Source organism: Podarcis liolepis, assembly GCF_965112155.1.
Source record: "Podarcis liolepis genome assembly, chromosome: 2".
NCBI classification, from domain to species: Eukaryota; Metazoa; Chordata; class Lepidosauria; order Squamata; family Lacertidae; genus Podarcis; species Podarcis liolepis.
Window position 1 is genome coordinate 25,361,780 of NC_139555.1, and position 144,179 is coordinate 25,505,958.

At 43.1% G+C, this 144,179-nt stretch overlaps 2 protein-coding genes across 4 annotated transcripts; both read left to right on the plus strand.

Moving 5' to 3' along the window:
* The first annotated feature begins 7,397 nt into the window (after positions 1-7,397).
* On the plus strand, positions 7,398-58,730 carry KCNJ16 (potassium inwardly rectifying channel subfamily J member 16). Of its 3 annotated transcripts, none has more exons than XM_083490302.1 (2): positions 7,398-7,478; positions 56,891-58,730. In XM_083490302.1, the coding sequence occupies exon 2, from the start codon at positions 56,985-56,987 to the stop codon at positions 58,278-58,280; it is 1,296 nt and encodes a 431-aa protein (XP_083346428.1). In that variant the 5' UTR covers positions 7,398-7,478; positions 56,891-56,984; the 3' UTR covers positions 58,281-58,730. The 3 variants fall into 3 exon arrangements, with proteins under 3 accessions (XP_083346428.1, XP_083346429.1, XP_083346427.1); XM_083490303.1 differs by lacking the exon at positions 7,398-7,478 and adding an exon at positions 29,952-30,018; XM_083490301.1 differs by lacking the exon at positions 7,398-7,478 and adding an exon at positions 42,374-42,536.
* A 27,443-nt stretch (positions 58,731-86,173) lies between these two features.
* KCNJ2 (potassium inwardly rectifying channel subfamily J member 2) lies at positions 86,174-98,321 on the plus strand. The gene is made up of 2 exons (XM_083490307.1): positions 86,174-86,534; positions 92,705-98,321. Exon 2 carries the CDS (start codon positions 92,920-92,922, stop codon positions 94,195-94,197), a length of 1,278 nt encoding a protein of 425 aa, XP_083346433.1. The 5' UTR covers positions 86,174-86,534; positions 92,705-92,919; the 3' UTR covers positions 94,198-98,321.
* The last annotated feature ends 45,858 nt before the right edge of the window (positions 98,322-144,179 follow it).

Here is a 144,179-nt window from a genome sequence, read left to right on the forward strand (position 1 = left end):
GAGGAAAACAAGGAAAAAAAATATTCTGAATCTCAGAAGCCAGAACAGCAAGAGGGATCGCTGCGCAGTGAAAGCAGCAATCCCTCTTGCTGTTCTGGCTTCTGGGATAGCTGCGCAGCCTGCATTCGCTACATAAGACGCACACACATTTCCCCTTACTTTTTAGAAGGGAAAAAGTGAGTCTTATAGAGCAAAAAATAGGTACTCCTTGCTAATTCAAGCCTACTTTTATTCCCACAGGCATGTGACCCGTCAATAACTTTCAATGTATTCTAATTATTATAAATGCAAGTTCTTTATTAAAGAGTGCCTAGAGTATATTCAGATAAATGGACTCCATCGCATCTTCAGAATGTTACTTATACAGCAGATCCTGGACTTCTGCCATCTATTTCATGAGCCAGAGCTGTGCAGTCTTTACAACATCAACATAAGACTTTTATTGGAGCGTGAAAAGGTTGTTGTCTACAGCCTGATGATGTGCTATAATTCTTTATACAGTTAATTCCTTTCCAAAACACAGCTTATTGAAGTGATTCTGGAGCAGGTACCAATTGGGTATGTTAAATGCACTTGGTAATGGTGTAAGCAAAATGAATTAGGAACTATTAGGACTCCCAACTTGGCACAGGACACCTGGCCCTCAATGTCTTTCCCTCTATATTCAGAAAAAGTCAGATAAAGATGTATCCTCATCTATGGTTTCCCTGTGATAAGCCATGGGTGTGTGTGGTCTACCAGAAGAATGATGCTTGGGCCTGGCAGTGGCTGAACATATCCACTCCCACTACTATGTGGAGATATTGGTTCATATGACCAGCATGTTCACAGATAGAGGGCTTGTGACCCAGCTGGGACCATTAGTCCAATGAACTCAAGGTGGTACATATGGTGGCCCCCATCCCCATTTTATCCCCACAAGAACCTTGTGAGGTAGGGTAGGCTGAGAGATAGTGACTGGCCAAAGCTCATCCATTGAGCTTCATGATAGGAATCTGATCTCCCACATGATAGTTCAACACTAGGACCACTGTGCCACACTGGCGGTCATGTGTGTCCCTGTGTGTAATCTTGTGAGGTCCAATGAATAACTGGACAGGGCCAGCATAATAAATGGGCCCTCTGCGAAGCTGACCAAGTGGTGATGTTCTGCGTAGATTAAAGGTAAAGGGACCCCTGACCATAAGGTCCAGTCGTGGCTGACTCTGGGGTTGCGGTGCTCATCTCGCTTTACTGGCTGAGGGAGCTGGCATACAGCTTCTGGGTCATGTGGCCAGCATCACTAAGCCGCTTCTGGCGAACCAGAGCAGTGCACGGAAATGCCATTTACCTTCCCACCGAAGCGGTACCTATTTATCTACTTGCAGTTTGATATGCTTTTGAACTGCTAGGTGGGCAGGAGCAGGGATCGAGCAACGGGAGCTCACCCTGTTGCGGGGATTCGAACTGCTGACCTTCTGATCAGCAAGTCCTAGGCTCTGTGGTTTAACCCACAGTGCCACCCACATCCCTTGCTCTGTGTAGATTGGCCAGGGGTTAATTATGGAGGAATCCAGCAATGAAGCCACCTCAGAAGTTGCTTTTCTTAACCTGGCTCAAAGGACAGATGGAAGGAAGGAAGTTATGACTAAGACGCAAGTGGAGGCTGGTGCCCATTGGTACAGAAAGCAGGAAGGCCAAGAATAGGTGGAGCTGAAGCCAGTGAGAGATGGAGGAAACTAATTCTAGTTATGTCCCCGTTCCCCTCCCTTTTGAGTTCTACAAGGGCGATGCTGAGATTAAAGAGGAGGAAGCTTGCATGTAACGCAACCAGCACCCACGGACTGGTTGGAAGATAGAAGGTAGGCAGGTGGGGGCTGGTTGAGGGCAGATTGTGGTTGGTGGGGCAGTGCCCCTTTCTCCCTATGGGATGTGACTGTGCTGGACATGAGGAAGAAACAAGTGAGGAATCACTCTTTCCTTACCATCGTTAGGCATTTTGTTGTTGTTCCCTGTCTTGTTCTCAACTGTCCTTCAACTCAAAGCTCAACCCCAAGTTATGAGGCTACTATAAAGCTTCAGAAAATGGACTATATGGTGGTGCAGTAAATGAGGATTGTCGTGTGAGCTGGGTTCATGATGAGGCCATCGTACAACTCCTGCCAGTGGCAAAGTCTACTTGCTGCCACACAAGCCTCATCCCCTCTCCAATTCAGTGGATTATATGACCTAGTTCTGCCTCACAAATGGAGATGATCAAAACACATTCTCTACTACACTACTCTACTTCAGAAGCAGCCCATTTGTGGTAGCCCTGCTCTCAAACAACTGATCTCTTGACTAGCTTCTCTTTGGTTATGTTTCATCTGTGATTACGTGGTATGGTTAAACAACGTCATGCCACTCAATCTGCCTGCTCTTCTGTTGTTCCGATGCCCGCTTGGTTTTCTTGGAAGAGAAAAAATCATTTTTTTCTTTAAACATGTAGGAAGAACTTTCCTAATGGTGCTGCTGAGCACAGCTAACCAACGCCAGCTAGGCACTCTTAGGTATTAATTAAGATGTTGTGTGGGTTCATTAGATGGAACATCGAGAGCTAAATCCATTTCTGAGGACAGTGAAATCAATGGTGGCCTCGAAGCTACGTCAGAGTGTGGGGCCTGGGGCTATGGAACATTCCAAGGGTCAAGAAAAGCTCTTTGCATTTCCACTTTCTCTTCTAGTTGCCTTCGTTGAATAATTATTTTCCCCTCTTCAAGGACGTTAATTCTGAAGTAGGGATGAAGAGTTCACTCCATTTAAAGGTTTTCATGCGTCTTTTCATAAGTCTGTTCCATCCTGCTTCCACATTGAAAAATGTTGTTTAAATCTGAATTGAATATAAGTTGGACTAGATGTTCTAAGTGACCTCTCAACTCTGCGGCTACACAACCCCAAGCAATTTATCTTGGGAAAGGGGCATATGACGAATGGAATAACCATTATGTGCCTGGATGGCTCAGTTGGTTAGTGCGTTGTGCTGATAATGCCAAGGTTGCAGGTTCGATGCCTGTATCGGACAGCTGCATATTCCTGCATTGCAGAGTGTTGAGACTAGATCAGTGGTTCCCAACCCTTTTTTGGCCATGCCCCACCTAAGCATCTCTAAAATCCTAATACCCCCGACTTATAATTCTTATTATTCAAAAAGCAAACTCCCATTCACGTGGAGGAAGCCTAAAAGGCCATGAACTGTTAATAACTCATTCTCGAATTGCTCCCCTTAAAAATCAAATTGCCCCCCCCCCTGTGGGGCATATGCCCCAAGCTGGGAACCATGGGACTAGATGTTCCTCAGAAACCCTTCCAACTCTACAGTTCTATGATTTGTAAAGCAGACCCATGATGCTGCTAATTAGTGAAACTGATACTTCATGAGCACCTAATTGTGAGTCATAGAATCATAGAATCATAGAGCTGGAAGAGACCACAAGGGCCATCGAGTCCAACCCCCTGCCAAGCAGGAAACACCATCAGAGCACTCCTGACATATGGTTGTCAAGCCTCTGCTCCTCCATCTTGACTGGTTAGGTGGCTCTCTGTATGAGGCAGATATTCCCATATGCTCCATGAGGGGAATGGAAACTAGGTGTAAAGACCTGGAAAGGGGTTGGTTCAGATCCATAATGAGAAAGATAGAGTAGGGAGGGGAGAGAAATGAGACAGATAGCCAATAGCGCAAGTAGCTGTTTTAATTTCCAGTCAGTGTGTTATGCACATGCTGTGTAACTCCAGCTTAAAAAATGAGAATGCTCATCTGTAATATCCCCCCCCCAATTTCCCCTTTTCCAATACGATTTTCTTTTCTTTTTATATCTTGCGTGCGTCGTCGTTAGCGCTGCCTTTGTAGTGGTACGGGCTCGTCTTTCCTACAGGCGCGACGTTGCCAGGGAGAGGCACCCGGCACTGCGTGGTAATTAAAGCCTTTGTAGATCATGCATATTTTAATTATGACTTGTTTTAATGTTGAAAGTATTGACTCAAGCTGCCCACATGAGACACAGCCACACATTCCATGAGGGCCGGCAGTGACGGCCAACACATTCCTCAAGATCCCCAAATATTAAACAGACATTCGCTCGTTTTTGAGCCTTGTCTGTTTCTAAGCATCTATAAATCAAGCTGTGTAATGGGTGTGCGGAGAGAATAGCCTCCCATATGTTGGAAAGCTGAACCAAAGCACTAAGAGTGGCAAAAAGCGGTGGCGACACTAGAAGAGGGGGAGAAAACCCACAGGCTGTTTTGTACAGAATATGAGCACACCTTGTCTTTATTAAGGGACAAGCAGAGGCTGGCTTTCCACTAACATAGCCTCCAACTTCCAGCCCGATTCCCCACAGGGATCCAAAAAGTTCTCGAGTTTCGACCTGCACAATGGCAATGTTCTAAGCTCTGTTGAGGTTGGGGAAGGTTTGGTGCTTTTTAGGTCAGTGAAAGGGGTGTCAAATAACACAGAAGTGCCCTAGACAAAACAAGATGTGTAGACAGGATGGAAACATCTCAGTCTGACAATTACCTGATAGAGAAGGAATATGTGTCTACTTAATAATAATAATAATAATAATACAAAAGTTCCAGGAATGGAAAATTCCCTGCCTATGCTTCCTGCTCTTTTTTTGTTATGCTGACCAAGCTAGGAAGGATTAGATTTCAGCTGCCAAAAGACATATCGTCTGTATGCTTTTCATTCTCGAGAAGGAGAACGCAGACACACAGACCTTTTCCAGTTCCCGTCTTTTGTATTTTTCTCTCATGTAATGCCAGTCAGCCAATGGTGGGCACCACAAACCGGGGCTGCCAACTGAATGAAATATTGCGGGGGCCCAGGTAATCAATCGCATGACATGGTGCATGCACAACATTTGAGTGGCATCAACTTTGAGGGGTCCTGGCCCCCTCAAATATTTTATCATTCATCATTAATCAACAGAAAGTGAAAGGTGTGATAGGCCTTACATCTTTGTAATGTCTAGTAGCAAATAAATCACTGATCAACAGAAAGTGGAAGCAAATAAGGGGCCTTGCATAATGGCTTTGGCAAAGCCAGCTACTTTTTTCAAACTCTGAGTAAGAATTATTCTTTACATATTTTAGGGAGAATTCAACATATTTTATTAGAAATTGCAAAAGAAAATTCTGAGAAAGCCTAAATCCCCCATAGAAAAATCTAGCTTTTTTAAAGAAATAAACTAATAAACCCTGAGCCTGGCTTTGGCTGGGGAGGGCGGGATATAAATAAAATTTATTATTATTATTAAAATGTGAAGTAGTTTTAGTAACTTCTCTTTGTACAACCAGAAGAGATATGGGCTTAGGGTACACTTGGCAAATAGGTTACCAAACTATGCTTCAGCACACAAATCAATTATTTTGCAATTCTTTTTTTTAAAAAAATTATTTAATCATTTTTTTGATACAAGCAACAACTGCAAAAGACACTACAAAAAACCATAATAACAATAACACAATTTGACAATTCAGATTTAAATACACTGATATACCTATGACTGCACCCTTTTAACAATATTTTCCCACCTCTCTCTCCTCCCACCACTATCCGAGGTACCACTGTATCTCCCTCAAACAATTCCAGGTGAGTGGCCTGTCAGTTGAATCTTAACTTCAACACTAGTGATATCAAAGCATTCTCCATTGCACCTGAGTGGAGCTTAGAGGATCCCACAAGCTCAGGGGGTGCATGAAAGGCTGTGTGGCACACAGTGCTCTCAAACCCAACAAAGTTGAAATGACAGGAGGCTCAGAGACTGCAATTTCATCATCATCAATTTATTTGTATGCCGCCTTTCCATAGTTGAAACTGTGCTCAAGGTGGCTTACAGCATGACAAGATTTACATAATTACAAACATAACAGCAGTCATAAACAATAAATAAAACACATAAAAATGCAACAGCATGTTCAACAGCCTCAGTTTTTGTAGCTGGAGTCAGTCAGCACTCCACTCTCCCAGGCCAGATGGGAAAGGGCCAGTAAGGCAGGGTGCAGGTCTTCCAGGGCTCACAGCCAAGATGGTCTCATTTAAAACCAGACAGATAAAAATTAAAAACAATTTAAAAGCAGCAGCCACAGTTCTTGTGAAGCCTCCCAAGCCCCGCCCCAAGCCAGGTGGAAAGAGGCAAGGGCGGGGTCCTTTCATGGTGTGTTGAAGTAAACGAAGCTGAACAGAACCATTTGTTTGTTTGATTATTATCATAACGTTTTAAAGTCATCACAAAATTACCAGTCATTAAAACAGATCAGCTAATGACAAATATAATACACATTCTAATAGGGCTATCACAGGCATAATCATAGGCATTTTTTATAATTTATGTTTTGGATTTTGGTGGGAGGGCAGTGCCTTGAAGCTACGCTGATTTGTCAGCTCTTTACTTTAATCAACCAATGATGAAATCCATTCCACCACCATCCTTCCCTTCACTGTAAGGTCCCAGGGCAGACATGAGAAAGAGCATGAATGGGGGGTTGTGTGTTATGTGCAATTTGGAGCAAAGAAGTAACTAGGAGGTCAAGAGAGGGTTGGGGGAAATGTGATGCACACCAAAAGTTTTGCCATGTCAGGAAACATATACAGTAATAACAAGAACCTACAAAAGCAATGGGGATGCAGGTGGTGCTGTGGTCTAAACCACTGAGCCTAGGGCTTGCCGATCAGAAGGTCAGCGGTTCGAATCCCCGTGACTGGGTGATTAGGGGTACTCTCATTTTGACTCAAGGAAATCACCATTTTATAGTTCAAATCGGGGGAAATAAATACAATTAATGGACAAAAGTACAAAGGTTCACAAAATGTTTAGCGGTATGCATACCCCTGCGTACCCCCCAGAAAAAAGCACTGGAGGTATGTATGGAGTGTCTGAAGGTTATTGTGTTCCCCCTTCTGGAGCCGCCCTGGCACTGATTAACTGTTCCATTTAATGCATCACCCACCTCCTTAATAGGAGCTTAACCCCTTCCTTTTGCCTGCTCTGGAAATTTCCACTCCAACTTAGGGCAAACAGAGGAAAGAAAGAGGATCAAAAAGAGAGCTCTTTTGCGATGACTATTCCCTTTAGTAACTTTTCAATAGGTAACACCAAACCAGGTATTTGTATTATGAATGGTGGTTGGATTTTTGTTTTTCTTGACCCAGGAAATCTTTCTCTTTTTCACGGTTGTTGAAATCCTAGCTTGAATGTGTGCCAGTGAATATTTCAGCACACTTTTTTTTAATGGGGTGGGCATGGCGGCAAGCAAACGGGCTGCCTGTCACCTGATTCTCAAGATGCCAGGAGCGACCTAAGCAGATTCCTGGAGCTAGATTACAGCTGCAAATTGGGGTAAATGTTTAACTGGGGACTTTGGAGGCTGTGGCTTTGGAGATGTCTGATCCTTAACGCAACCCTTGTTTTCTTTTACAGTTTCGTGATTGCAGGCGTGGAGGTAGCAAAGGGACAATGGTAAGTGGCTTCATATTTGATATCGCGGTTCCTGTTACATCTATAAATTTGACGCCGATACCAGTGTTTTCCTGAGTGGCATTCTCTACAAAGAAACAGCAGAACATCAAAACTGTGCCAATATTCTCCCAGGGAAAAGAAGGCAATGTTTTAGAGCAGAGAAAAGGGCAAGCACCTTGACTGACATGAAAAGGTTTTGGAGGGTGTTGTTGATTTGATTTACTTGGCATCTGTGGTGATTTGTCTCTTGGACCAAGTTGGTTGAAAGCTCTGAAGTTGAGCTCTTGCCATTAGGAGGATCTCTCTCACCTGCAAATCGACTTTGCTCTCACAAGGAAGTTGTTGTAATCGTGGACATTTTATGGTGGGAACGCATACTGAGGAAACATGCCTCTTAAATACGTAGGATTGATTCTGAAGGAATGTGTTTCCTCTATGCACAGATACTCTTGGAGTAAATCAGTTGAGAACTGCTTGAATATGAAATCCACATGGGTTTTTGAAAGGTTCATAATCAGGAACAAGCAGGAAATCTAATCTAATGCAATGAAAGCAATCATAGAGAATGTGATGTGATGTTAAAACAAGGGCTTCATGTGAGTGAGATCCTAATGGCAATGATAACATTTTCCATATGTGTTCCTCTGTAGGTATTTTTCCATGGGGAAAAATGTTCCATTGCAATGGGCGCCTAATGTTTTCTTTCTTTCTTTCTTTCTTTCTTTCTTTCTTTCTTTCTTTCTTTCTTTCTGAGGGGTGGACAGGACAGTTAACAAACTCACACAGGCAAGCCTCAGAGCAGAAACTCTCCTCGAGAAATATTTGTGGAGAGTTAGTGGAGACCCCTATTCCTCAGAGTTACAATTCTTATTTCTCCATTCCTCTTCCCAGAGAAGTCTGAGAACTGTAACTCTGTGAGAGGAATAAGGGCCTCCTCATGACATTTAGCACCATTAACAAGCTATAGTTCCAGGGATACTTGACAGGGAGGAGCAATGACTCTTTAAAGTGGCATGATACTACTTTAAATCTATAGTGCAGATGAGGCCTAATTCTAGTTTTGCCTGCCTTCTCCTGCCTTCTATGAATGGCTGGCCAGAGATCTTTTGTCACCTGAGCAAGGCCAGTCCTACCATGAGGCAAAGTGATGCAGCTTCCTCAGGCGGCAAATTCTGAGGCATGGACAATGACTAGAAAGGTGTGTCATGTGGCCTGCCCTGCAGCCCCTAGGCTAGATTGCTGCCATAGCATTGCTGGTGTACCAGTGAAGTGACCTGAGGTGACCCATCTTGGGTGGCCACAGGGAGCAGGAGATCACAATCTGGCTTCAGCGTCGGTGGCTTCCAACTTGGCTTTGGGTCAGCCAAAACCAGCCAAAACCACAGCCAAAACCAAAGCTAGGGAGAGCAGTAACAGTGCCTCCTGGAATGTCCAATTTTCACATATGCTCTCAGTGAAAAGGGGGAGTTCCTACAAAGGAGATGCATTGCTACTGGTCTCGTTCCAACCTGGATCTGTGTTGGGAGCCATTAGTGGGACATCTTGCCTCAGGCACAGGGCCAGCTCAATATATTTTGGCACCTGACGCACCCACAAAATGGCATCCTCTCTCCACCAGAGAAGAAGGGGTGAGTGAAGATCTACCTCAGGAACAAGGGGGTGGGCAGTAAAGCTCTACACTGGAATCTGATGCCTCTGTGGATCGTGCTGCCTGAGGTGGTCTCCTCACCTTTCCTCATGGGTGGACCATCCCTGCTGGTGGTGGTGTGGTGGTTGGGGCTTCTGGGTGACAGAGGAAAGGGTTTTTGGACAGGTCTGAGCCTCAGCACCTCTCTTCTTAAACATGCATTTCAAACTTGAATTGCTCTGTAGGTCAGAAGGGGGGGGGGAATGAACAAAAAGCTATCTGCCCATTTAAAGCAATGTCTTCAACAGTTGTTGTTAAGTTTGAAAAGCCCATTAGGTTTCAGGATCTTCACTCCCATTTGTTCCCTCCTGGGTAATTACTGTTGGCATGGGAAAATAAGAAAAGTTCTTTGTAGGTCATCACTTGGCAGCTAAGGAGGTCAAGCACAACTCCAAGCTAACATGGTAATCAGCATGATTTTGGGCAAAGTGGGGCAAAAACGCCTTTCTCCTCATGCATTCTTTCTGTTGTGAGCGTGAGCAACACAGAAGATGAGTTCTACTGATAAGAACTTGCCTGCTGTGACAATGACGGCTGAAGCTTTATGCCAAGGATGGATTTGGATAAATCTGCTATGAATTCACAAATAAAACCCACAGGGGTAATTTTGAAAGTAATTTTTCCTTCAAAATTAAAGTAACTGTTAACAGCGAGCTTTTCTCCAGCTCTTTAGAACTCTTAAAAGTCAATTAATATAGCTCAACCATCAATCTGTATTCTAGGTGAGTTGTTGGATAAATTATATGTGACTTAAGTTAAAGATGGTATCATACTCCTATCATTCATTAGTGCCTTAGATGGGTTCCTATTCTACTCTTTTATGACTGTTAGCACTCCACTTTCTATGAAAAGATACAGGGCAGCAGTGAAAATCATTTCTCTTCTACCTACTTTTCTGAAAGAAAATATTCCTTTAAAGCCAATTCTGTGCATGCTTAGAGCTACTATACAGTGTAACTCTGTCCTGGGTGTGGGGAGGACACCATTCTCTGCAGTGCTTCAGGCTGCAAAATGTCTTAGAGCAGCCCTGTTTTGAAGCTAGAGACTTTTAGGTAGGCTTGACCTTCTAAGTCCTTTTTGTTTCTTCAAGGGCAATCTCTTTCCTGGGCCACCACAGTCTCACTTCATTCACATTTTCCACTGCAGACAGGGCAAGCTTTTAGAAATCTCTTCAGAAGCAGATTGCACTGGTTTCAGTGGTGCTTACTTCCAGAAAATGGCTTAAGGTTTTCTGCTGTTGACCTTTCCTCTTTTCCCTATCCGTGATCTGGGATTCACATTCGGCAGAATGAGGTGCTAATTGAGTGGCGAAATAAGAGTGCTGAGGTGATAAAATTGACTGGATCAGTTCAGGTAGTGGTGGTGGTGGGTGGAATCACATTTTAACATTCTTCTTTTTTTTTAAAGGGGAAAAAAATAAGAAACTAGTGCAGCAAAAGAACAAACTGGGATAGGACATTTCTCCCTGATTGGTTGGCCTCTTCCTCTCCCATCTTGTAGCAAGCCTAATAGTGGGAAAGCAATAAAAACAACTTTCTCCATCTGTACTCCAGTCCACTCTATCATCTCAGGAGTCTGCATAGACTAGACTGGTTTCACCTCCCAAGTGATCTGAGCAGAGATTGTGTCACATTTGTGATCTCCTCTGGGTTAAAGTTCACACTTTGGATGCGAACAGAAATGTTTAAATCCTTTTCATCAACATGCACCATAGACCACATTTCTGAACCCAGTTAGGTGGAACCCATTGAATTCAGTGGGTCTTACTTTTGAGGATGTGTCTCTAGGGCTGTTGAGATCCATAGCAACGTCACTTCCAAGAGGCATCTAGGCGAAAGTGCTTTGACCAGCTGTTAACCCAAAGTCTATAAAAACCAGTGATTGTCAATAAAAAGTAGCCTCTGGAGCACTTCTTAATAGATGAGCCGTAGGCGGAACGGTCCATGCCAAAAGAGTGGGATTTCACACTTGCTTGTCTGCCTGGGGGTATATTTAGCAATTTGAATGCTCGTGATTTGATGAACAGTTGCTGCCTCATGAAACAGATGGCTTGCGAAATGATCTCTAGGAAGGCTATATAAGGTCAAACACCAAACGTCCTTTCTCACATTTAATAGCACCGACATGAATGCTGAGTTTGGAAAATGGTGCTTGTAAGGCTGAGGTGCCAAAACTTTCTCAGCTTTGGAAACAACGCAGTCCCGCTCTGGCATTTTATTTTCAATAGCTTGTTGCCATGTTTTTATCACGCTGTGGTAAGTAGGCTGGATCTGGCATGTGGGTAAGAGATTACCAGTTGACCAGACTTGATCTGGGATGCCATTTGTATATAGAAGCCTCTTTTAGGGGGTGAATTCTCTTCTCTGGGCTTGGATGTGGGAGTCTGCCACATGTCTTCATTCTCTGGTGAAGAACAATTCCCCACCATGTGTTCTGGTGAACAAGAGAAAACGAAACCATCTTGATATTATTTTTCAAGTTTTAAACTCTTTCTTGCCCTCTTCAAATGAAGCTTTCCTGACAAGATGCTCAACTTAAAATAGTCATCTTGATGTAGTCACAAGCAATCTTTCCCCTAGAGGAAATAATCATTCTTGATCAAAAATGTCATTTTTTGAGGGAGGGGGGAAAAGAAGAAGGCTCCATCACGTAATTTATGAACAGAATCATCTGACACTTGATAGTAACAGAGAATTCTAACTTCTAGTGAAATTACTGGCTGCCAGTAAAAGATAATTCTTATGCAACCATTCCAGCAAAAGAAAAAAGAGAGGGGGGTGCAGGGAGAAAATTGAAATGAAATATTTGGCGTGTTATCTATTAGTCTATTGTACTTACTTGCTTTCTTTCAAAGTAATTGTGCAATAATGATAGTTCAGTAGATGTCATGCGTTGATGGTGTTTATTCGCTATGCAAATTAAAATTAAAGTCAACTGAAAAATGGTTCTAAATTGTTGCAATTCTTGTCAATAGACTTGGTCTTCAGGGCTTTGAAATCCTGAATCACAGCTTACATTCTGGAAATGGGGCTCCCGCAGGACTTGACATGAAATCATAGAATTGTAAAGTTGGAAGGGACCCTGAGGACCATCTAGTCTAACCCCCTGCCATGTAACTGTCCCATACAGGCATCGAACCGATGACCTTGGCATTATTAACACCACGCTGCAACCAACTGAGCTATCCATGCACTGAAGTTCCTTAAAACGAATGGAGATTATGCAGTTGCAACATTTGTTGGGGTCATCCCTTTAACTGGTGGAAAAAATATTGTTAAGGTTGGCAGGATTTTATGATTACTTTGCTTTTTTATACTTAATAATTTATACAGGCACCCGCAATGCATGATCCAAATCAGCCTTGTTAAGGGGTCGAGAGATTGAGATACAACAGCTGGCTGTGCTGTGGACAGTCAAAGGGATTTTTAAGGGATTTACTCATTATCATAGAAATCACATACTGTCTTGTCTTTCTCATTTAGTATGATAGAGGAGGGCTCTATTTCTTGCTGCTGCTCTTTCCCTCGGGCAAAAATGCCATTATCATAGCTGTGCCAGTTTCGCTCCTGTTGCTGTGGCAGAGCTGATCAGAATATTTTGCAGCAAAAGAAGCTTCTGCTGAAAGCGTTCGCGCTCGTTAAAATAAACAAACGCTGACAGTGTACCCACTTACCCACTTAGAGCACAAAGCAGTAGTTTATTTGACATACACAATGCAGAATTCTTTGCAGTCATCCTCAATAAGCTGCTTTTAATCCAGATATATTCTAGATCTTCAGCCCACAAGAGTGGGTGTGGTTATTGAAAATGTGTTTCGATATCCTCCTCTTGATAAGGTTTCCATGCCTTCTCCATGCCCTCCAACACAATAAAGAAGTAGTGGTTGTGGTTTTGGTGTACACCCCCACCCACAGCAACACTGGGCAGGTATGACTACACCCCCTAAAGCTGGGGCCACCTCCATCTGTTATCAGTGAAGTCAATATGGGCTACTGAGTGGCCACTTCTGGAGAACCACAGCCAATTGCAGTCACGAACGACTCTGGGGTTGCGGTGCTCATCTCGCTTTGATGGCCGAGGGAGCCGGCATACAGCTTCCGGGTCATGTGGCCAGCATGACTAAGCCACTTCTGGTGAACCAGAGCAGCACATGGAAACGCAGTTTACCTTCCCACTGAAGCAGTACCTATTTATTTACTTGCACTTTGATGTGCTTGCGAACTGCTAGGTTGGCAGGAGCTGGGACCGAGCAACGGGAGCTCACCCCGTCGCGGGGATTCGAACCGCCGACCTTCTGAACAGCAAGCCCTAGGCTCAGTGGTTTAGACCACAGTGCCACCTGTGCTGTAGTGTTGTGGATAGTATCAGGCTAGGACTGTAGGGGCTGAGGTTCAAATCCTTACATTGTCGTGAAGTTCATTGAGTGATCTTCAGCCAGTCATTATCTCTAGGTCTAATCAACCTCATAGGGCTGTTGTTAAAATACAAATGCCACACCTGCTTTGGTCCTCAGCCACAGGGTTGTCGATATTTCATTAAGTTCCCTAAAGTTTGGACAAAATACCCTATCAGCAAAGCCTCTGTTGAAAAGCACGGCCATCTTCTTAGCAGCCTCTTTCCCACCGCAGATCAAAATAAAAAAATTCCTTCCAGTAGCACCTTAAAGACCAACTAAGTTAGTTCTTGGTATGAGCTTTCGTGTGCATGCACACTTCTTCAGATGCACACTGTGTATCTGAATGCATGCACACGAAAGCTCATACCAAGAACTAACTTAGTTGGTCTTTAAGGTGCTACTGGAAGGAATTTTTTTATTTTGACTATGGCAGACCAACACGGCTACCTATCTGTAACCGCAGATCAACTTATGCTTCCACAAATAGAAAGCAGATATACATCACACACATACAATTGCAGAGCAATGCAAATAAGTGAACATGGCTAGTTAACTTAGTGGAAAATTTCCTCTTGATACCAGATACTGCAAATAGGGCAACCGATTGTTAAAACAGATCCCCTGCAACATCTGTCAGCTTGTCAAACACATTTCACTCAGAGCTTGAAACAAGGCAATGGAAAACGGGAAGATTAAACACAGATTAGACCAACCTGCTTTGTGCAATTTAGTCTCCTTGATTGCATATGTTTACCTTACCATAACAATCACATCAGTTTAATAAAGCTCATTCATATGAACATAATTTATATTTTGAGCCGGGTGATGCTCATATTAATATTTTTAGTTAGGCCATGCTTTTCATTGGAAAACTCCTTCCTAGCTATTCTCATTTCTTCTTATCTCTTGCGCTTAATTTCAATAAGTAAGAAATCACTATCCACCCATCTGGTCTATACTGAAGCTGAGTATATACTGATGGAAAAGTGGCTCCCCATTCATGTTAATGAATAACATTTATACAATGTGGATTAGATCTGAAGACTAGAATGGCCATATTAATATGGAGGTGCTGCTACTGAAAAGAAAGATATCTTAGCTTCAAGATACCAAGTGGCTTTGATAGCTTGAAGTATTTTTCACCAGTTGCGACTGGTGTGCCAATTGAAATACTTCAAAGACATAAATTGCCAGGCCACTGTTATCTGTGCCCTGGGAGCTTCTGGTTTAGATTATTTCAGTGCGTGTTGTATATAGGACTGTCTTTGAAGACTGTATGGAAATGTTAGAATATGTCAGCACAATAATTAACTGGGCCCAAGTGTTTGGCGCATGTCTAGTTTTGGAACAGCTACCACATCTGCCAGTCCATTTCTGGACAAAATTAAGAACACTGGACTTTTTTTAACCTAAGCAGGTTGGAAGCAGGATACCTTAACATCTGCTTCTTCCCACGTGAATCTGCTCAGTTACTGAGATCAACCTCAGAGGCCCTGCTTGGTGTCCCTACTCCCTACCAGCCCCTCCATCTGGAGTAAGGCAGAGAGGGGACCTTTTCAGTTGTGGTTCATAGGAATTTAGGCCTTTGGTCTATCTATCTCAGTATTGTCTACAGTGACTAGCAGGATTCCACACATGGAGTCTCTCCTAGGATCTCCTGTATGCCGGGCAGATTCTCTGCCCGTGAGCTATGGCTTCACACAGGCATCTGATTGGCCATTCTGATAAAAAGGATGCTATATGGGCCTTTGGTTTGATCCAGAATACTTTTATTGTATTATGATCACCTATGGCCCTCTCCCTGAAGGAGTGTCTCCACCCCCATCGTTCAGCCCGGACACTGAGGTCCAGCTCCAAGGGCCTTATGGCTGCTCCCTCACTACGAGAACTAAGGTTACAGGGAACCAGGCAGAGGGCCTTCTTGGTAGTGGCACCTGCCCTGTGGAATGACCTCCTATAAGATGTCAAGGAAATAAACAACTATCTGACTTTTAGAAGACATCTGAAGGCAGCCCTGTTTAGGGAAGTTTTTAATGACTTTTGTTTGGTTGTGTTTTTAATATTCTGTGTTTTTAATATTCTGTTGGAAGCCACCCAGATGGGCGGGGTATAAACAATAAATTATTGTTATTATTGTTATTGTTATTGTTGTTGTTGTTGTTGTTGTTGTTGTTGTTGTTGTTGTTGTTGTTATTATTCAGTCTTTCAAGGTTCGATCATTTTTGTCCCCAGTAGGGACACAGTCCATATTTCTTCTTTCGGGTATCAGGTGAAAACATTTTAATTTGCTCGGGGTTTCTTGAGTTTTTTTCCTTTTTGTCTTTTAGCTATTTAGGCTAAAAGGATTGCTGAGGATGAAACAATGTTTTTAGATTCACTGTTGCTCATCAGCTTCTCAGCATGTGATAAGCTTTCATTCTCCAACTGTGAAGGCCTCTCTTTTCCAGGCTCTAAAGAGATCTGCACATAATAATGTATGTATCGATGTTGTGTTTATCGTGGCTTGCTTGCTATTATGGTGCTGAAAGGATAGCGCCTACTCCTAAAATCTGTCAGGGTATAGATCGGGAGTAGCTAAACATCCTGCTTATTTGTTGATAGAACTAAATGGAGCCTGTGTTATAGCTCCAGAGGAGTGAATGTTACTTTATACATTCTTATGCCAATGTGGTTTTTGGGGGGGCATCTGAGGACATAGCCTTGCCTAATATGTTGCAATATTTGGTTAGAGAATGCTGCTTCACCTATATGAGAGCAAAAGTTCCCAGAAGTTTCTTGGTAAAGCATGTATGTATTATTTAAAATTCAATGAAACAAAGGTGCAGTTGTTTCAGAAACAAAATCTGCTATGATCTTTCTCTGTCGTGGGCTTTGATTCGAAAGGCCAATGTATTTGTTAAGAAAAATAATAATGTACAGTGGTACCTCTGGTTAAGAACTTAATTCGTTCTGGAGGTCCATTCTTAACCTGAAACTCTTCTTAACTTGAGGTACCACTTTAGCTAATGGGGCATCCTGCTGCCGCCACGCCGCCGTACGATTTCTGTTCTCATCCTGAAGCAAAGTTCTTAACCCGAGGTACTATTTCTGGGTTAGCGGAGTCTGTAACCTGAAGCATCTGTAACATGAGGTACCACTGTGATGCAAACTTCTTGGGCCTGCACCACTTTAGAATGAGGAAGAAGGATTTGCTCCTGCAAATCAAAAATACCCTTCTTCCTTTTTTGCTAGCTTTTCATGGGTAAGCTTTTGCACACTGTTTTAACATTCAGCATTTAAACATGCAGTTTCAGTAATATCAGAATTAATTCTGTCACCTGCGTGTCATCATTCAAATTAGCACTGCCATTGTATAGTTAGTGTGGGGACCCTGTGGCCCTCCAGTTGTTGTGGTATCCCTGACCATTGGCCACGAGGGCTGGGGCTGATTGGTGATGGAGTCCAACAAGTCTCCCACTTCTGAACTGAAGTACCGTTCCTTCCCAAAGTACAGCACTACTAAGATCTGTTGACTTTTTGGTGGCTGGATTGGGCCTTAATATTTTACTGGGAAATTAAGCTAAAAAAAGCTCGCCGCCAACAGAATGTAAACGACAAAGTGGTCATGCAAATAAGTCTGTAAAGAAACTCAAATTGACACACAGTTTAAAAATAACGTGTGTAAAAATAGGAACACAAGCAATATGAAAGGTTAGGATCTAATTAATTTATACAAAGACCTCAGTAGTGTCTAGATATATTGGTGTTGCTTGTGCTAATCTTTTTCCAAAGCTGTTGAACAGAAATAGCCTATTATGCAACTCAATGGAAAGCCGTTCCATCTCATTGAACATGTAAAATGTTCCATCCTTCACCTCTTCTTGGTTTTTTTAGCTGTTGACACTGTTTACCTGAGACTATGCTACATCTTTATCCCTTTGTGGCTGCATCTACCAAGCCTTTGACCACAGAACTTAATTGATAATATTTGTGCATTAATACAGTTATCCTTTCCCAGGTGTTAATCTTTGCTAGAGGCTGTAGGCCAATAAATGATTTGGACAAAATGAATGCCAACGCCTACACTTGGCACAAATAGAAAGCAAATTGACATTAGATTTTAGGTGTTAAATGTCAATAGCATTTCACCCCTTCACAATCCACAGTGTGTACACACCAAGTTTCGACTGACTGATAATAAAATTGCGCAGATAGAAAAGGCAATCAAATCCATTGTTTACAAGGCTGCTACAACAGAATGATGAATAGGAGATGTGATCTGGGAGTTTTATTTAATGAGATCAGTGAGTCCTTGGATATGGAGAGAAAACCAAACGCCATGGGATGTGTGTGGCCACATGATGCTGTTATCCTTGAATGGCGCACTTGACTCCTGAGCTAAAGTAGCAGTGATTTTTCATGCATGTTGTAGCTTAAGGAGAGGTGGACAAAGAGACCAATTCAACAAATGGGACTTACTCATAGTTATCTGCTGAACTTGAATTCTACCCTGCCTGAAAATAATAGCCGAGGTGGAAAACAACAACGGGAAACCCACAAAATATCATAAAATGACAATATAGTACAGAATAAAAATAGTTAAAAGGAGACTGGCGAAACATCAATCAAAACAACCAACTAAAATCGATTTTGACATAAGCTTAAGGGCAAAAGGCCTGACCTTTTCTTAAATAAAGTATTAGACAGCAAATAATTAGAAATGGACCTTCTTTGGGCACAAAGTTCTAGAGCCTGCAAATAGCTGTTGAGAAGGTTGGAGAATGAGCTCAGATGCATATGGAATCACAGACAAGGTAGGGGTTGTCAGTAATAACCATCACCTGTTCATCATTTAAAGGTCACCTGGTTAGTTGTTGTTGTTTGTTGTTGTTGTTGTTGTTGTTGTTGTTGTTGTTGTTGTTGTTAACCTCTGGTATCAAAAGGAGGCCAATTATACCTATAGCTCTTTTACCAATCCAGGTTTTCTTCCTTCCTTGAGAAAAGGGAACACAGTTTGAATGAAAGACAAATAAATGGCAGTGCCTTTTCCTTCCCTTCAGAAGGAAAATGACAGGAAGATAGTTATTTGGATCAAGGGAAGAAACAGTTTGTTTCCCTCTGTCTTGAGACCTTTCTTAAGTTGTGCATGTGGGGTTTGTTTTGTTTTGTTTTGGTTACCTGTTACGCTGAGAGAGAAAAATAAAACGAAGCCAAGTTAAAATTTGTTATATATTACAGCCACCCCCAGAGTCTCACAGTCCTCTCTTCTCAAGTGAAACCTTGGATTAAAATGGCCATCGTAAGGATTTTTAAAATAGGTATTAAATAAGCCTGCCTGACTCATCATAGGTGTATGGAGTGGACACACGGGCATGCAAAATTGCTTATTTTGGAAGACATTTTAAGGCTTAGCCAAATTTTTCAGAGCAATGACAAATACAGGGGATTCCCCGCCCCCCATTCATTTAAACTTTCAAACAATAAATTTGAAATGACTGGTGGCAACAACTTTGTAACGAATGCCACTGATCCAAACCTATAATCAACTGAACATGTTATCCCCTTTCACATCTGAACAACAGGTTCTGAGTGAACATGAACCTGATAGTCTCTGCCGGTCTTAGGAGTGGTTTTTATCACCTGATCATGCCTGAAGCCTAGACATTCAAGAATCCATCTCTGACAACCTTATTCACTTGCTGCTGAAGCCGGCAGAGAACACTTCTGCTAATAGTATTCAGTTCTTCTGCTTGTCTAAGCCAAAGGTCTTTCAAACATTAGCCCCATCTTCTGGCGCCGACACTTGCGGAGGCGTACACCCCGTGCAAGGCAGCTTGTGAAAATTAAAACCACAGTGAAATGTATCAATAAAGTACAGGCAGGCAGGACAGATCAAAATAGTCATCAGTGCAGACCCTTACCTAAAGCAGTTCAGCAAAAGTCTGCTGGTGTAGGAAAGTCTCCACCAGCTGACAAAAAATGGTGAAAGGGTCGTGGGAACAGCAGAGGACAAGGTGTTCCACAATCTTGGTCTTTCCCCCCACAAGGCAAATAAATTAAAACAGGGGGGGGGGGACACCAGGCAAGCCTTCAAGTATTGTGCAATCACAGTAAGTGGACTTACCTACACATTCCTTGTGGGCGGAAGCCTACAAAAAACTAACAAGTACCAACCAGTTGGAACTGTAGAGAACCAGGTTCGAATCCTTGTTCCTATTGTAGGAGGAGAGAAGACGTTATGCCTGAGAATGTATAGTCAGTGGTGCTGAAGTTGTTACTTGACATGGGTTTGTTTCTGTTAAGACAGTTATTATTCACTATTACATTGTTGTGCCTGCTGTTTTACAGACCTTTAACTGTGAATTTTACTACTTAAGTTAACTCAGCGAGGCTGCTCACAGTTTCAATGCATTTTTCATAAACATTTTTTAATATGTTTTGGGGGTTTGGTTTGGTTGTTTACTTTAAAAATTGAATTAACTTTTATTGTCTGAAGTACTGTTGTGTAATATATTTGCATTGCTCCTGCTTGTTAGGTTTTCATATGCTATACAGTGGTACCTCAGGTTACAAACACCTCGGGTTACAAACACTTCCGGTTACAGACTCCGCTAACCTGGAAGTAGTACCTCGGGTTAAGAACTTTACCTCAGGATGAGAACAGAAATTGTGTGGTGGTGGCAGCGGGAGGCCCCATTAGCTAAAGTGGTACCTCAGGTTAAGAACAGTTTCAGGTTAAGAATGGATCTCCAGAACGAATTAAGTTCGTAGCCAGAGGTATCAGTGTGTGTGTGTGTGTGTGTGTGTGTGTGTGTGTGTGTGTGTGTGTGAATGAAGATATTTTAGTTTCATTGTGGATCTGAAAGCAGAGAGGTGACAAAGGATGGATTTCTATCTTTCTTAAAGAAGTCCTCAGGAAAATGTACACACACATTTGTTGACATTTCCAATATACAGTGGTACCTCTGGTTGCAAACGGGATCCGTTCTGGAGGCCCTTTCGCAACATGAAAAGAGTGCAACCCACAGTGGCACATCTGCACATGTGCGGGTTGCGACTCACCGCTTCTGCGCAAGTGCACGATGTCATTTTGTGCATCTGTGCATGTGCGAGCGGCAAAACCCAGAAGTAACCCTTTCCAGTACTTCCAGGTCACCGTGGGACGTAACCTGAAAGAACGTAACATGAAGCAAACGTAACATGAGGTATGACTGTATACATTTCATAATTTTGCCCTCCAAGTCATGGAAGGCTGCAAACATCGCACAGGTGAAGTGCCAAAGGGGGCAGGACTTTTTCCCCAAGTGAGTAAGCAAAATGTGTGGGAAAGTTTATTATATGGATTTACATGACACGTGTCTCTGACATGGCTTTTTAATGTGAGCCTGCAGTGGAGCTGGCTAAGGGAAGAAAGGGAGGAAGCTGCCTGGAGGCTCATCCTACTGTGCCAGGATACAACATATGAAAAAAGAAGAGAGGGCAAGCAGCTGTTTTCTGGCCACTGAGGGGGAATACAAACTTCAGAGACCCGTCTCCTCTTCCTTCCCTTCTTCTATCCCTCTGCACTTTCTCCCTGCAGCTTGAGTTTGCTCCAACATTTTCAGAATCTAGTCCAGTTGCTGTCACTCAATGAACCTCTCTTGCATGCCTTAAGAATCCTGCATTACCTGAGATTATAGGGACAAAATGTTCCATTTGGTGGGTTTACGGCATCCATGAAAAGCTGTGCAAACAGTTTACTCTGGTTTCACGAGGAGGGCAGAGGACGAAGGAAGGATGAAAAGCTGTGAGCGGGAGCTTCCGGTTGTGAGCGACGCCATCGCAAGCGGGGATTGCTTCCAGGCGGAGAATCCCGGGTTTTTCGGAGGATTAAGGGGGTCTTTGGGCGCAGTGACCCCCCGAAGTAGTGTCCGGAGGGTGTTCGGACACTCAGGTTCCCGCGGAGAGCCAAAACGCAGACCACCCGGCCGCCAGGTAACTCCACGGAGCGAAGAGAGCGGCGGGGAGGAGAAGCGGGCTAAGGGGAAGCCATAGCTAACTCCGGAAAACGAAGCCCCGAGCTTGCCGGGGGAGCTCACAATTCTCGAAACTAAGGAACCCGGGCTTATAACAATTCCAGGACAAACCAGGGAAATTAAGGAAAGCACCGGCGGATTAATATTTATCTACGAGACTAGCACTATCTCCAATCTATTTGTGCGCATTGGGGTAGCAAAGTTGCTGAAAGCGAAAGTGTGCTGCCGCTAGCGGCTACAGTTTCTTTTCCCCCTCAAGCTGTTAAAAATTACTTGATACAAAACAAACTTTTTGACTGAGAAAGAAGAACTCAAGCTAAAAGGGGGAAACGGAGGGTTAAGAGCTGGAACTCTAAGGTCCTTTTTGGAATTTTGAAAGAGGAAGTTGAAAGAACAACTGCAATATTTTTCTTTCTTTTTCATTTTTTCTGTTTTGTCTTTTTAAAAAAAGAAAAGAGGCTGCGTAACAGAGGAAGTACTTTCGACTCCATTTCAAGGTTAGCTTTCCGGGCTATTTCCGTTCCTGCCTTTGCCTTGCTCTGCAAAATCTTCCTGCCTTTGCCCTACTCTGCAAAATCGTTCCTGCCTTTGCCTTGCTCTGCAAAAATCTTCGTTTGGGTGCTCCTTAGGTAACCCATTTGGACTTAAATCAAAGTACTGGTCTTTAAATGGCATCAGAGAATTGAGGAGCTGGACAACTAGTCGAAATCCTCATTTTCACCATATTACGTCCTTCCTTTTCGTTTTTTTTCTTCCTTTTTTGTACGCCACCCAGTGGCCAGAAGAGTAACTACAGCCAGGTTACATTTCCTTTTTCAATCAGTTTCAACTATCATATGTGTTTCATCTGACTCCTTTGCTTAAGGACTGGACTGAATAAGAATTCATAGCCACCTTACAAATCTTATAAGGATTAGCCAATTGGGGCAGAAGGCTCTTATACCTTTTTTTTTTCTTCAATTTTGGACTGGGGAAAGAGGATTTGAATTTTGAATCTGGAATCTCCCCCGTTTCTCTTTTTCTCTCTCCTTCCTTCTCTCTTTTACTTAGTTATATACATCTATCTAGAATCCTTTACGGTATAACTGGACTATATTTGGGAACTACGATATCTAAAGGGACTAGCCTAATTTGTGGCAAGAAGACTTTTTGTCTCTGTTCTGTTTTTCTTCTTTGCTCTTTTCGCCTCCCTCTCTCCTCTTTTTCCCCTTTTCTCTGAGAAACTTTGTGGGCGCAACTAGCACCTTACTTGCTCAAAGGAATTTAAACGGACTATCCAAAGGAATTTAAACGGACTATCTAATTGGGAGCAGAGGACTGGTTCCTACCTGTTTTTTTTTTTTTCTCTGTGATTGGAACTGCGAACTCCTGTTTTCCTCTTTATACGGGGTTATACTCTCCCGTGATTTAACTGGAGTATAAATTTCCTTCCCTTCCTACCCCCTTCTTCACCCCCCCCCTTTTCCTGAAGTCTCCCAGACGAAATTAATTACCCTTCCCCGACTTGGGGGAGGAATTTGGTTACTTTGGCAAAAAGGTTAATATTGTTAATATTGATAATATTGACATTTCTAACTCAAATTTAGAGGAATTAGGGACTGGGGACTATATTACGAAGGTTGTAAGTGAATAAGGTGGGAACAGATAAAAAATTGAACAATACTAGGGGGGTGCTAACTACTGTTAAAGGTTATACTGGAAGGATGTCCCACTTACCTAAGAAGGGCGGAGAGGGCGGGACACCAGGAGATAGGAGAGGATCTAAACCAGATGCAGACTTCAAGACAGAAATTTTGAAAATGTTTGCCGAAATTAGACAGAGTGAAAAGAATATGGAGGATAAATTGGAGCATGTGAATACAAGAATAGAACAGGTGGATACGAGAATTGGGAAAATGGACCAAAAGATTGAGGAAACTGTAAAAGAGTTAAAAGGACAAATTAAAGACATTTCTAAAAGAACACAATCATTAGAAGAAGGAATGAAAAAAACAAGAGTAGAAATGAAGGAAGTGAAACGGGAGGAAGAAAAACTAAAAGTAGGATTATCGGAAGTTAATAAAATACAAGAAGAAGTATGGGACGCAATCGCGATGAACGAATTGAGGCAACGGGAGGTGAATCTCAGGTTGAGAGCAGTCCCGGAAATACAAGGTGAAAACATCAGAGAGAAACTGATAATGGAAATAGCACGATGGTTGGCAATACAAAAAGAAGAAGTAGAAAGATCGGTTCAAAACGCATTTAGAATCAGAACAAGAACAACTAGAATAAAGAAAATGCCGGGAGACTGCCTGATTACCTTTAAAGATAAAGACATGAGAAGCCTAATTTTACAAAAAAATAGAGAAAAAAGGCTAAATATTGATGGGAATTATATAATCATCTTTAAAGATATCCCAGTAAGATTGCTGAAACGAAGAGACCCATATAAGCCACTGGTCCAAATTCTTAAGAAAAACAAGATCGAATTCAAATGGGAGTTCCCTCAAGGGATCTCATTTACCTATAAAAGTAAGAAACACAGACTTATCAACCCGGAGGAAATAAGTAAATTTCAGAGGCGATACAAGGAGTTGATGGTGGAGGAGGAAGAAGAAAGAGGAGCAGTAGGAGGAGTCGATCCATTGGAGACGAGATATTGGGCGGAAAAGGAAAGGGAAGATAGAGAACCGGAGGAGGAGGAGGAGGAGGAAGAAGAGGAGGAGGGAGAAGAACAGGGAGAAACCGGATTATAATCAATTAGATAAACACCTAATTTGAAAAAAGATGGCGCTAAAATTGTGGAACTGGAATGTTAACGGAATGAATGATAAGAAAAAACGAAACAAAATTGAACAATGCCTAAAAAAGAAAAATCTTGATATTATCTGCCTCCAAGAAACACACGTGGCAAAAAAGCACAGGAAAATTTTGATTAATAATAGACTAGGGAATGAATTTGTGTCTTCCGATAAAGGGAAAAAGAGAGGGGTTGTATTATATGTAAAAAAGAACATTGAGGCGCAGCAAATTTTCAAAGATGAAGAAGGCAGAATAATTGTAGTACAGATTAAATGGCAAGGAGAAAAAATAATAATTGTTGGGATATATGCACCTAATGGGAATAAAACTGACTTTTATAAAAATTTGGAAGAGAAGTTGTTTGAATATATGGACCAAAAAATGATATTTATGGGGGATATGAATGGGGTGGTTTCGCTGGAAATTGATAGATTAAGAGAAAAAGACGTAAGTAGAGAAGGAAAACTGCCCAAGACTTTTTTCAATATGATAAAAAACTTTAATTTAATTGATATATGGAGACTTCGACATCCGCTAGAGAAGCAATTTACGTTCTACTCCGAACCAAATAAGTCTTTATCAAGAATCGATCAAATTTGGGTCTCCAATGAGCTAACCCCAAGAATTCGACAGATTGAGATACAACCAAAAACAATATCAGACCACAGCCCTATAAAAATGGAGGTTAAAGGATATGAAGAAAGATCATTCAGATGGCGACTTAATGACTATCTCTTAGACGATCAGAAGCTTGTTCAGGAGGCAAAGAAAAAATTGACAGACTATTTTATAGATAATATGAATAAAGGCACAAAAACGAGTATGGTTTGGGATGCTAGCAAAGCAGTTATAAGAGGATTCTTTATTCAACAGAATGCGATTAAGAATAAGAACAGGGAGAAAGGGAAGAAGGAGATTTTAAAACAAATAATGGACAATGAAATAAAATTAATCAAGAACCCAAACAGCTCAAAAATAAAAGAGAACATTAAAGTCCTGCAGGCACAATTTGCAATGATTATTAATAGAGAGGTGGAATGGAATATCAAAAGGCTCCGACAGAAAAACTTCGAATTTGCTAACAAATCCGGCAGATGGCTTGCGTGGCAAATTAAGAAAAGGAAAGAACAAAACACAATTAACAAAATTATTTTAGAGGGTGAAGAGGTTGAAAATCCCAAAGCCATTAGGAAAGGATTTTTGGATTTTTATAAACATCTATATAACAACAGAGAAAAAAACAACACGAGGAAAATAGAAAGATTTTTAAAGGAAAAAGGAGTGAAAAAGATCCCGACAGACAAGAAAGACCGACTGAACACTCCAATTGCAAACGAGGAAATAATAGAAGCAATAAAAGAACTGAAGAAAGGGAAGGCACCAGGACCAGACGGTCTAACATCTAGTTACTATAAAGAACTGAGGCACGTCCTAATAGTACCAATAAAGGAAGTTATGAATAACATACTGCAACAACAAGATATCCCCGGAACGTGGAAAGAGGCCTTTATTACACTCATTCCAAAGCAAGATTCTGATTTGACACAAGTAAAGAATTATAGGCCAATATCTCTGTTGAACACAGACTATAAGATTTTTGCTGGAATATTAGCAAGGAGATTAAAAAAGATACTGCAAGAATTAATACATGTAGATCAGGCAGGCTTCCTTCCGGGCAGGCAGATGAGAGACAATGTTAGGAACATAATAAATATTCTGGAATATCTGTCTGTGAGGAATGAGAAGCAAGCCTTATTAATGTTTGTGGACGCAGAGAAGGCTTTCGATAATGTATCGTGGGAATTCATGTTGAAAAATTTAGAAATGATGGAAGTGGGGAAGGAATTTTACAACGGAATAAGGGCAATCTACTCGGAACAGAGAGCTAAATTGATTGTGAATAATGTATATACTGAAGAGTTTAAGATATTGAAAGGTACTAGACAGGGGTGCCCCCTTTCGCCGTTACTATTTATAATAGTCCTGGAAGTCCTTCTGGGTTCAATAAGGAACAACGATAAAATAAAGGGGGTGACAGTCGGCAAAAATGAATATAAGATCAAAGCCTTTGCTGACGACATAGTAATAACAATTGAAGAACCAAAAAATAGCTTAAATGAGATATTGAAGGAAATAGAACAGTTTGGCAAAATGGCTGGATTTACGCTAAATAAGAAAAAAACAAAAATAATGGTTAAGAATATAGATCAGACCCTAGTGGATGAACTGCAACGAGAGTCAGGAATTGATGTGGTCAAAAAAGTAAAGTATTTGGGAATATGGTTGACCCCTAAAAATATTGACCTATATCAGAACAATTATACTCCGGTATGGAACGGCATAAAGAAAGACCTGGAAGCCTGGGGTAGAATGAAACTGTCCTTTTGGGGCAGAATATCAGCGATCAAAATGTGTGTGCTCCCAAAGATGATATTTCTGTTTCAGATGATTCCCATAATTAGGGGAACAAGTGTATTTAAAGAGTGGCAAAGAACGCTCTCGAGATATATCTGGCAGGGCAAGAAGCCAAGGATACAATTTAAGTTGTTGACAGACGCTAAGGAAAGAGGCGGTTTTGCCCTGCCAGATCTAAAACTCTATTACGAGGCGTCCTGTCTTTGCTGGTTAAAGGAGTGGATAAAACTAAATAATAATGAATTGTTAGATCTAGAGGGCCATGATAATAGATCAGGATGGCACGCCTATTTGTGGCGGGAGAAGATGAAAATCCACCAAAGTTTTACCAATCATGTCATCAGGGGCTCTATAATAGAGGTTTGGGATAGGTACAAAAATATTTTGGAATTTAAAACTCCGCACTGGTTGTCACCACTAGAGGTAATGTCGGTTAAAAAAACGAATATGAGATCAAATTGGATAACTTACGGTGAATTGGTAGTGAAAGTGGGGGAGAAATGGAAATTTAAGCCATATGAACAAGTGAAGGATCAGGTCTATGACTGGCTACACTATTTCCAGGCAAATGCTATGTTCAACAAAGATCTCAAAGAAAGGGGATATATAGAAAAAGCGTCTAAATTCCAATCAGATATAATTGATAATGATGTTAAGATAATTTCGAAAATGTACAAAATTCTTTTGGAATGGCAAACAAAGGACGAGGAAATCAAGTCGGTCATGATCAAGTGGGCCAGAGATTTTGGTTACAGCATACAATTAGAGGATTGGGAAAAGGTATGGAACGAAAATATGAAATTTACTGCATGTACAGCACTGAAGGAAAATATAATGAAGATGGTGTACAGGTGGTATATCACACCGGTAAAATTGTCAAAAATGTATAAGACATGCAATAAGTGCTGGAAATGCAAAGAAAAAGAGGGAACTCTGTTCCATATGTGGTGGGATTGTAGGAAGGTGAGGGGCTTCTGGGAATCGATCTATTGTGAATTGAAAAAGATGTTTAAATATTCGTTTGTTAAGAGGCCAGAGTCCTTCCTATTAGGTATAACAGGAAGAGAGATAAAAAGACGGGATTACAAATTGTTCCAATATGCTGTGACAGCGGCAAGAATACTGATGGCCCAGAGGTGGAGACAGGAGGAAATGCCGACTCTGAGTGAATGGAGGATGAAACTTATAGATTACGCCGAATTAGACAAATTGACTGGAAGAATAAGATATCAAAAGGATCAAAAATTCATTGAGGACTGGGGGAAGTTTGCGGCATATCTGGAAACTATATGTGATCAACAAATAACGCTAGTGGGGTTTAAAGAGACTTTGTAATACTGTAAGGAATATTGCAAGACAGAATTAGAGAGGTATAAACTAATAGTAAGCTAGCAATACTATATAGGAAAATGCGACGAAATAAGAACAATGGATGATTGTGGGAGGTGCTGGTGGAGGCTCAAAAAGTGTAAATATGTAATTATGTTGTAACTAATATAAGTAAAAGAAAAACTGAATAAAAATTTAATTGCAAAAAAAAAAAAAGAAAAGCTGTGAGCGGATCTGAACCGCGACAGACGAATAGTTCAGATTCGTGGTTGTCTTGCCAGCACACCCGTAGAGAACCATACTGTGGTGAATAGATTCTATTTATTCAAAATAGAATAGAATAGGAAAGTTGCAAGCAATAGATCAGCCCAATTAACCGAATAAAAAGAGAGCACAGGCAGTGAAGTTTCCTAAGGCAAGAGGGATCAGCTCTCTCCCAACTTCTGGGCACATTTACAAGCTCATCCTGTGGCTCTGCAACAAAGGACTGGGAAGAATCCATCCTCCTTGCCACACAACCCTTGGGTATGTGAACTTGACTAGAGCCCTGTCGACCCACCAGGTCAGTGCTCACCCCAGAGGAGCACATGCCAGACCTCCCTCCATTTTGTACCCCTAACCTTTGGTTATAACAATGTCAAATGGCTGCTGCTTGACATGACTAGAGGCTCTATGGGGAGGTGATGCATTTCCACTACAAGTGGGAGATCCTCCAAGTGCCCCCATTTTCTGGGGACTGTCCCAGATTTACAGAAGCCATCTTGGTTTCTGATTTGATCCTGGACTGTCCCGCTTTTCCTTAAGAAGTCCCTATTTTCATCGGAGAAATGTTGGAGGGTATAGTGTTATGTGATCCCTGAAACAAGGAAATAAATAACTATACAGTGGTACCTCTGGTTGTGAATGGGATCCATTCCGGATGCCCGTTCGCAACATGAGCAGAACGCAATCTGTGTCTGCGCGTGTGCGGGTTGCGATTTGCCACTTCTGCGCATGCGTGTGACATCATTTTGCGCATCTGCACAAGCGGCAAAACCTGGAAGTAACCCCTTCTGGTACTTCCGGGTCACCGTGGGACGCAACCTGAAAATGCGCAACCTGAAGCAAACGTAACATGAGGTATGACTGTACAACCTTTAGAAGACATCTGAAGGCAGCTCTGTCTAGAGAAGTTTTTTAATGTTTAATTATGTTTTCAGATATGTTGGAAGCCACCCAGAGTGGCTGGGGCAACCTATTATTATTATTATTATTGAATAGAATGTCCCTCTATTCATCAGAGAAAAGTCAGAAGGTTAATCTATTATTATTCCATGTGCTATAGACACTGGCAGCAGAGCACGGTGGGGGCGGGGGAGGACTGACTTCTGGGCTCTGGCTTATGCAAAGTGCCTCTAAACAGTAATCTGACCTTTTTCATGATATAGTTTCCTTGTTCTGAAACTTGCGTCACCAGCTTTCCTTCTTGTTTTTATGTAGCAGCATTTCACTTAAGCAAGTGGGTGATGTATCTTCTTCCTTTCAGCTACCTGAACTGCAGCAGTGAATAAAACTGAGTCTGCGCTCCAATGGAGTTGCACGTTTTTAAGGTGGCCTAGGTCTCTTTATCATTTTCCTTGCTCCGGAGGTTGTTGTTATTATTTCCATTGTGCGGAAGGGAAAATTAGGCTAACTGCTTCAAGGCTATCACTCATCAGGTATCTGAACCCAGCTGTAGGGTTCACCTGCTGACCACACTGGTGATCTTCAAGTCTACTGCTTGAACAGATCATTTTTACATGAATACTTTCAGAGTGTTTCCAGGCATGTGATGTTTGTTTAACAATATGAAAGAGGGAGGGATTGTACCTACTAGCAAAATACAAGGGGGAAAAATCAGTTTGTTTGTCATGCCAGAGACCAGGGCTATGAATTCCCATATGCGTGCTGCAGCAGGTAACATTCAGTTTCTCTTCTTAATTATTTTATTGTTTCTGTAAATACAGTGAATGTGGCATTAAAGCTGTTTGAATTTGTGTCACAGTGTTAAATACTTACCCTTTGCAAATGAAACGTTTCTCGGGAATCTGGAAAGGCTGTACTTTCTCTATATTTCCTGAAGACATTTACACAGCGTGCCATTAGAAAGAGGAAGCTTAAAAGATGTAAACAGCCTAGGCTGTGATTTTTGCAAAATGAATCAATGTAATTTGCAAATAGATAAATAGGATAGGCATTCATGAATGGCAAATGCAAAAGGGGCAGCCATTTTAGTCTGGGTGTTGTTGTTTTTTTTAAAAAAAGTTAATGTGGCACTTTAAAGATGAACACATTTATTGTGGCATTTAGTTATTGCATCAGACCTATGCTACAGAAACATATGCACCTTATATTGTTGAGAAATTGAGTTTTCCTTTTCAGGTTGTAGGGTGAATTGGCTGTTGTGTGAACAAACAGTTTAAATTAGATTAGTAAAAAATAGCACTGAGCGCTTAGTTTGTATCCAGTGCTGTTTAACTTTTCTCAGCTGTTGAGCAGAAGTACAACATATACACACCTCTCATAAAGTATATTTTGAATGCTTACCGGTTTTAGATATAGTTGTGAACTATCGGACACGCAAAACCTGCTTGCTGCTGTAGCTACTGGTATCGTGGGGTCTGACAGGCCACCCCTCTGTTGCCGGGCGGGTTAGTATGGATGACCATCTGGAGTGATTGGGCGGTTGGGTTACTGGGCAAATTTTGGTGTTGCCATTTAGGAGGACAGACCAAAGGTTATAAAATCAAGTCATGCAGCACAGACTGGGCTCTTTTGCTGTGTGCATTGGCTCACCCGCCCACCCTCCCTAATCTAGGGCTATTGCGTTGACCTTGCTATGCCTGTCATGGGGTCGTCTGCTTTTGGGGCAGGGGCCTGGTAGGAATTTTGTTCATTTGGCTGATTGGCTGGTGCCATTTGGTTTTTGCCTACTGCGTAGCAAATCGTCACAACTTGTAAGGTTGCGGTTAGGCATTGGTTAAAAAATTGGTTGGTGGAGGGGTAAGGATTGGCGGTGCCTGCCCCTCCAATGCTGCTGTGGAAAGGGAATTCTGTTAAAGGAATTCAGGGGCTTGTCATTCTTTTGTCCATACCCCTGAATGGGGCTTAGGGCCGTGCCAGCCCCCAGGAACATGCGGGGGGGGGGGGATGAGGGTCTGGTGCCCGGCTCCATGCTCTCCCCAATATTGTTTTCCCTTACTGGCTTTCGCTGGAATTCGGAAATCAGTTCTGTCCCTGGGCATGGGGATAGATAGTCACAACCAATGCCTAAGCAACCACTCACATTTATGTTTTTTTAATAAAGTTGTGGCCAAAATTATGCCAAAAACCTTAAACAAAAATTATGTGTGAATTGTGAATTTTTTAGGAGTGGCTTGGGGGACCTCGACACGCAAATTGTGGAGAGTATTTCCACCTGTTTTGCACAATGCTGTGCATGGGTTTAAACACTCTTTATTCAACATCTTCCTCTCTTCTTGACTTTTCTCATGTCATGTTCTAAATGTCCTTGTTTGTCTGGTGACCAACACAGTAATTTCTTGTGAATATTCATAAAGTGTATACAAGTCAATAGAAAGAAAGGCATTTATTAGTTGTAAATTCTAGAACGGTAGCTCTTTTAGCCAAATGAAAAAACAACAACAGACAAACAAAAATGGTCCTGTGGCAAATTGATTGTGGTGTTTAAGCAATTGCATCAGGCCTACATGATAGAAATAAACACACATAAAATTTTACAGTGCTCTTATTTTGTCCCACTTTGAATTTTGACATCAGAAAATCAACACTAGGACCTCTACTAGGCTGGCCTGTACTGGTTGTTTAATTATATTTTTATTTCAAACATCTGATGGTTTCTCTAGTTGCTACAAGGCACCATGCATTAAATCATCTTGACTTTCATGGTGCCTATAATGGAGAAACTATTCAGTTCCTTTCACACCTGGGCAACACTTCAGCTTCATTCTGCTGCTTTTTGCTCTCGATGAAAACCAGACTGATTTTTCTGCAGTTTCATGAATCTCAATTAGTTCTTTTCAAAGCCAAGCTTTCTGATTGGCTATCCATTTATTCCATGATAAGTTGTTTCACAGATCAAAGTATGAAAACAGTATTCTGCCTGTTTGTTTTAGACTTTAGGTTAATGTGAGAGGGTCCTCCATATTTTGTGTGTGTTAGAGGAAAGGGTACGAGGCAGCTGTTCTCTATTCATTCCTTCACTCCAGACAGTTCATGAATAAATGTTCTTTTCAATGCAATATTTGGACTGTCTCTCATTTTATTTATGTGGGAGCAAAAGGGTGGCGCAGTTTCCATAGCAATAATCCAAAATGGAATTGGAACCTTTTGAGCAACTTGTGGAATGCGGTTGTACAGGTGTTGCAACAGCTCTAAGTATTTTAATTACTATGAAAAATAGCAGTGCCAGAGCAGCTGCCGGTGATTTATAGAGTCTCTCCTGATGGGACAATGCTATTTCTGTAAGGGTGGCAATTCTTAATGGGACGCAAAGTGTTTGGTAAAATAATTTATAATGAATGACTGCTTTCGGACTTGGTTTTAAGTCAAGCCAGAATACCTAATAGCTGGAGTTATGCATGAGGACAATGGACTCCAACCAATGTTTATGAAAGCTGAATTGTAGGGTCAATGGCAAAAAGCTGTTTTTGTGGGCAAAAACAGCCCCACAGCTTGCCCTAAATGGGGACTTTGGGGACTGAGCCTCTGCATTATAGCCAATTGCAGGTGGGATATAGTCAGACCTCTCTGGCATGCAAGACCCCCTCAAACATCAATAGCAGACCATAGAATATCACTAGAGTACATAATGTGCCATGGCCTGAACTCTTTGTACTGAGAGATGATTAATCTTTACATGGGAGGGGGAGGAATCTGTGGCCCTTCATATTTTGCTCAACTACAACTCCCTACTACAACTTATGCTGGCCGAAGTTATACACCAAACCTTAGTTTTGCAGTACAGTACATCCAGGTCAGGTCAAAGCAAAGGACAAATAATAAAGTTAAATTAACTAACATCTTATTAGGTTTTGAATAAGCCATTGGTCTAATCATCAAATAAAGATACTTTCAACTTGTAACAAGTCTCATTGAGACAATTAAGCCTTTTTGCCTTCTTTTACAGCTGGCTTATTGGTTTTTCCATGTCTCTAGAGCAAGCATCCCCTGCCCACCCCTTTTGTGGGCAATACAGCTCCATCCTTGCCCAGGAATCTTTGCTCTTTCCTTTGACTCATTCTGCCATTAAGAAAAAGTACCAGTGAGCTAGACAATGGCCATTTTTTTCTTTTTTATTGAATGGGAAGTGTACTTGGAAGTTAGTGAAGAATTCATAAACAGTTCAGGGTGTGTGATTGGAAGAATGCCCTCATAATAGATTTTGATGGGTAAGAACAAAGAGATCCGAGTTCCTGGTTTGAAAAACACCCAAAGTTTCAGCGGCTGTCATTGGGACATAATGGGTCCTAATAACGTCAACCTGTTGCTCACTTGTTGACACTTGTGCTGATGCACTTTGCAGGTTGGCTTGCAAAGAAGCATAGAGATGCCTGTTCCCTTAAGGAATGTTTGCTAACAATGAGTTGCAAGATAACTTCATCCATTTAGTATTTGTTGGAAGCAAAGATCCCCCCTTTTCTGCTTTCCTCAGGATGCTTTGTGACGTCACCGCCTGCAGCTTGTTTTTCACTTCTTATAACATTGCTGGCCCTTTTCCAAATTGTTTTCTCTTATCTGTGCTTCCTGCACAGAGTGCAAACTCCAATAAACACGACAGTTGTCTTCTGAAGCAGAGATATTCAAGTGCTACAAGAGCTCCTTGTGTTCTCTACTTAGTCCTTCCATGGCGATAGACCACTTGATACTCTTGACGTACTCCGTTTCTGAAGAACATAGCCTTTTCAAATCTGCCAGTGGTATCTGATCCAGGTTGCCAAACAAAACCTACAAGCCATGTTTCAATATGGTTTCTATAAAACTAAATAAAATATTCAGTCATTCTAGAGGTGATCCTTCACTTTGAGGACATAGAAAGGGGAGCTATGCCTTCTCACTGTTATTATGTAAATTCAGCAGTCAATTTCTCCCACCTAAAGGTAAAGGGCCCCCTGACTGTTAGGTCCAGTCACCGACGACTCTGGGGTTGCGGCGCTCATCTCACTTTATTGGCCGAGGTAGCCGGTGTACAGCTTCTGGGTCATGTGGCCAGCATGACTAAGCTGCTTCTGGCAAAGCAGAGCAGTGCATGGAAGCGTCGTTTACCTTACCTATTTATCTACTTGCACTTTGACGGGCTTTCGAACTGCTAGGTGGGCAGGAGCAGGGACCGAGCAACGGGAGCTCACCCCATCGCGGGTATTCGAACCGCTGACCTTCTGGTTGGCAAGCCCTAGGCTCTGTGGTTTAACCCACAGCGCCACCCACACCCCCTTTTCCTACCTAGTGAGATCTTAATTAATGATATAAGTATATATGTAGGTAAGACTCCCGAACGTTTCTGATGAAGTCTTTGCATCAGCACTAGCTAGGACTGCACATTTAAGCGTGAGGCAGAAGCAGCAAAGAGACTAAGTTCATAATGTGGGGTGGCTCTGATTACTTTCATGAACTGAGCCACAGACAGCTTCCGTTTATTGCCTACATGTGATCAATTGTAGTAGAAATGAGGCTGGGAACATCAAGGACTTCTGGGGCCAGGATATAGGGGCCCTTCAAACAAAGTAATCCCAGTGTGCCCTGTTAACTTAAAATGAGAGAGGTTTTTCATCACAGTATTGTGACCTATCATAGAATTGTAGAGTTGGAAGGGTCATCTAGCCCAACCCCCTGCAATGCAGGAATCTCAACTCAAGCATCCATGACAGATGCCCAGCCAACCTCTGCTTAGAAACCTCCAGGGCAGGAGAGCCCACAACCTCCAGGGGGAGGCCGTTCCACTGTTGAACAGCTCTCCCTGTCAGAAAGTTATTCCTGAACCTCCTTGAGTTCTCCATTCCGAGTAAGAGCAGTGGTGGGTCCTTGGGGGAGTAGGCCCTTTGTTGGTTTTGGGGTCCCAGCAAATTCTTAATCTCTGCTACCAGGAGCATCATAGCCTAGAGAAGACAAGGTTTGGAGCCAAAGATAATCCCTGCACTCAGGGGCAGCCAGGGGAAGATCCTGTGGAAGCTGGCTACATGTATGAAAAGCCTCAATATTTATTTATTTTTACTTCGCTGTTGAATACCTGAGTTAGGCTGCTGAACTGGACACCTGACTATGTGTGGAATGACCATTTTATGACTAAGCGTCTAGTCCATTCAAACTGGGTGAATGACATGATAATCTTGATAGGACATTGGATGTGTTAGATTGTTGTAGGCCCAGTCTTTCTTAAAAAAAACGAAACAAAACAGGAAGACCATTTCAAGACAGGCTAGAGATTCTTCCATTCACATACAGCACATAAGAGTTTTAAAAAAAATATTCTTAAAAGTGTACTCCTGGCATAAATTCATCTCACTTTGGTGGGACTGTGTTCCAGCAAAACACTTTAAAACTGTTAATCTGTAATAAATTGTATAGACTGTAAAACATTAGGCTGTAACACATTAACTTCTCAGAGATGAACTGTATCTATAAGGAAGGGCCAAGAAACTTTTTGTTTCCCAAAACATTCTTCAGGAGTTGCTTAATGGCAATAAAACCACTTCAAGGCCGGTTTAGACTGATTTTTCTTGAGCCTGTTATTTCTAATGCTTTATTTAGATATCCCAGTTAAAGTCCTTTGCGATAAGATCTGCTCACTCATTTCATCATGTTTGCCTTGGAGGAATAAAGAGAGTCTCTGACTGACATAACAAGACTATAAAGCAAACCTATTCCAATCCAAAATTAATTAGGGGTGGAGCAGCTGACTTGGTCACCTCCTATTTGCTCACTACAAAGCCAACAATTATATACCGCAGGGCTCAGCAAAGAGATTGGTTTTTTTTAAAAAAATAAGTTGGCATTATTAATTATTACATGGGTATCTTGCTTTTCTCTCTCTTCAGGCAGCTCAAGGCTGTGTACATATACAATTTTTACATTTCCACATGCCCTCACAATAACCTTTGCTTGAGGAAGGTTAGGCTGAGAGAAATATTGAAAGGATCAAGGTCACTCAGTGCAGGGATTTGAACCCAGGTCTTCCTGGCCAAGAGCCAACTGCCACATCTCACTGGCTGTGGTGCCAGGCAAGAATTCCATAATATTGATGGAGCACAATCCTATCTGTGCCTGTTTGTTCAGAATTAAGTCCCATTAAATAATAATAATAATAATAATAATAATAATAATAATAATAATAATAATAATAATTTATTTATGCTCCACCCACTCTGGGTGGCTTCCAACAAAATATTAAAATGCAATAGTCTGTTAAACATTAAAAGCTTCCCTAAACAGGGCTGCCTTCAGATGTCTTCTAAAAGTCTGGTAGTTGTTTATTTCTTCAACATCTGATGGGAGGGCGTTCCACAGGGCGGGTGCCACTACCGAGAAGGCCCTCTGCCTGGTTCCCTGTAACTTGGCTTCTCACAGTGAGGGAACCGCCAGAAGCCCCTCAGAGCTGGATCTCAGTTTCTGGGCAGAACAATGGGGTTGGAGACGCTCCTTCAGGTATACTGGACCGAGGCCGTTTAGGGCTTTAAAGGTCAGCACCAACACTTTGAATTGTGCCCAAAAATGTACTGGGAGCCACTGTAGGTCTTTCATGTGGTCTCGGTGGCCGCTCCCAGTCACCAGTCTAGCCGCTGCATTCTGGATTAGTTGTAGTTTCTGGGTCACCTTCAAAGTAGCCCCACATAGAGCGCATTGCAGTAGTCCAAGCGAGAGATATGTAAACATGTATAGGATTGCAGTCAAAGTGTGACCATTCCCATGAAATGAATCATAGTCTCAATCCAATGCTGCCCTCTGTATATATTTGTAAACATATAGAACATGATGTTATAAAGGTGATATTGGCAGGCTTTAGAAACTACTATGCCGCTCACATGCCTCTGCAGAAAAAGCAGAGAAATGTTTCTAGAATGGAAAGTGAAGGTAGTTATTACAGCAGTACCTTGGTTCTCAAACTTAATCCATTCCAGAAGTCCATTCCAAAACCAAAGCATTCCAAAACCAAGGCGTGCTTTCCCATAGAAAGTAATGCAAAATGGATTGATCCATTCCAAATTTTTAAAAACAACCTGTAAAACAGCAATTAAACATGGGTTTTACTATCTAACGAGATCATTGATCCATAAAATGAAAGCAGTAAACAATGTACTGCAGTCACACAATCAGTCAATCAGTAGCTGAACTGGGTTCCACAGAGTCACAAGAAAAAGAGAGCTGCAAAAACAAAAACACAAAATAAATAGCAAAAACAGACAGACCTCAGCATAACACTCCAAACAGAAGCGTGGCACTCAAATAGGAAGTGTAACACTCAAAACAGAAGTGTGGCACTCGAAACAGAAGTGTGACACTCAAATCAGAAGAGTAACCTCAAAACAGAGCACATTCGACTTCCGAAAAAGGTTCGCAAGCCGGGACATTTGCTTCTGGGTTTTCAGTCTTTGGGATCCAAGTTGTTTGAGTACCAAGGCATTTGAGAACTAAGGTACCACTGTACTGAACACCGTCATGTATTCAAGAAATGTTACCTACAAAACTCCAGTGTATCACCTGTAGTTCCACACAGAACTGCTAGGCATAGACATAACAAGGCTGACATCACTCTCTATGGAAAATGTTACGAATACTCAGCACATTAAAGCGAACAGAACCTGATCTGTAACCATGGAACTTCGAGAGCATTTGGCTTGCACATTTGCAAGAATGAAAGAATGAAGAATGAAAACAGTTTAGCATTTTGAACAAACCTTCAGCTGCACAGTGTTTGATGGTTAAAAAAGAAAGAAAAGTTTTATGACCTTTCAGACTGTGAAATGCATGTGTATACTTAAGGCTCCAGGCTCCGCTATGCGAATTAATGTAAAATGATTTATTTTGCCATTGGGGGTTAAGAGATGAAACTTTGAAGCAAATTCTTAGTTTAATATCATGCAGAGCAATTGCTTAAGTAATATAAAAGATCTCAGTTCAGCGACTGTGGACATGGTACAGTATCGTTTGACCAATCCTAGCAGTACCATGGAGAAAAAGATTTGCTGTTCTTTCCTTCTCTTACCTTTGAGGCTGAGTGAAATGCTAAGTAGCTGGATCCCAGCATCTGACAAAGGAATATGTGCACATACCTGTGTATATTTTGCAGGTGAAACCAACATACAGTGGTACTTCGGGTTAAGTACCTAATTCGTTCCGGAGGTCTGTTCTTAACCTGAAACTGTTCTTAACCTGAAGCACCACTTTAGCTAATGGGGCCTCCCGCTGTCACTGCACCGCCGCTGCACAATTTCTGTTCTCATCCTGAAGCAAAGTTCTTAACCCGAGGTACTATTTCTGGGTTAGTGGAGTCTGTAACCTGAAGCGTATGTAACCCGAGGCACCACTGTACTGTAATAGAATCTAGCTAAAACTTATGAGAACACTTACTCTGAAAAATTGTGTTGCCAAGAAATGCAGGAACTTTTTTGGCAGAAATATATTAATCAGACCTCATTGAGAATGTGTTCAGAAATATTAAAATGACAGACGGATGAAGAGTCAGATAAGGACAAGCGGTTTCAGCATCAGTTCAGGACAAGTAATTGAGATTTTCTTCATTGTGAATGCTTCTCCTTAAATTTTGCACTTCTTTCCTGCCTGGGAAAGCTGAGCTCTGTGGCTTGGAAGAAAGTGCATTGCGTGTGCCGCCCTGAAAAGAGAGAAGTGGAACACTGCATCCATTGTGACAGCTTTGGGAAAGGACAGCAGCAGCAAGACATTCAGGAAGAGATGTCAGAAGGACAGAATGGATAGGATGGGAAGCCGTAAGTCATTAGAATACAGATGGGGTGGGATGGAAACATTCATGCTGAGATGTTCCAGCAATTTGTCTGAATGGGATGACCCAACTGGAAACTGTACAAGGGGAATAGACAAATACACCCCCACCCATGCCATTGTGTTACTCAAATACGGATAAGTAAAATGTAGTTTTAACACCATGAGTAGTATAGTAAAATAATCCTTGTGGGTTTTGTTTTTTGTTTTGTTTTTGTTTTTCTGAGCAACTGTAAAACTGCCCAGGAAATTTTTGATTGAACAAATGCTTTGAATAAATAAATATACTGCAAGCATATTATGCAAGCAGTTTACTGTTAGCAGTGTGTTATGCATACTGTTTCTATAGTTTATGCTTTGCCTTAAAACTTTCAGTTTCCATTAGCCCTCCTCCCAAACAAAACTGCTGTGTCTGAGATATCCACTGCCTTGCTCTCTTCCTAAGCCACGATTACCTAGCTCAGAAAGAGTCGGCTGGGCACTCCATGTGACACATTCCATTTCTTCAGCCCGCTTTGCCCAATCCCTGATGGGAAGGACCCGTAAGGCGCCATTTCTCTCTTGCAGTGTTTTCTCTCTCTTCCAGGGTGACCTCTTTCATGAGTTGGGAGGGTGACACGCACCCGCCAGGTGAAAGTGGTACCCTGGGAAATGCTTTTGGTCCAGGCAACCCTGCCTCCTCTGTGATTTTCCTTGGCAGAGGATGCTCGGCAATGGAAGATAAAAGGATTTCTCTCCAGACAGGTAGATGTGATATTGGAGATCAGTGCAGAAACTAGTGCATCATTGCAAAATTCCCTCTGGCAGTGGGGTGCCCACGGGCTGCATAAGAAGTAGTAGTAACTTGGGCACTGCTTTGACCTCTTTTCCCTGGGTCAAGAAGCGGTGTGGCTGCTCCAAAAGCTGGTTGCAAGCCTGTCGCATGAAAATGAAACCAGCACCTTCTGCTTGGCTTGCAGGGCAGAGAGCAAAACAGAGAGTAAGGCCATGCGCTGCACACGGCACTAGTGAATGTGTGCAGTGCATCTCTGTTCTGAATGTTTAAAGGTAAAGATAAAGGGACCCCTGACCATTAGGTCCAGTTGTGGCCGACTCTGGGGTTGCGGCGCTCATCTCGCTTTATTGGCCGAGGGAGCCGGCGTACAGCTTCCAGGTCATGTGGCCAGCATGACTAAGCCGCTTCTGGCGAACCAGAGCAGCACACGGAAATGCCGTTTACCTTCCCGCCAGAGTGGTACCTATTTATCTACTTGCACTTTGACGTGCTTTCAAACTGCTAGGTTGGCAGAAGCAGGGACTGAGCAACGGGAGCTCACCCTGTTGCGGGGATTTGAGCTGCCAACCTTCTGATCGGAAAGTCCTAGGCTCTGTTGTTTAACCCACAGTGCCACCCGTGTCCCTCTGAATGTTTAGGCTGGTTGAAATTCAATAGGTTATGGCAAAGGTTTTCAACCTATTTGGGTCCATGGTTCCCTTAACCAACTGCATTCTTTCTGCTGCACCCCTGTGGGGCTCAGGAACCCAGTTATGTCTCCCCTTGCCTGCAGAGCCAGCAGCCCCTCACCCCTTTTCAAACACTCTCCCTTGTTGAGTGTTCCCTTGGCCTCCTCTCCAATCCCTTCTCCTTGGGGGTCTTCTGGGCAGCTGCAGCTGCTGTCCCTGGTCTCTGAACTGCCCCCCATCTCACTGCCTTGCAGGGGCCTGGGAAGCACCCCCTAGCCAGCCCCAGATGCATCATTCACCTGGGGAGCTTGTAGCCAGGGCTGCTGCAACAAACAGCTGTGCTGGGAGGCAGAGACCTGAGAGAGCATCAAAGGAAGGAAGGGGATGGAAGAGGGGCAGAGGCCAGTGTTGCCTGTGGCACCCCTGACCAGGGTGCCACAGCACACTGGTTGAAAACCACTGGGCTATGGGGATGTCATTGGACCAGACCCATGATCTATTTGTCATAAGTCTCATTGGGTAGGACAGCTGTGCCTTGCAAGGGAAGAGGGGAAGTGTTGGTGTAGCAAAAAAATACAACTGGGTTTACATTGAGCCCAGACGTTTGTAGAGTCTGGGGCTGTGCCAAATTTTCATGGCTGTTTTTGGTGGGAGAAGGGGAGTCTGCCTCCCTGTATGTTCTTTGAAAGCCTCCTTTTTTCAATCAACAAACTTAGCATTCTCCTGTTCATTGCTGTTCAATGCCACTTTGGCTCACCTCGCCCCTGAAATCTTCTTGCTATGTGATCCAACCAATCAGGGGTCATGGCATCAGAATCATGATGTCACAGCTGCACATGGCTGCTCAGGTTTGACTAAGGCGTCACAGAGACAAATCGGAGGGAAAGCACTGCTTCCTGCCATCGCTCTGAATGGGAATACATTTCTTTTTATCAGTTTCAATCCCTCTACCCCCTTTCAAATGATCACTGAAATGTGACACATATATTTGTGTGAGTTTTTGCACTGGGAAATTCCACGGAGAGAGAGAGAGAGAGAGAGAGAGAGAGAGAGAGAGAGAGAGAGAGAGAGAAAGATGCATTCTGGATTCAGCTCGGCCCTGGTCCAGTCCTATTTCATCTTTTGTGGTGTAAGAAGAGTCTTGGAGACTAGTTCTAGGGCAGCTTTAATCAGAAGCAGTAGAAACATTGAAACTTTCCTTTGGGAGGGTCACATGTTCAAGCAGAGCCTGACACAAAACAAACACAGATTATTTTAATTGTCTGCCTCCTAAAAGGCTGGCATGTTGTATATTTTTAGAGAGCCAAATTTATTTATTTATTTCAAACACTTGTCTGTCTCATCCTCTGTCGTGCTGATGCTTGAAGTGTTGCCCAAAATACATAACTACAAAATCAATTAAAACTCAATCCATGTTTCGTCTTGTTTTGAAGGGGGGGAATGCATAAAGCATACATATTTTTTTGTAAAAAATAAACAACAACAACAAACCAAAACAAAACCTGAACCAAAAAACCCCCCAGCAAAAATTAAAACATACGAAATCAACCAGAACATCAGAACCAAATTTAGGGAGAAGATCCCATTTTCAGGAAAACGGTTAGGAGGATTTAGCAAAGCCACAACAATGATTCAGAGTTGAACTGACCTTTTTACATGCAACTTTCTCTGTCTGTCTCTCTGTCTCTCTGAGTTTTGTTTTGCTTTCTTGGAAGTATCTAACACTTTAATGCGGAAGCACAAGTCTGAATGGCTGCCAGGGTTATTGTGAAGAGCCTGTTTGTCCTAAATGCTCAATGAGCTGTGGGAGCCAAGGTTGCTTAGCACCCCATAGAATCAAGACCTCAAAGATAAAAAGGCTAGCTTGAGCTGTAGCTTTCTGGGGTGTGGTGTGGACGTAAATAAGAAAATTAAGGAGAGCGCAGTTTTGTTCCACTTCAGTAATTGCTGTGGCTCTTTAGCTAGCAAGCTCTAGCTGGTACTTGGTGGATGAAGCAGCCTTCTTGGCCAACAAACTGGTGAGTGTATTGGGGACCCTCAGAACTGAGACACAAGCGGCTGTATCGAAACGGCAGGCTTGTTAGCTGGGCTGAATATAGGTTTTAGACCCCTTTGTGGATTTTGCACTGATGAGATTGGGAAAAACTGCCCATATGGATTAATTCTTCCCACCTTCCCACAATAATCAAAAGCCAAGGGAGAATAAAATTGGGATTGAGTATGTTTTACGTGATGCCATTTTGTTCAGGTTTGTGACTCTTTCAGCACCCAAGCTTTGTTTCAAAACCGCAAAGGCAAGAGAGTTACCATGTGTGCAGATGATAATGATATATTTGCTTTGCACGTGATAAGAGAGTGCGGGGACAGATAAAGAGGGGCTTGGAATCACATGCTGCTCCTGAGCTATTCAAGGGATTGCTCCTGAGTGGAGAGAAAGGTTTCAATGTCAAGTCAGGACTGCTCTCACTAGTCTCCAACTGTAGGTGCTCCAAAGAGGAGAAAATTGCATTGGTCCATAGAAGCACAACATGACAAGGTTCCTGGGGGATCACAGGCTGGTAGGCTGGGAGAAGGAAGAGGAAATGGGGAATGGAAATCTTGGAGAAGAGCCGCAGTGGTGCAGAGGTACCATTGTGGAAGGACGGAGAAGAAGCATGACATTTCACAGACTTGTGGAATTGTAGAGTTGGAAGGGACTCTGTGGATCATCTAGTCCAACCCCCTGCAATATAGGAATATGCAGCTGCCCCATAAGGGGATCAAACTTGCAACCATGGCATTATCAGCACCACACTCTAAGCAACTGAGCTATTTGTGGACAGGTACCTGGTGACGCGGGTGGTGCTGTGGGTTAAACCACAGAGCCTAGGACTTGTCGATCAGAAGGTCGGTGGTTCGAATCCCCGTGACGGGGTGAGCTCCCGTTGTTCAGCCCCTGCTCCTGCCAACCTAGCAGTTCGAAAGCACATCAAAGTGCAAGTAGATAAATAGGTACCGCTCCGCGAGAAGGTAAACGGCATTTCCGTGTGCTGCTCTGGTTTGCCAGAAGCGGCTTAGTCATGCTGGCCACATGACCCGGAAGCTGTATGCCAGCTCCCTCGACCAGTAAAGCGAGATGAGCGCCGCAACCCCAGAGTTGGCCACAACTGGACCTAATGGTCAGGGGTCCCTTTACCTGGTGACAATGGATGTGTTGTGGTAGCAAGGAGATTCAGATCAGAATCTTGGCTCTTCTGAGAGTGGTCCCTTGTACCAGTGCTCTTCTGCTGGGCTTTGTAATCCCCTTGGGCTCAACTTGCTATTAATTGTTCTTCTTCTCTTTGCTCTGCCCCACCCAGTTATTGTGACAGAGCTCCTCCCTTTCCTGATATCACCCTTGATTGCCTTTATCATGCAACAAGTCAGAGCAGAGCCCCTGCCTTAATCTTCTTGATCTCTTTCTCCACACTTTGGTCCCCTGAACCTTTCACCAGCTTCCACGGCCTGCCCATTCCTCCATTCACTGGATTCTGTCCTCAGCCTACCATTTGACCTCTGAATTTCGTTTCACCCCCTCTATCCAGAAAGCTCAACTATCCTCCCCACACTGCCCCAATCCCTAATTACATGACACTGCATCTCTTGGTCCGATGAACATGTTAAGTCATAGGCTCACAGTGTGCCTCTATTGGCTAATTTTTGGATGCCTGGTCTTTCCAGTATACTGCTTGCACCATTATTTATAGCATGCTGTTAGTGCTTTTGTACTAGGTTAGTCTTCCTGTGTCACAAAACAGCTTTTAGATCTACAGTGATGCTCCTTAGCATTTCCTGTTATTGTCTGAATAAACTTGTTTTGTTTTGTTCCTTCCACTGTGAGTACTTACAAACTTTCACATGCTTACAGCCCGCTCTTATATCTCTGAATCAGGGCACTGTGTGCATAATCTTGAGAGTGTAGGGCAGACAATTGGAAGGGGGAGAAAAGAGTTCAGATGTAAGTTCTAGGAAGAACTAATTACAGTGGAATTTCCCAAACATGTAACTGGTGCCTACTGACATTTTAGTAATAAGAACATGAAAATAGGATCCACATTAATTCCAGCTCACAATCTTGAGCATCTTAGAGAACATCTATTACATTTCCCTCGTCTCTAACCTGGTCCAAACATCACTACATGCTCATATGGTTTTTTTATATAAAAAGGGGGAGGGGGAGGAGAGAAGAAACTTCAGTGGCTTGTGGCATTTTGAAGGAAAAGTTTTCTAGCATCAATGGAATAATCTGCATAGAGTGTGTCACATATATCCAGTGCTTTTTTCCTTTAAAAAATGTTTAAGAGTACTCTCATTTTGACTCAAGAAAATCACCACTTTATAGTTCAAATCAGGGAAAATAAATACAGTAAATGGACAAAAGATTCACAAAATGTTTAGGGGTATGCGTCTCCCTGCGTCCCCCCAGGAAAAAGCACTGCATATATCTTTTATGTAAAATAACTTACTGCCATACTAATGTAATGGGAACTTTGACATTTCTGAAACACCACCATTGATTTTCTATTTTATATGGCTCTGTTCACCAGCAAAGAACTTTCCTTTTGTACTAGCAATTATGAAGCTTTGTTTTGCCTTCTCCTGCAGCCTCCTTATTTGCTCTGAGTTGTTCTATTAAACGATAACTTTCCAGCAGCTCCTATACGGTACCTCCGTTGCTTCTACTCATGCCTATGAAACACACTTTCATTGGGATGATAGGAGTTCATCTGTAGGAGAGGGGTCATTTTGCATGGCCACTATGACAATGCTGGCTCATTAAGATCCCACTTTGGGGTAAAGGTTATCTTAGATTATCTACGGGCTTCTACACCATTGTTCTGTGATGATTCTCAGTTTGGCAGATGTTGCATACTTTATAGAATGCATCTCGTTGTTTTTAATGCGAGCGGCCTTGGGAACATATATATCCAGAAAAGCCGTATACAGTTTCTGAAATTAATAAAGATGCCAGAATGAATCATTTCTACACAACAAACAATTCATCTGCTTGGTGCTTTGTGAAAGAACTGCCCCACCTGATTGGGGCTGCCAGTTTTAACATCACTTGCTTGTGGGTTGATGGACAGTATGACCTCTCAAGTTGCATTGTCAGTACAGAGAGTGGCAATTGCTTGTTCAGTGACAGTGTGTGTGTGGTCTTGATTCAGCAGGCAACCCCACAAATTGGATATGAAGGTTTGTTGGGTTTTATATTTAAAAGGTTAACAAGAAGAAGACAAAAATCAGATGTCCACTAGACACATCCCTGTTGGTCTCATTCCATAATCTCATGAATCTTTCATTACATAATGGAAAATATACCCTCCTCTAAGTTATATTTCTTTCCAAAAATAACATCCTGAAATGACACCCATGCCTCTGCTAGCGCTGGAAGTAAATGTTGTACAAAATGGGCAGAATTTAAAAAAAACAGAATGAAATTTTAAACAATTTAGAATATGCTGTAAAAAAATCTTACATGTGGTATCAGTTTTTTTCAACAAAAGCCTAAACCTTGTTTTTGTTGCTGTTGTGATGATGATGATGGAATAGGATGTCCCTATTTTCATTGGAGAAATGTTGGAGGATAAGCTGTTCAAGCTGGCCAGGACCCTGAAAAGGAGCAATTCTCTTAGAAGTCATTTTCCTGCAGCAGGAAATACCCTCTGTCCCAAACAACGGAGTGCCTATTATATACATGTTCTGCATAGCTAATACCCAATGTATGCATTTTCTAACTTATAGAAATGCAAGTCTTGAAATGACCAATTAGCAGTTTTGGTTATACAAACACACTATGAGACAAATGCCTTTCAGCTGCTATGGTCATTCACTGTTGAATCAGCACTGCTGGTTGAAATGTCAACGAAACAGCCTATTAATTATAATTTTTAAAACTACTTAGGAGTTCAGGCCACATTAACAGAAAACGGGCCACATTAACAGAAAGTAGTCAAACCTGATCCTCTGATTGTTGGTGAGATGCCTTTTACCTGTTATTCAATGTGCTGTTATATTACATCATGTCTTGCTTAGAACCGCAAGAAACTCATTTACTCTTCTCTGCCAGCAAGAGCTGGAAGTGAGGATTGGTGTTTTCTGTGTTCCAAAAGCTGCATGTAACCCATGAGGTTCCTTGGGAAAAGAAATCTGGAGAGAAACAGTCAAGTTCTCTACTTCTGGCAAAGGGGCGAAAATGTACATATATTGATTAGACATACAGTAGTACCTCGGGTTACATACGCTTCAGTTTACAGACGCTTCAGGTTACAGACTCCGCTAACCCAGAAATAGTACCTCGGGTTAAGAACTTTGCTTCAGGATGAGAACAGAAATCGTGCTCCCGTGGCGCGGCGGCAGCAGGAGGCCCCATTAGCTAAAGTGGTGCTTCAGTTAAGAACAGTTTCAGGTTAAGAACGGACCTCCGAAACGAATTAAGTACTTAACCCGAGGTACCACTGTATAGTATTTGGTTGTATGAACTCATGATTTGGTTAAGGGTTGATGAGGCCTACAGTTGGTGTGGCATAAGAGCCACTCACACAGATATGGCAGGACAAATTTTTAGGAAACAGTGTTTCCAACTCTTGATATTGACAAAATCCTGAAAATATAATGATGATCAGAATATCTACCTAATAGATATCTAGATGTGGTGGAGAGGAACTTTAGCCATGAAGCTCCTTAGGGGATCATGGGCCAATCACTTCCTCTCAAGGTAGCTTACCTCACAAGGTGATTTATACTCTGCTCTGTTGTTTTGTTCCAGGGGATTAGCCCCATGTCCCTTAAAAGGTTTTAAAAGTAGGCCACATAATGGCTCCAGGAATAAATATCAGAGTGCTGAAAACAACATTAAAATACTGAGTTTAGCATCAACAATAAAATAGATTGAAATCCTTAGAGAATGGAAGACACAAATAATGCTGGTTTTTTTTTTTAACAAATGCACACATAAACACACATTTCTGGATTTAGTGTATCTTTTAATACCGGGAGACATCATAAACTTTTTTATGGGTGCAGATCTGAGCAAGTGATCTTAATCAAATCAAATTTGGGCTGGAATCCTAAACCTATCTACAAGAGAGCAAGCACCCTTTAATTCAGTAGGATTTTGCAAGTAAAGATGCTTAGGATCATATGCTGTCAGTCTCCACTTCTGACCTTAATGCAGAAATTGGTAGCTACATCTTCATGTCCCATCTAATTTAGGAGGTCAAATCAGTTGAGAGCAATGGTCCCTTCTGCCTTTGGAGGCCATGGATCTGACTGCCAAAGGAACCAGCTGCAGTCAACTTCTGTGGACTCCCCCATCCTTCTGTCAATCATCATTGGCCAAGTACCACCTCCTCCTTTTTTTTAACAGGATCTGGTTTCAGTTAGATGAATTAAATGGTACTGTAGGCTGTTCTAGTGTGGATGACAGCACCGTTGCATGACATTCAAGTCTGCATAACAGCCTCCTGCTCTGTGCTATTTATGTCTTTCTTTCAAATGTTTAATAAACACTTTTATATTGACATATTAAGGCGTCTCTATTGAGACCAATCCAAGTAGTATTTTGCTCCTACTAAACATAGATTCCAGCTCATTTCAAGCATATTTATATTCCCATGTTCAAACCATTGTACTTTACTTTGATCTATTTTTAAAGCACAGAAGAATAAGGCAAAATTTCAAAATGAAGGGGCAACTGAGTTCTCTGTTTCCTTTCCCCAAATCTCCCCACTGGTTCTTGAAGTTGTTACCACCCTTTATACATGCAATAAAAGGACCTCCTTAAATGGAAGGAATTACGCAACTGGTCCATACATGTACGGAGAAGAGAGCAACAAAAACTCACTATAGAAGGATATAGGGTGCAAACCATTTTTACATTCCACTAAATTTCAAGTATTTTATTGTCTAATATTCTGTTGGGAGCTGCCCAGAGTGGCTGGGGAAACCAGCCAGATGGGTGGAGTATTATTATTATTATTATTATTATTATTATTATTATTATTATTATTATTATTATTATTCTATCTCACTTGTCTTGCTTTCTACAAAATCTAGCATTCTTGTGTGGGCTTCTTTCCTAATCTTTTTTAAAAATATATATATATATCTATATTCCCAATGCAAGAATAGCATGATTACACTCCCAGTTTCCAATGGAAAGCTGTGTACACACTATACATATGCTACAGTGTATACAAAGCCCTACTGCAAAGGAAGGCAGGGAGGAAAAAACATGTGTTGCAACAATTCATGTCCAATGTTACTGTAGCTCTCCATGTAAAGCCACCATATCTTTACAAGGTGACAAGGCCACAGGTGTCAGATTGTTTTCAACCAGAATCTGTACAGGGTAAATGGTGGGTGGTGCAAGTGGTAGGTATTTCATTCATGAGCATCTATGGTATCTGTATCTTCCATCATCTATATTTCCATTCATGAGCATCTAGATTTTTGCTGGATATGAACCGTTGGTTCTATAGTTATTGGATTTCCAATAACCGGAATGCGTCCGGTGAATCTTGCATAGCAAGGTGGTCATCTGGGGCAGCAGTGGCAAACAATATGCATCTAAAAATTAAGATTATGCACAGAGAAAAAAGGCTTTGTCAAGAGGAGTGTCTAGACAGAGCAGCAAGTGAAGATGGAAACACAGGAGAGAAGCATCTGTCAAGGATGCTTTACATCAGGGGTGGGGAATCTCTAGGTCTCTCTGGCCCTTGGGACTTTCTCCAGGCTATACCCCCTCCCAGACCACACTCTCTCTTTCAAGGCCACAGCCTTTGCCTCACAATTTCATGGGTGCCTGGCTCGAATGTGTCATTGAATTCTGATAATGCATCTTGCTTGATTGTTAAAGGATAAACAGGGGAGTCACCATGTGTGTCGAAACTAGCCTACAGTACAAAAGAAAAATTTATATTCATTGCTCTCCCCACTTTTGCCTCTGGCCTCACCCCCCCATTGGCATGTGGTCGCTATAAGGTTTCCCACATAGGAAATTGGTCCTTTGATTGGAAAAGTTTCCCTAAACCTATCTTAGATAATCAGTCTATGTAACACACAGGCTACGGAATTGTGTTCTGCATTGAGTAGAGATGCCTGTCTCAGTGCAGAAGTTCACGTTTAGTGGCTTTTCTAGCTCTGTAATTTTTATATCCGTTCATCTTCGGCATGTAAACTGTTGGATGAATTCAGAGATAGATGAGCAGAACTTTGCTCAAGCAACAGGGGACCTCCCAAAAATCCATCTCAGAGGGTTGATGGAGTCTCTGGAATAGCATGTGATGGGGATAGAGGACTTCAGTGCAAGACATCTCTGAATTCAAGTCTGCATATTTCCCCTCTCCATAAGTCCAAGGTGTCATTTACTAAAACCAGATGCAATGACCAAAAGGGACAAAGCGATAGATCCAGTCTTGTTGAATCACCATCCCTCATAAAAATCCATGCTGCCAAATGCCATTTCAAAGAGATGCATTTCCCAAAGGCCAGGAGGAATTCCACAATTTGAACACTGTCATTCTAGTGTAGACTTTTTACAGCTAATATGAATCCCACTGGAAGTAAACATTGACCAACTGGGTGCAAAGCTTGAGACTTCTAAGTTCATTGGGCACCCTCAGAAGAGGAAGGAGCCCATTTAAGTCAATGGACCCTAAGGGCATTGAGCTCTTACGTCCACTGATCTCAAAGGGATGTCAGCAGGCCCCATGAAAGCAAAAGTTTATCTCCTCACACACAGAACAGAGTGTGTATCTGTGTATACATACCTGGCGTCTTTGGAGCACAGTCATTGGTTCCATAGAGACCTGGGGAAGTGAAAACTAAATTCACATTCACATATAGCCAATCAGAGAAAGGGCTTCATGTGAGATGCTGCCTGCTGAAACAAATTTATTTTTCTTGAAAATGAGTAACCAGTGGATGGTCCTATTTCAAAACAGGTCAAAATGTTCCAGCTCTTCACATTTCTTAGTCTCAGAACAGAAAGTCTCACAAGGTTACACAACTTCACTGGGAAAGGATGAAACAAAAAACAAAAAGCACTAAAGCTCCTTCCAAACCCTCACTGATGAGTAGTGCGAAAGTGTGATGCGACTACTAAACCAAAGCTTGAGTCGAATTCATTGCATGCTTTGGAGATTACAGAGGGAAAGCCCCCCATTTCAAGCAAAGTCCCAGGCTGTTTTATTTATTTATTTATTTATTTATTTATTTAATCAGATTCTCAGAACAGAAATACTTTGGAACATAGGTTTCGTGCTGCTTTCTTCACTTTTTCCCTATGACCAGATTCTTGAGAAATTCAAATTTCCCACTTTCTGCGGTGACTAGACAATGGCATCACAATGGCTCTTTACAGGAACTGCAGGTCTGCGTCAAGGCCTTTTCCAATGACGATGCTTCCATGACTAAGATATGTTTCTATTTTCAAGACACCACAGCAGCTTGGTTTTACACAGACTCTCCCAATTCTAAACTCGTGATCTGAGGGCAACATCTAATGCTGCTGCAGACCCTACAGCAGCACCCAGGTCAAGATCAGAGCGGAAGAGAATGGCAAACAAAATTTCCTGTTCAGTTAGATCACGGATGGAGAAGCCAATGTCCTTCGACTCCCAGTGCACCCAGACCAGTCATTTCATTTCATGCCCATGCCACAAACAATAAATCTTCATGAGCCTTCCCTTCATGTAGTCTTTCTCCTTTCAGAACAGAGGACTCAATTTCAGTAGACAGTTCTCTTGTTTGAAGGGGCTATCTGGTCCAAATCCAGTTTAAAGAACCATAAGAAGGGAGGGCAGGGATCACGGTGTGATCTACCTGTCATATGCAGGTACACAGGTTGTGTGTTCACAGTCCTCCCTACAGTGGGGTGTACTGCATTTCTCTTTTCTCTTTCGTGTTTTATTTTGCAATTTTATGTTGCGAACTGCCCTGTGATCTTTGGGTGACGGGCAGTATGCAAACAACACTACCATCAAAAATATTTAAATCCTTACGATTGTTTCTAAACTTGCATCTATACCAGTGCCAGATTTACGTGTAAGCTAAACAAGCTATAGCTTAGGGCTCCACTCTCTTGGGGGCCCCCCCAAAAATTAAAGGGGAAAAAACCCTGGATGTACACTTCCAAAATACAGTGGTACCTCGGGTTAAGTGCTTAATTCGTTCCGGAGGTCTGTTCTTAACCTGAAACTGTTCTTAACCTGAAGCACCACTTTAGCTAATGGGGCCTGCTGCTGCTGCTGCGCCGCCGGAGCACAATTTCTGTTCTCATCCTGAAGCAAAGTTCTTAACCTGAAGCACTATTTCTGGGTTAGTGGAGTCTGTAACCTGAAATGTATGTAACCTGAGGTACCACTGTATTAGATAATAAACAAATAAAATGAAACCTACATACAGCAACAGTGGCAAATGGCTTTAGATACATATTAGGGTCCATAGCATCTATTCAACACATAAAACAGTGACAATTCTTTTTTTGACTAAGGACAGGTGGACATATAAAGGGCCCCATTACCTTAAGTAGTTTAGGGCCTCATCAAACCTAAATCCAGCCCTGATCTATACATATAAATCAGCATATGCATATGCTTTGCAAATGCCATAGAATCCATCATAGAATCTTAGAGTTGGAAGGGACCCCGAGGGTCATCTAGTCTAACCCCCTGCAATGCAGAAATCTTAGCTAAAGAATCCATGACAGATGACCATCCAACCTCCGCTTAGAAACCTCGAAGAAAGGAGAGTCCACAACTTCCCAAGGGAGATATGTGCCCTCTTTCCTCCTTTTTTTGGTGATACATTTCCTCTCTTTTCATGCATAGATTCCTACCCTATATATCCCATAATACCAGAGTTATTGTGAGCAGACGGTGCAGAGGCTGTTGGTGTGCTGGTGAGGCATCACAGAGCTGCCATTTCAACACTGGCATTGCAGTTACAGTCATACCTCCGGTTAAAGACGCTTCAGGTTGAGCGTTTTCAGGTTGCGTTCCACGGCGACCCGGAAGTAACGTGACAGGTTACTTCCGGGTTTCGCCACTCACGCATGCGCAGATGCTCAAAATGATGTAACGCGCATGTGCAGAAGCGGCAAATTGGGCCCCACACATGCGCAGACGCAGGTTGCATTCTGCTCAGGTTGCGAACGGGGCTCTGGAAAGGATCCCGTTCGCAGCCAGAGGTACCACTGTACTTATCTGGACACTGCAGGGTCAGGGCTATGTGGGTGCATCAGCAGAGCTACTAGTGCAGCTTCACAGTCCAAACTTGCCACCAGCCTGCAGCAATGCTGGCGTTACGAGAGCAGCTCTGGGTTATCACCCCACTGCGCCGGCCACTTCTGAGAGGGTTTATCCTCAAAAGACCACTACTCAGGCATCTGTTTAGGCAAAGCAAGCCTTATGCAGAATGGCATGTCAGGCGAGGAGAAGCTTTGATGTCCCCCTTCAGTTGATGAGTAACCTCAATATTGCATCTCTAGCCCATTTCATGACATTGATGCCAGATTTCCCCATCATATACTTAGGCTAAATCTGCAAGCATGGATCTGATCAGTTTGTTGACTGTGCACCATGTTGGAAGTGAACCCCAACACAACACTGTCCAGTCATAAGTGCTGTCAGATTTAAAAAAATACTGTAAATATGAACTGGTAATATTATTTATTTCCGATGTTGCGTGATTTGGCAGGTGCTCCTTGGACCCAAACAACCATTGCAGTTGGCATACCCTGCAAGATTTCTCTGATGAAAATAGACACTCTATTCTATAAGAAGAAGAAGAGTTTGGATTTGATATCCCGCTTTATCACTACCCTAAGGAGTCTCAAAGCGGCTAACATTCTCCTTTCCCTTCCTCCCCCACAACAAACACTCTGTGAGGTGAGTGGGGCTGAGAGACATCAGAGAAGTGTGACTAGCCCAAGGTCACCCAGCAGCTGCATGTGGAGGAGCGGGGAAGTGAACTTGGTTCACCAGATTACGAGTCTACTGCTCTTAACCACTACATCACACTGGCTCTCAACAGCAAAAACAACAACAATTTTATTATTCATACCTCACCCATTTGATTGGGTTGCTCCAGCCACTTCGGGCGGCTTCCAACTTATATAAAAACATAATAAAACATTCAACATTTAAAAAATCCCCTCCCCTATCCAGGTATCTTCTAAAGGTTGTAAAGTTACTTATCTCCTTGGCTCAGGGTTCTCATAACGCCAAACATACCCTCCAACATTTCTCCAATGAAAATAGGGGAAAGTGGGACACACTGGGATCAAATCAGAAACTGCGACGGCTTCTGTAAATCCAGGACTGTCCCTGGAAAATAGAGACATTTGGAGGGTCCTCCAGGTGTTCTTTTTGTTGCGCATTCATGATGCTCTGTGCTCTTGTTACCATTGGGGTTGTGACACATGATCCTGCTTTCAATACTGTTCGTCCCTGCAAAATTATGGGGTGGTCACACTGTTTCATTTCCAACCGGTTGATACCATGCTGAAATCACATATCTTTTTAAACAAAAACAAAAAATGTTTTGGTTTATTTTGGTCCTTCTTTAGCTCCTCTGGAGAACAATGATGTGGTAGCAGTGAAGCAACATAGCATAGCATACTAAGGCAGAATAAATCCACTACTAATGCAATATTCCTGTGCCAAGAACATGTTGCAGAACAGCCACACAAAGGCAGCAGTCTGGAGAGGCCCTTGGTCTCTTTCATTCTTGAAAAGCCCATCATAAATACTTATTTTGAGATTTTCTTTCCATATTATTGCCTGCCTTGTCCTGGATTCCCTTCCAAGACAATTACTCCTTTTAGCTGTGGCTCATGCCAGCATTACATTTGTTCTCACATAAGCTGTTGTCTGACCTAGTCAATATGGGGGAGAGAAACAAATTATAACCCCAAGCATGTTTTTAAATGGGAGATTACTGGTCTTTGGTTGCAGTGCACTTCCTTTTCACACCTCTTAATGTGCAGCTCCTTAAATCACCACGAAGGTTTCCAATTGCTGTTTGTTTTTCAAAGACAGCGTATTAAAATGTCGGTTCACGAGAGAGCAATGGATGAAAAAAAAATGAGGGGGGGAAATGGCAAGGGGTGTTTTAAAGCTGCAGTTACAGCAAGTCATATGAATATTTCCAATAACTGTGTTCCAAGAAGTATTTTTGGAAGCATGAATGTTGTGTTTTTTAATGAAGGCCATATTCTGAGGATACGACACCATATGTCACAATCATTCTTCGACCAAAAAAGTAAAAGGAAAGTATGCTAGGCTTTAAAGTGTTTTGGAAAACTGTCTTTGCACGGCTGTCATTACTTGCGTGGCTGAGGGATTCTTTGTTTTTTAGCACATCCTAAATGAGATGTACTATATGCCTCATAGGACGGAGCCTATCCAACTTGCTGCTTGGGTAGAAAAAAATGATAGCTCACTTGTGATTTTCCTGGGTGACCCTTAGGGCAGCTAATCTGTGGCTGGTGTAGTAGAACAGGCCTTGGGACCACAGTGATCCATGCCATGGTCACCTCCAGGCTTGATTATTGTAACTTGCCCTACGCGGGGCTGCCCTTGAAGCTGACCCAGAAACTCCAGCGGGTGCAGAATGCCGTGGCAAGGCTCCTTATGGGGTCCTTGCCGTGGGCTTACATTCATCCAGTGCTTTACCAACTGCACTGGCTCCCAGTGGAGTACAGGGTCAGGTTTACAGTGCTGGTTTTGACCTTTAAAGCCCTATGCGGCCTAGGACCCATGTACCTACGGGACTGCATCTCCTGGTATGCCCCGCAGAGGATCTTAAGGTCCACAAATGACACCACTTTGGAGGTCCCAAGTCGCAAGGTGGTTAGATTGGTCTCAACTAGGGCCAGGGTCTTTTCAGTACTGGCCCCGACTTGGTGGAATGCTCTGTCACAAGAGACTAGGGCCCTGTGGGACTTGACATCTTTCCGCAGGGCCTGCAAGACAGAGCTGTTCCGTCTGGCCTTTGGTTTGGACTCAGTCTGACCCTTATGTTTCCCTCCCCTTACGGTTTTGATCTATCGGCTACTATTAAAATGAGGCTGCATTTTAAATTGTTTCCCCCCCTTTCTCTCTCTCTCTCTCTCTCTCCCCCCATTATGTTTTTATTGTAATTTTACTGGTGTTAGCCGCCCTGAGCCCAGCTCTGGACGGGGAGGGCGGGTATAAATAATAAAATTATTATTATTATTATTAATCAACCTATGGCCTTTTAAACTGTGTGCGGAGTTATTGTTTTCATTTGTTACTATGTCAGGTATTTTTGTGTTTTTATCTCGTAAACTGTCTTGTGCTCCGTGGATGAAGGGTGCTATAAGTACAATATTTAATAAATCAATCTCTTGTGAACTCCCATCATCAATGGCTTTTAGCCTGGAGAAGAGGAGGTTAAGGGGTGATATGATAGCCATGTTCAAATATATAAAAGGATGTCACATAGAGGAGGGAGAAAGGTTGTTTTCTGCTGCTCCAGAGAAGCGGACACGGAGCAATGGATCCAAACTACAAGAAAGAAGATTCCACCTAAACATTAGGAAGAACTTCCTGACAGTAAGAGCTGTTCGACAGTGGAATTTGCTGCCAAGGAGTGTGGTGGAGTCTCCTACTTTGGAGGTCTTTAAGCAGAGGCTTGACAACCATGTCAGGAGTGCTCTGATGGTGCTTCCTGCTTGGCAGGGGGGTTGGACTCGATGGCCCTTGTGGTCTCTTCCAACTCTATGATTCTATGATTCTTTGATTCTATGATTCTATGATTCTATGGGTCATGCTCCCAAGGCTGATGGGAGCTACAAGGAGCAGACAGAGCTGCCAGACAATAATGCAAAGCCTCTTGTGGCTGTTTTCTCCACCCTGGGCCCCCAAAATGTTCACCATATGGGCTGGATATGCTGAATGGAGCTGAATGAATGAGGTGGTCCATGGAGTGTACCGCTTCAAATTACATGTAAGGGGGTGCCACTTCTGAACATCTCCATTTGCAACACCCTCCCATCCAACCCCCCACCAAAGACTTCTGCAAATGGAAATCTAGCACACAATGGAGAAAGATTCTAGCCCAGGCCTTCATCTGCTGTGTTGCTTTTCAATTCATAGGTAGAAAAAACACAGGGGAGCACTAAGAAATTCAACGTCTTGTCTGTAACCTGTGGTCACGCTGTACATTTTGCCTTCTCATTCAGCAGTAAGTGTCAAATTTCCCAATCTGCAGCAGTGCACACTCCTCATCCATGCTAACCACACACACTGACACTGATATATATGCTTTTGTATTTACTTGGAGGCAAAAATATGAAATCTTTTCTCTTTGGTTTCATCTGCAGGTTATAAATGAAGAGAACAAGAGCGAGACCAGCTGGTGATTGGCATCTTTAATTGCATCTTCTGAATTAATCACACAGCACAGATTAAAGAAGTATGGCTGAGCCTGGCGAGAAGCTTTTAAGTGTGGAAACGAATAAACTCAGACATGCACACAGCTACCAAGACACAACTTCGATTGGGATTAAAAGAATGCAAAAGCGATTTCTCCAGAAAGATGGAAGCTGCAATGTGTACTTCAAGCACATCTTTGGGGAGTGGGAGAGTTATGTGGCCGACATTTTCACCACATTAGTGGACATTCAATGGCGCCATATGTTTGTGATCTTCTCATTGTCCTACATCCTGTCCTGGTTGTTCTTTGGCTTGGTCTTTTGGTTGATTGCACTCCATCACGGTGATTTATCACTTGATGAAGGAACGACCCCTTGTGTTGTCAGTGTCCATAGTTTCACGGGGGCATTCTTATTCTCTCTTGAAACCCAAACGACCATAGGCTATGGATCCCGTTGTGTCACTGAAGAGTGCTCTGTCGCAATCCTGATAGTTATCATACAGTCAGTGTTAGGCTGCATCATTGACACATTCATCATCGGTGCTGCCTTGGCCAAAATGGCCACTGCCCGGAAGCGAGCTCAGACCATCCGCTTCAGCTATCATGCCACAGTAGGCTTAAGAGATGGCAAACTCTGTTTGATGTGGCGGATAGGTGATTTCCGCCCTAATCATATGGTAGAAGGCACAGTGAGAGCCCAGCTCTTGCGGTATGTGGAAGACAGAGTGGGAAGGATGACAATGGAATACAAGGACTTAAAACTGTTAAACGACCAGATCATTGTTGCAACCCCAGTGACCATTATCCATGAAATTAACCAGGACAGCCCATTGTATGATATGGACAGGAAGGCTCTTGCTAAAGACAACTTTGAGATCCTGGTTACATTTGTTTACACTGGAGATTCAACGGGGACATCCCATCAGTCAAGGAGTTCATATGTGCCTCGAGAAATCCTCTGGGGGCACCGGTTCAATGACGTCCTGCAAATGAAGAAGAAGTACTACAAAGTCAACTGCCTCCAATTTGAAGAAACCACCGAGGTTTATGCTCCTTATTGTAGTGCCAAGCACCTAGACAGGAAGGAGCAAGAATACACCACCTTGGAAAAAGCAGTGGATGGAGAACCTGGAACGTCGTCATCTTCTTCCTCTTCATCAGCACCAGCACCAAGATTAGGACTAAGAGCCCGGTCCTTTAGTGCTGAAGCATTAATCATCCACTCTGAAATTTCTGAAGAGTCAGCCAAAACTTCTAACCAAGTCAATGTTATGGAGGTGCCGTATGAGAGAGCGCTGGTGACTTTAAGTAGAATCTCAATGGAATCCCAGATCTAACAATCTGTTGCAATGGCTGCTCTTGACTTTGCAGCAGTTTTCAAGGCGCACAAGTTATGGACCTGGTATCCTCAAATCATAAAACGGAAGAACAGACTCGACACTTCATCAAGACTTCGGTCTAGCTGGTATACTTGTTTTAGTAGATAATGCTGATATTATTCATCTCCTTAAAAAAATTCCTTTTTTGCAAAAATAGACTTTTGTGCCCTTGTATTTTTAAAAAAGAATGCTTAACAATATTCAGCATCAATACTGAAAGTGGAGGATACCTGTTGATAAGAATTTCAAAGTTGCTTTATCACTGAAGCCATGAAGTCGGATTATTTGAGTTAAAACTGCTTCAGGACCTTATAGTCCTATGGTTTAGGCGCATTAATTTTGAATTGTTCAATGTGACTGTCTTTTGGATTAATGTACATTTCAGTAAATTAAAGAATTGCAAAATAATTGATTTGTGTGCTGTAGCATAGCTTGGTAGTCTATTTGCTAAGTGTACCCTAGGCCCACATCTCATTCACGTAGCTCTTTTGATTGTACAAAGAGAAGTTAATTAAACTACTTCACATTTTTGTTTATTTGTAAAAACTATATATATACTAGATTTTTCTATGGGGATTTAGGCTTTCTCAGAATTTTCTTTTGCAATTTCTAATAAAATATTTTGAATTCTTCCTAAAATATGTAAAGAATAATTCTTACAAAGAGTTTGAAAAAGTAGCTAGCTTTGCCAAAGCCATTATGAAAGGCCCCTTATTTGCTTCCACTTTCTGTTGATCAGTGATTTATTTGCTACTAGACATTACAAAGATGTAAGGCCTATCACACTCAAATTTATGGCTTGTTTTCATTTAGTTACTTTCATTTCTTTTCAACTACCTAATCATTTCATGTTGAAGATATGTTAAAATTGTTCTGCATATCTGAAAAGAGGATTTTTAACTTAGAGATAACAATGTGATAGCTGGTGTACTTTTTTTTTTTAAAAAAGAAAATAATATATAAATATATTTCATCCAACTATTTTGGATCCTCTCTCACTTTGTTCTTCATTCCTAAGCACACAGATAGATCAGACCAATTTTCTTTTCTTTTTGTCTGAAAATTGCATCCTTGAACTTTTAAGTTGATGGATCTCAGTTTTCCCTCAGTGCATCCTCATCCTAGGTTCAGATAACCCCTGTTGTCGTAATTGGACCTTGCTGCCTAAACAGATTTCCTAGTCTCCCTTGGTTCCATGGTCTGTTGTATTCTTCCTTAGGTTGTAGCCTTCCATTCTGCAACTGGCAGCCCATGGACCATGTCATACTGTCAGGGGCTGGACTGAGGAGGAAAGGTGGGGGCCGCTCCTCTTCTTCTGAACCTCCATGAGAACAGGAGGGCAGTATCGATATGGAACAGTGGTTTGCAGAAGGACATAGTTCAGAGACTGCAGAGGGGAAAAGCTGGGAGAAGAACAGGAGGAAGAAGAAACACCGGGGGAGGGACAGCTGACAGACTCAGTTTCTTTGGAGAGTATTCCTGAGCCAACTTCTCCCAGGACTGGGCATGCATTGAGAGTAGTAGAACAGAAAGCTCAGAGGCAGAAAGCCCAGACCAGCTGGTGCAGGGATGATGTAGGATAAGAGAGACAGAGGGGGTGGCACGCCCAGGAGCAGGCTTAGCCACCTATAGGGGCGGGGTGCACTGCACAGCCTCTGGAGTCTGCCTGCCTCCTCCAACTCAGCCACCCTACAGCTGGGGGGGCAGTGGGTGGACCGTTTGGACAGCACGAAGCCTGTGCATGCCCAAGCCACGGCGTCTCTCCCAGGACAGACATGTGGCTCAGGCGCACTGCAAGCCCGGTGGTGAGTGCCGCCTGGCATTTTGTCACCTCCCTCAGTGGTGACACCCGGGGTGGCCTGCATCTACCACCCCTCTTCCTCCGCCCCTGAGAGGGTGTTGTGCTTTACTCAGAGGAACACCATTACAGTGGTACCTCGGGCTACATATGCTTCAGGTTACAGACTCCGCTAACCCAGAAATATTACCTCGAGTTAAGAACTTTGCTTCAGGGTGAGAACAGAAATTGTGTAGCAGCGGCACAGTGGCAGTGGGAGGCCCCATTAGCTAAAGTGGTGCCTCAGGTTAAGAACAGTTTCAGGTTAAGAACGAGCCTCCGGAACGAATTAAGTACTTAACCCGATGTACCACTGTATTGAATAGGGACTACATTCCTTTCTCTCTCTCTCTGTGAATACTGAATAAATTACGGTGGATGCTTGGGTTGCAAACATGATCCATGCGGGATGCATGTTTGCAACCCACAGTATTCGCAACCCGCGTCTGCGCACACATGGGTTGTGATTCAGCGCTTCTGTGCATGCGCGACCGCTGAAACCCGGAAATAGCCCGTTCCGGTACTTCCGGGTTTCGGCGGTCTGTAACCCGAAAAAAACGCAACCTGAAGCGTCTGTAACCCGAGGTATGATTGTACGTGGTAAGGACTCTTTGTGTTTATCTGCTTTTTTGGCTGCCACCGGGGGAGGGATAGGATTCTGTGAACCTTGACTTATACCTGCTTTATAACAGGAACCACATATAGAGGAATATATGTAGAGATGCCTTGCACTGAAACAGGCCGTTGGCTTATTGTTTGCTCTGACTGAAGGACGCACTCCAGGACTTCGGACAGAGATCTTTTCCATCAACACTACAAGTTCCTTTTAACAGGACATGCCAGAATTACCCCCAAGACCTCTTTTCATGCAAGCCTTGTGCAAGGTAAGTACAGTATAATAATAAAATATTATTATGGCAGCCAGGAGTCTAGGGGACAGATCTAGAGCAGTGGCTTAATGGTGTGACTAACTTGGGAATATTAACTAACCTTAGTGCCTTCTGGTCCCACCAGACTCTACTTTCTTGCCGAATCTCTACATTGTGGGTACAAAACATAACAATACCCCAAAACAAAAATAAAGTAAATGCAGACAGTAAGGGATGCTAGAAAACTAATTTGAGAAGCACATTGCTAAAAACATAAAGACCAGCAACAGGAAGTTCTTTAAATACATTGGTGGCAGGAGATCATCTAAAGAAGCAGCTGAACCCTTGGATGACAAGGGAGTGAATTGTGTGCTAAAGGAGCACAAGGAGATTGCAGAGAAGTTGAATTAATTCTTTGCATCTGTTTTCACAGAAGAATATATAGGGCAGATGGTACCTGAACTAACTTTTGCAGGATTGGAGTCCCAGGAACTGAGGTAGATAGCAGTGATGAGAGATGAAATCCTAGACCTAAAACAAAAACTGAAAAATTGCTGGGTCCACAGGGCATCCACCCAAGACCAGCCCAGAAATCATTAAACCATTAGATGTCCTCCATGTTACACCCCTTTTTCCCATCCTTGAAGAAATTTGCTTCATATCTTGATGGATTCCAATATCATGCACCACACTGAAATCAGAAGAATGAATTCAAAGTATTGCCCCTACTTGATAAGTCCTGAAACACTGGTCTGCTGTTGAGACCAGTTCTTCCTCAATTTTGAATACCCCTTTAAAAAATTGTGGGGTTGGACTAGATGACCCTTTGATGATGACCCTTTGAGTCACTTCCAAATCTACAATTCCTCAATTCACAAGAGGTCAAGAGGCGTTAACTCTTAAGCATTGACTCTTATACAGAGTGGAGAGAAAGTCCCGCAGTTTCAACAAAGAATCTTGCCAGACTGCATGAACATACCGTGTACAGTTTCTGTACATTTCCAAAATATGTTTTCACTTCAGGGCTCTTCACCATAGCATGGATCCCACATAGGTTCAGAGAGTGCACACTGCAGGGAGAAAACAATGCCTGAGGATTTTCATTCTGAATTCCAGTTCTTATGCTCTGTTATTTCTCAGGCATATTTGAAGCACTGTTACACTTTTGGTTCCCTACAGTTTTGCAACTATACCTTGCAATCCTGGCTTATAAGTCCCACGGCTGCAAAACAATTTACTTCCACAATACAACTAGGTAGTAGCAGCAAGAAAGGAACTCTGTGGCACAGTCTGCAAAGCAGGCGCAAACACATTTGGAAAGTTGCTAGTTCAAATATACACAGAGGTGGGTTTTTAAAAATGGAATGGAATGGAACTATAGCTGCCATAAACTATACAGTGGACGCTGGGGTTGCGAATGTGATCCATGTGGGAAGCACGTTCGCAACCTGCAGCTTTTGCAACCCGCAGCGCCATGTCTGCGCACGCGGGGTTGCAATTCGGCGCTTCTGCACATGCGCAAAGCGTGATTTAGCACTTCTGTGCATGTGCAAGCACTGAAACCCAGAAGTAACCCGTTCTGGTACTTCTAGGTTTGGCACGGTGCGCAACCCAAAATCGCACAACCCGAAGTGTCTGTAACCTGTGGTATGACTGTAATCCTAGGGACACATGGGTGCTGCTTGCTAGAGGTTTATTGAATAAAATACTTGCAAATCTGTGATCATGCTGATCATTCTCCCACCTAAAAGAAATCTCTGTTAAACTGTGGGAAGAAGGATGAAAATGAGTAGTGGTGCACTTTGCAGAAGTGTGGGATTATTTTTAATTTAACTGAAGGGTTCCATTGTACTAGCTGGGGTATGAAAGTGTGTGGGTAAACTCATTTGTGCTTTGCAGGCTATGGTACAATATCCTTCTGTTCCATTGAAACTTATGGAGTACGTTAATATGTAAACTTTCAAAGATGGATAGTTAACTGCTTACTACATTCACTAGTTACCATATTATGGGTAAAAGGCAAAACAGAAAACTGTCTTCTCAAAAGTAGAAGCGTGAGATGATAGCTCTCAGTTTTTATTTATTTTTAAAACACATATCCCATCCCCCCTACAAAGAAACTAAGAGCAACTTGCAAAAAACAAGATATACAGAAATACAAGGGTAAGGTAGTATGTTTATGACTTCAAATTAACATCGCATCTTTACAATATATAACAAATAGGCAAAAAAGGATGTTGTGCCAGAGTCTGTTCAAGCGATTTCTACAAGTAACTAGTGGCAACGATACGGAGAAAGAGAGACTGGCCCAGTGGCGTAGCGTGGGTTGTCAGCACCCGGGGCAAGGCAAGTAATTTGCGCCCCCTAACCCGTGGATTTGCGCCCCCTAACCCTAACCCCCAGATGTTGTGCCTGGTGTGGCCGGGCCCCCCTGCACCCCCCACGCTACGCCACTGGACTGGCCTTCCCTCCCTCTTTTGAGGGATGTTTTTAAATGTGAATGGGCAATAATAGAATCTAAATAATGTGGAAAGTAACAAAGACCTTTCTCACCAGCACATTAACTGTTCTAAGGGAATTCTGCCTGTCTCATATTCTTGAGACATGGAGAGAGTTTGTCAGTCCCACCCAAGAGCTCCATGGCCCCTTCATCTCTCAGAAGATGTCTCATTGTCTTCATTCCCATTTTCAGCTATCTACCAAAAAGGCGGTGAAAAGCCCTGGAGCCCTGACCACTCTGCCAAGGCCAGTGTGATGTCGATGGGTGTTGGGAAACCAAGAGTCCAATGCCAATCAGGATCTACATGGGCGTTGGGATCCTACACGGCTCCAAACAATATTGGCAAGTGATAAAGCCTACTTGAACCAAGGGCAGACAGGAAGCTTCCATCTAGGACACAATGGAAGGTGCGATGGACAACGGTGTGTAGCCATTCTCTAAAGCTGAGTGGGTGGACTGGCAGGAACACTGGATTGGCTGTGCCAGTGCTCCTGGGTTGCCATATCTTGAAAAGCAAAAAAGAGGACACTCCAAGCCACTGCCAACCCGAGCTGGCAAAAGAGGTACACAGGTGAGTGGGGCTGCCACCGCTGTGCCTGTGCGCATCTTTCCCCATCTCGGGCTGGCAGTGGCTGAGGCATGCAGAGCCGCCCTAGCCTGAGCCTGAACTGCCCAAGCCCGAAAAACCCGGACATTTCCGTTAAAATGTAAACATCTGCCAGGATGAGCATGTTGCCCCACCCCCAGAGGATATGTCTGGGTTTTCCCAGATGTATGGCAACCCTATCCTGCACAGCCCCAATCTTCCTTTCTTCGTCCCAGTAAGCTGGAGGCCGCTGCTGCTGGGAAGATAATGTTGTGACTCTGCTCCACACAGCAAGCCAGTTTTGACCTCAAGGGTTTTGGAGGCTTTGAACAGAATGCTTGAGGAGCACAAATACTTTTGAGGAGCGAGCAGTGGGCATACATCCCTAACATTCAACACAATAATGTTTAGAGATATGCTTTGAAACCTATGCTCCTTGAGTTGTCAGAATCATCAACCTGTTCCTTGCTTTGCATCTAACTGTTGCTGACATTCAAGTTTGCTCAAAACTCTTGTGCAATGGAAATGTGGGCTTCTCGAAAGCCCCAAATCCCCCAAACAATCTGACTTGTCATACTTAATTTTTTCCTAGTGTTAGCTTCACTTTTCTAGGCAAAGAATCAGGGAATCTCTGATTTTTACACAGTTCCACAGAGGTTGTGGTTGGTTTGTTTTGTTGCTCTGTTTGATTTTTCTTAAAGGTAAATACTTTTACATGAATCCCAATTCTTCTTTTTCTTACTGGTGTGGCCCACCATGTCAAAAGAGCAGGGACAGAAACAAACATGCAAAAGACCCGTTCTCCTAACCTGGGCTCTCTCGCAGCCACTTAATGGTGGGATATTGTGGGTCATCAGTCCGCCACCTTGTGGACATTAAAAAAACACGGGATTCAACACGCACAGAATAGTTCAGTGTGTTTGATTTATGCTTCGGGATGAGGCATTCAGAGAATCATTGCTGGGAAGCACTTACTGGTGGAAAAAATGGCTCACTCTGATTCTTGCTTCACACCCCAGGGAAAGTTTTTGCTCCTTAGGGTCCCAATGGCCTCATTATCTGAGTACTGTACATGCTGAAGATAGAACAAAGGTGCAGACTGGCCTGCCACCCAAACGCACGTTCAAAGCCTCCTTTTCCTCCAGGGAGTTCTTCAAATATGTCACTGCATTGTCCAATGCAGGACTGAAGCATACAGAACCTCATGGAAACCCTTATGGACTGACCTCAAAGGGCATATAGTGTGCACTCCGAACTACGAGGTGACTCAGGGTGATTCAAGGCAGACTCAGGTCTCGCTGCGAACAAGGCGTGTCGAGGCAGATTGGGGACTCTCCTACTTTCCAAGTAACTCCGCAGCATCAGTTCTTCCAACCTCTGCCCAAAACATGGGACATTTTCTTTTCTGAGAAATTTATCCAAGTTACCTGAGCAGACTCTCAGAGCTCATAAGAGGAGCCAGTGGAGAGCAGGGAGGTGGAGAATGGAGGGTCTTTTCGTTTTGATGGATGGGCCTAGTTTTTAATCACAATTACATTATTTTCTGAGGACACTCCAACCACCGTGATTTTGGGGGAGGGATGGTGAAGTAAAGTTATTCATCATGTGGGTCCTCTGAGTCTGGCTGCGAGAGCAGAAGATAAGTCGCAAAGTTCGACTATTGTGGTGGTCTACTTCTTTCCCCCTCCCTTCCCCTCTCCCCTTCATGGAGGGTCCTTTCAGGAGGGGGGGACAATGGGGGGGGGGAATGACTTTTCAATTTTTTTGCAACAAAGGTAAAAAAGAACTCAGCCTCTGGATCTATTAGTTTGCACTCCAGCAGGTTTCTTAAGCAGGGACATGTCTGTCATGCCCCCAGTTTTGAAACTGACCCCTGTGGGTGGGGAAACTGGGGGAAGAAAATGTGGTTTCCATTCCCCCCCCCCCAAGTGTGAAATCTACCCTTGCAATAGAACTGCTGCACTTCTCTTTCTGGAATTTGCCAGGCTTCATCCCCTTGGAAGGAGATGGATTTTCCAGTGGATAAAACAGACGATCCTGTTGAAGCCCTCGTTTCACTATGGAATGGTGAGACCATCAACACCATCGCCCTCTCAAGCACATTGGAGCCTGTTTGGTTCCTTGGTATATGAGGAGCTGCAGTCAAGGAAATGGACTAGGAGATAATTTTGGCATATGATCTATACAAACCCACTGATTCCCACAGTAGTTTAATACAGTGGTACCTCGGGTTACATATGCTTCAGGTTACATATGCTTCGGGTTACAGACTCCACTAACCCAGAAATATTACCTTGGGTTAAGAACTTTGCTTCAGGATGAGAACAGAAATTGTGCTCCGGCGGCACGGCAGCAGCGGGAGGACCCATTAGCTAAAGTGGTGCTTCAGGTTAAGAACAGTTTCAGGTTAAGAACGGACCTCCAGAACGAATTAAGTACTTAACCTGAGGTACCACTGTATACTCCCTGTAGCCAGGGCGTAGAGCCTGTAGCCCTCCACATGTTGTTAGACTACAACTCTCATGATCCCTGACAATTAGCCCTGAAGACTGATGGGAACTGGAGTCCAACAATATCCAGAGGGCTGTGGGTTCACTATTGCTGCTATATATCAAACTACAGTGGTATCTCGGGTTAAGAACTTAATTTGTTCCGGAGGTCCGTTCTTAACCTGAAATTGTTCTTAACCTGAAACACCACTTTAGCAAACGGGGCCTCCTGCTGCTGCCGCACCACTGCTGCGCGATTTCTGTTCTCATCCGGAAGCAAAGTTCTTAACCTGAAGTACTATTTCTGGGTTAGCGGAGTTTGTAACCTGAAGCGTCTGTAACCCGAGGTACCACTGTACTGGTGCAATTGGCTTGTATAAAAGTCACTATGAACAGTAGTTATATAATTGATATCAATCATGGCTGTACATGGCAAGCAGTCACTGGCTTTGTATACAAACTGTATGTAGGGAACATTTATTGCATATATTCAGTCCCTTGCTATTGAGCCAGTAACCAATTGTGCCGTGTTATTCAACCTGAAAAATAGAACTTGATGAAAAATCTGATAATCAGTTTGGTTCAGTTGCTCACTGTCAACACACAGCACATTAAACTTAGCTAAGTAGGTGATGCCATGAATACCAAGTCTTGAATTCCCTGACTGACAGCATAACATTTCCATTTCTATTATACATATATAGAAGCAGAAGGTTGTCAGGGGTTGTTTGTTTGGCCAGGCTCAATGTATAAGCAAGTTAATACCGGTTGCACTCTACAAGGAACATCTCAAAGACAGCAACAATCTATTTGTGGCACAACATAGTGACACCAAGGGAGTATCTGTTACAAGAAACTAAATGCTGCCCGTCTACTTAGACTTGCACACTGTGATAAAAGAGGAATGGTGTTTCAGTACTTTTAATCAAACCTTTTAACAAAGCCAAATGAGGTTGTTTACAATGATTTCCAGCTCAATAGCATGCATGCTGGGCTCCTATTGCGTATTCAAGCCACAAGCCATGGAAAAATAATAATGGTTCTGAGCATGCTTGATACACAGCTGTGAACTATACGGTCATATGCACACATGTTTGCGCATTGGCCACAGCCAAACACAGAGTTAAGCTTCCTCAGGACCTCTGAAATCACAATCGTGGGAATAGTGGATGTCCATACACTCAACTCCTACTTAAAGGTAAAGGGACCCCTGACCAATAGGTCCAGTCACGGATGACTCTGGGGTTGCGGCGCTCATCTCGCTTTATTGGCTGAGGGAGCCAGCATACAGCTTCTGGGCCATGTGGCCAGCATGACTAAGCTGCTTCTGGTGAACCAGAGCAGTGCACGGAAATGCCGTTTACCTTCCCGGCAGAGCAGTACCTATTTATCTACTTGCACTTTGATGTGCTTCCGAACTGCTAGGTTGGCAGGAGCTGGGACCGAGTAATGGGAGCTCAGCCTGTTTCGGGGATTCGAACCGCCGACCTTCTGATCGGCAAGCCCTAGGCTCTGTGGTTTAACCCACAGCGCCACCTGCGTCCCTTAGCAGGTATTAAATCATTACTATTTAACAAGACAGTAGAATGCCCTCTTCCACCTTGGTCTTCTGATGCATGGAATTTCTTCACAGTCCAAGCTGGTCCTCCAAATAGGGTCTCATGGTCTCCTCTGAACTGAATAATCCACACTGGAAGAAGTCTGTCTGGGGGAGCACATCCCAGCAGTGGTGCTGAGGGATTATTCTTTAGCTTCTTGGCCACTAACCCATGGGGCCTTTCAAGGTCAATTTTATCCCCGATAGGGTATTTAACATTTACATTAAGACACAGAGAGAGGTCACCTGGAAAACTGGCCTGAGTTGTCACCAATATGTGAGTGCCTCACTTCTTTTAATTTGAATCTAGGGAACCAGTAAAGATTCTGAATCAGTGTCTGCAATCGGTGGAGGATTAGATACGGGCTAAAACATTGAACAGCAGAGGTGCTTTGGGTCAACAGGAAAGTTAATCTGGGATTAAGTGTACACAGTCTGTTTTGGACCAGTTTTGAACCATGTCAGTTCTCCTAGAATTGGTTTTGTTCCTGGACATTCAGGTGTTGCTGTGAGTAGTAGCATGACCCTGCATCTTGCACCAGTGTCATCTTTTTCTAGAAAATATTCCTAGTCCAACATCCAGACTGGGTGACTCCCCTGAAAAGCGTACTGAAACTCCAGCATGTACAGAATGCTGCAGCTCATGTCATGAGATGTCCTTTAATCAATTTGGATCGTCAGCATAGAGATTTCTGTGGGGAAGTCAGAAGCAGGAATGACAGAGCATAGCTATATTTGTGGTCTGTGAGGAGGAGATAATCATTTGCGATAATCATTTGCCAGGCAGGGGATAGTCTTCTATCTAAATGTGCCTGCTATTCAAAGGGTTCTGCACTCCACGCCCAGTTTAAAGATAAAGAGGATAAAATAAAGAACCCTAAGAAGGGAGATCAGGGAAGGCCTTGAAGTTGCTCATCAACAGGTAAACACCTGGACAACAGACTGAGCAACGCACACAGGTCACCTGATCACAGTCTTCTCCACTATGGTGAGATATATTTCTATTTAAATTGTACTAATAAGTTCTAAATTTGCACATAAACATATAAATCAGCACATGCAGATTTTAGGCGAATCTGTGTCCTCTTTTGCCCTCTATTTTGATGATGTGCAAATGGCTATCCTGTGATGGTTTGAAGAGCTGGAAGAAGACTCAACAATCTATTGTAACCAGACCCATATACTGAAAATCCATACATCATAAGCTCTGTGTTTAGGTATAAATAACAGAAAAGTACCTACCAGAGAGCACATTGTAGTTGGGTATAAATGTCCTCTTGCATATAAACCTAAAGTCAGAATCTAACAAATTTTGAATAAGAATAATATACAATCCCTACTCACAAAGCAAGGTACAAACAACCCTATTTGAATATATTATTTCTAAAGTGAAACATTAAGACTTATGTTTCATTACTTTTAATTTTATCCATGAAGAAATAAAATTTGTATTCACAGAGATGGGACAGTTAAGAAATTTATCTAACAGGAAAATGCAAACAGCAGGGGTGAACTTGGGTATTTATGGCAACCAAAGAGAGGATTAAATTTGGAACGTTCCTTTAATATTTATTTTAATTCATTTTGGTACAGTTGCTTTTTAAATGGATCTTCTCAGTAGGTACCTGTATAAATCTGGGTATTATTAAAGATAAAAGGTAAAGGACCCCTGGACAGTTAAGTCCAGTCAAAGGTGACTATGGGGTCACCACTCATCTCGCTTTTCAGGCCAAGGGAGCCGACATTTGTCCACAGACAGCTTTCTATTCATGTGGCCAGCATGACTAAACCACTTCTGGTGCAACAGGACACTGTGACGGAAACCAGAGAACACAGAAATGCTGTTTAATTTCCCGTCACAGCGGTATCTATTTATCTTATTGCACTGGTGTGCTTTCAGACTGCTAGGTTGGCAGGAGCTGGGACAGAGCAACGTGAGCTCACCCTGTTGCACGGATTTGAACTGCTGACCTTCCTATTGGCAAGCCCAAGAGGCTCAGTGGTTTAGACCACAGCACCAATTGCATCCCTTTTATCATTTATCATTACTATTACTGTTACACACCCCACTTGGCTTGGTGCCCTGTGTGTGGGAACTGTTCGCAACGCTCTAAATCTGGCGCTGCTGAAAGATGTTTAAAAGGACCCAAGGCCTTCTGCCATATTCAGAATTTGCTCCCTAGTAATGATGCTTAGGAGGAGAATTGCAGAGAACTCATCAGCTGAAAACCATTTGAATTTTAGATAGCACATTTTACATTTCCATTCATCTGGAAAACAAACTCCTAATGAATCATTATGCCAATCTAAAATGGCCACTTATGGGAAAGGTGAATGGCAATCTGATCAAAAAGTTGTTGCAATTCAGCTGCATTGCCTTCACCTTTCTAGAGGAATATGTTAGCATTTCACAGTCTTTAAAAGGGAAATGTTTCAGGCACCAAAGATCAATTGGGCAAGGAAAAAGACTTTAGAAGGCTATTTTCAGTGAAAAGCGAATGAATAAGAAGTGTTCTTTTAAAAATCAATTTCTTCCTGTTTTTTACTTCTTGTTTCTGAATCTGCTACCTTCATATAGTAGCATCCGAAAATGCCGAAACTTACCACTTCATGCTTAAGAGTATAGCTGCAGAACCTGCAGATTGAGATATGCTTTGTATCTTTCACAGCAAACCATTCTGCTAAGAATGTTCTTGATCCTTAAGTACAGGGAAAATAGTGAATTAAAAAAAGGATGTTCTTGATCTTTTTTCCCTGTTTGAATACTTGGCAAGAATATGACATTATCCTTTGCTCATTCAACCTTTGTAACCCATAAATGGCTAATAGGATTTGGGCATTGCCCCAATTAATGTAAGACAATCAAAGCTGACTTTTAAACTATTAAAGGTGATTATAAATACAATGCCTGACTCATGCCTACTGGCTGCAGCAGGAGGAAGGACGATTAGTAACATGGGAAAAGTTACCGTATTTTTTGCTCCATAAGACACACTCTTTCCCTCCTAAAAAATAAGGGGAAATGTGGGTGCGTCTTATGGAGCGAATGCAGGTGGGAGGCTCTGCTCAGTGCTCCCTTTAAAGAGCCGCGTGGAGTGAGTGTGCGGCTCTTGGGGGCTTTTCCCCGAGGAGGGAGAAGGGCAGCCTGTTAGTCCCTTCTCCCTCCTCGGGGAAAAGTGCCCAAGAGCCACACACACACTCCATGTGGCTCTTTAAAGGGAGCGCAGCTCTTGTGGGCTTTTCTGCAAGGTGGGGGAAGAGACTGAGGAGCTGTCCCTTCCCCCACCTCCTGCAAAAGCCAGCAAGAGCCACGCGGGGCCTGCAGTGCGCCTGAGCCACACATCTCTCCTGGGAGTGATGCAATGGCTTGGGCGCCCGCAGGCTCTGCGTGGCCCCAGACGGTCTGCCCACCGCCTCTCCCTCAGCTGTAGGACGGCTGAGTGGGAGGAGGCAGGCAGACTGCTTGGAGGTCTCGCAGAGCGTTCTGCCCCAGGTGCCTGATCGGCTTGCTCCACCACTGATTATATGAGAGGCCCTGCAGAATATTTCGGTTAGGAATGTGAAGAGGGGAAACTGCTCTCTTAAATACCAGGCAAGACCTATTGCTTTTAAGCTTGTGTGCTATTTAAGCCAACGTCTAAGACCTTATTATCAAACAGGTAAAGTTCCTTCCTGACAGGAGAACATCAGCTCCTGTTGCAACAGGTTCCTCATACTCCACACAAGCTTATCGTTCGAGTTCCTGGTTCTTTGTGAGAAAGTGGCTTTGTTCAACAAACTTTTGAGAACCTCAACAATCAGCGTGCGGGTTTGCCACAGGCAGAGAACTCTGCTTTGATTCAAATTCAAACAAAGTGCACACAAATAATAACAAAAAAGCTTGCAAACCAGGAAAAGATGATTACGGTTGTGTTCACCTCCACTCTACATCTTCATTTTCATGAAACCTTTTTGAGTAGTAGAACTAGCATCTGGGGGTTTTAAGGAAGAGGATGAAAGCACATTCACACACTGTGCCATGTGTAAATTGCTGGCTCTTAACCCTATTCCTTCCAGGAATTGTCAGCTCACTTATGTCAGCTCAGGAGAGGGGGAAGGGTACGTTCCCACCACTCCAGCAACTTTTATTAACCATTAGCTTGGTTTCCCTTGGTACACATGAAACAAAATCAATCGTTTCCTTTTATAAAAAGTATTATACCCACTGACTTTCAGTAGGTCTGAAACAATAAATGCTCACAGAATCTTCTTGCTTCCTAGTCTTTGAAGATAATGCATTTAGCACCCATTAGGACACACTGTCCCTCCAAACCATCTCAGCAAAGACTTTTATTGGAAGGTAGATGCCATCTTTCACTTATGGTTGTCATCTTTTTACTGCCCTGGCTACCACTGCTTCCTATGCCAAGGCAGTTTCTCTTTCCCTTTCTCGCTGTTTTCTTTTTCTAATCCAATTTCCATTAATGGGAGGGAATTAATTAAGACAGCTGTAGGGTTGACAGAGTTTAGGGCCCATTGTTTGGGCCTGTCTGGCAAATGAAGAGGCTTATTTATGACCTTCCAAATCCTGTTCCACTGCTAACACTCCATTTCTCATTGCCATCATCTACAATGGTGCTTATTTATTTGCTTACGTATTTATAATCCACACTTTCATACAAAATATATCACGGCAGTGTACAACATATAAGAATGAAATCAGCCCAAAGGATTCATTAAAACCATCAATAAATATTGATTGGTTGAAAAAGAGAAAGTCCATAGTGCATAGACCTGTCAAAACAATATGGTGGGGAATTGTACAGGGCAGGGCCTGCCACACTCAAGGCTTGGCTCCTAGTGAAAGCTTCCGCCAACCTCACAGTTTGAAAGCATTCCAGTGCAAGTAGATAAATAGGTACAGGGCCATCTTTACCCAAGGGTGCAAGAGGTGCAGGGCACCCGGGTGCTAAATTCTGCGGGACACCAGGTGCTCGCTGCTGAAGCCGCCTAAGCTCTTAACTATCTACCTGTTATGAAATAATAAATAATTTTGATCAAGCTAGAAAAACAAAATGCACATATACCTAGGTACTACAAAAAATGTATACCTACTGTTTCACTAAAGGACTTTCGACTTTGTGCACTCATTTACCAAAGACGCACCACACCAGCGGTGGCGCTTGTCATTCACAACAGCAGCGCTTGTCATTCTCAACAGCGCCGTGCACGCAAAATTAACTCTTACATCAAAATATTATGTTACGTATTGTATTGAGCTGCTATGCGGCAGCTGGGTCAGTGGCACCTTAGACACGACTGATGTTTCTCCTAAACAATACTTGTAAGTTTAAGTGTGGGGGTGTTAATTTGGGGGGTAAACTAAATTTGGGGACGCTGGGTGGATCTTTGCACCCCAACAGCGCACATGCTAAAGACAGCGCTGAATAGATACCGCTGCAGCCTGCAGGTAAACAGCGTTTCTGTGCACTCTGGCTTCTGTCATGGTGTTCCGTTGCACTAGAAACGGTTTAGTCATGCTGGCCAAGTGACCCGGAAAGCTGTCTGTGGACAAACGCTGGCTACAATTGACCTGAAAAGTGAGATGAGTGCCGCACCTCATAGTCACCTTTGACTGAACTTAACTGTCCAGGGGTCCTTTACCTTTTACCTTAGCCTAGTGAAAACCAACCAAAGCTCTGGGATGTGGGGAACCACCAGAAGTGCCCCATGAGAGGACTTGGTGATTGAGGTGGAGCATAAGGAATCAGATGGTCCTTAAGGGATGTGCTTCTGACTCAAGTTCTTTGGGCCGAGTAAATTAGCACAAGTGCCTTGAACCTGCCCTGGCAGAGCTTTCCACTCTGTTGCTCTGTTCTGCACTTCTTTAGCTTCCAACAACCCCTGAAATGATGTTAGTATTGCTTCATTACTTTTGTGTATGCTTCTTTTTCTAATGGCAGGTTCCAAACGCCTATCCTTATATAGCTGAAACAGCACCAGCCATGCACAAGAGAAAGGCATCAGCAAACTTGGGGAAACCAAAAGTTTTTCAGAAGCACCAAAAATAATAATAATCCCCACCTCTGTGCAAATAAGGGACACAGGTGGCACTGTGAGTTAAACCACAGAGCCTAGGGCTTGCCAATCAGAAGGTCGGTGGTTCAAATCCCTGCGACGGGCTGAGCTCCTGTTGCTCGGTCCCTGCTCCTGCCCACCTAGCAGTTCGAAAGCACGTCAAAGTGCAAGTAGATAAATAGGTACCGCTCCGGCGGGAAGGCGTTTCCATGAGCTGCTCTGGTTCGCCAGAAGCGGCTTATTCATGCTGGTCACATGACCCGGAAGCTGTACGCCGGCTCCCTTGGCCAATAAAGTGAGATGAGCGCCACAACCCCAGAGTCGGTCACGACTGGACCTAATGGTCTGGAGTCCCTTTACTTTACCTATGCAAATAATCCTAAAGTATTAAACAAACAAACAAACAAACAAGTACTGAATGATGACTTGGCACACTTAAAGGGCGCACAGTATTGATTGTCAGGGAGAGAAAATGGAAAACTCAGTGTGGCGGTGGTAGAATAGAGCGTACAGCTGAAACTTTGAACAGCAGTATCCCATGCGACAATGTTTTGTTCTAGGTCCCACTTATACTAATTCCAATTAGAGTAGCAAACTGAAGGATAAGAAGAAGGGAATTCCTGTCTATATCTGCTACAGCTGTGCAGCAGGGGTGGGGGAGAAATTTGATTCTGTTGCAGGAACCCCCCCCCCCAATCATTCAGTTTGTACAAACTCGACACACATACACTCACACATGACATACGCGGCACTTCATTTAATGAAACTTCCATGAGTGTACCAACACGTCCGCAGTGAGCCCAACCCAGTTGGCATGCCAACCTTGATGGTCCTAGACAGAAGATCATTACACTCACAAAGGACCTGCATATGGAAGTGGATTCAGTACAGACTGAAACAATGGACAGTGACCAGCCCTTCCCTCTGGGGGCAGGAAACAGTGAACTCTTCTTTGTCCTCAGGAATGTAATCATGGGGAGGGGAAAGGAGGAACCAGACAGGTGACAAGACACTCAGGTTACCACCACAACTCCTCCCTGAACCCCTCCTCTTTGTGATGTGTCAATGATGTAGTTGTGATGTAGTTATGATGTAGTCTTAGCGGCGTAGCATGGGGGATTAGTAGCTAATAAAAGTTGTGGTCTTCTTTTGTTCAGGGCTTCCATCTTGCTTCATCCTGTAGTGAATTGGAGTTCTGTTGGTACAGTCTCAATAAAGACCAAGCCTACTGGCTGCTGTTTCGCTCCAATTGTCCTGGTTGGTGTCTTTGCTTTTTGTCCAAGGGAGGCCAAGATTTCTCCCTTAACAATTCACTTGTATTTATAGGTGTACCTACCTAATTCACACTTTTCACAATAATACACAGCTTAAGCACAGCCATGTTTTTGTATAAAAATGTGCATATCTTAATTTCACAATGTGTACAGAAATGTGCAAACTACTGAAAACAGCATACAGAAATAAGGAGGAAAGTGCTTGGGGATAAGTGCATATTAGGCAAAAATGGCATACAAAGCTGTGCGTATATTAGGATAACTTTGCACTAAAATGAAGATGAATTTCCATGGGGGCTTCTTTTGGGGGAAAAAAATATCAAACTGATATGGAAATGGGAAGAATTTTGGAGTGAAAAAACGAGAAACTGAAATTGAAAGATTTGCTCATTGTTACTGTACAGTTAATTGAACAATGAGTTTTAAAACAAAAGCAGTGAGAAAACAGAATTCATTTTAAAGAATACAGTGGGTGCAACTCTTCCTACATTCTAGGATGTGAATGGATGGATGACAAGATACAGAGGCAATAAGTGGAGGAAAACAAGCCTTCACCTTTCAGTAAGAGTTAACTTTTCAACTGTATCTCACCCCTTCTTTCTCAGTCAAGTAAATGCAACAGGAAGAGGGTTTTTGTTTTGTTTTCATGTAACATCAACTTCCTTGTGTGTTGGTCATTAAGGAAACATTTGTCTTCAAACAGATGGCTTTGCTAAGCATTTGACAACAGTTAGCCTCTGAATCTGCAATCTTCAAACTGCTCTTGGGCTTGTAAATCTTGGGAATCAAGGGGCACACAACATTCGCTTCCATGCTAGAGGAGGAAGGGAATAAAAATGCTTGGCAAGAGCCTTTATTTATCTGTTGGCATTTGCATTCTCTCCTTCCTTCAAGGAGCCCAGAGTAATAGCTGAAGCCTGACGACAAGCCTACCAGGCAGCTTAGGCTGCCGACGCAAGGAGTTGCCTGAGGTCTCTCAGGTCACCACCACACCATGCATTAAAACCATCTTTAAATTAGTTTTTATTGAAGATTTTCTTGTGTTGCACAATATGGGAAAGTAAATATAGCAGTTCGTTAACGTTCAGTATGAGATACTAATGTCATGGGCATCTTGCAGCTGGGGGAAGAGAATGGGGAATGAAAGAGGGGGTATTGCTCTATCGTTCCATTGCATAGTGTTAGTATGGGGACTGTGTCAGCATCTCGTCGGTAGGTACCTTATTTATATATTTATTTATTTATCTTTATTTGCATTGCGAGGGGTTGAGGGATGTCCAGAGCTTGGTTGGATGTGTTCAGTTGGTTGCAGTGTTGCTGGGAGCAGGTGGAGCTGTGGTCCAAACCACTGAGCCTTTTGGGCTTGCCGATTGGAAGGTCGGTGGTTCGAATCCGAGCTCCCGTTGCTCTGTCCCAGCTCCTGCCAACCTAGCAATTCGAAAGCACACCAGTGCAAGTAGATAAATAGGTACCGCTGCGGCGGGAAGGTAAACAGCATTTCTGTGTGCTCTGGTTTCCGTCACAGCGTCCAGTTGCCCCAGAAGTGGTTTAGTCATGCTGACCACATGACCCAGAAAACTGTCTGCGGACAAACGCCGGCTCCCTCGCCCTGAAGTGAGATGAGCGCCGCAACACCATAGTTGCCTTTGACTGGACTTAACTGTCCAGGGGGTCCTTTACCTACATTATCTTTTACCTTTCTTATAGCTTGTTTGTATATGTGTGGGGTGGGTGGGTTGTTGGGTTATTTGCCACTTCAACATGTCATGGGGACCATAGTCTGCTAAAGGAGCTGGGAATTGTTACTCTGTGAATGGCTTCCTAACAACTCTCAGCCAGCATGGCCAATGGCCAGGGTGGTTCCATAGTGTTTGAAGTTTGTAAGCTTCAGTGTGCTGAATTGCAAGCTGCATTTCCCACATCTAAGCTCAAGATGTGATTGAGCTTGCTTTTCCCGCCCTCCCTCCCAATCCCCCCCCCCCGATTGTCATGTCTTTCTCTGAACTGATTTATGTGAGCCACTCTCAGAGCCATTTTGGCTAAAGGGTGAGGAACGAATGCTGTAAACAAACAAATACCTGATCTGTTTAACTGAGGATGCCATGGAAGGAACCTGGGAAAGATGCTCTACGTTGAGAGCATGTGCTGTTCCACTGAATGGCATTTCCATGTTCCATGAAAGCATGTGCTGTTCCCTTCCCTAAAGGAAGAAATATACCAGTTGTGCACACCTGTGAGGCGGAACTAAGGGATTCTCCCTAGGACGTTTTATTGGCCTCAAAAAGAAAAAATTGGGGTTTTTTCTCTTTCCTCTGCTGCCATGCGGGCCAATAATTTATGTATTGTTTATTTATCAGATTTGTACACTGCCCTTCATGATATAGCACACTCTGGGCCCTCAAATTTCAGCAGATCGCTGAACAATGCTAAAATTGGGTGCCCCCGCATCTTGCATTCCGTTCTACATCATGGCTGAGGAACCCCATGTGATGCTGGCACGCAGTGTGGCCAAACTGGTCGCATTACCCTAAAACCACCTCTGATGATATCCACAGAGTAATTTCCAACATAATATATAAAAGATAATACAGTGGTACCTCAGGTTAAGTACTTAATTTGTTCTGGAGGTCTGTTCTTAACCTGAAACTGTTCTTAACCTGAAGCACCACTTTAGCTAATGGGGCTGCGCTGCCGCCAGGGCACGATTTCTGTTCTCATCCTGAAGCAAAGTTCTTAACCTGAAGCACTATTTCTGGGTTAGCGGAGTCTGTAACCTGAAGCGTATGTAACCTGAAGTATGTAACCTGAGGTACCACTGTACGGAATAAAACTTAACAATAGAATAGTATATGGTCAAAGAACAATACTGTACATTGAGTTAAGAAAGACCCAAAGCAAGGTCATAGCTCAGTGGCAGAACATCTGGTTTGCAGGCAGAAGGTCACAGGTCCAATTCATAGAATCTTCAGAAATATCCAGCCTGCAACTCTGGTGACCCACTGGCAGTCAGTGTAGAGAATATTGAGATGAACCAATGGTCTGATTCAGCTTAAAGCAGCTTCCTATTATCCTGACAGCCCACTAATAGCAACCAATAACACAAAATATTAGAAATGTAAGATGGCCAAGTGCCTAGAGGCTAGAGAATCAACTATCACCACAAAGCATGATCCAGAAAAGAATTACCGCAAGACGCTTGATCTTCGGCATTTGTTTGTTTGCATGAGATTAATTCAACAAAACTGTGCCTTTATTATTTTGAGTCTGACTCAAGTTGTGCCTCCTACTCTCCTGCTGAAATATGGGGCTACGGATTTAAATAATCTGCTACCACTATTGCAAGTGCAAACCAGAAACCACATGCACACAGCTTCGTTCCGATGTAAATTAACTACACAAACGTTTCTGACTGCTAAAATCAATTTTCCTCCCACCTTCAAACATTAAGATTTACCAAGAATATATTTAATTTATATACTTAACAGAAAACAATGACTCATAAAAAGTCCAGAAGTTCAGAGTTGATCTCTCTCATATATATATATATATATATATATATATATATATATATATATATGCAGGTTTTGGTGTCTTCGGGTGTCTTCCCGTGTAAGAGTTGGGGTGTCTAGGCGACGTTTCGACGAGGTCTCACTCGTCATCTTCAGGCTGGTGCTTTCGGCTTCTTGTTACTGGAACAGAGCAGGATCTCAGTGTTTGAGTTCCTATAAATACTGTTGAGGGGGTGTGGTGTATAGCCTCCAATGTTCTGGGCAGAGAGGAAGTTCCCAGGCTAGTGTGCCTTTTCTTCTTTTGTTCCTTAATTACTTGAGGGATATCTTGAGTGATTTCTTGGGTGATATTCTGAGTACCACTTAGGTGGGTCATTAGGTGTGGATTAGTTGCTAAAGCCTTCGTGTCTTGACATAGCAACTAATCCACACCTAATGACCCACCTAAGTGGTACTCAGAATATCACCCAAGAAATCACTCAAGATATCCCTCAAGTAATTAAGGAACAAAAGAAGAAAAGGCACACTAGCCTGGGAACTTCCTCTCTGCCCAGAACATTGGAGGCTATACACCACACCCCCTCAACAGTATTTATAGGAACTCAAACACTGAGATCCTGCTCTGTTCCAGTAACAAGAAGCCGAAAGCACCAGCCTGAAGATGACGAGTGAGACCTCGTCGAAACGTCGCCTAGACACCCCAACTCTTACACGGGAAGACACCCGAAGACACCAAAACCTGCATTCCTGTACCCGTGAAAATCTACGAAAGCAAATATATATATATATATATATATATATATATATATATATATATATATATATAATATTTGTACCTTATCAACCCATTAATAGATTTTGTAATCTTTGCAGAGTTTTAAAAATTACCTTTTTCACAACTTGTTTATTTTCCTTCATCAATGGATTTGAAGTCTGCCAACTTATTTTTCATTTTAATTGTGCAAAAAGGGAAAACCAATTCCCACATGTCTTCTCACATTTTCAAAACATTAACCAGATCTTCTCTTCCCACCTGGTCTCCATATGTGAGAATGGCTAATATTTCAGTCCGGGATGAACGTAGCATCTGACGGAGTTAGTAATTATAATCTGCCAGATCCATGGTATTCAGATTTGTGACCTTTCCCACTTAACAAGCTATCCTTCCCGAGATTTTTCACTGCAGAATAGGAGGCCAAGGACCAAGCATCTCATCTGACAGCACCAAGAATGGTTACTGTTTTCAAAGAGCAACAACCGTGTGCTGTGCTTAAAAGGTGACCATCTGTAAGAGTCGCTAACCATCATAGCCACGGCATGAACATAGCAGCCAACAAGCCATGCCTTAAAACTTGCTTTGGTTCCTTTGGAGAATTTGGCAGAACATGGCATCATTGTTTTCTTTATCAGATGTTTTAGGCCAGGCGGTAAAAAATAAATAAAAGGCAGGATATTGAATCGTTATACCCTTTAAAATCACAATCGCACTTACCTAACTATGGTGTGAACAATCTGTAAAGGAAAGCTGGTCATTACAGTAGTGAGCATGCAGGCCTGGTGACCTTCAGAAAAACCACATTCATCTTGGGCAGTCTTATGCCAGCAAAGTTTAGTGTAAGTTTTGTACAGCAAGAAAGATTTATATGATGCCGGCGGCTGGAGATCGCCATAGATTCTGGCTCACAACACAAAGCACGTTGAGGGCAGCGTCAAAAGGGCTGCATTGCTACCTTATTTGTGGGAAAGCATGTTTCTTTAAAACAAAACAAAACATTCACTGTTAACTTCCCCTTTTCTGTCTACACTCCATAGACTTTTCCTCTCTTTGCATCATTTCAGGTTCCTCATAATCCTTGTCTGTTAACCCTTCCTGCGGTCTCTTCATTCCACAGCAAACTGTCTTTCTTTCTCTTTCCCTATCCTAAAGTTCATACTCAGTTTTCTCTACCCTTAAATCTCTGTAGCCAAATTACCCCATTTTTTTCTTTTTCTTTTCTTCTCCACGCACTCTTCTCTCTTCAGCCTCATCTCCATTTTGGCCTTTTCTGGTGTATTCCACAACACCCTTTGCACATCATAGGTCCTTCTGCAACCCTATTTCCTATATTTCAGTTTTTCTGTTTCCTACTTGCAGGCCCCCCTCAAACATTTTATTGTGGGGCCAAAGCCTCCTAGGAGTTAGCTCCTATATGGTGGGCTGTTCAGTTTAGTTAGCATAGGAGAGAAACTTACACCATATTATTATTATTTATTAATTATACCCCGCCCATCTGGCTGAGTTTCCCCAACCACTCTGGGCGGCTTCCAATTGAGTGTTAAAAACAATACAGAATTAAATATTAAAAACTTCCCTAAACAGGTCTGCCGTCAGATGTCTTTTAAAGATAAGACAGCTGCTTATTTCCTTCACATCTGAAGGGAGGACGTTCCACAGGGTGGGCGCCACTACTGAGAAGGCCATCTGTCTGGTTCCCTGTAACCTCACTTCTCGCAATGAGGGAACCGCCAGAAGGCCCTCAGCACTGGATCTCTGTGTCCGGGCTGAACGATCCAGGAAAAGGTATCAGGTACTTTGATGTCTGTGCCTCTCATTCTTCTCTGTCCACCCAGGTACACATCTATTTTCCTATCTTCATTGTGTCATGCTGCCCCAGCATTTTCAGCTTTCCCTAACTGGGAACACAACCCCTTATCTGGGATCCCTTATCACATGGCCAAGTGGAAGCGGGGTCCTGCTGTCAGTGGGATCATATTGGGAACTGCGGATTTCTCAAGGAGCAGAACAGACCCCTTCGCCAGGAAGCAGAGGTAATCTCAGGGTAAAAGCAAGACCTATATTCTAAGCATGGTGCGGGCTGTTTCCGCCTTGAAAACAAATACCATGGAATGCACTGAATGTGTGTTAAAAACCAGTTCTACCAAACTTTTTAATGTGCCCTTATCCTCAAGTGAACGAAAGCTTGGCCTCTGAAGCAGAGCGGTTAATCCGCCCCATTCAGAAGCCATGTCAGTCTCATAGTTTATTTGTGCTGCTCAGTGTTGTGTGGCGACACCAGCGACTGTCTGTAACATTGTTTGGCCTTCAACATTCTTCACCTGGGCAGGAGGTGTGGAACCACGCATGATCTCATGCTTCTCTCAACATTCAGAACGTGCTTATACCTTACCTACTTAGCTGAACATTTCATATTTATGATCAATTCTGGCCCACAAAGCCTTCTGCCATGATAAAATGGTTCCATCTTTTAAGGGTGTGTGTGAGAGAGAACATCTCTGCAGTCCAACTAGATCAGGGGTTAGCAAACATTTTCAGCAGGGGACCGGTCCACTGTCCCTCAAACCTTGTGGGGGACTGGACTATATTTTGAAAGGGGAAAAAATGAATGAATTCCTATGCCTCACAAATAACCAAGAGATGCATTTTAAATAAAAGTACACATTCTACTCATGTAAAAACACCAGGCAGGCCCCACAAATAACCCAGAGATGCATTTTAAATAAAAGGACACATTCTACTCATGTAAAAATATGCTGATTCCTGGACCGTCCGCGGGCCGGATTTAGAAGGTGATTGGGCCAGATCTGACCCCTGGGCCTTAGTTTACAAACGCATGAGCTAGATAATACACACATTACCACGGGGTATGGAAGATGTCACCTCCTACTGCAATACATTAAAAACAAGGCAACTGAGTTTCTAAAAGGGAGTATCCTTTGGTCCCCATCCCCTCCGCCGGTGGTACCTACCTGAAATCTAACTCTCCAAGATAAAAGTAACTTGAAGAGTGTTTAGGGCAAGTTTGTATATTACATTATCCACTGGAGTGACACTGGTTTCCTGAGAAATGTATTTTGTGACATATGCCATTTCCTCACTTGTGACTGCCTCCTTTTAAAAATATGATCAGTAATGCAATAGCTTCGTTTTCAGACTGAATGTCAGGCGTACAGACCTTTTGTGTTAGCATCTGTCAGAACTCTTCCACAACTGCAATCTCTCCTCATGCTCCCTTCAAATATAGATTACTTACTGCACCAAACCAGAAACAGCTGTCCATTTAATCAGGCAAACAAATGGGAATCACCAGGGGGTGCCTTCTAGACCTGATGCTATCGCCTTCTATTGAGAATGTCCACCAAATGTGATCAGCCAATACGACGAGCCCGTGGAAATATGACCCACCTTCACTTTCGGATTCTCCAAACACAAATGTGTGGAATAAAAGATGCACTTACTGATGACCTACAAGACCTGAAAAATAAGTGTGTGTGTGTGGGGGGGGGGGGAGGCTAGTGACTTGAATACAGTGGTACCTCGGGCTACAGATGCTTCAGGTTACAGACTCTGCTAACCCAGAAATATTACCTCGGGTTAAGAACTTTGCTTCAGGATGAGAACAGAAATCGCACGGCGGCAGTGGGAGGCCCCACTAGCTAAAGTGGTGCTTCAGGTTAAAAACAGTTTCAGGTTAAGAACGGACCTCCAGAACGAATTTAGTTATTAACCTGAGGTACCACTGTATATACTTCTGCTTCTGTTCACATCAGCATTTCAAAACCGAAGTACAGTGGAACTCGTGTTATGTACTGTCCTCCTTGCGAACGCTGCAGGTTACGAGCTCCGCTAACCCGTAAGTAGATGCCCCTTGTTGCAAACTTTGCCCTGGGATGCGAGCGGAAGTCGCGTGCCGGCAGCACGGCAGCAGCAGGAGGCGCCATTAGTGGAAGCACGCTTCATGTTACGAGTGGTTTCAGGTTACAAACGGACCTCCAGAACTGATTAAGTTTGTAACCGGAGGTACCACTGTATACATTCCACCCAAAATGTATTCTTGATCTTCTACTGTGTGTACTGAACTTTAGCCTTTCTTTACCGAAGGCCTATTTCTTAAGTCTAAATAATACAGAACCATAGAGTTGGAAGGGACTCTAAGGACCATCTAGTCCGGGGTGCCCAAACCTTTTTCAAAGAGGGCCAGATTTGATGAAGTGAACATGCGTGAGGGCCGACCAAAGTTGCTGACCTTTTTTAAGGACTGAACTTGTGAGCTTTTTTTTTCTTTTTTCACAATTTTACCCCAAAGTTGTTGAGCTTTGGGATAGAAGCTGCAACCTTGGTGTTATCAGCACTACCCCTCTAACCAACTCAGCTATCCAGGTCCTCACTGGACCCTAAAAGAAACAATAACGCACAGAATTAAAACAGCACCATGTCTGTTTATAGCAACAAAATGCACAGATGAGAAAAACTGGCTATAGACACATTACATGAGAGGCACACATTGGCTTATGCACACAAAATAATTCTGTATGTTTCCAACTGCAAATTTCTCAGGAGGGGAGAGAAATGAGTAGACATTTCCCTCATTTTCAGAAATGCATACTGATAGAAACTCCATATTCAATTAAACATTTAGTGATAGGAGGACATGAGTTGGTGTGGAACTCTAAAATATCCTGCATAATATTATTCCACCTCTAGTTTGAAGATGGACATAGGATGACAGAGGCTATAAGGAACAGAATTTGTGCCTTTCATCCTCAGTGTCTTACTACCTGATTGGAATAACTGTGGCCACGGATTTATTTATTTCTGGACAAATTAGCTGGTGACAGGGCCATTTCAGGTGGTGGGTGGGAGAGAAAATAAACGTTTGCTTGAGATGAAGTCACTTTAATAACTTGATCGCACAGCTTGATTGTTCGAACGTGTTTTGTGATATTTTAGGGACAATAGTTACACAACCACGATTTTAACTGTTGCTAATTTGCTGCGTTTCGTTAACAGAGGCTCAGCTTTTCTTTGTCTCCATTCCTCCCAGGGCAAGGCATTCGGCTTTTCACACACGTTCGTCAGCCGTTTTACTCCTCCACAAATAAAAGACCCTCCTTGCTTTGTTAATGTCTCATTCACTCACACTCTGCCTACATCGCTTTGCTGCCATTCAGCCTCTCCCCTGAGCTCCCTTCAATTCCAACACTCCCAATTATCTCTCTCTGCAACCCACACAGCATCCCCCACACCATCTTCTCCCAGTTTTTCGCTCCGGTTTCTCCATCACGCCCCCCCCCCCCGCCCTCAGAATCCAACCTCAGGTGCAATTCTCTACCAGCCCCTCATAACTTCTCTTCGCCCCATAGATTTTGTTTTTAAAAGAGTGAGTGAGCAGTCCTCGATTTTACTCCCACAGGCATCCTTCCTCCCCAACCATCCCTTTTTTCCTGCGCTCCCCCCAGTTCACTTCCCAAGGGTTGCCACTTTTTCCTGCACCCTTTTAACAGCACAAAATCCAGAAGTGTGCCATTCTCCCTATTCCTGCGATTGCTGGATTTCTGATTAAACCTCTTGTCAGGGGGGAGGGAAAGAAGGAGTGGCAACCCTGAGCTTGCCTTTGATGTTTCACACAATGCCCCCCCCAACCCCTCACTAGACACACAGCTCTCTTCTCCAGACCACCTGCTTTAAAGTCTCTGTTCCTCTCCACGCCAACCTGCTCTGCCTCATATTTTGGGGTCAACCCACCTGCAAAAAGCCCTCACGTCCAAGCTTGTAAAAAGGCAAGCAAGACCCAGCACCACCATCGCCTGTGCGCTGCTCTTTAGGGTGAGCAAGTCTCTCACTTCCTGGCTCCTCCAGACGTCCTCCCCCTTAAAGTGATTAAAGACACTTTCTTTCTTTCGTTCTTTCTTCTCTCTCTCTCTCTCTTTCCCTCCCCTCTCTCTCGGGCACCGCGCCCTCCTCCCGACCCTGCCGCACTTCCTCAGCGAGGAGAACCACCTAACTGTAGTCAGACGGGCTCCCCAAAGGTCCTTTAATCCAACCCCCTGCGATGCAGCAATCTCCACTGAAGCATCCACGGTAGAAGTCCCCTCTCGGCCTCTCCCACGTCCCGCCACGCGTCCATCCACCGCCACCGGCCGCTCCACGGCTCCTCCCGCAGGGCCAGAAATGCTCCGAGGGCGCAACGGGACAATCCCTCTCCCTACAAGCCAGCTACCCCTTTCCCACCCGCCCCGTAGTAAGCAAACCGGGGCTGGAACGCGCACTTCCCCCAGGGTCGGTCCTCCTGCAACCCCTTTCCCACCCACCCGCGTTTCAATTCCCTCCGAGCCGCAGCAGGACTCCGGAGCCGCTGGACGAGGAGCTGGGCGCAAGCGGAAGGCAGTCCCGGGGAGCAGCTCCGTCGCCTCCGCTCCCCTCTCTCCTACTGCCTGAGCGGAGCCGCGGCCCCGGAGCCCCAGGCGCTCCCGGCCCCGCCCCCCGGCGCTCATTGGTCCGAGGAGGCCCCCGTGGGCGGAGACTGGCGAGCCGGTATTAAAAATCACATGGGCAGCGCTCAAAAGAGAGGCAGTAGCTTATTCCGTTGTATCACTTGCCAGCGGCAGGCTGAGGCTAGGGAGAGCTTGGGGATGGTTTTCCGTTTTTTGCTCACCTCTGGATCTAACACCCTTTTTAACAATATAATTTTTGCCTAGCTTAAAATCCACCGACAGGTAAGGAAGCCTTTCTCTTTCTCTTTCTCTTTTTTGACCTTCGGGAAGCGGGGTGGCTTGGAACCTCTCAGTTGAGAGGAATATTGCGAACTGTTGCTCTTTTGAGTCAGAATGTAACCCTATAGCCCCCACAGGTCGATAGGCTTGAGGGTCTTGAAAGAAAGAAGTAAGAAATGGTTTGTTGCTTGCTTGCAGCAGGGAGATTTCCCCCCGGAGGTCCAAAAATGGAAACATTTTATAAACTTGCTTTCAGGTACCAGATTCAGTAGCTGCTAAAATTGTTGCAGGTAGATTTGTCTGCAATTGCTGGCGGTTCTTCTGTGCTCTTAACTTTCACTGCATCTAATTGCCTTTGCAATGGACTGTTTTGGATGGAGTTTAGCAGGAAAAAAATGCTGCCAGCTCTGCTGAGCTCTGGATTATTTTTGCTATTTCCTTTTTTTGCCTCTGGTTTGCAACTATGCTGTGACTCAGGAATAGGTCACAGCATCAAGACCTCTTAGGTCTTCCTGAAGCTCTGAAACATATTTCAAAACAGCCTAAAATACCACATATCGACCTTTCCCCAAGATGCTCCGAAGCAACTTGTGGATTGTTTGTACCCCACCCCTCTTATTTTATTTTATTTTTAAAAATCTTGGTATTATTCCATGCCAAAAGCAGGCATCGAAAGAAAAGATCAGCATGTCTTACGTTTGGGGAGAGATTGCATCACTTTAGCTTGATTCATCAGGGTTCCCCCCTCCCCGGGCAAAATATAAGAAATAAATAAAGAACAAATCATTTTGGCTCTGCTGTAGCCTGTTACAGACGTTGCCATCTGAAAATAGTTTGTGCTGTAGCAGGAATGTTTAGAGCTTGAAGCAGCTTCTGCAGCTGAAAAAACTATTGTGAGGAAAACCTCTTCCTTATCACTCTTCTCCCCCCTCCCAATACTTCCGCTTCCCAGATTCTTTCGTTCTCTCACTGTGCAAAATTTCTGTATTCTGCCCCTTACCTTTTTTCTGCATTCCTTTCTTTTTCCATCTTAAGCAGCTTGCCAACGGACCCCCCCCCCTTGGTGATGACTCTGGTCATTTGTTGTTAGTTTGTCATCATCTAGAAATATCTTGCCATCTTCTCCAAGCAAGCAGAATCTGGGATCAAAAGGCTCTCAGCCTTCCCCCTTTCCCCTCACACACTTCCTTCTACAGACTTTCTTCTTGTTGTTGGCATTGTTGTTTAAAACCACCCTCATTGTTTTGGTCCTCTGTCTCAGTGAGGTATTGGAGGGGCAGTCCTGTGCATTGTGGTGCCTTAACAATAAAACATGTAGAAATTAAGCTGAGAATATTAATAGACTGCCAGTAAGGGGAAGGCAGAATAGACTCCCTGAACCACTTGAAGAGGAGGGCATTGCTCTGATTATTGATTTGAGCTCTAGCTCACAGCCATTCTGTTTACTCAGGGCACAGGAAGGTAGTAGTTAGGTTCACTTAGCAACATGTGCCTTGAACAGCCTCTGCAGAGGTGTGCAGCGACAACTGGGGAATAACTGCTGCTTGCTCATTAACTATTTCTCTCCCCCTGTTCGCTCAACCCTGAGCAGCCTGAGAGTGCTGATTTTTTTTTCTTTTTAAGAATGCTTCTCACCTATTTCATCATTGCAATTTTCAAACAAGCGTGAATGTGTTTAAATTCAGAAGGCTGCTTGTGCTCCAAAGCTTCCTCCCAGACACAGTTTGCTCAGATTCAGAGCCCATTATTTGGGGTGGAAGTAGGGGGGGAAATCCCCCGACTCTCTCCATCTGTCAACACATACATGCAGAACACATCTACAGAGGCAGTGGGGAGTAAATGTAATGCATTGAACTTATTTATGGGGTATGTTCAGGTTGCATGAGGCTAGCTCAATACAGTGGTGCCTCGGGTTACAGACGCTTCAGGTTACGGAATGCTTCAGGTTACAGACTCCGCTAATCCAGAAACAGTGCCTCGGGTTAAGAACTTTGCTCAGGATGAGAACAGAAATCGCACAGCGGTGGCAGTGGGAGGCCCCCTTAGCTAAAGTGGTACCTCAGGTTAAGAACAGCTTCAGGTTAAGAACGAATTAAATTATTAACCCGAGTTACTTACTACTGTATACAGCAGTGGTTTAATAACCTTAGCAGTGGCATTGGAATTGAAGCTTCATTCTGAAAGATTCTGATCCCAATTCTATTTAGGGTTTTGGAGGAGCCAGCTCTGGAGTTCTCTAGCATGTGGGTTCACAGTCAGCTTGCTTCCCTCCCCCCTCTTTTCTTCAAGTAGAGTGTGGGAAGACTGCTGGTAGGCAGGAGAAGTAGCAACAGCTTGGAAGGGGAGAAAAGCCTGCAGACTTTTACCCACCTCTCAGTACTGTGAACTTGTTGTATAGGAATAGAGCAGGTGTTGGTAACATGGGTTTGGTAAATTGTGGCTAGGAGAAGAAAGTGCACCGTCAGAAATGATGTTGGGCGTTCTCTTCGGACAGTGAGTGGTGTCTTCATTTCCGAAGGAAGGTGTGTGCGTGTGTGCGCGTGTGTTGGACAGCTGAAAGGGAGGGAGAGTTCAGAATTTTCTGAGACTTTGCCACTACCCTATTAATGCTGAGGCTATATGCTCATAAAGCATTCCACAGGGCCTGATCCCTGTCCTGTCCAAATTCTACATCTGTGCTGTAGGTCTGCTGCTGCTGTATCAGTTCTGTTGTCTCTGTGGTTCCCACAAAATTCATGTGTGCGTTAGATGCTTGCACTGTTCTTCTAAACATCCCCAGAACCTGATTCTGCTTGGATAAATAGCAGGAATTTTGCCATTCACTTTGTGGACATGAGATTTCTGCAACTACTAATGTGCCATTGTCAACCTTGTCTGGTGATTCATCGTGAAGGTTAACCTGTCCCTCTGCCTGCTCCCTGTTTGTATCCTAGTTACAGTGGGAGCAGAAGTGGGCAATTTGTGTTGTTAAAAGAGAGGGTGGTTATCCTATAAAGGCTGTAATAAGTGTTGTGTGTGGTATGCCAAAGTTTTGCTGCATGATGAACTTCTAGTCTATAAACACTTGAAAGAGTTATAACCCCAGGCTCTTTGTTTAAGAATTATTTTAGCCAACCTGCACATAAAGGGTTTGCTTCCAGAGGCAGAGTGCCCGTAGTGGTGAAATTCTATTAGCTAATAATACCATGCAAATGTACAACATATGGAACAATTACTATTGCTGGTAGTGGAAATCTGCCAGTAATAGGTACTTGGTGCTATTTCTAGGGTTCTAATTTGAGCAGACATTTCATAGGAAGCTGGTATTACGTTGGAGTGATACTTGGAATTTGATCAAATGGCCAAAGGTCAAGGTAGTTTTCCAAAGTCTCATGTAGACCTTCTTTCAGTCTCTCTCTCTCTCTCTCTCCCCTCCCTTAAACTGGCTTGTTTTCCTCCTTTAAATCTGAGAAAAAGATCAGCCCAAACAGCATGCCTACAAATGTAATTTGAACATGGGCATGCAGCATGATGACAATAATAATAAGGATGTGGTTTCTGACATGGAATAATCTGCAGACCAATAAAGCTATCTTTCAGTTAACTGTTTTTGTTTGTGTATAAACAGAAACCTGATTCTTTCTTAAACTGATATTCTAGACTACGTTTATACATCAACAGTAAAATAGTGCAAATTGAACACTGGAAGTAGTTTTGCCTAAGGGGTTAGATATTGGCTGAGCTATTGTTTAACTAAAAAACAAAACATTAGTTGCTGGAAAAATTGAACTTTTGCCTTGCAAACGAATGATCAGACAGGTATAAATGAACTAGAAAACTAGTGCACATTTGAATAACCCTTGATTGTTGAAAGCTGCCAAAATACGTAGCATAATAATAAGTTTGACTAATTTCAAGAAGATGTCACCCATTACATACTGCATTCAGCACCCAGGGACAGGCCTATCCTACATCTAGCCTAGACTTTCCATCTGTAATTATTATTGGAAGATCTGCTTTCTGTTATCTGGGAAAGTACCTAACATATAAGGTTACCTTATGCAGCTGTGACCTGGAGAATTAGACAAAAGTTTATATAGCATCATCTGGAGCCATGCTTTGAGAGTCACTTGACCTATGAAAAATCTTCTATATTTGAATTGCTATTCTAGACTTTTAAGTGTTATTTGATGTTTGTTTGAGTTTGAAATTTTGCTGTGGGATGACCTGTGGTTTTGACCCACTGAGGATGTGCATCAAATTTCGTATGATACAAAGCAAGTGCTCCTCTTCATTTTAAGAGTAAAATGTCAGCAAGACTATTGTTGTGTCACCTGCTGCATTTTAAATTGATCTTACGAGGAGTCACGAAAAGAAATGGAAACATCTCTACAGTTATAGTCCTAACCATTAGGGAGTAAGTCTGAAATCCTAGACCTACTTACCTGATCCCCATTTAATATGTTTTACTTCTGAGTAAACATGGTTAGGATTGTGAATCCAGTGGCCCATACTTCTGACTGAATATTCTTGAGGTGGTTAAGACTTCATGGCTGCAGTCTTATGCACACGTGCCTTACAGCAAGCCTCTTTTCAAATAAACAAGCAGCATTCTGGGTTAGATTTTTTTTTTAAAAAACAAACAAACCCCAGCAGCAAACAAACACATAGGGACATGAGCCAGTCCTGACTATATGGCAGCTCCTTCACATAGCAAATTCACGAAGTTCCAACCACACTGTTCAGGCAGTTGAGCTGCAGAAATTTAGATGGCAGCAAAATGGATGGATGCAACAAAAGAGATCTAGACAAGGAAGCAGGCTTTGAAATGCATAGGCAGATTAGCATCCGATTGGCAGCGTGGGATAAGAACATGCATCATCATAGACATGACTAGTTGGGAATGAGTAGAGCAGGATCAGGGCCAATGTTTCACTACTATATTAAATGCCCTTGGAAATTGCATACATGTTGAATGTTGGTCTGTATATTTTGGTTCAGCCATATTTTGATTTAGGTCCCAACCTGTGCTTACTTAATTTATTAGTTAAAAGAAAACAAAACACAAGCACCATACTGATCCCCCGCAATAAAGGTGAACCTGGATCTCACTCACAGTTCCATGAGGTTCGTTTCTGTATATTTGCTCTACGATCACTATGTCAATGTCTAGCATCAAGCTGCTTTAGATTCACTAGCAACATATGGCTTTGCGGACTGAATTCTGAAAAAAATGAAAACAAAATTCAGTGCTTAGTTTCCAATCAACTTTCATTTAATAAGAGGAGGGATGTCAAATACTGCAAAAGGGTAAACTTGGATTGGATTCAAATGCATTATAGAAATATCGAGTTGGAAGAGACCTCAAGGGTCAGATAGGCCCTGCAATGCACACAGTTCCCCATCCAAGATTGAAACCATACCGGACCCTGCTTAGCTTTGCAAATGTGCTAGCAGTTTTATTGCTGCACCACTATCTTATGTTAAAACTGGTATAAATCACATCAATGATTCTCAGATCTAGGAATCTCAAAATGGATGGCTTAAAACTAATCAACAAGATACCAGGCTATTGGCAATTCAGACTGGTGGCAGTGTAATACTAGAGTTTAAAGTGAGTCCCCTTTATACCCTTAAGAAAGGTTTTATGCAGCCAGAGACCAGAATTGGACAAGTGAGCCCCAATAGCAAAATGCTGGACAGTTTAAGGAGTGTTACCTTGTTTCCTTATTTTTGTAGAGTAACTAAATGAGACACTCCCTGACCCTGGCAAAAATGTGTTTCTGCTCATTGCATACTGTGTTAGATTAAATTCATTATACCATCTTTGGCTGAAGTTGTCATCCTGTATCGGCCGAATCTCCTGGAATCGCTCAGTCGGTAGAGCATGAGCCTCATAATTTCACGTTGGGCAAAACATTCCTTTGTTGCAAGGGGTTGGACTAGATGACCCTCATGGTACCTTCCTATGCTATGATTCTGCATATAAAAACTCGAGCTATTAGGTGATGCTTTCTTTTAAGATTAGCTGTGTGATTTCCCGTGGATATGCTGAGTTGCCACTGAACAAGATGATGTCCTCTGGAACGAACGAAGCTGGGAGCGGGATCCGTACAAGATCACGTGGGGGCAGAAAAATAGAAATGCGATCCCAACAGTTGCTGACACAACTTTCTCTCTCTCTTTTATGACAGGCCATGTCTCCTTGTGGCAGATGATTGGCTGCTAAGTTGGCCGTGACGATCGGAAGGCTCCTTGGCGCAGTCAAGGTCTGACAGAGGCCCCGGCTTCTCTCTCTTTTTCCTCTGAGTGTGTTCCCCCAGAGCATTCAAAACTGTTTCTCCAAAGGGTTCTGCAGAAACTCAGACTGTTTTCTAAAGCAGAAGCACCACAGTCCACAGCGGAAGCGATGGGCAGCGTGCGAACCAACCGCTACAGCATAGTTTCCTCGGAAGAGGACGGCATGAAGCTGGCCACCATGGCTGTTGCCAATGGCTTTGGGAATGGCAAGAGCAAGGTACACACCAGGCAGCAGTGCAGGAGCCGGTTTGTCAAGAAAGATGGCCACTGCAACGTTCAGTTCATAAACGTGGGAGAGAAAGGACAGCGGTACCTAGCAGACATCTTTACCACCTGCGTAGACATCCGCTGGAGGTGGATGTTGCTCATCTTCTGCCTCGCTTTCATCCTCTCCTGGCTGTTTTTTGGTTGCGTGTTTTGGTTGATTGCCTTATTGCACGGGGACCTCGATAAAAAGGAAGGACTCTGTGTCTCTGAAGTTCGCAGCTTCACTGCCGCCTTCCTTTTCTCCATCGAAACGCAGACGACGATTGGCTATGGCTTTAGGTGCGTCACGGACGAGTGTCCCATTGCAGTCTTTATGGTGGTTTTCCAGTCAATAGTTGGCTGCATCATTGATGCCTTCATCATTGGTGCTGTGATGGCTAAGATGGCCAAGCCGAAGAAGAGGAACGAAACTCTCATCTTCAGCGACAATGCGGTGATAGCTATGAGGGACGGAAAGCTGTGCTTGATGTGGCGGGTTGGGAATCTACGCAAAAGCCACTTGGTGGAAGCTCACGTGAGAGCCCAGCTCCTCAAATCCCGAATCACCACTGAAGGAGAATATATCCCGCTAGACCAAATTGACATCAACGTCGGGTTTGACAGCGGGATAGACCGCATATTTTTGGTGTCGCCTATTACAATTGTCCATGAAATAGATGAAGAGAGCCCTCTGTATGACTTAAGTAAGCAAGATCTGGACAACACAGACTTTGAAATTGTAGTAATATTAGAAGGCATGGTGGAAGCTACTGCCATGACTACCCAGTGCCGTAGCTCCTATCTGGCAAACGAAATCCTCTGGGGCCACCGTTATGAGCCTGTGCTGTTTGAAGAGAAGAACTACTACAAAGTGGATTATTCTAGGTTCCACAAAACGTACGAAGTGCCGAACACACCCCTCTGTAGTGCCAGAGACTTAGCAGAAAAGAAATACATCCTCTCTAATGCAAACTCATTTTGCTACGAGAACGAAGTAGCCCTCACGGGCAAAGAGGAAGAAGATAGTGACAATGGAGTGCCCGAGAGCACAAGTACAGACACACAGCCAGAGATGGAGCCCCACAGCCAAGCTGGTGTCCCCCTAGAGCCTAGGCCTTTAAGGCGGGAATCTGAAATATGACTGATGGAAATGTTTTCCGCTCTGGTTAAAATATATCTGTCAATAACGGGCAGGCTACATGCAGGAGTGGCCGCAAACAGTTTTTCAGATGACGGTACTGTCAAACAGAGATAGGCATGCAGGCCAAAAAGTCCTGCTAGGCTGGTTTTCAAAACGCTGTCTTCATGGGAGGTACAGCAAAAGCGTGAATTGGAACATGAAGCACTATGTCTGTGCTTGACTAGAAAGCACATATATGTTGTAGAATAAATTATGTATATATATTTTTTACAAAACTTGAACTTGCAGGCAAGCTTTGGTTGAGTGGTATTGTTTGTCGTCTATTTTTCTCTCTCTGTCTCCCAAAATGCTTCTCCCTTGGGAACAAGAATGTTTTTAATGGCATAACAAAGGCAAGAGACGGCCTTAATATTTTTTTAATGTTGCTGCTAACTACATGAACACAAATTGTAATTATTTTTTGTCGCAGTGTAGTATTTGTTTTTTTCCTTTTATATATCCTTTTTTTAAAAAAAACAACAACAAAAACGCAAAACAAAAACAGAAAAGGGGGAAATTCTCAGTGTTGAACTTGTTAGTTTCAAAGCTCTCTGTCAGACAAAGTGACTGGTGATGTTAGGGAATCTGAACTTTTGATGAGGCCAGTAGATTGGTGGCTAGAATCAATTTCTCTTCGTACTATCCAGTTACATAAGAAGTATTATGTAACACAATGCCATGCAGTAGCCTACAGCAAGATATATATTTTTTAATTTGTGTTTGGGAATGGAATGGGAGTCACCCCCCCAAAAAAAAATCCAAAATGTGTTTTGATTTCAAAGCTACCTAAGTGAATACCAAAGAGAAAAAATGCACACATTTGCACAGCTTTTTACTTAAACAGAGCAGGTTGCTTTCAGGCTATCTTTCTTCCCCAAAGGTCCTTACGCATGTAGTATTTTTTTTTAAAAAATGCACCTTATTCTAAAACAAAAGACTCCTTTTTTTTGCCCCACCCTTTTCTGGGCAAATAAACTTCTGATCTTAAAGAGGAGGAGGAGAAGAAACTGAGTGAAAGGGAGCAAACATATGTTATTTCCTGTTTGCAAAACAGCAAGACTGTGGCAGAAAGTCAACTAAGAAGTCATGCATTCCAGACCAGTTTTTAGAACACAGAACCCTGTTAGAAGTGGAGCAGGATTTTGCAAGGACTGCAATCCTATAGGCAGCTGGGGAAAAGCCCTATTAGTATGTCTTACTTCTGAGTGGACATGTATAGGATTGTATTGTGAGCCATCAAATGAAACCAAGGCCATAGTTACGATCCATTTGACGTTTAATCCAGCTTTGTTACACGTTGGCAAGACCATCGTTTCAGCCATAGAGATAGACTTGACCGTACGCAGTAGGCTGCCATGAACAAAGCAACAGACTGCTCCCAGGAGATAGGAAACTGACGTGGAATAATCTGATGCAAGGAGATCAGTGGTTTTGTTTTCGATGGGACAGCTTCTCCTTGCCAGGGTGATGGGGGGGGGAAGTATGCTAAAATTTTTCTAGATTGTTTGTCAGGGGGCTGGGGGGGGCAGGTGAGTTTGAAGGGAACAATACTGTAAAAGAGTTCCCTCTTTTTGTTTTCCGACGACTTGAGAAAGCCACGATGGGATGATCGACAGACATAGCAATATATCTTCACCGAAATCTTTAAACAGCTATTGCGACCGACTACTGAACCGTGGCTTTAATGGCATTTGGGGGGCCCTTGCCAAGAATGCTTTAAAAATTCTCCCTGCCTCGTAAGATCAAGTGTACCGTTTCAGTGGCACCCATAGGTTATAGATGTACCAGCAGGTGGAAGAAGGAGGTGATAACTGAGGGAATAAACCTTAAATTCTTTTACAGTATTGGATCTCCCTGTATGCCATTAAAAATAGCTTGTTCTGGGTCTAATGCTGTTCCTAATAATCATCTGCGAAGCTTTCCGGGCCACAGTTGCCATGTCAGAAGGAGACAAATTCAGTAATGTGGCATTTCCCAGCTAGAATGAACTTTGCAGAGTTGGTGGGTTCGAAACTGCAGAAATTGGAGATATAGGCAGGTTTCTTTGTTTTTCCTCTTAAGTCAGATATTGTTTATGTACAATGAACTGAGGCTAATTCTGAAGAGTGAAAAAAGGAGGTGGGGGGGCACAGTACTAAATATGCATGGCAACCTGACTGGAGTCTCTGGGTCAGGGAAACAATGAAAGCAATTGAACATGACTCGTGCTGCTATTGTGATATATTTTGCAAAGGAAAATAAAGAGCAAACCAAAGAGTATTTAGTGACATGTCAAACAAAGAAGGGAGGAAAATACTCCAAAATGCACAAAGTTCCCACTTGCAAGATTTGAGACATTAAAGGGAAAGGTGGGTTGAAAAAGTGTTGAATATATTTGTTTTAAAAACAAACACACAGAGGAAGGGATTTTGTTTTTTTTTCCCTTAAAAAAAATCAAATCTAATATTTCTTTTCTTTTCCTGGTGCAGAGTTGATTTTTCTTTTCCTGAGAAGCAGGGTTTTGTGTTTTCAGAATTTTTTTTAACGAAAATGTACATTTTTAAAAATAAAGTTTATCAAGTATTTTCATATTTAAAGCCAAATGTAAATAGAGAAGTCCATTGAAAAAGAAAAACGATAGGAGAAAAGGCCAAGATGGCATCAGTTAGAACCTATGATGCTACAGGTTAGCATGGTTTTTAGCAAATAATTGCAAGCCTTATGGGATTTCTAATGCTATGAGTTATTTTTTTTGTTATTTATTTAGGCATGGATGTTCAACTTGATTGTGTTTGTCCTTGCTATTGGCTTTTTTCTTTCCTTTTTACTTGCATTCAGATCGCTACAGACTTGATGAGAGTGGTTAATCTATTGCACTCTTTGTCGGGGGTATGTTTCTCTTCCTCAAATAACCCTTTGTCTTTACCTGTTTGCTTCTGCATGTGAAAAACACACACTAAAACGAAACCTTCCTTTATGTATATATCATGGTACCTACTGGCCCTTAATTGTCCTCATGATGTTCTTTTTTAACAAACATACAAGCAAGCAAGCAAGCAAGCAAGCTCAACATGCCTTGGGAGGCTCAGCCTTAGGTTCCATGACCATTGTGAAGCTATTGAAAGATTATTTTTGAAGCAGCTGATCACAAGGGACAATTGTGCAAAGTGTTGAGCAACTATAGATTTGTGGTGCAATAGCTCGCCACTTACACCGATGGGAAATTTCCCCACTGACGTCACTGGAATGTAGACTGCATGCAGACCTGAGTCCTCAAGCCACAAATAAGAGCTTTGAGACAAGCAGTAATTTTCCTTTTCCCTAGAAATACTTGAATGGGGGTAGGGGGTGGGGGGCTTCTCTTGTATGTAACTAACAGTGCAATCCTGAGCAGGTCTACTACTCAGAAGTAAGTTCCATTGCTTCAACAGGGACTTACTTCCAAGGAAGTGGGCACACAGTATAGGGTTGCAGCCTTATTATCTCGCTCGTGCAACAAAGGCTATGGGTTGCTGTTGTTTCTCAACCGTGGCCTGGTGTGCAAGGTTTTAAAATGAATAAAAATGTGTGTATTCTTTGGGTACATGGTTCAGTCACAGATTCACGCCCCCCCCCTTCATAACTATTCATTCTATGGCACATGCATTTGGCAAAGACAAAGGGTTCTGAATCTGATATTTTTGCTCTCTTATTTTTGCTCTCCTTTTATTTGTTGGGGTGGGGTTGCAAAGTAAAAACCGATAAGTACTGTAATGTCTTCTTTTTCTAAAAAACAAAAACAAAACAAAAAACCCCAAAACCTGGCTGCTGTTGTTGATCATTTTTAAGGTAGGAGAGTGCTGCGCAGTTGCCACCCCACAGGCAACTGGAGAGACCTCTCTCTTCTCGTAAATGGATTTTCTGCCCTGCAGCTGTTTGTAAGGTGAACAAAACCAACAGGCATTTGACAATCGTTCTCCTTTACTTATTTTCCTGTTTGCAGCCTTTTGTATCAAAGTCTTCCTAATGTACTGCACAAATCATGGACTGTACAAAATTTTTATATATATATTATGTCTTATTTTATTATTTCTTAAAAAAAATAAAAATAAAAGTATTCTTGCATATTTGACGCCGAATCTCTTTACAAGCAGCAACACAGCAGCTTGATTGCATAAGCATGCTCTGCCCGTCTGAGTGCAATGTGCAGCTAGCTACCCTCTTTTTGGATGTGTCCCAATCGCTGTAGCAGATTCTCAGCCTGTATGAGATTATGCATTCTAAGCCTGTATGGGATAATGATCAGGCCCCATCTCATTTATGACAACACGAACAGTGGGAATCTAGATCACACCATTTGAGGCAGGGGGTAGCTTGTGCAACAAAATTAATTTGCTCCTTATTTCTCTAGTAAGTGTCACTGTCAGGCCTGCACAAGTGTGTGTGTGTGTGTGTGTGTGTGTGTGTGTACAGTGGTACCTCTGGTTACAAACTTAATTCATTCCGGAGATCTGTTCTTAACCTGAAACCATTCTTAACCTGAGGTACCACTTTAGTTAATGGGGCCTCCTGCTGCCGCTGGTGTGCAATTTCTGTTCTTATCCTGAGGTAAAGTTCTCAACCTGAGGTACTACTTCCGGGTTAGCAGAGTCTGTAACCCGAAGTGTTTGTAACCCAAGGTGTTTGTAACCCGAGGTACCACTGTGTAAGCTGAGGTACCACACACACACACACACACACACACACACACACACTAAAACTGTGTGATCTTAGTGTCATCTTTTTAAAAGTGGACTCCTTTACAGTTGAAGCTTCGCTGTGTTTGTGAACAAAAACCTTATTCAGCTTTGCATATTAAATGTTCAGAAGCCTGACTGAAACCTGATGGGTGGTATCCAATTTTTACCATATGCTGAGTAGGGCCATTGAAACTGATAGCCTCAAATCAATCCCACTGATTTCAACGGGTCTACTACTCTGAGTTTCCCTTAGCTGAACGCCAACCTATCCTACTAGTGGTCTGCCTCTTCCTCTCCAGTGCAGGGGAACATTTTATATAGATAACATTTCAAAGTTGCAACCCTTCCCTCTGCTGATGTGACACTAGTGAAACATTAGGCCCTCTCCCATTGGCTACTACCATGAGCTGCAATTCCTCTTCCCATCAGATAGGATGCTGCCTCTTCTAACATGATGCTCTTTTAATCTGAAAATGCCACAATTGGGAGGTCATAGAATTGTAGTCCAAGCTCCTGCAATGTGGGAATATTCAGCTATCCCATACTGTAGAGGTTTTCAACCATTCTGAGTCCATGGCTCTTGTCTTGACCAACTACATTCTTTCTGTGGCACCCCTGTGGGGCTCAGGAGCCCAGTTATGTCACCCCTTGCCTGCGGAGCTGGCAGCCTCTCACCCTTTTTCGAACACCCTCCCTTCTGGAGTGTTCCCTCAGCCCTCTTCTCTTTCCTTGGGGGTCTTCTGGGCAGCTGCTGCCACCACCCCTGGTCTCTTGGCTGCCCCAAAGAGAAGTGCCTCCTCACATTGTCCCACAGGGGCCTGGGACTTGTCCTGTCCATTCCCAACAGCAAGGGCTGGCAGACTTGCTTGCTTACTCCAAGGCCACTTCAGCTCCTGACAACCAGTACCCCCTGAGCAGTCCCATTCACCTGGGGAACATGTAGCTAAGCTGCTTCAACAAGCAGCTGTGAAAGCCTTTGGGAGGCAGAGACATAAGAGGGCATCAGAGGAGGGAGGGAAGGAAAGAGGGACAGAGGCCAGCATTGCCCATGGCACCCCTGACCATCATTCAAGGCACTGACCATCATTCAAAAACCACTGCCATATAAGGATCAAACCAGCAACGTTGTCATTATCAACTCCATGCCCCAACCAACTCATGATTCCAGGGCATAGGGCAGTTACCTGTAGGAGCTGTTCACATGCAACCCTATTCAATTCTCACCTGTCCATCCATGCTTTCAATATCTGATAACCCAGCCCCACTTCCATACAAATTTCAGAGAGGAAATTGACCATTTGGCTGTTTACATGGAGTTCTCAGTGAAAGAAGGTGTTTGATATACTAGTAGCATGAGTATAAGCAAATTCAGTATTTATGAATGCCCAGTGGCATTTTGGTTCCAAGATCTCTCCTAGTACTGATCTAGTGTGGCATAGAAACTATGTCCCTGCAGTTCAGATCTTTCCTCTGCCACAAAGGCAATTCTCCCTCCATCTCCCAGTCTCAGGCACTAAGTGTATTATGATAATAAGAGTGATCTTATAGGGCTGGGTTCCATAGTGCATTGTCTAAGCTAGTATTATTAGATGCAGACAACCATAGCACTTTCAGTAGTGGAGGCTGTTGCCCATAGAACTAGCTGATAGCCAGAGCCAAGTAATTCTAGTTTTGTCCCCATCCTTCTCCCTGCTGAGTTCTACAAGGGCAATGCTGAGACTAAGATGGAGGAAGTTGACAGCCTGTGAGACCTCCTGGGCTGGTTGTAAGAAAAATGGAAGACAGGTCGGGCAGACTGCTAATGGCAGACTGTGGTTGCTGCCTCATTTGCCATGTCCAACAGGTAGATCTACTGGTAGATCGTGGGGTGTTCCTGGTAGATCTCTGGCCCCTCAGTGATCTACTCCCCCCCCAAAAAAACTCAACAACTTTGGCTCCCCCCAAAAAGACTAAAAACGTTGGCTTCCTTCAAAAAGCTCAATAACTTTGCCTTTCCTAAAAAAGCTCAGCAACTTGTGCTTCCATCAGATTAAGGTCCACTATTTGACTGCGGATTCAGAACTCTAAACTGTGATCGGTGTTTTATTATGCTCTGTGTCTATCATCACAGTGCTCATTCAAATCATTCGCTTCATTCAATCATTTTTTAGACTGTGAGTAGATTGCAGATGGCATGGTAGAGTGGCAGAACACACCTAACCTGAGAGCTGTGTTACTGTTGCTTACCAGGGAGGAGATGGGGAGGGAGGTGGTATCGAGGTTGGCGTGATGGCAGACCTTCCGGCAAGCATGCCAGATTGCCTCTGCCATTGTGTCTGCACCATGCTGACCTTCCTGCTGCCTTGCCCCTCTCCATAAGCAACAGCAACTCAGGTCTCAGGAGGTCAGGTGAGTGCTTCTGATCCTCCAATCTGTCTGCTACTGTTTACAAATACACTCTTAAAGATCTATACTAATGCCTTTCTGGTGCTGTGCCATAGTCAGAGGTCCATATTAAGGAGATTTGCAGCAGATTCCCTCACCAACCGATACACGCATTCTAAGGAAAGGCCCTCAGGCATATTTCATGAACTCAAATTTGTATGCGAAAACTCAACTTTGATATTCTTCCAATTATTGATGTTGAGGGGGTGGGGGAATGGAGGTGTCAAAGTATAATTAGCAAGCTAATGCTTAACCATATTGCTTCTAGCATCAATCTGACTTAAGATTCAGTTGTTGAATGCTATCCCTTAGCAGGATTAACTGAACAGGAAAAGCCAGAGCTCAGACCTTTGCAAGGAATTTCAGATCTTAAATTCACATGGTATTTTGCTTCATTATCCATGCGTTAATCAGGTAAACAACTCAAATATACTACATTTCCCCAAAGACGTTTTGGTATATTTTTTAAAAAGCTATAAAATAGAATAATGCATTTCAGCTATGAATTGGACTTAATAGGGAGTCAGCTGCAAAAAGCAAAACCACAAAATGAAACACTTTGGTGAATAAATGCTTTTACTACTCTGATCTATCATGAACATATTATCACAACATCCCTTCTTTTGCAGAGGAGTTTTTCCTGTGGGAGAAAATCTCTAGTGGTTGTAATTTATCTCCATGCCAAATAAGAGTGCTTACCTCATTGGTAGTCTTGCATTAACTGAAGTGGCTTATGTTTGCCCTACATATTCTTTATTTATTCTTTATATTTATTAGCTGGCTCATAAACTTATTTCTCTAGATGATGCGCAATGTTCACACAGAGATATTTGTTAGCTCCAGGGCAAATGCATATTCATATATTGTGCCCAAACAAGGTATCAAATACACCAACAGCAATCTCTTACAGCAATAAAATAACCCACAAAAAGTCATAATGCATAAGAGGCTGGATGCACATAGCACCCCCAGAATATGACCTTGAAACCCAAAAATCTAATAATATGCAGCACACATCCTTCCTTCTCTCAATTTAGTTTTCTGCAGTGTGTTTCTGCAATACATATCTGGCATTGGAATCTGTGGAGAACAACAAACCATGAACCATAGTTTAGACATAAAAACAAGCAGGCTATCACTTGACCCTTTCTCAGAGTGGCAAGAATAGAGGAGGAACAGATTGGGTACTTTTGAGCAGTATGCAACTTGCACGCTGCTCATTCAGTTTAAACCATATTTTATGTTAACTGTGGTTTGATGTATGAACCAGCTCCCCATCCCTGTATGGCTTGAGTGGCTGCAGTGTAGCACATATAGACTGCAGTGTAGACAGAAGAATGACTAGACTTCAGTTGTTTTTCTTTTGATTGGTCAGCATAAGAATGCAGGAATGCAGATCATAAAGTAGCAATTATTCATATCGCAGTGACTGATCAACGAAAAGTTAAGTTGGTTTCTTCAGGAAGGAAGTAAACTTTTCCAGCTTTTGATGTGCAAGCAATGTAACTTGAATTAGACCCAAATACATATGCTGTGTATTTCAACGAATAGGAGAAACCTATTGAAAATGGAATCCACAGCTTTGCCCCCATTTCTGTTCTATGCGGCTTGCACAGTCTGGGCGATAGTCCTTCTCTAAGACGCTTTGTAAAACGACAGCATCTCTAAACTGCATTTTCCCCATTAGTAAAAGGGGAAAGAATGCTGTAATGAAGTCATGCTTCCAGGGAACTCCGTTGGTATTACAGGAGCTATTCATGTCACAGCCAGCTGTGCCTTCTCGGGGGAGATTTGAGATGAAGTGAGCTGTGATCAGTGGTGAGCTCTTTCATGCATCTGTTGGCACCTAGCCATTAGCAGCTAGGTTTGCAAACACCATGTCTCCTTTATTCACTGTTCTGAGCTCATGTGGGCATCATCATTCTTTTATTACCGGTATATCAGACCCTCCAAGTGCCCCTATTTCCCAGGGACTATCTTATTTGAAGAAGCCATCCCAGTTTCTGATTTGATCCTGGAATGTCCCACTTTTCCTTAGGATGTCTCTATTTTCATTGGAGAAATGTTGGAGGGTATGGAGTTACCTGACCCCCCCGAGCCATCTGAAGGCAATCCTGTACAGTCGTACCTTGGAAGTTGAACGGAATCCATTCCGTAAGTCTGTCCAACTTCCAAAACTGTCAGAAACCAAAGCACGGCTTCTGATTGAAGAAGAAGAAGAAGAGTTTGGATTTGATACCCCGCCTTTCACTCCCCTTCAGGAGTCTCAAAGCGGCTAACATTCTCCTTTCCCTTCCTCCCCCACAACAAACACTCTGTGAGGTGAGTGGGGCTGAGAGACTTCACAGAAGTGTGACTGACCCAAGGTCACCCAGCAGCTGCATGTGGAGGAGCGGAGACGCGAACCCGGTTTCCCAGATTACGTGACTACCGCTCTTAACCACTACACCACACTGGCCAATCGGAAGCTGCAGAAGCCCCATTGGACATTCGGCTTCCAAAAATAGTTCGCAAACTGCAACAGTCACTTTTGGATACACGGCATTCGGGAGCCAAAACTTTTGAGAACTAAGCTGTTCGAAAACCAAGGTACAATTGTATAGGGAAGTTATTTTTTAAAAAAATGTTTAATGTTTTATTATGTTTTTATATATGTTGGAAGCTGCTGAGAGTGGCTGGGGCAACCCAGTAAAATGTGTGGGTATAAGTAGTAAAATTATCACTATGGAGTGGGATGTCCCTATTTTCATCGGAGAAATGTTGGAGGGTATGTTATATAATGTAACCCTAACACTGATGCCTAAATATCTGCAGGTCTCTTTAAGAGAGAGTTTCTCAGTGAAAAAGATCTAAAAAGTGTGTTACATTCCAGACCACATTTTTCATCTCCAGTAATTATTTCCAAATTTGCATCTATAAATCAGCAAAAATAATCACATTTGTATCACTCCCTACCTCACTCCTTGATTTCCTTCAATCTGCTGTCCAGTTGCTAATTGTTGGTGAGAAGCTTCCAGGTCTTCCCTGCTCTCCCCTTTTAGGGTTATCTTTAAACTTAACTTGGACGGGACAGCCTTTCAGCTAAAGAACTATATTGCAACCAACTAGCTACTTACTATTGTTACAAAAGTTGGGTGCCACCCCCCACTCTCTGCTGAGTGGTAGCAAGTTCCAGAGGGTTCCAGGTACTCACCTTGGGACCGTGTTCCTTTGGAGAAATGAGACAGAGCGGAGACTGTTGTAGCTTTAAGAAATATGGCTTATTCACCTATTTACACCTTCAGTTTGCATGGAAGGAGTCCAAATCTTACAGTAGGGTTATTTCAAGAGGGGCTTATTCCCCACAGCACTGCAACCATGGAGTCCAAGGCGTCTCTCCCAGCCAGCCTGCAGACAGCCTGCCCAACATGGATCCCACTCTATCTTCTTTTTTCTTCTTCCCAGAATACCCTGCCAAAAACACTGTTTTTCCTGTCACTCCACCCAGTTACCCTGGCAACCTTCAATTAACCCCAGTAAATGTTCACATCTTGTAAAGTGGTACCTCGGGTTACAGACACTTCATGTTACAGATGCTTCAGGTTATAGACTCCGCTAACCCAGAAATATTACCTCGGGTTAAGAACTTTGCTTCAGGATGAGAACAGAAATTGCACGGCGGCGGCACAGCGGCAGTGGGAGGCCCCATTAGCTAAAGTGGTACCTCAGGTTAAGAACAGTTTCAGGCTAAGAACGGAGCTCCAGAACGAATTAAGTTCTTAACCTGAGGTACCACTGTATTGCCAAATAGGTACAATCAATATCACTACAAGTGTTATCCAAAGAGAAGTTAGAGATTAATAAAGTTGATAAATACAATAGACAACATCTTTCAGTGCACAATCTTATAAGTTGAGAAAGGAATTAAGAAAAAATGAAATTATAGACCTTTCACGGCATGTGGTTCAAAGAAAGAAGTAATGTTTGCAGAAGTGTATGCTAGAAGAGTTAAGAAAAGTTAAGTCCAGCTATTGCAGGTGTGAGTGTACTGTGCTGTTGTCAATAGTTGTATCAGTGGAAGGGGCAAAACCTTGTTTGCTATCTGCCTTTTCAATGGTGCTTGTGCCAGAGAACTTCTTGGTCTGTTGTCCTCCACCCTGTTTTACTAATGGTAATAAGAGTTTTCAGAGACCAAGGAGTCCTTGGCACCATTTCTGGTTCTTCAGTTACATCATTCATCAGCCAAGGTATTGTGTATCACATTTTAAGGTTGTTGTGCCAAGTGCCAGAACTATAGAAAATGTTAAGAACAGCATCGCCAAGCAAGGATTTGCTTTCTTGCTAGCTGTTTTCCAAGATACAACCCCTATGGGGATTTTTTTTATACATAGGTTAATGTAATTAGGAGCACATGACATCTTTAAATGTCTGATTCAAATCATATTTATTATTAACTGCTCCCTCACAGCGGTCAAGGCTGCCACCACCATTACTCAGGACAAGCACCAGCTCACATACATCCCAAAAGTTGATGGCAGTCACACTGATGGGGGAAATAGGGATATTCCAGGATCAAATCAGAAGCCAGGGTGGCTTTCAGAATTCCGGGACTGTCCCTGGAAAATAGGGATACTTGGAGAGTATGGAACCATAAAATATTCTTATTCCTGCACGATAATTTGATGGTTTGCAATTGGTTGCATATGCTACCATAATCATAACAGAATGCACTGATGTTCATATTTTGTGTGGGTAAAAGTTGAAGAAAATTTTGCTCCTCACAGATGATGAATGAGGGGTAATTTTGCTCCAATCTACCCCTCAGCAAAATCACTAGTGGATAGTTTTCTCCTAATTCATTTGTGGAAGGTAAAGTTAAAGGTAAAGAACCCCTGGACGGTTACGTCCAGTCAAAGGCGACTATGGGGTTGCGGGCCTCATCTTCAATCAGGCCAAAGAAGCCGGCGTTTATCCACAGACAGCTTTCTGGGTCATGTGACCAGCATGACTAAACCGCTTCTTGTGCAGTGGGACGCCGGGACGGAAACCAGAGATCACAGACATGCCGTTTACATTCCCGCCACAGTGGCACCTATTTACATGCACTGCAGTGCTTTCAAACTGCTAGGTTGGCAGGAGCTGGGGCAGAGCAATGGGAGCTTACTCCGTCTCGGGGATTTGAACCACCAACCTTCTGATATGCAAGCCCAAGAGGCTCAGTGGTTTAGACCACAGCGTGTCAGCTCCTTAGGGCCATAGCTAGGGTGTGGTGAAGTGGACCCCCACCAGGAGCGCAGGTGGTGAGCCCCCCGCAAAATCGGCTAAAAAATATGTCCATATAAATATCGATTATTGCCTCATAAGAAATGGTTTTAAATAGAGGGTGAATTGAATGGATGGAGGGAGGGGGGTTGGAGGAGAGGCAGAAAGAAGAGCTAATTTACCCATGGCTAGGGGGTGCAATCTGGATTGCGCAGATCACCTTGCTACGGCTCTGTTGCTCCCTTTATTTGTGAAACAACATAGTAAACAGTGGAAATTGGTGGTAGGCAGTAGATAAGTGTTGATGATTTGCAATGACTAATAATAATAATAATAATAATAATAATAATAATAATAATAAACACTACCCACTCCCCAGGTAGCAAACCCTGAGGTGAGTTCATGTTTCACCAAACTGCAGCTCAAAATACAGGCCCAGTTTGTCCCACAGAAATCTTCTGCCATCCCCTATCTCATTCACACACCCTCTGTCCTCCGCCCTCCCTCCTCAGTCCTGCTAAGAAAAGGATTAGACCGCAGGGATTAACTGTCACTGTACAGTACTGGGCTGAGGAAAGCAGAGCGCCTAGAGAGGCGATGGCAACACACACACACGCACACAGCCTTCCCCTTGGCCTCGTGATAGTAAGGAAGAAAGCATGCATCTGTTTCTATTGGCTTCTGGTGCACATTCCCCTAAGATCTGAAGGCAAGAAGAGCACCTCTTGAGGCTAGTATATACAGTGGTGCCTCGCAAGACGAAATTAATTCGTTCCGCAAGTTTTGCTGTCTAGCGAATTTTTCGTCTTGCGAAGCACGGTTTTAACGGTTTAACAAAGCTGCGAGATGTTTTCGTCTTGCGAAGCAAACCCATAGGGAAATTCGTCTTGCGAGGCAAATCGCAAACAGAAAAACCTTTCGTCTAGCGAGTTTTTTGTCTTGCGAGGCATTCGTCTTGCGGGGCACCACTGTAAAGGAATATCAGTTAGGAGTGGTGTGTTTAGGTAGGGCAAAGAGCAAGCTGTTGCCTCCCTCAGTGATGGAGAAACTTCCGGTTTCCTTGTGTGTTTGGGCAGGGGAGAGATTTAACGTCATTCAACCCGGACAGATCCAGCGCTGAGGGCCTTTTGGTGGTTCCCTCATTGCGAGAGGTGAGGTTACAGGGAACCAGACAAAGGGCCTTCTCGAGAGTGGCGCCTGCCCTGTGGAACGCCCTCCCTTCAGATGTGAAGGAAATAAGCAGCTATCTTCTCTTCAAAAGACATCTGAAGGCAGCCCTGTTTAACGAAGTTTTTAATATTTGATGCTATATTGTTTTTAACACTTGATTGGAAGCCACCCAGAGTGGCTGGGGAGACTCAGCCAGATGGGCGGGGTATAAATAATAAATTATTATTATTATTATTATTATTATTATTATTATTATTATTATTATTATTATAACGTGAAGTTTCAAAGGCTCGCTCTTCTTGCTTCCCAATGCACCCTGTTTCAGACTTCAATAACGTTGGTCATTGTCTGCCATGACTTTTATTCAAAGCATCTTTGAAGGACCTGAATCGCCATGGATGCCAAGATGCCATAGCTCCATTGAAAAATAATACCAGGGCAAAATTGTTCGTTGAAATAAGTGAATGAAAGATAAGACTTTGAAATTGTTTGATGTTGATTTGATGTTGTTTGATGTGTTTTTTGTTTTGTTTTGTTTTGTTAGTTTAATGTATTAGTGTTATGTAGTGTTTTTGTATTGTATTGTACAGTATTGTTCTATTTTTTGTCTTTTTTTGTTTTGTAGTGTTTAAATTGTTGGAAAACTAATAAATATTATTTTTTTAAAAAAACGAAAATTGTTATGCAACGGGCTAGCTGGCTAAGCAAGCGGGCAGTGTTGCTATGCATGGGTTCTTGGCTTTTTAAACAAAATACATTGGATATTTCACCTCAGTGCCCTTTACAATGGTGTTGCATTAGCATTAGTGTAGCTGAATAAACAAAAGCAATCTGTCTCTTTCTCATTCTGATTTTTGCCCTCTGTGATGAGCTTCTCTGTAGGTGGCAATGCATGTGCCCAGTGTTTTCATTTTGAAGAGGCGCGACTGTCAGGTTCATGCTCATTTCATGGGGCACGTTTACAATTGCCCATGAGCTTAGCATGCCTGTAACTCTTGAGAGATCTCCAAGCCAATTTTGGGAGTGAGTGGGTAGGAGAGGGGGGAAAGGCCCATTACACAGGTGCAAGTCTTTGCACATGGCTTGGTTTCCACTGACGGGACTTTTTGAATCCTACCCAGGCAGTCTAGCTAGATTGGCTATGAAACAGCAAGAAAACTGTAAGCAAATGAAGGGCTTGATTTTACAGGTATTTGACATCATGCCTTAAACATACACAAACACACACAAACATTTCCAGTTGCAGGACCTCTGTGTTCCCTGGAGGTGGGATGGCCTCATGAATGCCACCTTCACATGAGTTCATAACTGCACATTGATACACAGGCGTTGGCATCTGATTAATGTCGATACTACAGAGCTGTATGAATCAACCTGTAACACAGAGCTTCACCACCGATGGCAGAATTCCAGATGTTCTCAACTACAACTTTCATTAACCATGGCAAACATCTGGAGGGGCACCAGGTTGGCAGTCCAACCTCCAACTCTTCCTTGATCCAGGATTAAGGCCCCCTAATTAATTGTTCAAATAATATATTATCATCTTGTTAAGGGGGAGGGGGAGATCATTTCATGCAAACTAACCTCTCCTGTTCTTCCCCATTATAAGATGTGTACAGTTAGTCTTGTTCCTTTTAGAAAATCCTAGCAGCAATCACAGCCCCTACAATGCAGGAATCACAGCTAAGAAATCTTAGAATCACAGAATTATAGAGCTGGAAGGGACCTCAATGCAGGACAGCCCATGACCACCACAGACCCTTCATAAGCAGTGCCTCGCTCCTAGAAGACTCTTGTATATTATGAACCAATCCGTATCCCCAAGGTGTGAATAAATTTTCCTTTATTTTGTTTGCTGGTCTACTTCCAGATATTCCAGACATGATAAAAAAAAAAAAGCTATAATTTACACCTCGGGGATTTGATAGCACTGCTTTTTTCTCTCTCTTCCCTAGGTTGACTCCTTATGATGTTGCATAACTATTTCTGCATTGTAAAAGGAAGGGTTCTACGTGCTCGGATAAGCTGCGTGGGGAAAGATGCCATGGGCATTCCTAAGAAAGCACTTTTACCCAAAACAGCACGTCTTTCTTGATGTGAAGCCCATAATAGAATAAAGAAACTAGAGAAATGCAAAAAGCATCCTTGATGTCACAGGCCTTTCACAGATGAAGTTATCAGTGTGATGGATTAACCAACGCTGGTCTTTAGGGTACTTTTATGAATTTGAACACTCTAGCCCTTTTGTTACAGCATCTGCACGTTTGGTGAACGTGTGTTGATGGAACGTGGGATTATCTGTATCGCCAAACAACCTACTCATTGAGCAGTCATCCGGATTTGCTTGCGTGAAGCATATGCAAAAGTTAATTGCTGCATACATGCAACATTTTAGTCTAGAATCAATGAAGACTTGTTTTTCCTATGTAGTCCACACACAGTCTTGATCCACCTGTGTCTGCAGGCGACACTCATTGAACTACATCACTCTGTTCAACTGTTTTTATTTTATTTTCACACATCTACATCCTGTAGGTTCGTAGACTTTATTCTCACACCCTTGCCAGAAGCAGGGTAAAAGGGCACTATCTCAAACCCATTTCCATGTTTTCAATCTATATGTGTACCCAAGGTTTGTTGGGTACCTCTGAGACCATTTATTTACTTAATCTATATTCCATATTATTTATTTATTCTATATTCTTTATTTATTTATTCTATATTCAGCCAGGGACTGAATATAGACTTTTCCCATGCAGCGCTTATATTCCACCACTGTGTTACAAGCTCAGACCCTCCACGTGTCCCTATTTTCCAGGGACAGTCCCAGATTTACAGACGCCACCCTCATTTCTGATTTGATCCCGGAATGTCCTGCTTTTCCTTAGGGCGTCCCTATTTTCACTGGAGAAATGTTGGAGGGTATGGAGTTATGTGACCCCCCCCCCCTTCCACAAGCCAAGGAGATAAGTAACTATGCAACCTTTAGAAGACATCTGAAGGGAAGGGTTGTTTTTTTTTTTAAAAAAAAGTTTAATGTTTTATTATGTTTTTATATATGCTGGAAGCCACACAGAGTGGCTGAGGCAACCCAGTTGATGAGTGGGGTATAAATAATAAATTTATTGTAGCTGTTGAATAGGACATCCCTATTTTCATTGGAGAAATATCAGAGGGTATGCAAGCTATCTTGCCTACTGTGGTCTAGGCGTTTTGGGTTACTCAAACAAATCGGGTTTTGCTCATTTCAATGAACTGCTGCTGGTGCCTGAGATAAGAGGAGTGTTCTGTATTCCCGCAATCTCTTTCCTTGATTTTCCTCTACCTAAACATATTGGGAACATCCTGCAGTATCTTTCTCAAGCCATGGCGGAAACCCTATTGCTCACATTAGCCTCTTGGCATGCGGACCGCTGCAGAACATCCCTTGTGGCGCTTCCTTCCCTTAAGATCAACAGGCTTCAGGGACTGAACAAATACTATCCGAACACCAGGAGTTTGACTTGGCACCAAATGAAACCATAAAAAGCTCTCTTAGCCCCATTGCTTTTGTGGATATTTGAGCTGCCTGTTTATTTCTCCCTTCCATGTGGATGATCTAATAGGTGCTGGGCCTGGACGTTTTTATTGTTCATCCATACTGCCACACTTTGAGCTGGAAGGGGCCATCTAGTCCTGCCCCCTGCAATGCAGGAATCTTTCTGCCTAAAAAGTGTTTCTCGAACCCAGGACCCTGAAATTGTCTAATGCTCTAGCCCAGTCAAAGTTGATTTTCTTATTCCTAGGGCCATTTTGATTTTCCCTGGGGACATTTTAATAACATTTTCAAAATAGCTGAGTGAACTGGAAGAGAAGGCGAAAGCGCCCTAAAGAAATGCTCAAAATGTGAATATGTGTCACTAATGATTTGCTTCTCTTGGGTAGGGTCATCCTAGCTCACTGGAAGAGCATGGGTTTTGCATGCAGAACCCAAGGAAATCTCTGGCATCTGCCAGAAGCATTGGGAAAGGTGCTGAAATACAGCTCGAAGCCTTGGGAAGCCATTGCTAGTCAGTTTAGGTGAGGGTGGATCTGTATAAATCACCTTCCTATTTGCTAAAAATGAAATTGCGGCTGCTTGATGCAACCAGGCAATCCCATTTACAAACAGGTGGGTTTTCAGGAATCTAAAAGAACTGAACTATGTAAAGCAAAATCAAAAGCAATACAAACAAACAGATGAATTTATTTCATGGAGCATGAAATAAATCCCTCGATTTTTATTTTATTTTTGGTATGGCCGGCACTTGGAAAACAATGCAAGGTGGTGTCTGTTCCATCCCACATACAGAAACCAATCAGACCAGCAACATTCTGAGGGTAAGAGCTGTTTGACAGTGGGACAGACTCCCTCAGGAACTCCCTCTTTCATGGGAAGTATTAAAACAGTGGTTGGATGGCCATCAGTCAGAGATTGTTTAGCTGTGATTCCTTCATTGCAGGGGGTTGGACTAGATGACCCATTGATTTTGTGAGCGAACAGCTGTCTCTATTGCACCTGTTTTTTGGAATCAGGTGCCTCAGACAGATAAAGAGAGACTTTGTAGAAAAATGTAGGGAACATTCTGCTTTTCAGGTTGTTCTGATATAGTTCTATAATTAGTCTGTTCGTGGGCATTAATTTTTCCCCCTTGCCAGGCAACAGATTTCCCACCCACCCCCAATGAAAAGTATATATTTTCTCCTGATAGTGTGAAAAAAGGTCTGTAGATTAGTAGTTTAAATGCTGGGTGTGGAAAGAATATCAGAACGGTGTTGGGAAATATTAATAGAAACATTAAAGAGATAACTGAAAGTAAAAGATCGGTTGTTTTCTTTCTTTTGCTACGGTGAATGAGCTTGGCCCTCAGAGACAGAAGTGCATTTTAATTGCAGGCGGCTGAAGAACAACGCATGCTCTGTACTCTGGGAACCCAACATTCAGAAATACACAAAAAAGAAAGATGATGTGAGAATATGAGTTTGGCATTTCTTTCCTTATTGTCATTAATTATATGCTATCAGTTGCTCTCTGTGGAAAGCCAGCCACATCCTGCAAGTATTCATGAGACTCCACTCTAATGAATGCCTATTAAACACGGAGGCAACAAGTCACTACCTCTTTTCCAGAGAAGCTACCTGCATCTGATGAAGTAGTGGCTCCATGTTTATCAAGTGCAGTTGAACTTCAAAGAAGTAATCTCACAGAAGAACCATATGCTAACAGACCTTCCAAGTTTCCCTATTTTCCAGGCATGGTCCTGGATTTACAGATGGCGTCCCAGTTTCTGATTTGATTCCAGAATGTCCCTCTTTTCCTCAGGACGTTCCTATTTTCATCAGAGAAATGTTGGAGGGTATGGTAGGACGTCCCTGTTTTCTTTGGAGAAATGTTGGAGGGTATGGAGTTATCCGACCCCTGAGCCATCTGAAAGCTGCCCTGTATAGGGATTTTTTAAAAAATGTTTGATGTTTTATTATGTTTTTATATATGTTGAAAGCTCCCAATGTGGCTGGGGCAACCTAGTCAGATGGGTAGACTATAAATATTATTATTATTATTATTATTATTATTATTATTATTATTATTATTATACTGTTATGGAATAGGACATCTCTATTTTCATCAGAGAAATGTTAGCAGGTATGTGAGAAGCGAGCAAATAAATTAACTTGATGTGGCTTCAGGATATTTGGAAAACCTCACAGAACCTCCCTGCAATGGCCTGTATGTTAAGTATCAGGCTTGGGAGATTCTCTACTCCCCTGGTAGCATCAAGGATCAAGGAAGAAGTAAGAAAGGTTGTATTTATGGTTTTATTCAGTATCATGGTGCAAGACAAAGAATCCAGTCCTTAACTTCATTATGACGTTGCTTACATTGAGCTCCTTCCCTTCTTTCCCCAACAACAGCCCATGGTTCTACAAGGGGCCCCAGGAGTCAAACATCTTTGAGCCCTTTGCTTTTGAATTCTCAGAGAGCAGCGAGTACGCAGAGATGGCGGTGCTTCTATGCTTTCCAAGGATGTCTCTGCTGGCAATTCTCCCCCTCCTTCTCCTAACACCTCCTAACTTGGCAGCTCTGAGTTCTGCTGCAATTGATTCCTGTCTCCCTCTTCTCTTGAAACTACTTTTTGGAAGGCAATTCCCGGCCTTTCTCCTTGGTCCAGTCCCTGACATTAAGTCATGTAGCACAATACAGAGGTGCCTGAGTTTGCTGGGCTACATAGACAAATTTCCCAGCACAGACTGAACAATTGGCTAGTTGCATCTCTGAGCTCTTGCTCTATACCATGTACAGTATGATAAAGTCAATCAAAGAAATAAGTGAAATTATATTATTGCCTTCACCCTTTTTCAAAACTCACTTCTTTCTCTCTTTCCTTTTGTTATTTTTAAATCGGTGCCCGTGGAAGTAGCAAGACCCTCTTGGAGTGTTAATGCTGTGTATCCTTTCACTGTAGGCTCAGGGTGTGTGTGTGTGTGTGTAAATAAGCCCTATATCATAAAGGCACCACAGTCTCTGCTATGCCTCATTTCCAAAAAGGAAACACTGTTTGGAACCCTTGCAATCTCATACCGCTCAGAGATTGGGAGAGGTGGCAGCATGCAGCAATATGTACCGGCCATATTTCATCATGCTGAGGTCACTATTTGTGTCACTGGTTTCAGTATTCCCTTGGTGGATGCTGACAATCAATGTGAAATACTGGATTTAAGATCCAATGACAGGGTTATAGCGCTGACTTTATCTGACCTTATCCTTTAGCTGACTGACAGCCCAAGGCCATTTTCCATATCATCTACATTCAGGAGTTTCCACTGACTACACTTACAGAGACTCTTATCACACCAGACCATTGTTACATGCTATTTTACCTTTGAGAAAAATGAAGAAAAAGATTTTTATTTTTATTTTAGAATTCCAAAGTAAACATTCTTTTCCTCTGAGGGAAAGGAAAGGTGATGAAATACTGTTCTAGTGATATAGATGAAAGAATAGAGGTTTTTGAAACAAAAAAAGAGAGAAACAAACTCATTCCTAAAATTCTATAGAAATCTGTTTTTGAGATTGTCTTGATAACAAATCTGGATTAAACAAATCTTACAAATTAACGCAAAACACATTTTAACTTCTCTGGGTCCTTTACAAGCTAGTATTTGGTATATTTTAGTCATTTAAAGCTTTTATATACTGTGACCTAAACCTGGTTCAGTTCACCTGTAATAAATGCCAATTATAGCAGAATCTTTCATGGATCACTGCCATGCCATGGTGAAAAGGCTTGAATAACTCAGAGAAGCTATGAGCTATGCCGTGCAGAGCCACCCAAGATGGACAGGTCATAGTGGAGAGTTTTGACTAAACGTGATCCACCTGGAGCAGGAACTGGCAAGCCACTCCAGTATCCCTGCCAAGAAAACTCCATGGACCAAGACAACAGGCATATAAAAGTTATGACACTGGAAGATGAGCCCCTCAGGTCAGAAGGGGCCCAATATGCTACTGAGGAAGAGCGGAGGACAAGTACAAGTAGATTCAGAGCTGATGAAGCGGCTGGGCCAAAGCCGAAAGGTCGCTCAGTTGCGGATATGCCTAGAAGCGAAAGGAAAGTCCAATGCTGTAAAGAAAAATATTGCATAGGAACCTGGAATGTAAGAACCATGAACCTTGGTAAGGTGGATGTGGTCAAAAATGAGATGGCAAGAATAAATATTGACATCCTGGGCATCAATGAAATAAAATGGAATGGAATGGGCGAATTCAGTTCAGATGATCATCATATCTACTACTGTGGGCAAGAATCCCGTAAAAGAAATGGAGTCGCCCTCATAGTCAACAAAAGAGTGGTGAAAACTGTACTGGGATGCAATCTCAAAAATGACAGAATGATCTCAATACGAATCCAAGGCAGACCTTTTAACATCACAGTAATCCAAGTTTATGCACCAACTACCGGTGCTGAAGAAACTGAAATTGACCATTTCTATGAAGACTTATAACACCTTCTAGAAATGACACCAAAGAAGGATGTTCTTCTCATTATAGGGGAATGGAATGCTTAAGTAGGGAGTCAAGAGATAAAAGGAACAACTGGCAAGTTTGGCCTTGGAGTCCATGAAGCAGGGCAAAGGCTAATAGAGTTCTGCCAAGAGAATAAGCTGGTCATCACAAACATTCTTTTCCAATAACACAAGAGATGACTCTACACATGGACATCACCAGATGGGCAGCATTGAAATCAGATTGATTATATTCTCTGCAGCCAAAGATGGAGAAGCTCTATACAGTCAGCAAAAACAAGACCTGGAGCTGACTGTGGCTCAGATCATCAGCGTCTTATAGCAAAATTCCAGCTTAAACTGAAGAAAGTAGGAAAAACCACTGGGCCAGTAAGACACAATCTAATCAAATCCCTTATGAATACACAGTGGAAGTGCTACTGTATTATGCACTAGGTGCAGTTTCTGGAGAATTTTCAAGGGCAGCCCAGCCTGCAACTCATTACAGTTGTCTATATTTCTGTACTCCTTCATGGATCACTGCCTTGTCATGGCAAAGGGGCTTGAATAACTCAGAGAAGCTATGAGCTATGCCATGCAGGACCACCCAAGACGGACAGGTCATAGTGGAAAGTTTTGACTAAACATGATCCACCTGGAGCAGGAACCGGCAAGTCACTCCAGTATCCCTGCCAAGAAAACTCCATGGCTTGCTCTGGTCCATAGGGTCACAAAGAGTCGGACATGACTAAACGACTAAACAACAACAACAAACAACATATTTCTGTTACTCAGGTCATTTGGAGGGGAAAATTTTTGTGTGTACAGTGCAGGAGATTACCCCAGGAGGTGTGGAATGGAAGCAACTTTAGTCAAGAGAACTGACAGCTTATTTAAGGGCATGCTGGCTCATGAGAAATAGAAGGCTTGGCAATGCTTTAGTCAAGTTGAGATCATATACCTTTGCAAAGAAGATAGGAGGTGTGATACTCCCTACTGCCAGCCATGGTGGGTGACCCTGTTCTGGAACATAAGATCAAAACGTCTGGCAAGGCTTTAATCAAGCTGAGATCATACGCCTGGATGAAGACTCATCAGTGGCTCCGAGTCGCCTTCCTGACTTTGCTTGTACCCCGATAAGGATCGAGAATGTGGCACACACCCAAATAATTAATTAAGAAACCAAAACACCTGTTTCACAGGAATTTGCCCCTGACATTATTGACCGATACAGATTTGAATTTCAGTGGAGAAAAAATTCGGGGGGAGAAAAAAGAGCAAATCGGAAGGTAGGAAAATACAGAGACATAGGTAGGTGGAAAGAATATTGCATCTATCGGCACTCAGTGCATTTTCCATGGCAAGTGTCAACCAACATGTGACCTGATGGATGAATTTATCAATTTCATCTGCTTTTTGTTTCTCGTTCTTTCGCTCAGATCTTAAGTTCAATTTTTCTGATTTTGCATCAGTTTGCTTTCTTTTATGATTGCCTGGAAATTCATCTACATTTTCACGTGCATTTTACTTCATAACCACATTTTTTGTATGCAATTTTGCCCCAGATACTCACCTTTTCACAAGCAAGTTTTTCTCATAGACCTTTTGGTTTTTTTTACTAATGTCAACATTTCTGTATGCATTTTACTATAATACACACTTTGTTGTAAGTAGCTTTCGGTTAAACAACTGTAGTGTAAAAATAAGAGAACGGTGAATTTTTGAAGGCGCATAGAACCACTGTCCCCTTCATGGATCATTGCCTTGCCGTGGCGAAGGGGCTTGAATAACTCAGAGAAGCTATGAACTATGCCAAGCAGAGCACCCAAGATGAACAGGTCACAGTGGAGAGTTTTGACCAAATGTGATCCAGCTGGAGGAGGAACCGGCAATCCACTCCAGTATCCCTGCCAAGAAAACTCCATGGACAAAGACAACAGGCATATAAAAGTTTTGACACTGGAAGATGAGCCCCTCAGGTCAGAAGGTGTCCAACATGAAGAGCGGAGGACAAGTACAAGTAGATCCAGAGCTGATGAAGCAGCTGGGCCAAAGCCGAAAGGATGCTCAGTTGCAGATATGCATGGAAGCGAAAGGAAAGTCCAATGCTGTAAAGATGGAGGGCACAAGGAGAAGGGGACGACAGAGGATGAAATGGTCGGATGGTGTTCTTGAAGCCACCAGCATGAGTTTGATCAAACTGCGGGAGGCAGTGGAGGACAGAAGTGCCTGGCGTGCTCTGGTCCATGGGGTCACGAAGAGTCGGACATGACTAAACGACTAAACAACAACAACAAAAAAGAACCACTGTGCCATAGACTGATGCCCCGTTCTAAAATCTTGGATTGTGCCATTCATATATTGCGGTCCAGACACCAGATTTTGTTTGAGAAATCCATCAGAATGGAAACAGAAAGCATGACTATTTTCACAGCCTTTGCATTGATTTTTGACCTCCAGCTGCATCAGTAGCTCTTTCTGCCTCAGGGCAACCACAGACAGTTGGTAACTCTATTACAGATTGTAGCCCGGCTGATCTGACTTCCCACAGAATGACTTATGAAATATTTCCTACCATAGAAGAATGAAAATTTGTTTGATGAGAGTGGAATCCAGAATAATCTACTCTAAAGCAGTCAGTAGGCAATATTCCAGTGAGACATTGCCTAATAAAGATTAAATCTCCTTCCTAGCATGTGAGCACTTGGGAACTGGAGATATACTATATACAGTGAGAGTTACAGCTGGAAAACAGTTGTTATTAAATACTATGTGGGCTATGTGAACCCCAAAATAGCATATCTGTGAAAGGCGGGGCCTAGTTTGGCACTGAGACTGCTTCACAACTGGGTTCTAGAATTCAGAGAAATTCTATTTTGCATTTGATGGATAGAAAAGTGGGGGGGGGGGAATGGGTAGTTACCATAGACATTATATTTACCTCTGGACTATCCAACTTAGAACAGCTTATGCCATCAACAGAATCAGCTACACAAGCTTTTTCTCCTGTTGAAAATGTGTGTCTTCTGCAACTTTTAATGTTCCTTGCAAAGATATATAAGGATATCTCCAACCCAAAGTGGTAAAATCCAGGACAAGATTTTATGCTTGATTCTGCTAATGGTATAATTGACCCTTAAGCAAAGCCCTTGATGAGGTGTCTGACTTGAACTTGGTTTATGTAGAGATTAACAAGGATTGTATAGCTTTCTGTAATACCTCCCCCTCACCTAGTGAGGTAAAAGGCAGAGGAAATAAGATTTTTCATTAGTTGTTTTAAAAGTGGCTGTTTTACAGTTTTGCAGGTGTTTGGACTGTGTGCTCTTTTTCAGGAAAAAAACAACTAAATCAAAACAGAAATATACATGGCTGTCAAATGCTCAAAATGATAGGCAACTCTTCTGGTGTGCTTTTTAAAAAGGCAAAGGTAAAAGTTTCTTCTGGTGTGCTTTATAAGCCCTTTTTTGCAATGTGCACTAGGATGACAGTCCAAATGTGTCAAAAATAAGTAAAAGGGGCCACTAATGCAGCAAGAAATATATAAGGCCAATGTATGAGTAATGTTTGACTTCCTTACTTAAGCATGTGAAGTTTGGCTTGGAGGTTCCATTCAAATAAATGAAGATCTAGGTGGAAATGTTTAAGCACTGATTTTCTTCCTTGCCCTTCAGATGCTAACAGAAGTCTTCAGTGTGGGCTACAGTGCGGGAAAATCAATATATTCATTCGATGAGCAATGCCTGCTACTTACTTAGTACGTGCTTTGTCTGTTCTGGGCGAAAAATGAAAACAGGACTATAGCACTAATCACTGGATGTGGAAAGCATTTAATTCCCTCTCTACTCTTTACAGATGACCACTTGCATTGTGTTCTAAATCTGAGATGCAGAAAACTCTGCACAATTACATTTCACCCTCGAAACTCAATTACTTCCTGCAGTCATTATTGTCTGTAGACTGTACCTGGTGAAAAGAAAGCGAGGCTGGGGAACAGAGAAAACGTTGCTTTGTTTGAAGAACATGCAGGCTCTATATAGATGGCAAATGCAAGGAACTATATGCATGTCATTTTGTGTGTGCTGTTGAGAGCCACTATTCTCTCATTCCAAGTCGATAGTAAAATACAATTCTACAATTGTTAGTGTCGTCTTTACAAGTGCTTAATATTGCTCAAGAGGATGAAGCACCCTAGGTTGTGTAAATACTATTTTAATGCTAATTCTACACACCCATACCTGGCCTGCTGTCAATATTACCCAGCCTATGATTCACCCTTTTTGAAAGAAGCCCTCACAACATTCCCACTTAATCTTTTAATATGCCACTGCCTTATTTGTCTAAACAGAGGGAGCCTTGCAAAATGTGATGATCTCTACTGTAGGCATTCACCCAGGGAATTTTGTCTTTGTGAAAGAGGGGGCAGAAGCACTCAGGGGAAATGGCCTGGGACAAGCTCTTGAGCATCAAAGATGACTTCAGTCCTGAGGTGCTGCTGCTTGCAGGGGCCAGTGCCACTTCTTGAGGTGGCATAACCATGCAGGGCCCCCGCATGCATGCACACTGCCAGAAGCCCCTCACCGCTGCAGAGCCCTCTCCACAAAAGGTAGCAAGTCATAAGCTCCTCAGAAGACACCTATCCATCATTCAGGCCGGACACTGAGGTCCAGCTCCAAGGGTCTTCCGCTGGTTTCCTTACTGTGAGAAGTGAAGTTACAGGGAACCAAGCAGAGGACCTTCTTGGTAGTGGCACCCTCCATATGGAACCCTTCAGATGTCAAGGAGATAAAGAACTGCACAACCAGGGCTGGATTTAGGTTTGATGAGGCCCTAAGCTACTGAAGGTAATGGGGCCCTTTATATGTCCAGCTGTCCTTTGCCAACAACAAATTGTAGCTGTTTTTTGTGTTGAATATTTGCTATATGGTAATTTATGGACCTAATAGGTCCATATACAACACAAAACACTGTTGCTGCATGTAGGTTTTATTTGATTTGTTTTTTATCTTATATTTTGGAAATGTACATCCAGTTTTTTTCCTTATATTTTTTGGGGGGGGCCCCAAGAGAGTGGAGCCCTAAACTATAGCTTGTTTAGCTTATACGTAAATCTGGCCCGGTGCACAACTAACACCTGAAGGCAGCCCTGTATCAGGAAGTTTGTAATGTTTGATGTTTTACTATGTTTTTATATATGCTGTAAGCTGCCCAGAGTGGCTGGGGAAACCCAGCCAGATGGGCAGGAGATAAATAAATCATCATCATCACCATCACCATCACCATCATCTGCACCTTCCTTCCCTTCTTGGAAACTAACAGCAGCATGCAGTGTTCAGAAGCCACATGCCCCAGCCCCAGCTCCAACTGATAACTTCTCATATTTCTATTGTTGTAGCACACTCTGGGACCTTGTGCTAGTGTTAGCAATAAAATAAATTCACCATCATCATGACTGCCTAAAAAGATAGAGGACAAGGATGGGAGGGTAGTACTGCACTGTTGCCTTGGCTCCCCAATGCCACACAACATTGCCAGTTCCCCAGAGAGAGTAAGACAAGGCAAGGCAAGTGGGCACAAGGACAGAGCCAATCCTATGTTTTGGATCCGGAACTGCACTGTCCCCACTGCCTTGCCCATGCCACCCTGCCAGCTGCTACTGGGGCCTTCATTGGTTTAAAGGCAGAGAATATGCCCTCTAGATGTTGAACTCCAACTCTCATCAGTCCCAGCCAGCATGGCAAAGGTGATCAGAACTTTCCCCCCACGACATCAAGAGGGCCAGAGGCTTTCCATTCCTGTTTTTAAGCCTTCCAAGTAGAGATTGATCTCCAGGAGAAACAGGGGCTGCGATTCAATGGGCACAGGAATGCTTGGCCAGATAGTTTGGGCATTTTAAGACTGGATTAGGACTGCAACCCGTAAAGGAAATTGGGAAATGTGCCTTTTCATTCCAAATGCAGATGTAAAGCGTCTGCATTTAATTTTAAAATGGCAGACACTATTTTGGAACTTGACCTATTAAACATTATCACTCCACAGGCACAATGGTACAGATGCAGGATCGCTGATACGTTTAGGGTGTCTTGTTTGATACAGAGCCCCAAGTTCAGGGAAATATAAGTCGCCTCTGATATGTTAGATGCCTGTTTTCGATCCAGCTGACATAGTGTGCCTGTAAATTGAGACGGACATTCTTAACTTTAATTAATTAAGATGGTAATGATGGTCCAGTGATTCTAAGATGAGGAAGTCGCATCATCTGGATTGTTTGGTCACCTGTATGGTGTATTTTAATCAAGGCGTGAGTTTTGAGCAAGTAAAGGGTTCTCTGCTCTCTTTCCAATACCCAAGTCCAGTGCTGGGGAACCTATAGCCCTCCAGATGTCATTGGACTCCAACTTCTGTCATATTCCTTTAGCATGGGCAGTGGCCAGGGATGACCACTGTTCAGCAGCATCCAAAAGGATACGGGTTCCTCATCCCTGCTCTAATCCCTGGCCTTTTTATTTGTGACTGTGGAAGGCATGTCCAAAGTTGTCACAATGTTAATACTTGTTGATGTTGTGGAGTTGGAGAAGGTCCAGAAATGGACAACCAAAGTGATCAAGAGGCTAGAGCATTTTTTTATTTTATATACTGTGGTCCTTTTATGTGAACTGCCCTGAGACCTCCGGGTATAAGGCAGTATTGTATATAAATTTAATCAACCAATCAATAAAAACTCCTCCACGAGGAAAAGGACATTTGGGACTTTTTGGTTTAGAAAACAGGTAGGAGGAGACACGACAGAAGCTATGCATGGCTTGCAGAAAGTGGGCGAAGAGAAGCTTTCCACCCTCTCTTGTAACACTAAAACTCACTAGAACATTTGCTAAAGCTGAATGTTGGAAGATTCAGGGCACTTCTTCATGCTCAAAGGAGCTGGGTATGTTTAGCCTGGAAAAGAGGAGGCTGAGCGGAGATATGATACCCATCTTCAAATATCTCAAGGGCTGTCACATCGGAGATGGAGCAAGCTTGCTTTCTCTTACTCCAGAGGGTAGGACTTGGACCAATGGCTTCAAGTTGCAAGAAAGGAGATTCCGGCTGAACACCAGGAAGAACTTTCTGACAACAAGAGCTGTTTGACAGTGGAACAGACTCCCATGAGAGGTGGTGGACTCTCCTTCCTTGTGGGGTTGTAAGCAGAGGTTGGATGGCCATCTGTCATGGATGCTGAGATTCCTGCATCACAAGGGGTTGGACACTTGGGGTCCCTTTCAACTCTATAATTTTCCAATTCTGTGAATTTGCTTCCACAGGAAGCTGTGATGGCCACCAAAATTCACAGAGTGACTATCAGTGACTACGTTGATGGTCCATGTTGGCAATGTTCTCCCTCCACCTGCAGGAGCAGTATGCTTCTGAAAACCAGTGGCTGGGCCTCACAGGATGGGAGGGTGCTCTTGCGATCATGTCCCATTTGCTGGCTTCCCACAGGCATCTGGTTGGCCACTGTCAGAACAGGTTGCTAGACTAGATGGGCCATAGGCCTGATTCATCAGGGCTCTCCTTATGCTCTTATAATCCCACCGCAACTCAATTATTTGTGAATGTGTGTGCTTGCGAAAAGCTTCTGACTGAAGCAGGATGCTTTTATTTATTCTGGGGGAGAGTAGCAGGAACCTCTCTGGATAGCAACACCATTGTGTGAAATAAACACATTGTGTTGTTTATATTTTGCTCAGGCATCACCTGCCTCGTAGAGCTTATGCAAAATAAACAGTTGAGACAGATAAAAGGTGGGAAAGGAAGGAGAATCACTGAGAAATGAAGAAACTTCTCAGATTACTCAGTGGTAGGGACCCAGACGGTGGGAAGGGGGGTATCCCATGCTTCCTCATTCTAAGCCGTGGTCATGGTAACAATATATGACTTCTAAGCTTGAAGTAACAGGCCTGAGGTTAATTATATTGTCTCTATATCAATGTTCAGAAAGCTATTAAGAATCTCAGCATATTGTATTGCTGGAATTAATCCTGCTCCTAGATTACCACTGGGAAGTCCAGTGTCTCCATCAAATTCCAGAAGGTTTTGTTTAGGTCCAAGTCTGACCGAAATAAATATATATGATTTTTTTTTTAAAGTCCGGGAGAATTTCTCAGGAGCAAGAAAAGTTAAGGTAGCCTTGCTGGCTGCGATACACAGAGCTGGAAAAACAAACAATAAGTTTAACACTCCCAGAATGGGAGGATAAGATACCACTTGCCAAGCAATCAACAGATAGTTGCTGAGAGATGAAACAAATCAGTTGTAATCTCCATTTGTTTTAGGAAAAGTCTGCTAGTTATTTATTTATTCCCCTGACTTCTCTTTCTGAAAAGGGAGACAAGCATCGAAATTCAGGTTGCAATTTAAGCTACTGGTGATGTACAAGGAGAGAGAGAGAGAGAGAGAAAATAGCCTCTGCTAGTCAATGTTGTCTCCTCTCTCTATATATATATCTGTATTCATTTTCAGATACAGAAATGCAAGGTAAGAAAAACACACACACCCCATCATCATCTCAAGGAGATAAAGAACTACACAACTTTTAGAAGATTTCTGAAGGCAGCCCTGTATCGGGAAGTTTTTAATGTTTGATGTTTTACTTTGTTTTTATATATGCTGTAAGCTGCCCAGAGTGGCTGGGGAAACCCAGCTAGATGGGTTGAGTAATTATTATTGTTATTGTTATTGTTATGTCAAACAATAGGAAAATATAAACACCATCCCAAAGCGTCCTTCCAAAGAAGTTCATGTCTCCCAGGCAGGTGAAAACATGTTCTTCTGTTGCAGCGTATGAAATAAAGCATGACCAAATAGTATAAAACTTGTTTGCTTCCTGTTCGTTCCTCCTGACACATAGTTCATGAGTCATTTTCTCCATTGGAGTTAATTGCCGTATTTGCACACTCCATTCTGCAGGAGATAGCCAGTGCTTGGCTACAGTCAGTCTATACTGTAGACAACATTGAGCCAGACAAACCAATTTATTGACTCGGTGTAAGACAGCTTCCAAAGTTCCTGTATTTTTCCTTAGGTTTTAGGTGTCTTGCATGACTGGAAAGGAGCTTCTGCTTTCATGAGGCAGCTGAGGCATATTTTTCTGGTTTTGCTCCAATGTTGTTTAGATCCCTACCACTTTAATTTCTGATGGAGGATTTATTCTATGAATTGATGGGAGAGAATGCAAGTGGAATTACCTTCATCAGACGATGAAAAAGAAAAGAAGGATTATGTCTGTGTACAAGACGTGACTACAAAGCTCTGAGGTTCAGAATACCGTGAGGATGATTCTCGATTCTACAGCATTATTATCACACACACACACACACACACACACACACACACACACACACAATCTCTGTTAGCACACTGGTTAGAAGCATCCTACGATTCAAGTGTTTGTCTCCAGAGAGCAGGATTGATACTCATAATTAGGCATGAAAATAAAGGGCTTGTCAAGAACAATATTTCTTTATAATGAAAAGAAAGATACTGCTGTTTAAAACCACAGGAAGTTTTCCCTTTTTAAGGATTTTTAAGCCAGGCAAAAATTGGACTGTCTGAGCTCTGTATAGCATGCAGAAGGATGAGAATGCTGGTTGAGTAACAAATGTAACTTTGTATATGGAAAAAAAGAATAAAATATGATTACAAAAAAGACAGAGAGAAAGAGAGAGAAAATGCTGGTTGCTGGTGAAATGGGAGTTTCACAAATGGCCTTAGCTGAGATCATAAAATCAGCAATTAAATGCATAATAATTATAGGTAAAGGTAAAGGACCCCTGGACAGTTAAGTCCAGTCAAAGGCGACTATGGCGTTGCGGCGCTCATCTCGCTTTCAGGCCAAGGGAGCCGGCATTTGTCCACAGACAGCTTTCTGAGTCATGTGGCCAGCATGACTAAACTGCTTCTGGCATAGTGGAATACCGTGACAGAAACCAGAGCACACGGAAACATCATTTACCTTCCTGCTGCAGTACAGTGGTGCCCCGCAAGACGAATGCCTCGCAAGACGGAAAACTCGCTAGACGAAAGAGTTTTCCGTTTTGGAGGTGCTTCGCAAAACAAATTTCCTATGGGCTTGCTTCGCAAGACGACAATGTCTTGCGAGTTCCTGCTGGTTCCCCCCCCCTTTTCTAAGCCGCTAAGCCGCTTATCCGCTGATCCGATCAGCAGATAAGCCGCTAAAAGCCACTAATAGCGCTAATCCGCTAATCCGTCAATGGGCTTGCTTCGCAAGACGAAAAACCGCTAGACGAAGAGAATCACAGAACGGATTCTTTTTGTCTTGCGAGGCACCACTGTACCTACTTATCTATTTGCACTGGCGTGCTTTCAAACTGCTAGGTCAGCAGGAGCTGGGACAGTGCAATGGGAGCTCACCCTGTTGTGGGGATTTGAATCACCGACCTTCCAATCGGCAAGCCCAAGAGGCTCAGTGGTTTAGACCACAGCACCACCCATGTCCCTTATGATTATTATAATAATTATAATACTGTACAATTGTATGTACAGTCATACCTTGGGTTGCGATTGCTGGGGGCTGCGCGTTTTCGGGTTACGGACGCGCCGAAACCCAGAAGTACTGGAACGGGTTACTTCCGGGTTTTGGCGCTCACGCATGAGCAGAAACACTAAATTGCACTTTGCGCATCTGCAGAAGCGCGTCATGCGTGTGCACAGACTCAGCGCTGTGGGTTGTGAACGCGCCTCCCGCATGGATCACATTCGCAACCTGAGGTTCCACTGTACACACACACACACACACAAACAAACACACAATTGGCTGTGAACTAGGGCCAAGCTAGCACTGTCATAGGAATGTGTATGGCTGCAGACACCAGAAAGTAGTAGCATTTGGCATGACCTTTTAAATTATTTCTGTAGCGCCTGTGTAACATTTGCAGAGCACCGTGCCAGTACAAGTCCCAGCTGTATGACTCTGGCCTGCTGATATGCATATCAAGTTCTTCATTCACTTCAATGTCCAGGGACTTCTCTGCAGCTGCATACCGGTATATGAAATGCTTTGTACTGAAACAAGTGAGGAAACCTCTGCTTGGAAGCGTCACAAGTTCTGTGAGAAGGCAAATTTGCTTCTTTTAAAAATCCCTGTGCCTTGGTGTATGTGTAGTTGTGGTTATTAAAATGGGGAAATAGTTGAAGTCTCAAGAGTACTAGGTCAAAGGCCCTGGTGTGTTAGATCAGTGTTTTCCTAATGAGAGGTGAATGCCTTGGCAAATCATGGTGGATGACAAGGGAAGACATACCGTATTTTTTGCTCAATAAGACTCACCTTTTCCCTCCCAAAAAGTAAGTGGAAATGTGTGTGTGTCTTATGGAGCAAATACAGGCTGCGCAGCTATCCCAGAAGCCAGAACAGCAAGAGGGATCGCAGTGATCCCTCTTGCTGTTCTGGCTTCTGAGATTCAGAATATTAATTTTTCTTGTTTTCCTCCTCAAAAACTAGGTGCGTCTTATGGTCTGGTGTGTCTTATAGAGCGAAAAATACGGTAATAAAGCTTATTTGGCTACATGGGACAGACAAATATATCAAACCAGGTTGGATCCTGGCTACGATATGAAATTGTGTAACTCATCAGTGGGGCAAAAACCTGACAGTCAATAAATCTTACGAAACTTTAAAGTGGGGATTGGCTGAACCGATCGGGACTGGTGCATTAAAGTCATCATCATCTGATCAGATAAAAAACTAGGGATATTGGGCCGTTTCAAGTGGAAAAGATAGCTCCCATAATTGTGGGGGGGTTTTTTTGGGGGGGGGAGGTGGAGGGGAGAATATATCTAATATGGAGTAGACAAGTTCTTGCAAACATTTGTTTCATAGTGACATGACAAACCAAATTTCCCCTCTGCTTTGTTTGTATGGTTAGTCTAAATAGACATAGGATGGATTAAAGGCTTGTGGGCAGCTGCCAAAACATTACGTCACGCTATGCTAAGTGTCTGCTAGGAGGGATTCCATTCCAACAAATGCTATACAAATATCTAATGAGGGACATAATCGCCTCCAGTTTCCAAAGTGACATGTAATAGGAATGTGATGTTCTTCGTTGACCTCACACAGAAGTCTAATTATGGCACTGTCTCTCATGAAATACTTTAAGACCTAAAATTTAGGGATGATTCAAATTATCACATTTTGCCGTTCTTTTCTTCTCCATGTGTGGCGGCACCAATACTTTGGAACTCCCTGCCTATTGATATTAAGGCAGGAGCCTTTGCTGTATTCTTTCCGGCGCCTGCTGAAGACATTCTTATTTAGACAAGCCTCCCCAGATGTTTAGAGAGCTTGCAAGCGTTTTGTTTTAGTCTATTCTGTTGTGGTTTTAACTTTTCACATGAATTTGATTATGGCTGTAATATTTTCAGTGATTGTTTTATTCTTTTTCTTTTCTATAAACCGATGTGAGATTATTATTATTTTTTTGCTATACTCAAGCGGTATATAAATGTTACAAAATAAACAAAAAAAAAAAGAGTGTGGGGAGGGTTTGTCACCAGAGATTAAACACTACATCCCCTTGCTGTTTTCTAAAGAGTTCCTGATTTTGCAGAACACTACAATATATATATGGTTCATTTTGTATATCATAAATCCCTGCATATTTTACATAAACTAAACCATTCGGTATTCCATTATTACATCTACCCAAACTTGTTTACACTGTTGAATTTATCTTAATGCTGTCAACGTTTTCAAGTGTACACAATTTCCCTCCATATATTCAATAAACATTTCCCTGTCTTCTTTAAACGTATGTTCTTCTTGTTCTCTTATGTTAAATCCACAAGCTTAGCATATTCCATCACACAAATTAATATTTTAGAGCAGTGGTTTCCAATAGGTGGTCTGTGGACTCCAGAAGCCTCATGTAACCCACCTAGGGGGTCCTTGACACATACTCGTCAACTGTTCAGGGCATCCTGTTTTGGGGCGCTGTGCTCTCACAGCCAGACGTATGTCTCACATGAGATCGCTGCACCCAAATATGCACATTTTTGGGCATCATGCTCTTTCGTGGGTCACGTGACTCACATGGCAGTGCAGCCCAGAAGACACACATCCTGGTTTCGCACATGGAAATGTTGGAGGGTATGATGGCATCATTCACATAAGAAAAACTACTGCAGAAATATCCACCTTTTCAAAAGTAGGGGGTCCGTGGCTTGGCTTTCGAAAAACAGGGGAACCTTTTGCAGTGGCACGCTCAGTCAAAATCTGGATGCATGTTGGCACCGAGCAGGTTAAAATGAACACAGTGACACCCCCCCCTCCCAACCTGTGGTGACTGAATGAAGTGTGAACTCAGCTAGGAAATCACCAGTGGCAGCCTGTTGCATTTTGCCACCCAGGGCAACATGGGAAGATGCTCTGCCCTCTACGGAAGGCTCACTTACTGGGGTTGTGAGGCAGTGGCGACTTCTGGTTTCTGGCAAGATCTTGCTGGAACCTGAAAGCCGCTTCTTCTTCTCTTTGCCCCAGTCTGCCTCAGGGATTGTGACCTCAGATTTTCCATCCCTCTATTTCACCTATGCTCTCCATGCACCAAGTGAACAGCAGTGGCAATGTTACAACCTGGCTGAGGATGGCGTTAACTAAACCCAGGCCTGGAGATGTAGAGGACCTGGAACCAGGAGTGTGATAAACATGCTGTGTTAAATAGGCCAGACCAGGAAGCCAGCTTCTTAGCATCTGTACGAGTCCTGGCCACTCCATGGGCTTCCTACTGCCTGACGGCTGATTGCCAGTTGAAGCTGGACTCCCCTACTTCCTTCTGCATTTGTAAAAACGTTTCAAGAGTTGAGCAAGCTCTACGTCTGAACCTCAAACCATGATGTTCCCTGGTTCGAGCCCCGTAGTTTCCGACAAATAGAACCATAACAATATTTTTTAAAAGAATTGTAATTAAATTTATGTGCTCTTAGGGGCTATATTAAGATACTTGTAATTAAAACCACAGGACTACTGGAGTCTCTCTGATGACCACTTACAACTTTCCAGATGTCTTTGGTGCATGAATAAATTGCAGCTGGACCATAAGAACTTGCAGGGGACCCAACAAGAAGGGACATTTATCCTTCAGATCCCATCTTCTGTGGCAGGTGAGATAAGCTAAGGAGTGGAAGCCAGAATTGTGAATTTTCTGCCTTTAGAAATAATGCACAACCTCCAATAAGTTCTGATAGGGGCCTGGGATTTATGGTGTGTGTGTGTGTGTGTGTGTGTGTGTGAGAGAGAGAGAGAGAGAGAGAGAGAGAGAGAGAGAATACTAGCATTCTCCTGCCATTCCATTGTTGTTTCATCCCATTGCCCCCTCTATCTCTCTCTTCAAGCCACTTTCTCCCTGCTTGATGCCCAGAATGCTGCTGCAGTATTTTTCCAAATGCCAGAGATGCTTTGTTGTCGTTTAGTCGTTTAGTTGTGACCGACTCTTCGTGACCCCATGGACCAGAGCACGCCAGGCACTTCTGTCTTCCACTGTCTCCCGCAGTTTAGTCAAACTCATGCTGGTAGCTTCGAGAACACTATCCAACCATCTCGTCCTCGTCCTCGTCCTCTGTCATCCCCTTCTCCTTGTGCCCTCCATCTTTCCCAACATCAGGGTCTTTTCCAGGGAGTCTTCTCTTCTCACGAGGTGGCCAAAGTATTGGAGCCGCCAGAGATACTAGGAAGTGCAATTTCCCCATACATCTGATGAAGTAGAGGCTATAGAATCAAACAGTTGGGAGAGACCCTGAGGGATCATCTAGTACAAACCCTCGCAATGCAGCTGTCCCATATGGGGATCGAACCAGCAACCTTGGCATTATCAGCACCATGCTCTAACCAACTGAGCTACGCACAATTGCGTTTCCCAGCATCCATGGCTACAGAAGCTTTGCAAGTACCAGCAAGGGAAGAAGAAAAGAGAGAAAGACCTCAATACTGCAGTTAAAGCCAGGTGAATGGGTCAGGGCTGGGTTCTTCTCCCTATTAATTAATTAATTAATTAATTATTATTATTATTATTAATAATATTTTTAATTTATACCCCACCCTCCCCAGCCAAGACTGGGCTCAGAGAGGCTACACAGAATATAAATACAATAAAAATATTAAAAACCAAACCAAACAAAACCAAACAAACAAAACCAAAAAAAAAAAAAAAAAAAAACAGTTGATTTAAATATAAGTTACAATACAGTTTAAAATGCAGCTTAAAATGCAGTCTCGTTTTAGTGGTAGCCTATAGATTAAAGCCATAAGGGGAGAAAAGGTCAAATATTCACCGGGGCCAACTATCCATGCTGGTCCTACATGGGCCAGCAAAAAGAGCCGAGGGAAAATTTATATACAAAAATTTGTGACAGAAATGGCCCAATTCAAGATAAGTTGTCATCATTGACAACGTCATCGTCGTCATCATCATTTATTATTTCTACCCCGCCCACCTGGCTGGGTTTCCCCAACCACTCTGGGTGGCTTCCAACAAGATGTTAAAAATACATTAAAATGTCACACATTAAAAACTTCCCTAAACAGGGCTGCCTTCAGATGTCTTCTAAAATTCAGATAGTTGTTTATCTCCTTGACATCTGATGGGAGGGCGTTCCACAGGGTGGGCGCCACTACTGAGAAGGCCCTCTGCCTGGTTCCCTGTAACCTCACTTCTTGTGGTGAGGGAACTGACAGAAGGCCCTCGGTGCTGGATCTCATGTTTTATGAGTGTGACAAGTTCATATTCTAGAGCAAGCATTTTCAGTTTTGTGATTTCATTGGTTCTTTTTTCTCAATACTTGCCATTATATTATTGGATTTTGGTTCAGGTACTACCCATTAACTAACGGAAGGGTTGAGTATGTGATCAAACAGGCTGCAATCCAGTGCACAGTTAGTCATGGTTTACTCTCATTCATTGCAGCAGACTGGATTGCAGCCACAATGTTTCAGTTAATAGGCTCTCCAATCACTTTAACTTGGTTTGTGCTTCTGCTATGGGTACTAGTGTGCAAGTTTGCCTTACTGTCCATGATCTGTGCACATTGAGGAAACCAGCAGAGAATGGCTTCAAAAGCTCTTCTGGATAACTGATGAGTTTGTAAGTGCGAACTACCGTACTTCTGCTGGCATAACGGAACACCTTATCGATTGACTGAAATACATACATGCATACGTGATGGAACACAATGTTTTGCAGGTGAGAGCATCAGTGTAGAAAAACAAGCCTTCCTCTTCTGACTTTGGGAAATTGGTGTACCATTCTAGAAAACAAGCCATTTTTTTTAAGAAAAAGAAAACACGCCTTGAAACAGCAAGCACCATGTCCTCCCACTTGATTTCCTCCCCCCCCCTTCTAATGAATGTTGCTTCTAACAACTGCCTGCAAAGTTGAGGATGGCATACGGCATAGACCTCATCTAAATGCACCATTGGAGAGATGCAGTCTGCATAGCAACATCTCATATTTTCTTTCCTACAGCCCCTTCCCTTTTCCTTTTAACATACCCAAAACCGTAGATGAACAAAAGCCTTCTGGTTGGCCACATTATGTGTGCCTCTTCTCTGCCTCTCTCTGGGAATATTTGTCTTTCACTTGTTAAAAAGAAGATCTGTGGCCTTAGAGGAAAAGATATATGAACAAATTAACCCCTCGGGGATCCCATTTGCTGCCTTCGGTCACACTGTGTGCTTTAGAATCCGAGTACTTTGTACATCAGGCAAGGCTGGCCACAGATGCACTGCATTCTGTAAGGAAAGGATCTTGTATTGGTCACATTCCACTACATTTCTGATTATAAAGAAACCTAGCATTTCTGAATGCACACTAGAAACACGAATCTCCAAAATGTACACACAGAAAAAAGTCCTAGTCAGCTATTAGTAAGGTGGTTTGTGGCTTGAAAGATGTTTTATGCAGTGTTGCACTCTGCTATACAGTGGTGCCTCGGGTTACGTACGCTTCAGGTTACATACGCTTCAGGTTACAGATTCCGCTAACCCAGAAATAGTACCTCAGGTTAAGAACTTTGCTTCAGGATGAGAACAGAAATCATGCTCTGGTGGCGCGGCAGCAGCAGGAGGCCCCATTAGCTAAAGTGGTGCTTCAAGTTAAGAACAGTTTCAGGTTAAGAATGGACCTCCGGAACGAATTAAGTACCCCAAGGTACCACTGTAATCTGGAAGGTCCCTTTTATTTCACTGAATTTAGATTACACTAAGAGAGGGGTGGCCATTTGCACAAATTAGATCAAAATGCTTGAATTTAAACCTATGGCCTTAGTATAGGAAACAGTCAGGGTCCCCATCTTATTACTATCTGGACTAGCTCATGCGTGATAAAGTTGTACACATAAAACACATACCTTGATTGGGACGTCAGTTTTTAAGATGTAAATCAAGATATTCTGGCAGAGAGCCAGCACCCTGTAGTGGGTTGGAGTGTTGGGCAATGTCCAGAGAGACCAGGATTCAAATCACGGTTGCCATGAAGCTCAGTGTGACCTTGAACCAATCCCTACTTCTCAGCCTTCCGTACCTCGCAGAGAGGTTCAGCAATGGAACCACCATAAATTGAACAACATGGGAGAAGCCCTGATGGATTCCAGAGTTTCCCAAACTTGGCTCTCTAGCTGTTTTTTGACTACAACTCCCATCATCTCTAGCTAGCAGAATGTCAGGGAATGGACTGAAGAGGAGAGCTGGGAATTGCCCCCTCCATCACCTCAGCTCCTTTCGGAAGAGGAGTGGGAAGATTCTCCTTCCCCTTTCTTCAGCAGTTTCAAGAGGAGAAGAAAACAGGGTTGATTTACAGCTGAAGGAAGACCTGCCAAGTTACGAGATAGTGGGAGAGAGGGGAGAAGTAGGAGAGCAGCCAGCAGACACTTTGTTAGAGAGTCTGAGAACTCCTCCTTCTCCAAGGACTTGTTGATCACTTAGAATTCAAGAACAACAGACGTTGCAGAGTTTGAACCCTGTGGCGTCCCGTAGATTCACAGTTTGTTGTTGGAGAAGAAAAGGTAGGGGCTCAGAGTGAGCAACGTCCTAATGGCGTCCAAGACCAGATTCTTTGTTGTGCTCCACAGTTACTGAATAAAACCATAAATACAAACTTCCTTGTTCCTTCTTTGATCCTGGAGGCTGCTGAGGGAGAAGAGAATCCCTCGAGTATGACACAGGACCATCCCTAGCTAGCAGGAATTAGACCAAAGGTCTCTCTTGGCCAGCATTCTCACAATGGTGAGCCAGATGTCCATGGGAAGCCCACACGGAAGACCTGAGTGCAATATTACTCACCCAACTCCTGCTCCCCCAGGAACCAGAATTTGGAGACATAGTTCCTAAGAACAGCCCTGCTGGATCAGCCCAGGGACCCATCTAGTCCAGCATTCTGTTCTCACAGTGGCCAACCAGTTGCCTATCGGAAGTCTCTGACACTGGAGGCAGTGCAATATATTTCCCCCACAGATTTGTTCTGTCTTTTTCCTTTCTTCATATGGAATGGAATCGTCACCATTTGCACCCTGTGTGCCCTGTGCAGCCATCCCTGGGACAGGAACTGCCCATTCACATTATTTTATCATATGCCTGCCTTTCTTCCTTTTCTTTGCCCATCACAGATGTGGCAGAAAAACTTGTACTCTTGTCATACTTGTGATATACTGTAGGATCCCACCATGCTGGAAGAAATTAAGGCAAATGCCAGCAGAAAGAAGGAAAGCCTTCTGGCAGATAATTGACATAACTGCAACCTGTTGCATCTGTTGGAAACAGAGGGAATTTCTGAAATGCGGCAGTTTTCTTTTCAACCAGTGGCCTTTTATTCTTAGCAGGAGAAAACGGTTTTCTTTGCACCTCTGAAGAAGACCAAGTAATTATAGAACTGGATGATGATAGAGTTTTGGATATGTTAGAAGCAAATAAATCTGGATATCACCTCTAACCAGCAGTCCTCAGTTGCTGTTTTTCTCAAGCAACTGATCTGAAAATTTGACAAACGTGAGATGGGAGCTGGCAGAATGTTATGTTTATATCGATATCCCTGTGGAAACTAGGTCAGTTGCCATCTTTTTTAAAAATGCAAGCTGTTAGCCATCATTTACTGCTGGTCTGCAAGGTTACACTGGCTCATTGATTTGCAGAGATATTTATTTATTTAGGGTGAGAAATAACAAATCAATATCTAAAATATTCAAACGAGAAGGGAAAATGCTGGAATGTGCCACACCGAGCTGCCCATTTAAGGAGGCCAGGAGGGAAAACATTCCCAGGTGGCTATTCATCTGGAGAACTTTTCATCAACTCTTAGGTCCCCGTGGAATGCAAACAGTTAAACAAATAGATACACAGGGTGTGCTTCCTAAAGTGGCAAATCCCCCTTTTCCAAATATGTGAATGGTGTCTGCAGAGGAGGTGACCATCTTGTCCTGTTATCACTGATGTTCTTCTTGTGATAAAAAAAAGAAGTCCCAACACTACATTATATGCTCTTAAATCATGCTGCTCTATTGGCTATTCAGTCAGCCCTAGAATGTATGCAATGATAATAATAGAAAGAAAAATATATATTTATACCCCGCCCTCCCTAACCAAGACCGGGCTCAGGGCAGCTAACAACCAATAATAAAAACAAGTTGATTAAAATACAACTTAAAAAACAAGATTAAAATACAACATTAAGATGCAGCCTCTTCACAGGAGGAGAAGGAAAAAAGAAAGAGGGGGAGGGAATGAAATTGATTCTAAGCCAAAGGCCAGGCAGAACAACTCTGTCTTACAGGCCCTGCGGAAAGAAATCAGATCCTGCAGGGCCCTGGTCTCATGAGACAGAGTGTTCCACCAGGCCAATGGCAGAGTTGAAAAGGCCTTGGCTCTGGTTGAAGCTAATCTGACTTCCTTAGGGCCCGGGACCTCTAGGGTGTTGCAATGTATGGACCTTAAGATCCTCCGTTGGGCATACCGGGAGAGGCGGTCCCGTAGGTACGAGGGTCCTACGCCATGAGCATAAGTGTCACCTCTAATGCAGGCCTGAAAATGGTTTATATTCTAGGGAAACTCAACTGAAACCTGAAGGGTAGGTCTCCTCTTAGTTTGACTTTCACAGTCCTCCTCTTTGGCTTACCCAGAGCAGGCCCTACCACTGGGCAGAGGGAGATGCTTGCCTCAGGCAGCAGATGCTGAGTAGCAGTGGCAGCCCCTAGCCATTCTCATCTCATCTGAGGATAGATCTGTGTGTGCCACATTGCCTGCCCCACATCCCCTAAATTAGCCACCTACCCTCAGGTATGCTGCTCTGCTGTCTCTAGTGTTGAAATAAAATGCACCTGCTAGTCTTGTCATCTCATGTTTGACCACATCCAGCTTACCATGGTTCATGAATCTTACATTCCAGGTTCCTATGCAATATTTTTCTTTGCAGCATTGGACTTTCCTTTCACTTCCAGGCACATCCGCATCTGAGCGTCCTTTTGGCTTTGTCCCACCTGCTTTATCAGCTCTGAATCTACTTGTACTTGTCCTCCGCTCTTCCTCAGTAGTATGTTGGACGCCTTCCAACCTGAGGGGCTCATCTTCCAGCGTCATAACTTTTATATGCCTGTTGTTATTGTCCATGGAGTTTTCTTGGCAGGGATACTGGAGTGGCTTGCTGGTTCTTCTTCCATGATCACTGCAGATGGTGACAGCATGAAATTAAAAGATGCCTGCTTTTTGGGAGAAAAGCAATGACAAACCTAGACAGCATCTTAAAAAGCAGAGACACCTCCTTGCCGACAAAGGTCTGCATAGTTAAAGCTATGGTGTTCCCAGTAGTGATGTATGGAAGCGAGAACTGGACCATAAAGAAGGCTGATCGTCAAGAATTGATGCTTTTGAATTATGCTACTGGAGGAGACTCTTGAGAGTCCCATGGACTGCAAGAAGATCAAACCTATCCATTCTGAAGGAAATCAGCTCTGAGTGCCCACTGGAAGGACAGATCCTGAAGCTGAGGCTCCAAGGCTTTGGCCGCCTCATGAGAAGAGAAGACTCCCTGGAAAAGACCCTGATGCTGGGAAAGATGGAGGGCACAAGGAGAAGGGGATGACAGAGGACGAGATGGTTGGACAGTGTTCTCGAAGCTACCAACATGAATTTGATGTAACTGCGGGAGGCAGTGGAAGACAGGAGTGCCTGGCATGCTCTGGTCCATGGGGTCACGAAGAGTCGGACACGACTAAACAGCTAAACAACAAGTCCTGTCATGGAATTGTGGGGTGGCGTCTCTATTTTGTCCTTTGCCTTAGGCAGAAAAGTGTCTCAGGTTGGCCAGGGGCTTATTAGTACCATGGGGTTATTCTGTGATATGGCAATGGGAATTATATTTAGATCTATATTCATTTATTTATTGTAGGGGGAGATGAGCAATAAGCTCCCCAAATTACGCACTTGAATGTCTAAGTAATTCTCTCCCTTTGACACCAACCTATTCAGAACAAATGCCACAACGGTAACAAAATTTAGCATGCTCCCAATAATTCCTTCAAGCCCTGTACGAATGTTATTTATTTTTTTGAAGCGAAGCCGGCAGTGCGCCAACCTCTTGGTGAGATGCAGTAATCCAATAAGTGTATAATTTTCATTTGCACACTCACAAATTAAACTCCAGCTGCTACCCACCGTTAACCTGATCAGCTCGGAGAGGCATCATTAGTGGAAAACAATGGTGTGTTCCATTCTTGCAAACAACACAGAGCTACGAGGGAGAATAGGAAAGTGGGGCGAGGGAGCCAACCTCTGTCCCTTTTGTGTTGGAAAGGTGAAACCTGTGGTATTAAATAGCCAGGTTAATATAGGTCAGTCACAGTTGGAAAGAAAGGAGATACACGCTTCATTTGTGTTATCTTTTGTGCAGGCAAGATATGAACCGATTAAGCATGAAAAAACCACACACCACACATTGAACTTATTTTACCCAATACAAACGACTATTTCCTTATCATTCTAAATTAATATGTCAACACTCAATATTAAAATGTGATTTAAATGAATGAAACGTGATGTAAAATTCATATTTGTTAAAGGAGAAGAAGCCAGATGCTTTGAACACCCACTAAGATGTCATGAATAATCCAGTAAATGTGAATTATTTCTGGACCAGGATCCCTCACTTGAGAGATCTCACATAACCACACTAATGTGGCACCAATTTTTTATTTTCACTGCAAATGTCCCTGCACTAAGGGGGGCAGGGAAGAGATGCTTGCAATATCTCTGCCTTCCACATTTCTGTGCTTTTCCTGGTTTCCTATCTGCTCCTGTTTGGACATGATTTTTATTTTATTCTAAAGGATGTGCTAAAAGGGACGCGGGTGGTGCTGTGGGTTAAACCACAGAGCCTAGGACTTGCCGATCAGAAGGTCGATGGTTCAAATCCCTGCGATGGGATGAGCTCCCGTTGCTCGGTCCCTGCTTCTGCCAACCTAGCAGTTTGAAACCATGTCAAAGTGCAAGTAGATAAATAGGTACCACTCCAGTGGGAAGGTAAACGGTGTTTCCGTGCGCTGCTCTGGTTCGCCAGAAGCGGCTTAGTTATGCTGGCCACATGACCCGGAAGCTATACGCCGGCTCCCTCGGCCAATAAAGCAAGATGAGCGCTCACGACTGGACCTAATGGTCATGGGTCCCTTTACCTTTAAAGGATTTGCTAGTCAGGGATGGGGAATATTTCTGGTCATCTGTATCTTTTTTTTGCATGTTTTTACCCATTCCAATTTGCTTCTACTTTAGTCTTTGAATTCCTAAGTTATAGTTAAACTTTGGAAGCTTAGTGCAGTGGTTTTCAGCCTGTGTGCCATGGCACCCTGGGGTGCCTTGAATGATGGTCAGGGGTGCCGCGGGCAACATTGTCCTCTGTCCCTCTTTCTTCCCCATTCTCTCTGATGTCCTCTCTTGTCTTTGCCTCCCAAAGGCTTGCACACCTGTTTGTTGCAGCAGCCTTGACTGCAACCTCCCCAGATGAATGGTGCCTCAAAGAGGCGCTTCTCTTTGGCGTGGAGTGAGGACAGCTCAGAGATCAGGGGCAGCAGCAGCGGCTGCCTGGAGGACTCCCATGTACAGTGGTACCTAGGGTTAAGAACTTAATTCGTTCCGGAGGTCCGTTCTTAACCTGAAACTGTTCTTAACCTGAAGCACCACTTTAGCTAATGGGGCCTCCTGCTGCCGCCACGCCGCCTGAGCACAATTTCTGTTCTCATCCTGAAGCAAAGTTCTTAACCTGAGGTAATATTTCTAGGTTAGCAGAGTCTGTAACCTGAAGTGTCTGTAACCTGAAGCGTCTGTAACCCGAGGTACCACTGTAGAGGGCTGAGGTAACACTGCACAAGGGAGGGTGTTTGAAAAAAGGTGAGGGGCTGCTAGCTCTGCAGGCAAGGGGTGACATAACTGGGCTCCTGAGTCCCACAGGGGTGCCGCAGAAAGAATGTAGTTGGTGAAGGGAGCCATGGAGTCAAAAAGGTTGAAAACCTCTGCTTTAGTGATATCAGAAACTTGTGGTGCAGTACTTTGCAACAGAAGAAAGCCCTGCTATATCCAAGCACAGGAAAGTTTGCATAAGATACAGCCTTAGTGGAAGGAAATGGATTTTAGACCGGGAAGAGTTTTCATTTTGGATGGAGGCAAGTGCAAAATGAGAAATCGATTCTGTTCTCAGAAGGAGGTGTGCTTGAACAACATCGTTCTGATAGACCTTTTCGCAGCTTTTAAATGCAACAGAGACACTGAAAATCCATAAGTGCACTGGGAGTTTGCTGTGTTCCCAAAATAGAGCTATATGCTGTTTAATGCAAAGTAGCCCCCCTCCACTGGACAGAAGGGAAGAAAAGATTTGACAATGAGCCCACTGCTTTATGAGGTACCTTGGACCATTGAGGCCTACTGCTATACCAATGTAAAGGCATTTTGATCCAGCCTACATTATTTCCAGTCCCTTTGTTTGTCATCACTGACCTCATTCAACGCCATGGTACATTGACAATATTGTAGTTGAGCCATCCATGGCTACTCCCAAAATCTCTTTTTTGATTTGACATTACTAGAAAACACCCTATAATGACTGCTCCACGCTTAAAACGGGGGGCGCCCTTTGCGTGGACGCGCGCAGCCCCTAGATCTGGAGCGGCTCCAACAGCATAGGCTTGGTTTGCCTTCCCTCAGGTGGGATACCTGGAGGTCTCCGCCTACCTCTGTCAGTTGTCCAATCCCACCTGAGGGAAGCGTTGCCAAGGAGACCAGGCCAGGTAGGGGAGGGATTACCTGCCCACACAATAGAGGGAGGATCTTACCTGGGAATCCTCACTTGGCTCCAGAGCTTCTCCCACCCTACCCACCCTCAGTTAATGTCTTATTTGCAGGTTAACTTTTCTTCACAGGTTTTGCAGGTTAACTTTTCTTCACAGGTATGCGGGCGCTGCTACGTTAAGGTCCCTGTTAAAGGGCCAGAAAGGAATTTCCCTGCATTGGCAGGTTTCGCCTTTCCCGTAGCAAAACGTCACAACTTTGGCGGTATCAGCCCTTGGGCGGAATCCTTTAGTCCATCTTCCTTTTTGCGGCGGCGATACCAGGGTTCCCCGTAAAAGGGGCTTCTGAAGGGAGGCTTTGACCGTATGCTGAAAGGTCGTCATTGCTCTCCCCTGCGGCGGCGGCGTAACGGGGGCGGCTATCTCTGCTTGAACATATGTTCTCCAGAGCCGGCCCATCCCCCCCCCCACACTGGATAACCCTGATGCTCCCTAGGTCCCTAGGCTGGGGACCGGGGAGGGAGAACGCCCAATGCCTGAGCCAAGGTCTACCCACATTTGAAATTTAATAAAGTTGTGGCCAATTTAATCCCATAGCACGTTGTCAGGAGTCGTTATTTCACATGACGGGGGGACCGCGCGGGATCTGGGGACTCCGCCTGTCCACGCAATTCCTAATGCTGGAAGTCAGGAGGGTTTTCCCTAATACGTTCCACTTTACATTTGCAGCAGGCCTCATTTGCCAGGTTGTTTTCCACCCACACCCTCAAATCCTTTTGGAGCTCTCTGCTATCTGCTTGGGTTTTTATCAACCCCCCAAAATGACTACCTAACTGCTCACTTTCTTTGTGCTTGAATACTAATGCAGATCCTTGGGGATCCCTGGTGCTTACTTCCCTGTCCATGTAACCCTGACCCCTGCTTCCTGTTCTTTATTCAGATACCAGTCCACAAAAGGTCCTGTCCTCTTATCCCATGGGCCCTGAGTTTATTCCAAATACATTTGGTAATGACTTTGTCCCACTTTTATTTTGTGCTTTAATAAAGACACAGTTGATTTGCAGGAATACCTCTGGCGATGGAAGAATTTAAAGATTGCATAAAGAAAGCAAAACATTTTATTTCCTTTGCACTTTGGGGTTCCTTACTGTGGCCTATTTTCTCAAACAGAAAAACCAAAAACAACCAAGCCATGCATTTAGTCAGTGGTCGGTCACTAACAACCTGACAAAGGGATTGTAATGCATGCTGTCAAAGTGACAGTATCGCACAGAATGGATTAACGAAGTCATCAATTAATTAATTATAAAGGAAAGTTACTCTTGTAACACAAATCTGTTCAATGGCTCTTGTTTCCCAAAGAAAACATGCACCAAACCAGCTAAAGAAACAGATCTGTCATCACTTCTGGCAAAGGTGGACTTTGTTATTCTTAATTAACTTTTCCACCTGCGCCTTGTATTTGGAGGAGCAAGACCTAAGAAGTGAATATTTTCCAAAGTGCCCAAAACGTCTGAGAAATGTAGGATTCCCTTGAAACTGGGGCAGGAGTGTCTTTAACTTTCATATTCACTAGAGTGTAACTAGGACAACATTGCTGTCGTTTGGCTGCCCCCCTGTGCCTTATAAATCATCTGTCTAGGTAAGACCACTGCTTCCATATCATCAAACACCTGGAATTTATTCATTCACTGCAACAATAGGCACAATACATCTCTAGCCTCCTCTGTCTTCTGGCCATCTCTCTGTATGCTTTGTTTTATAACTGTTAAGATAGGTAAATGGCAAGGCCAGGCAAACTCCCTAGGAAACAATGCTCAGGGTCAACCCTAGCATGTGGGTAAGTTTTTCAGTGCCTTTGAGGATACTGTGTTCTGCTCTAAGGTGTCAGAAACCTAAAATCTCAGTTGAAAGGAGTAGCTGCCACCACGACACTGATAATAATATGAAATCACAATTCCAAATTTAACTTTGTAGCCACTTATAATTGCCTTATCAAACTACAGCAGCCGTGCCAGGCATGTCGGAAAAGGTCTTCCAGTTTTTTGCGTGAATGGTATTAATAAAATGCACACCACCCTGGATTCAACCTCTTCTGTTCTTTCTTTGTGCAGTAGTACCTTGGTTTGAGAACAGCTTAGTTTATGAACAACTTGGATTAAGAACGCTGCAAACCCGAAAGTAAGTGTTTTGGTTTGTGAACTCTGCCTTGGAAGCAAAACATGTTCCGCTTTCTGTTGAGTGTGTTCCATTTGTAAATTGAGCCCCCCCCCCCGCTGCTATGGGAAAGCACCCCTTGGTTTAAGAATGGACTTCCGGAACGGATTAAGTTCATAAACCAAGGTACCACTGTATCTGCAAGGTTGCAAAAGAGAGAGAGAGAGCCTCTGTATTCTCACTAATTCTCTTCCTTGTGGGTCATGCATGTAAAATCCGTTACTTCAAAGTCAATGCAAAAGAGTCAGGTGCAGATGTCATTCTTTTAATTAGTTCAGTGCTGCAATATGTCTTCTGATTTTTCTGCCCTTTAAGCATTGCTTGTCTCCCTGGTCAGCTGCACCTCCAATTCTGAAAGGAAGACGCATGGGAGGAGTTTCCTTATGACACATTTCCCTGATGGTTTCTAGAATGAAAGAAAGGACACTCACAAACACTCCAAAAATAAGACAAACACAGCCAAAACCCTGTAGCCCACCTGAGAATTTCACTGAGATTTCCTCTCCCCCTTAATAATTTTCAAATGCAGTTTCTTTTCTCTTTAACTGATGGGAGAATGCACAGAAAAACACACACACACAAACACAACTGTAATTTTGGCACAGTACAAGTTTGAATAATCAAGGAGTTTATAATATAATTTTGACTGTGTGATAGACAGCAGAGGAAGGAGCGATGAGAGCAGTAAAGGATGAAGTTAGCTGACAAAAATATGAATAGGGAACAATGAAAAATTAAAATAAAGTCAATTTTAATGTGGCATAATCCTGGCACTACATTGCATTGAATTGGGCAATATTTTTATAGCCTCCCAAAAGCACACAGCAGTATATAAGTGCAAATAATAGCAGTGACTGCAACTACTGTCATTAATAAAGCAACTCATATTCCTGTCTTGCTGTTCAGCAGCTTCAGGCGGATGAAGTTATAATGGGAATAAAACTTTAATAGAATCAATTGACTCGTAAACCAGCAGGCTGCTTGCTTGCTTCTTAAAAATACTTACATAAATGGAGCCAGCATTTACTCTAATGAGACTTTTCCAAAGAGTTATCAGCAAGCCACCCAAGCTTATGTATTAAGCATTATATTTATAGCCCAGTCTTATAATCTGTCACTCAAGTGCTAAAGCATCTGGGAATAATCTCCAAGGCCTGCCTGTTTGGTGCAGGGAGATAAATGGTGGCTTGTTCCAGAACTGGGAGGCATCAGCTATGGGCGTTTGAGAAAAGCAAATGGGGAGAGGACATAAGGCGGCTTAGTTTGTGGAGGTCCTTGAGGAGCAGCCCCCCACCCTGTTTGCTCCTGAGCACCACATACCCACCTACTGTGTTTCATTCCACCTTATGTAACAAGTGTGACGCTTTTGCTCTCTCCCTTCAAATGCCAACCACAAATTGCTAGTTTATAATCAGGTTGTAGTGGCAGTTTAAGGTGGGAAGATGGAACTGGTCGGACAAGGAAACTGTTAAACTCAACACTTTTCTTTTGCTAGAGAGACACAGGTGGTGCTGTGGTGTAAACCACTGAGCCTTGGGCTTGCTGATCAGAAGGTTGGCGGTTCGAATCCCCATGACAGGGTGAGCTCCCATTGTTCGGTCCCAGCTCCTGCCAACCTAGCAATTCGAAAGCACGTCAAAGTGCAAGTAGATCAATAGGTACTGCTCCAGCGGGAAGGTAAATGGCATTTCCAGGCACTGCTCTGGTTTCACCAGAGGCAGTTTAGTCATGCTGGCCACATGACCTGGAAAAACTGTCTGCAGACAAACGCCAGCTCCCTCGGCCTGTAAAGCAAGATGAGCACCGCAACCCCAGAGTCGTTCGCGACTGGACTTAACTGTCAGGGGTCCTTTACCTTTTCTTTCTTTC

Excerpts from the sequence above, each read along its gene's own strand:
- KCNJ16 (XM_083490302.1), top strand. The coding sequence starts at position 56,985 with ATGGCTGAGCCTGGCGAGAAGCTTTTAAGTGTGGAAACGAATAAACTC.
- KCNJ2 (XM_083490307.1), top strand. The coding sequence starts at position 92,920 with ATGGGCAGCGTGCGAACCAACCGCTACAGCATAGTTTCCTCGGAAGAG.